The 126019-nt window shown below is 40.8% G+C and overlaps 17 protein-coding genes and 4 long non-coding RNA genes across 46 annotated transcripts in view; 11 read left to right on the forward strand and 10 right to left on the reverse strand.

The window, feature by feature from the left end:
- Window positions 1–381: 381 nt before the first annotated feature.
- On the forward strand, window positions 382–5999 carry LOC123470480. Its single transcript, XM_045170746.1, has 4 exons — window positions 382–4663; window positions 4759–5119; window positions 5242–5418; window positions 5758–5999. Exons 2-4 carry the CDS (start codon window positions 5011–5013, stop codon window positions 5997–5999), a joined length of 528 nt encoding a protein of 175 aa, XP_045026681.1. The 5' UTR covers window positions 382–4663; window positions 4759–5010.
- A 28-nt stretch (window positions 6000–6027) lies between these two features.
- On the forward strand, window positions 6028–9848 carry LOC116919479 (probable glutamate receptor). Of its 3 annotated transcripts, none has more exons than XM_032925477.2 (12): window positions 6028–6151; window positions 6251–6392; window positions 6493–6599; window positions 6692–6782; window positions 6843–7001; window positions 7088–7289; window positions 7379–7596; window positions 7676–7709; window positions 7794–7882; window positions 7953–8101; window positions 8435–8636; window positions 9123–9848. In XM_032925477.2, the coding sequence occupies exons 1-12, from the start codon at window positions 6054–6056 to the stop codon at window positions 9273–9275; spliced, it is 1644 nt and encodes a 547-aa protein (XP_032781368.2). In that variant the 5' UTR covers window positions 6028–6053; the 3' UTR covers window positions 9276–9848. The 3 variants fall into 3 exon arrangements, with proteins under 3 accessions (XP_032781368.2, XP_045026680.1, XP_032781366.2); XM_045170745.1 differs by having other exon boundaries at window positions 6054–6392; window positions 9123–9248; window positions 9423–9848; XM_032925475.2 differs by having other exon boundaries at window positions 6054–6392.
- LOC116919478 (ubiquitin carboxyl-terminal hydrolase 36) lies at window positions 9573–13061 on the reverse strand. The gene is made up of 6 exons (XM_032925474.2): window positions 12621–13061; window positions 12407–12561; window positions 11945–12349; window positions 10398–11889; window positions 10219–10334; window positions 9573–10156 (listed from the first exon to the last, which is right to left on the reverse strand). The coding sequence occupies exons 1-6, from the start codon at window positions 12877–12879 to the stop codon at window positions 9896–9898; spliced, it is 2688 nt and encodes an 895-aa protein (XP_032781365.2). The 5' UTR covers window positions 12880–13061; the 3' UTR covers window positions 9573–9895.
- Window positions 13062–13137: 76 nt separating this feature from the next.
- Window positions 13138–15600, forward strand: LOC116919480 (clusterin-associated protein 1). Of its 2 annotated transcripts, XM_032925479.2 has the most exons (10): window positions 13138–13435; window positions 13503–13714; window positions 13777–13973; window positions 14030–14075; window positions 14134–14252; window positions 14307–14620; window positions 14685–14835; window positions 14899–14949; window positions 15018–15135; window positions 15210–15600. In XM_032925479.2, the coding sequence occupies exons 2-10, from the start codon at window positions 13693–13695 to the stop codon at window positions 15458–15460; spliced, it is 1269 nt and encodes a 422-aa protein (XP_032781370.2). In that variant the 5' UTR covers window positions 13138–13435; window positions 13503–13692; the 3' UTR covers window positions 15461–15600. The 2 variants fall into 2 exon arrangements, with proteins under 2 accessions (XP_032781370.2, XP_032781369.2); XM_032925478.2 differs by having other exon boundaries at window positions 14134–14620.
- A 1694-nt stretch (window positions 15601–17294) lies between these two features.
- On the forward strand, window positions 17295–18138 carry LOC123470481. Its single transcript, XR_006644145.1, has 4 exons — window positions 17295–17411; window positions 17475–17560; window positions 17621–17701; window positions 17797–18138. It is a non-coding gene; the product is annotated as an uncharacterized LOC123470481 (long non-coding RNA).
- A 501-nt stretch (window positions 18139–18639) lies between these two features.
- Window positions 18640–19647, reverse strand: LOC116918571. 2 transcript variants are annotated; one of them, XR_006644144.1, is made up of 3 exons: window positions 19281–19629; window positions 18735–19220; window positions 18640–18654 (listed from the first exon to the last, which is right to left on the reverse strand). It is a non-coding gene; the product is annotated as an uncharacterized LOC116918571 (long non-coding RNA). The 2 variants fall into 2 exon arrangements; XR_004391556.2 differs by lacking the exon at window positions 18640–18654 and having other exon boundaries at window positions 18791–19220; window positions 19281–19647.
- Window positions 19648–19922: 275 nt separating this feature from the next.
- On the forward strand, window positions 19923–21773 carry LOC116918572. Its single transcript, XR_004391557.2, has 2 exons — window positions 19923–20405; window positions 20514–21773. It is a non-coding gene; the product is annotated as an uncharacterized LOC116918572 (long non-coding RNA).
- On the reverse strand, window positions 21596–34200 carry LOC116918569 (tropomyosin). Of its 16 annotated transcripts, none has more exons than XM_032924294.2 (10): window positions 34056–34200; window positions 33801–33926; window positions 28036–28169; window positions 26851–26968; window positions 26508–26578; window positions 25764–25839; window positions 25180–25242; window positions 24691–24760; window positions 23150–23280; window positions 22043–22140 (listed from the first exon to the last, which is right to left on the reverse strand). In XM_032924294.2, the coding sequence occupies exons 1-9, from the start codon at window positions 34167–34169 to the stop codon at window positions 23198–23200; spliced, it is 855 nt and encodes a 284-aa protein (XP_032780185.1). In that variant the 5' UTR covers window positions 34170–34200; the 3' UTR covers window positions 22043–22140; window positions 23150–23197. The 16 variants fall into 16 exon arrangements, with proteins under 16 accessions (XP_032780188.1, XP_032780186.1, XP_045026682.1 ...); XM_032924292.2 differs by lacking the exon at window positions 25180–25242 and adding an exon at window positions 25509–25571; XM_032924299.2 differs by lacking the exons at window positions 23150–23280; window positions 26508–26578; window positions 26851–26968 and adding exons at window positions 24156–24286; window positions 26076–26146; window positions 27215–27332.
- On the forward strand, window positions 33826–37789 carry LOC116918573. The gene is made up of 4 exons (XR_006644146.1): window positions 33826–33954; window positions 34024–36616; window positions 37005–37341; window positions 37434–37789. It is a non-coding gene; the product is annotated as an uncharacterized LOC116918573 (long non-coding RNA).
- A 1682-nt stretch (window positions 37790–39471) lies between these two features.
- Window positions 39472–41704, reverse strand: LOC116918565 (mortality factor 4-like protein 1). The gene is made up of 11 exons (XM_032924277.2): window positions 41569–41704; window positions 41399–41513; window positions 41244–41339; window positions 41027–41178; window positions 40667–40785; window positions 40499–40600; window positions 40322–40413; window positions 40135–40237; window positions 40000–40069; window positions 39849–39933; window positions 39472–39780 (listed from the first exon to the last, which is right to left on the reverse strand). The coding sequence occupies exons 1-11, from the start codon at window positions 41618–41620 to the stop codon at window positions 39696–39698; spliced, it is 1071 nt and encodes a 356-aa protein (XP_032780168.2). The 5' UTR covers window positions 41621–41704; the 3' UTR covers window positions 39472–39695.
- Window positions 41705–41752: 48 nt separating this feature from the next.
- Window positions 41753–44697, reverse strand: LOC116918562 (digestive cysteine proteinase 2). The gene is made up of 13 exons (XM_032924274.2): window positions 44501–44697; window positions 44264–44412; window positions 44074–44176; window positions 43825–43997; window positions 43653–43757; window positions 43444–43597; window positions 43190–43385; window positions 42912–43126; window positions 42704–42804; window positions 42598–42643; window positions 42292–42507; window positions 42172–42231; window positions 41753–42078 (listed from the first exon to the last, which is right to left on the reverse strand). The coding sequence occupies exons 1-13, from the start codon at window positions 44550–44552 to the stop codon at window positions 41894–41896; spliced, it is 1755 nt and encodes a 584-aa protein (XP_032780165.2). The 5' UTR covers window positions 44553–44697; the 3' UTR covers window positions 41753–41893.
- An 89-nt stretch (window positions 44698–44786) lies between these two features.
- On the forward strand, window positions 44787–45744 carry LOC116918566 (probable 28S ribosomal protein S26, mitochondrial). Its single transcript, XM_032924279.2, has 3 exons — window positions 44787–45140; window positions 45204–45465; window positions 45527–45744. Exons 1-3 carry the CDS (start codon window positions 44926–44928, stop codon window positions 45695–45697), a joined length of 648 nt encoding a protein of 215 aa, XP_032780170.1. The 5' UTR covers window positions 44787–44925; the 3' UTR covers window positions 45698–45744.
- On the reverse strand, window positions 45683–47520 carry LOC116918564 (SET and MYND domain-containing protein 5). Its single transcript, XM_032924276.2, has 7 exons — window positions 47261–47520; window positions 47069–47196; window positions 46887–47007; window positions 46705–46826; window positions 46411–46648; window positions 46215–46294; window positions 45683–46149 (listed from the first exon to the last, which is right to left on the reverse strand). The coding sequence occupies exons 1-7, from the start codon at window positions 47324–47326 to the stop codon at window positions 45741–45743; spliced, it is 1164 nt and encodes a 387-aa protein (XP_032780167.2). The 5' UTR covers window positions 47327–47520; the 3' UTR covers window positions 45683–45740.
- A 1684-nt stretch (window positions 47521–49204) lies between these two features.
- LOC116918563 (cytochrome c oxidase assembly protein COX15 homolog) lies at window positions 49205–53211 on the forward strand. Its single transcript, XM_045170748.1, has 12 exons — window positions 49205–49374; window positions 49434–49580; window positions 49642–49869; window positions 49938–50077; window positions 51319–51550; window positions 51610–51644; window positions 51706–51803; window positions 51863–52049; window positions 52141–52393; window positions 52492–52646; window positions 52715–52828; window positions 52915–53211. The coding sequence occupies exons 1-12, from the start codon at window positions 49296–49298 to the stop codon at window positions 53053–53055; spliced, it is 1809 nt and encodes a 602-aa protein (XP_045026683.1). The 5' UTR covers window positions 49205–49295; the 3' UTR covers window positions 53056–53211.
- On the reverse strand, window positions 51787–54309 carry LOC116918567 (von Hippel-Lindau disease tumor suppressor). The gene is made up of 4 exons (XM_032924280.2): window positions 53879–54309; window positions 53587–53810; window positions 52034–52098; window positions 51787–51976 (listed from the first exon to the last, which is right to left on the reverse strand). The coding sequence occupies exons 1-3, from the start codon at window positions 54164–54166 to the stop codon at window positions 52083–52085; spliced, it is 528 nt and encodes a 175-aa protein (XP_032780171.2). The 5' UTR covers window positions 54167–54309; the 3' UTR covers window positions 51787–51976; window positions 52034–52082.
- Window positions 54310–54341: 32 nt separating this feature from the next.
- On the forward strand, window positions 54342–58173 carry LOC116918561 (GRIP and coiled-coil domain-containing protein 2). The gene is made up of 9 exons (XM_032924273.2): window positions 54342–54559; window positions 54657–55030; window positions 55128–55448; window positions 55521–56105; window positions 56184–56647; window positions 56716–56920; window positions 56985–57132; window positions 57195–57595; window positions 57678–58173. The coding sequence occupies exons 1-9, from the start codon at window positions 54427–54429 to the stop codon at window positions 57858–57860; spliced, it is 2814 nt and encodes a 937-aa protein (XP_032780164.2). The 5' UTR covers window positions 54342–54426; the 3' UTR covers window positions 57861–58173.
- A 916-nt stretch (window positions 58174–59089) lies between these two features.
- Window positions 59090–72899, reverse strand: LOC116918560 (acetylcholinesterase). Its single transcript, XM_032924272.2, has 5 exons — window positions 71895–72899; window positions 64822–66268; window positions 64144–64748; window positions 63901–64076; window positions 59090–61588 (listed from the first exon to the last, which is right to left on the reverse strand). Exons 2-5 carry the CDS (start codon window positions 66181–66183, stop codon window positions 61452–61454), a joined length of 2280 nt encoding a protein of 759 aa, XP_032780163.2. The 5' UTR covers window positions 66184–66268; window positions 71895–72899; the 3' UTR covers window positions 59090–61451.
- A 15617-nt stretch (window positions 72900–88516) lies between these two features.
- On the reverse strand, window positions 88517–91416 carry LOC116918140 (RCC1 and BTB domain-containing protein 1). The gene is given in 13 exon segments (XM_032923756.2): window positions 88517–88952; window positions 89017–89147; window positions 89218–89315; window positions 89396–89520; window positions 89596–89842; window positions 89919–89932; window positions 89934–90062; window positions 90134–90241; window positions 90328–90534; window positions 90592–90755; window positions 90828–90977; window positions 91047–91125; window positions 91190–91416. Coding segments are annotated over 12 exon segments (1593 nt in total). The 5' UTR covers window positions 91190–91416; the 3' UTR covers window positions 88517–88811.
- A 3401-nt stretch (window positions 91417–94817) lies between these two features.
- Window positions 94818–122416, forward strand: LOC116918866 (guanine nucleotide exchange factor DBS). Of its 7 annotated transcripts, none has more exons than XM_045171123.1 (21): window positions 94818–95337; window positions 95524–96615; window positions 115993–116076; window positions 116483–116597; window positions 116839–116929; window positions 117226–117339; window positions 117500–117616; window positions 117680–117963; window positions 118068–118188; window positions 118352–118465; window positions 118570–118770; window positions 118864–119064; window positions 119136–119429; window positions 119509–119706; window positions 119854–120195; window positions 120340–120540; window positions 120788–120866; window positions 120935–121202; window positions 121287–121545; window positions 121620–121767; window positions 121844–122416. In XM_045171123.1, the coding sequence occupies exons 2-21, from the start codon at window positions 96246–96248 to the stop codon at window positions 121987–121989; spliced, it is 3747 nt and encodes a 1248-aa protein (XP_045027058.1). In that variant the 5' UTR covers window positions 94818–95337; window positions 95524–96245; the 3' UTR covers window positions 121990–122416. The 7 variants fall into 7 exon arrangements, with proteins under 7 accessions (XP_045027058.1, XP_045027057.1, XP_032780547.2 ...); XM_045171122.1 differs by having other exon boundaries at window positions 94818–95012; window positions 95086–96615; XM_032924656.2 differs by having other exon boundaries at window positions 94818–96615.
- On the forward strand, window positions 111093–113902 carry LOC116918867. The gene is given in 3 exon segments (XM_045171126.1): window positions 111093–112608; window positions 112854–113477; window positions 113479–113902. Coding segments are annotated over 3 exon segments (1260 nt in total). The 5' UTR covers window positions 111093–112035; the 3' UTR covers window positions 113542–113902.
- A 1117-nt stretch (window positions 122417–123533) lies between the features above and the next one.
- The window catches only part of LOC116918869 (midasin), a 13411-nt gene continuing 10925 nt past the window's right edge, over window positions 123534–126019 (reverse strand). Inside the window, exon 4 of the mRNA XM_032924659.2 lies at window positions 123534–124629. Coding sequence (XP_032780550.2) covers window positions 124405–124629 — 225 coding nt within the window. The 3' untranslated portion in view covers window positions 123534–124404. The remainder of the gene's footprint in view (window positions 124630–126019) is intronic.

Here is a 126019-nt window from a genome sequence, read left to right on the forward strand (position 1 = left end):
GTTTACATGTTTTCCTATATCTGCTGCTCATTTTACCTGTTGCAAACTGTGCCGCAGCGGATGTCGTCCAATTCATTTTTCCGCAAAAAGTCGGGACGTTAAACAGGAAAACGACAAGTTGCACACACACACACGTGAAAATTGGGGGGGACTATACGCAAACGGTACCTGTTGATACGTGAAAAAAAAAAGCAAATAGTTTTCTTTATTTTCTTCTTTGAAATTGCAAACGAGACACACGTTCAAATCTCCTTGATTCAACGCGACGGATGGGCGGACGGTTTGAATGGTTACGCATGCGCCTATAAATCTGTCGTGAGAGGCGATCCTGATCGCGATTTTGCGAAGGACTTGGTCCCGCAGCGGGAGAGCCGCCTTGGCTGATTCTTGTAGTCACTGAGGCAAGCCCTTAACCGCTCGATCAATCGTCCCCGCGTGCATGTTTTAGTGGGTACGGTATATACCTTGTGGTACGTGCGTGTGTCTCCAGCGGCGGTGCTGTTTCATCGAGCGTTTCGAGATGTGACCATAACCGGACGTGCCGCTGTCACATCCTTTTCCAATAGTCCTTGAAAGAAACTCTCGGTGTGGCTTAATTTACGTCACCATATGGCAGGAGACGGGAAGCCATTGACCTTGACTTTGGCTCGGCCAAAAGTCATTCGTCAGTTCGGAGTTGCTGGCACTGGGCGAAGCCACGGGCCAATGTCATTATTGATTTGTCTCGACGATTGGCAACTTGAATTATTAGGCGACTGGCGCAACGCTTATAGAGTTGTAGTTTTAAATGCTTTTGTGTGTTAGCACCGTTGCTAACCGGAGGGCGACCTCCTCACTGCATTAAGTTTGCCCAAAAATCCGGGAATGGCCCAAACCGGATTCATCTCGACCTAAAAAAAAATAAATATATTTTTTTAGAAAAATGAAGGAAATGCTTATAAAATGATGCTTGAAAAAATAAAAAAAAAGAAAAGCGCGTCTGTCTGTGTGTGTGTGTGTGTGCATAGTTGTATACGTATATATCAAATCGCACCTGCTGCATTTGGGGGAAAATGGACAGAGTAGAAAAGCAAAAAGAAACATGCAACGCTCATAAATCAGATTTAATGTCACTTTTTTATACGTTCTAAAAACCCACCGGCTTTGGATGGTGTCACGAGATAGTATATACAACTTTTAAGAGAAGATCCGTTCACGTCGACAGCTCCTTAGGACGAAAAGAAGAAGAAGAAGAAGAAAAAACATACCGAGCGAACATAACCGATGGCATGTGGCTCCAGCCTCTTGTGTGCCGTCCAGCGCCAGGTGGAAATGAGCGACGAGGAGTAAGTGTACACACCCAACAATAATAGCGTCATCGTTGTCCGTCGCCCGTTTTCCATTTTCGCTCATTTATCAACGACACGCGGTCGCGATAATCCGACATTAGTGTCGGCCAGAGGGGTTTCTTTTCGTCTCGCTATGGCCGTTCATAAACGTCAGAAACGATCCGAGCTGAATCAGAAACAGATAATACTGAGAAGATAAAGAAACAAAACACACACACACACACAAAAAAGCGCAAAAAGCGAAGAAAAAGATGAAAAAAATGCTTTGGATGGACGTACAGCGCGGAGATAAGCGCACAGAGGGGGAAATAAGAGACGCTTATTATAGCGCCATGGTTGGTGTGTCCTCGCGTTGGCTACACTAAAAGACGTGACGTGTTGAATGTTAAACTGGGGTGGCACGCGGACAACAAGCCAACGGCAAGCCCCAACGAGATTAGATCGCCGAATTTGAATTGTATGAACTGACCGTCGATCCGTCTTCTCTTATTTCCAGCCACACATACAAACACAGCAGACACATAAAAAAAAGCAAGCTGCGTTCAATTTGGAAAAGATTTACAAGGCGAAGATTAATTCACAAGCGTTTCCAATCCGATCCGACGAGTCCTCTGAATTTCTTTTTCGGTCATTTACACCTTTTTTTTTTTTTTTACCTTTTCAGGACGTCAAAAGTAAACATTTTCTTGTTGTTTTTTTTAACGCTTTTATGGATCGTATATATTATAAGGAAAGGTTTTCACATTTTTTCGGAGGCGGATTCCCATTTCTTCTTTGTATTTTCATTTTTTTTTTTTTTATCAAATCTCAACTTTCTTATTCTTCCGTTCAGGTAGGCCAATAGAAAAAAATATATATATATATACAAAAAAGGGAGAGAAAACAAGGAAAAACCTAGAGTGAAGTCGGGGCGATATGTCAGCGACCCAGAAGGCGAGGCTTGTTTAATATGTGCACCATCATCATCGACGGGTATTTTTTCTGGGAGGCCGATGTTGCCTTCTACCGAGATATCATGATACGAACCTATGGCCTGGGACAATGTTTAAGCTTGCACGAGAAATAGAATGTATTAGGCTTGCCAATGTACGGCCATTCGGAAAGATTTGCGTTTGGGGCAGTCACAATCGAGCAGCCCTTCTCTTCTCTAATTCTTTTTTTACTTCTTGCCGTCACTCTCTCTAGTGATTTGGGCCCCGAAACCTACTTTCGAAATCGACTTGTAAGATGATGGATTCTCTTTCTCGAGCCTCCTTCCCATTTTGACCTAACCAACAGCTTTGGCCGTTGTTCCATTCAGTTGACGGTCTTTTTACGAGTTTCCCCCTTTTTTCTTCATTTGGATATACTACCAACCAGCCTCTCATCTTTCCATCAACAACAACAGCAACAACAATAACAACAGTCAGCAAGCCACCTGATGGAGTCAAAAGGAAGAGAACGAGACACAGAATGGAAAAGAAAAAAATTCCAAATTGAAACTTGCTTATCGCACCACTCTCATCTGAAGTTGAAAGACTACCAGGTTGAACATTAACCGTTGGACGGCCTATCTAAACGTCACATCTCTTATACTACCATTTTTCTCCTTTTTTTTTCCCATTCTATTTATACGCCATATATAAGCAACATGTACATCTTTCTACGAGCGTCCGTCATTCAGTTGATTTTTCATTTTTTTTTATTTATTGTTTTTTTTTTGCTTATTTTAATTTTTCTTTTTAAATATTTATGCGCCGTCATGAGCGGCAGGTTGGTGCGTTGTGCTTCTCTTTTCAGCATACATTACCAGCAGCCGATTGATTGAATTATTCCTCTTCTACGGCGCGCCTACATAACAACGGATGAATGGGGTAATACCAGCGACGCCCTTCTAAAGTGAATAGGAAAAATAATACCGAAAACATTGAGAGAGTTGCAAAACTATCAGCTCTTTTCGATTGTGTTGTGGGAACTCTACCCGGAGAAAGGAAAAAGAAAAATACGTAGCGCGATATGTACCAGGCACCGAACGCGCCCATCAAGCAATGCCCACGATAACGTCTGATAGGCGTGTCGTCTCCAAAAAGCACATCGCTATAACATATCAAAGAAAAAGGAAGAAAGCGAACCAAAAATAAAAATAAACAAAAAAGGGGGGAGGGGGATAGAAGATATGTGTTATAGACACGAAAAAAGGAGAAAGAAACAAGAGAGTCTATATATAATATTTGAAACGACTCTGTTGGCTTCACAAAGTGACATCATTGAGATAATAGGACCGAGAGGTCAGACATCCGCGAGATCGGGTCGTTTTGTTTGTTAGTTAGAAAGCTGCTGGCCATGGACTTGCTATATAACTCTACAGCCATAGAGTTTTGTAAGGAGAGGTGGTTTCTCGTCTTTTGCCGCATAGCACACACTGACAGTCATCTAACCTAAAGAGCCAGACGAGAGATAAATGATGATTGGGACAGCTTATTGTTCAACAATGTGAAAGACGACGAGGGTCTAGGAAAGTTTGCTCTGTCTGCCTGCGAAAGAAAGGATGAACGTTGACAGGAATGACGAGATTTAAAGATGCAGACAGCCTTAATATAGACCAAACGTTGGCGCGCTATCGACGATTTTTACAAATTGCTCGTATATTCGAAAAGACGTGAATTGTACGTATACATAAATATATAGCCCGTCATTGTGAAAATAAAATGGAAAGACTAAGAGAGAAAGAGAGCGCTGGCGGCTAGATTCGTGAGATCGGGATTCTTCTCCGCCTTTATATACTGTATAGTCTGCGCATAGAATCGAATCAACACCACCGCTGCGATCGAAGACAAACAATCCAGTCAGAGTAAAGTGTGTTTTGTGGCTTAATGACTAGCCTTATCGTGACGTGGCGCGTCCATTTCCCTCCCCTCCCGTCAATCGTTTGCAGGTTTTTGCCACCTCATTCTCGATTCTTGAAATCTTTCAGGCATCCTTTGCCATTGCTGCGGGTAAGTCAGGACTGGGCTGAGATGCTATCTCCGCCTTACAGAACAAACAACATAGACGGCCGTATAAACAAATAGAGAACGCTCTCTCCATCTTAATTTTTTAGCTAACGTACATAATTTTTTTTCTTCTACCCAACAGCTATTCAGCTCGCTGTTGTTCCCTTCGTCAAGTTCGAGACGTAAATTGCACTCCCCAAAATGATGCACGCGATAATATTTATAGTCTATTTGGCCTCGATGCAATCGTTCAACGGATCACATCAAACAATCAATCACTCTACCGATAGACGTACCATCGAATACCTCAAGTCGTCTAAAAATGTTGCTGGACAGCGGAGAAGAACACCAAATTAATGAAAGGTGGGAACAGGGCAGGCTGGTGGCTTGTTCTTTGTATAGTTGCATTTTGTTTGCTCAAGGATCTGATATTCATCGTGTCTTTTTTGCTATTTCAGCGTTTTGCGCATCTGTTCGTATCCAAATTAGGTCAGGACCTGCGCGCAGTATTTAGCGCGCAAATGTCATCAATCTCTTTCGGTGCATCGAACCGTAAACCTTTTCATTTGTGAATTCGTTCTCCTGTGCTGGGCCATCACGTTACAACATATAGTTGGCTATTCGTCCATCAGTTGCTATAACGCTCTGCGGTTAACGCCAAAGTCCGCGTAGGCCTCCGACAGTTCTTGGAAAACCGGAGCCGTTCCTCAATGCCACCACGATTACTGCCGCCGTCTTGCCGCACAGTTTTTATGTTCTGTCTCGCCGCATGCCGCGTGATGGATACAGCCCATGGAAGAATTCTTGGAAACAACGTCGGTAGGTTTTACGCAAGACACTCGTTCGCAAAACCTGCTTTCTTTTCTCTCTCTTTACTCTCGTCTCGCTTGGCAATGTTTACTATTCTGAATTTCTTTATCTCTTTTCTGTGTGATGGGAAGCTCTCATTTACGACGATGGGCTCGACCTGGTCCGACCGAGCAGCCACATCGAGTTATGGATGACCAACGTCCTCGATGATGCCCGACACATGCGATGTCCATCATCAATTAGCTTCGCGATGTTCCGGATGTCATCGAAGTTGGATGCGATTACCGACATTGTACAACACGAACGAGGTATGCATTTTGTGTGTTGGCTCACAAAGCGTCGCGTGTCGTATAAATTCAACCACAACCCCACACCAGTCGCCCCTTTATCCTTTAACCAAACCCTTTGACTCGGATCGTGACACGTTGCGTATGGCAGGCGGGATGCCACTTCAAAGATAAACCCGCATGATGATGCTGGTCTGTTTTTATGGACTATTGTAAAAAGAGATGGCATCAAATGAGTGTTTGTTCCCCCCTCTCCTTCCCTTTTTTTTTTTCTTTCTCATTGTATGTGTAGTTGTGTCTCTCCCATCCAAGGCAAATTGTATCATTAAATTCTTGTCTTAAAACACTTGCCGCTCACAGCCGGAGGTCGGATGTTATTCGACGGGATGGTGTTAGCGGTAACACAATGTCGGGTCGCTGATGTCCTCGAACCCATACTGATGTCGTCAACGACGCCGCGTCTGAGGCTGGATTTCATAGCTTGCCCATCTGAAGCAGCTGGACTGGAAATTGAACGTTTGGAACTTTACCGTCTCAATGCAAGTGCTTATTATGTACTGGCATCACCGCATGTTCATTTTCATTATCCAATTTCCTATTGAATTACTCCGCTCAAACGACAATCTGTAAAGGAGGCCAGCCGAGATTCTTGCGGCATGTACGCGTTCCACAAGTGGCTGGAACATCGCATCTGTTCTTGGTCAATGGAGGCCACCACCCGGCGACTATTACTGGACAATGAGGCACCATTCAAGCAAGAGATTTACATTCACTCATTTCATTACGCTTCGTTTGTGGGTTTTCAAACGACCATTTCTTGGTTTTCTTTATTTGACTTGTTCATGGAACGCAGCGTGACCAGGGAGCTGCAAGACTGTTCCAATTTAGATGATCTTCAGTGGATTCGATCTATGCGTCCAATCAGGCTCGACGTGGCCGATAGTGCTAGAATGCAACAGCGGAAAGGAAACATGTTGCGGTTTGCTTCGCTGGAAGTAAATTAAAGCGCTTCAATACGCGATCAAAGCTCCGTGACCAATCAATAACCCATTTGCTTTTTCTTATTTCATTACTGCCACGCTTTTTGGAAAGCAGAGGCCGCCATTTGTGATTTTCGAACGCCACTCGGATGGAACAATAAGAGGATTTAAAGGATACTGCTACGAAATCATCCATGCCCTTCAAAAAATCTACAATTTCACGTAGCTTTTTTTTCTTTTCTTTTCTTTTTGCTATTTGACGTGGCCATAAATTAAATACTATATGTGTGTCTACGTCATGCTATACTTTACAGTTACGAAGTCGACCAGCCCAAGGATAACACTTACGGGACAGTTATGCCGAATGGCAGTTGGAACGGGATGATTCGAATGATTAAAGAACAAGTTATTTTCGTCGTGTTATTTAAGAGATGAGTAAAGATGATTTTGGATTTGATGGCGCAGGTTATTGACATTGGCGTTGGTCCTTTTTCCGTCACCTACTCCCGATCTAAAGCCGTCGACTTCACTGTGCCATTCTATGAAGAACCCACTGGCATCTTGATTCCTCCACCGGCCGAAGATAACCGTTTATTGGCCTGCACGAAACCTTTCCGTTTGGAGGTTGGTTCGTTCGATTAAAAATTATTTAACGCCTTTGCCCTATCGCCGACGCTTTCATTTTTGCACGACAAATTTTATTAACACAGGTTTGGCTTTCTCTTTTGTTGTGCGTAACTACACTACCCATAGTCCTCTGGAAAGACTTGCAACTTGTGTTGAAAACCTATCAAAAAGCTTCAAGCACTAGCAATGAAAACTCAAAATCTGAGGAGGAGAATCATTTCCAGGAAAAATGTCCATCTTTAGCGAAGCAGTACTTCTTTGTTCTTGGGGTTCTCATTGGACAATGTATTGATTACATGCTTCATTCATTTCGTTTCTTTTTTAAGTGATTAGAATAATTATTTCCTTCTTTTTCTTTGTGAACGGTGGTCTAGCTGGACAAAAGTTGCCTTCGTCGGGATTTTCCCCTCGTTTACTTGGAGCATTTTGGTGTTTGAGCGCCGTGGTGTTTGCCAGCGCTTATGTTGGCATACTCGTTGGTTTTTTGAGTATCCCAAGATTGTCGCCCATCATCAGCTCGCTGGAAGAACTGCCGGCATCGAAACTCGAATGGGGAGTGCAACGAGGAACGGCGCTCGAAACTCTTTTCACCGTACAATGATTATCTTATTTTCATTTCTATTCTAAATGCATCGGGTTTTCTTTTTTGTTTTTGCGCTACTCTACTCTAGGAAGCAACGACAGGAGTTTACCAAACTATTGGAGGTAAGATACTCAACAATTTTCATGTGCACTTGAATACTCAGAAATGCGGCTCTTAACTGAAATCGCTGTATGTCTCTATACTAGAAGGCCTGTTGAGGCAGCCAACGGCTTTGGTTGACGTTAACGCGGATGGAATTCAACGTGTGACCAATGGAAGCTATGCTTTCATAAAAGTAATATCTCAGTTTTTCTTTTCAAATCTTGTATAAACTGCAATAACTGAGCTCCATTTCGAATGCACAGGAAAAGTCATATCTCGAGTTTGCTGTGGAGGAGGATTATGCTCGCTCGGGGAGCTGCCGTCTTAGTATGGCGAGACAAGAGTTCTTCAAAGTCAATTTCGCCTTTGCCCTGCCTACGGCCAGTCCTCTTAAAACGTTATTGGATAAAAAGTAAAGTATACAAAGACACGCCCGCCTTCCATAACGGCCCATGCACGTTATCCACCCTTTGAGAAATACGAAAAAAAAAATGAATATTTTATACATAGTATCAATTATTGTGGGAGTTGCCATTTGTTATTGAACGCAGAGTTGATCATGTCTGCGGGGTGGGCTATATTCAACACTCCAAGAGCGTGAACCTTATTTATGGGGCTCAAGAGGCGGAGGGTCCGCAACGCATTTTTATTGCCCGTTCACGAGAGCATACTTCCCGGGCTGCCTTCTTTTAATGCACTGCTCTGTATGATAATCGTGACGAGTAAAATATCATTTTCTTTGCAGGATTTTGCAGCTAATGGAAACAGGTATTGGCGAATATTGGAAAAAAATTCACTGGCCGCGATCAAACAGGAAATGCGACGACGTGAAAGGATCCAGCGCCCCAAAGAGTCTTGGTCTGACGGATTTGCAAGGCGCTTTTCTCATTCTAGCCATAGGATCCGCAACTGCTTCACTTATATTTGTTGCAGAAGGTCTTGTCAAGGTACTCCGTTAACTTTATCCCGTTTTATGTCAATTGTATTGTTAGTGGTTGTCTGTAGAAATCATTATAAAGTTGGAGAATTCTTGCTGCTTGCACGTACCACTAAGAAGTCAACAAATTTTGTCTGTTTTAGTAGCCTAAATTAGTTTTCAAACTCTTTTTTTCCTATCTCGGATAAGCGTCCTTATTAGAATAAACGGATGCCAGCACGAAATCTAGTTTCTAGTCCTTCTTTTGGATCTAGATAACTGTTTTCTATATGATCCGTACGTAGATTATACGTAGCTACAGTAAAAAACACTCATACAGTGTGACGAGACTGGTGTAAAATAAACGAAGGCGTTGTTCTTTTCGCGAGATCTCTGACTGTCTGAATGAAATACGCTTTTATATTTAGCAAGAAGTATACCTGAAATTTAACGGTATACTTCATGCATTTTAGATTAAAAAACATGCAGTTAAATTTTTTTTTAATGATTCGGATAGAAACGTACGAATGAAGGGCAGGAGACGAGCCCTTTGTCAAGATGCAGGCCGCATGAATGGATGAATACTTTAATTAGGAACTTTGCTGGGCTTGACAAGAGCTGCGACCTTAAATACCGAGCACAGGTAGTAATCGATAGAGTAATTGCTTAGACGGCAATGCTGACGCTATCGATAATTTCGTATTACGCTTGTCAAGCAATAATATCTATAATTTAATTTTGCAGTGATGTTAATGCTCAGTCTTAATCATAATCTAACATGAAAAGAACCGCAGTAAATTTTCTGTGCGTTTCATAGGTATATTAACGCAAATCTTGACAAACATTGCTGCACTGAACTGGCGGAGATTGTTTTGTATAAATGAGCTACTGCGTGATAGGTATTATACTAATCATAAATTTAATAACGGTTTCTAATATGAAAATTGGACAAATCTTTAAATCGTAGTGGGGTGCAAAATATTTTTATATATTTTTTTACAGGTGAATGCTTTTTTTTTTGTTTTTATTATTATTATTATTTCATCATTTATGTTATCCATTAATGCGCGCTTCTTGCATCGATAAACCAAACCGTAATTGAGGAACAAAACTACACGATAGTGGCTAGAAGAGATTGAAAGAAGACAATGGGTCAATGTTAAATTCTTAACCCTCTACATAAGTTCCCCCAATGACAACAAAAAAAAAAAACTTACGATTGTAACCAATTTGAATTATAGAGTAGGATGGCGTGAAAATTACAACAAAAAAATTATTTTATGGGATGCACTACCGAAATCGGCGCCAGGTTTGGCTTTTCGATCTATGATGATCTGACCCTCCGCGGCTGCGGAAACCTTTGCCCCGATTACCTTGATAACCATATCGATTATGTGACTGGTTATTTTTGAAGTGATCAGGTTTCTGATGATGTTGTTTCTGGTCTTTATTATTGTGAACGGAATCTTGAAACACCTGGAACGGATTGTAACCATTGCGAGATGGACTGGATTCTCGGTTTTCCTCTTTAACGGACTTAATTTTTTTAATCTAAAGTAAAAGTTGCAAATGGGATCACAGTTCGAAGGAACACACGACAACATCCTACTAACCTTTCCCTTGTCCAGTTCTTCATCTAGCAAGTCGTCAGCTGTCCTTTTGCGTTGTAAACGCTTGTCATCTTCTACTTGTTTTGTTAAATGACTTTTACCGCCATCCCAAGTTCGAACTATGGAGGAAAAAGGTCAGAAAAAGAACTGAAGACACAAAATAGGATACCTTGGTCAAATACCTTGGTCGCTGAACCCGCTATGGGACATACGCAGTAGTTCTTTGACTGTGTCAGTGTTTCGACTTCCATCCCATTTCACGTTGCTGCACTTAACCGATGATTCAACCGGCACTTTGTTGGCAGTCTGTGCGGCAGGGACATCTTGCTTGACGTGATCCGTTTTCTCTTCTTGAACTCTTCCACTCGAAGTTGCAGTGTCATCCAGGTTGCAAACTTCGTTCGTCAGCATCACTTCCGCCTGTTTGGTGGAAGGTCCAAATACCTTTCCGCTGAGGAGACGGATCTTGTTGCCGAGTTTTTTCAAAGGGGGTGTAGCCTTGTTTGAAGGCGGATCCATCTCCGTGTCGCTGTAATAAACCTTCTGCTGATGGCGACTTGGGTTAGCTCTTTCGGATTCAGTATCACTGAGCGACCGAACAATCCATTTCTGGCTAGCACAGCCGCTGCTGGTCGTACTACTGCTACTGTTGTCCTGTTGTGAACTATCCGATACTTGCCATTTGGCAGCAACTGTAGCGCCGCCGTTACATACAGCAGGCGGTGCCTCGATGGGAACTGGAGAAGGACTAACTTGCCATTTCGTCTCAGTAGCTTTTAAGAGAACAGCGGATGCATTGATTTCGGTGGTGTTAACTGTAGGAATTTCTTTCTCCTGTTCTTCTTCCGACGACTCGCCATCGTAAGGCACCAGGGCGGTCGGATTTTTGAGTGGAGAGGTTTTTGGAATTGCGGGTGGGATAGCACGTTGTTCTTGTTTTACGGCGTGTCCATTAACAACCGGCGTAGTGGGAGTCGGAGCGGGCGCTGACGCGGATTTGAACAGTGAACCGGTTCCGTTTCTTATTATCAACCGTGGTTTTTGCTGAACAGGATCAACCTTTTTTAATTCTATATGAATTTTTGGACGTGATGGTTCTGAAATAATAGCCGGCCGGGGAATCGGTAGTTTAGGAGTAGGCGCTGAGCTGTTGGACTGAATGGAATTCATTTTAACGATACCATTATTGGGTGTAGATGGAGACGATTGCACTTTTTCGTAGATTAAAACATATGCACCCGTGCTCATTGCGACATTAAGAGAGATCAAGCGGACGGAACAATCGTCAAAGAGATACAATTGTCCATTGCTTGCTTCAGCGATAGCAGTATAATGACCGCAATGCTGTGACGGACCCATATGATTTATCAGCGATACAAACTTGTAAGTAACGCAAGGTCCTCCCGGCGACTGATGAAAAAGGAAGCGATTCAAGTTCAAGTTCCGACTGAACTGGATATGCTTAGACATCTTCCCGCCCATTAACCCAAAGCGCTTCAACTGGATGCAAAGAACATTTGGAGCGCGTTCAATCGAAAATTTTTTGGTTGCAGGGACTTTGCTCTTGCATTTCTCGCACTTATATGCGTTGTCCCCTTCAAGCCTCTCCCGGCGGAAATAGTGACCCAAAGCATCGTCTAGCGTTGAGGCATGCTGTATGTCGAGAGGTATATCCTGGAGAAAACGGGAAATAAGATTTAGAAATTGCAACATTTTTCTCCAAACATACTTGAAAATGTTGGAAAGTGGTTGAAGTATGCTTGCACTTCAAGCAAGTAACTTCGGTTCGTATGTAGCCTCCAAAAATTTGGCCGAGGGGGTTAGTCTCTTTGCTACGCGAATCGAGCTTAGTTCCACAGACACTCTGAAGATAAGCCTTTTCCATAGCCTCTATTAAGTAGCGCATAAATTCATGTGCATCTTCTTGCCTTCCATGAACTAGGTGCTTGCAAATCAGTTTAAGCCGGTTGTAGACAAGGATGGGTTTAACAACAGATCCAGATTTCTCATGGGTAGATTGGAGGGTCTTCGCAATGATACACACAACACAGAGCTGTGTTCCATTTGGATCACAATTTTTACATTGTCGGACACTTGAAAGCCAATTTGACAATGATGGAATATGAAATAATGCCTGGAAGTTAAGAATCATGGTTAATTTCAAGCAACATAAAAACACTAATAGACTAACTTGTAAAGTTGAGTTCATGTAACAGGTATTCCCCATATTTATCATGCCGGCTCCAACTGGTACGGAGCCCTTCCATCCAACCTTCACATCTTCACTACGAAATAGGGTGACCTTGGGGGCTGGTAGTGTTTCTTGAACTGACACAAGACTGGATCCTAAGTTGAAGATCATAATGGATTAGATAGCTAAGTTTAAAGTTGTTTCCAAATAGTACCATTGAGTGCTGTGATTTTTGCAGAAAGATTGGAATTGAGCACAGTATACTTGCTCTTCAGTGTGTCCAATGAAAGAATTTGTTGCTTGGGAGCAGGTTCATACTCAATAGATGAGAGCAAAACTCTCTTGGCAGATGCTGCCAATCGGTCCTCGAGCAATTCTGGAGCATTTTCAGTTTCATGCGAGTACGGGCCTTTTTTCCCGCTCAAAACGGTTCGCAGTACGAGAGCCACCGGATCAGCCACCGAAGCAGGCATAACAAAAATGCACAATGTCAACAAAATGAAACAAATCAAACTACAGAAACAATAAGCGGCGGATTCAAAAATTTTTCGTCAAAAACGTCATGACCAAAAGTCACAAAATTACTGGTAACACATTTGCTTTCGAGGGCAAACAACACGTGAACAGGGTAGGGGAACACGTTCACAGCCGAAATTCTTCGCCATTAAAATGACGTACCAATGTCACTTATTTTCTGTGATCCTCCCTAAACACACTTGTTCCCACCCAGACCCAGTAAATAACTTTAAAACTATAGTTTTGGTAAATGAGTTGTTATTTGAACACATGTTTTAGACACAAGTTTTTAACGACAGTTTCATTAATAACTCAAAGTTGATACATGTGTGTGTGTTTTTTTATTAAATATAACTTTTCAATTATTCGTTCCCTAAATACAGTAACAAGGTTGCTATGGAGACATAGACATAGTACCATGCTTTGAAAGAAATATTACTTAATGCTCGCATAATTCTGCTTAATATCTAAACCGATTTCAGTTGTATCGTTTCTTCAAACAAGAAACAACAGGTAATCGCCGAATAAAAACCACTTCAGGTTTCTTTTTATTGAAATTATCAAACATTTTTGTCTACAGCTACATCATTTAATAATCTGAAGGAGGATATGAGTCTAGCACTAGGTGTTTCTGTGTTAAGATGAATTTCAGTTGTTGGCTCCCTCAATACAGTTGTCATGGGTTGTCATGGAGACATCGTTCTATGCTTTCAAACAAATCCGCCCAAGCTCATGGTTGATCCATCTTAAAAACGAAAAAGATTTCAAACATGTCATACCGTGAAGTAACAGGTAACCACTGTAAAAACATTTTAGATATTCATTTGATTGAACTTGTCAAACAAAAACTACAGATTTTATTGACAAAATGTGTTTACTGGGCTATCCGCGCTTAATTTCTCGTGAGAATTTTCGATCGACTAATTTCGGATTGGTAGCAGAGATATTGAACTGGTTTTGTCAAAAGTTGGATACAAACAATGGAATAAATTTTCTTTTGGAAACTGAGCAAGAACGTGTGGTCTTCGTGATATCTGCTGTCAAATTTCTGGTATAAATAATTATATTGTTTATTTATAATAACATACAAATGTTTTGCTCTACTAGAATACCAAGCTACAGATAAAACTAAATCCCAAGCGACTTTACCAAGGTAAGGAAGCCATAAATTGATGGTGAAGATCCATTTTTTATTAGCATTGTATACCCAGCGGATAACATAGCGGTAAGAGAACTTCTCAATGTGGCAACTTTTTTCTACGAGGCGATGCAGCTTGCCCGTAATGGTGGCGACGAAGACGAGCCATCTCTTTATGGATTCAGCGGTCAGGTACAGAAACCCAACTGGTTAAAGAAATTCTATTTCTATTGTTTCTATTCTCAGTCAGAAGACGTTCGTGAAATGCGCCAACTTGCGTCTGAGATCACATCAAAAGGCGCTTTGATTCATGATTTTTTAGGGCAAGAATCTCGAATGAAATATCAGCGAGATCAAGTGCTACAGCATACCTACGAACTCGGGCAAATTGAATCTGCATTGCAAATCAAAATGAAAAAAATGGAGGTGAAAATTACTCAAAAGCAAGAGGCCATTGATAGTATATCTAACACCGAAGCATCGCTGGACCAAAAAATTGACAAAAAGAGTCAAGAACTTCAGCGTCTCCGCAAACGTTTGGAAACGATGAAAAATATAAGGTCTCTATCTCGCCAAGTAGAAGTTCTGAATTTGCCATGAAAACTTTTCCCTATTAATCCGTAGGCCACCTTTTATGGACGAATTCGAAAAGCTAGAAGCAGAACTCAGACAATGCTACGAAGAATACGTTAGCAAATTTCGTTGTCTTTCGTACCTTGATGGGCAATGGCAGGAACTTGAGAAAAATGAACAGCAGGAACTTGAAGAAAGACAGGTATTCGAATATACTGGTATATGCTGTACTTTGCAAAAACTTAACAATAAACTGCGGGACTAGGCTGCCGCCCGGAAGATGGCTGAGCGTCTAAGACAGGAAGAAACTTTGCAGGTAAACCTTAAAAAATCTGGAAATAAAATTACTCTTTAAAGAGCCTTTTACTGTAAAACGATGTTTAGGCTCTTGAAGCTGCTGTGGGTGGCACGTGGGAAGGGGGAAAAGATTTTGATTTATCTAGTGAAGGATCGCTGGAGAGCCCAAGTGACAAAGAACGGAATAAATCTGATTCGCGGCCACGTAAGCTAATTTTAGTTTTTTTTTTTTTTTCTCCGCTTTTTTCTAATTTGTACTTTTATTGCACAATTTTAAAGGAATTGGAAGTCGTCGAATTGGTGTCAAGAACGATAATGATCTTCTCAACAGTGACACGGAGGATTCTGATTTAGAGGCGGAAGATCCACATCTTGAAGAAGGTTCTTCTGACTCGGACGTTACCATAGACGAATGGCAAAACGAATCTCGAGCATGGCAGGTCGGTCCAGGAAATAGCAACCGATCGAAAGCTAGGAGTGAACCACTAATCAAACCTATTCTTGCAAACGTATCTGAAGATGACTTTTAAACGATGATTTTAGTAATTAATTAAAATACTACAAAACAGTCAACACATCCAAAATCGATTTTCATTGTTTTCCTTTTTAAATCGTAGTTTTAATTTTTATATTTTGTCTAATATATATCAATTCCATTCATGCCACTAAAGCTTCTCATGGATATCAATTATTTTTTCTTTGAAGGATCAACCCTATGCCGAAAAATCACGATGAAAATAAGCCCGACTTTTCGTGAAAGTCTTACAATCTATCAGCTAGTAATACTACACTTTATACAGGGCCTTTTGGAAAATAAGGATTCGTTTGATTAGCCACTTGACCCGCTTCTTTAGAAATTGGTTTTGTTTGGCTGTGCCGCCATACTGGCTGTTGATGTTTGTAAATTGCACGCATACGCGGCAGTTCGTGAGCAGACGAACCACTGAAAGGGCCTTGCGCAGTCTAGCTGCATCCAGCCAGATACTAGTAGAACCCAAAACATGGTTTTGACAAGTACTGTCATATTTCGGTTCCAGGTTTTTACTAAATACCAAGTAAGTAAGTTGTTTAATCGTGTTAAATGTATGATTTTTCGATTTAAGTCTATTTAGGTGTCAGAACTGAAATAGTACTTTTAGAACTTTTAAAACACCCCATAGCTTTTATTAACAATAGTTTACTTTAACAACTATCAAAATCTTATTAACCATTTGAAGGAGAACAAAGTTCATTTTTTAGATTTCTGGAATTTCAACTTCCGGTTTTACTTCCGGTTTTTAAATGCCAAATAACTCCTTATTTGTTGGTCTGTCAGGAAAAAGATTCACATTTTCGTGTTCCTCGTCGAATTTGGAGTCGACTCCATGTATAAACTCAAAATACCCCAAAATCCTCAAAAATTGAACTCCAAATTTAATAAGGATCACGAAAATCCTACTCGTTTTGTTATGGGATCATTATTTCCGGAGATATTGGCTACTTCTGGTTACTTCCGGAAAATTTTCGTGACAATCTGCAAAAAGTAAAAAATGAGCTGTATCGTCCTAACAATTTCAAATACTTTTCTTGCATTTGTTAGGGTGTGGTAGCTATTATTCCTTGTTTTTCTTGCTTTCCACACTACAGGCTGATCCTACGAGCTACGACAGTTTTACCTACAAATGTTTAGCGTTTCGTGCTGCAACTAGTAGTTGATATTCTAGGATGTTATGCCTAAAATTGGAATTCAGCTATCAGAGATTAGCAAAATTCAAGTACTCTAAAGCAAGTATTGTACTTATTTCAACATTCAAAGTAAAATATAATTTTTGGTTCTAGGCGGAAACTCTAGATGGCGTTGATGTGCGTCTATTATGAAGATTATGAGTGACAAGTTAAATAGCTGTTTGTTACGTTACCCTGTTATGTGTTTCAAAGGATTTTTCGTAAAAAAATTTACGGTATGTTGTTATCTATTCAGTATTGCTATCGTTGGGTATATATTGAAAAGGAAACCCTTGAAATAGATTGCTTTTTGTCTGTGTTGGTGTTTCACCTTGTCAGATATGCCAGCTGTTGAACCAGTAGCCTGCATTCCTGCTATCAATGTACCACAAGAGATCCTGACACTTTGAGAAGGCCACTATTGCTTACATAAAGATCACCATCCAGTTCAAGTACTGTTAATGGACCTCAAGCCTTTTGTTTAAGCTTAGTGATGTGTTCTCTCGTCAGTCAATGACAGAGTCTTCATCTACTTTGTGTTGCTAACCGTCAGCCCTCAGCATCCCAGGTTCCAGGTTCCCCAGATTTCCAAGTTTCTCTGATTAGCCAACCATCATCCAAACTCTTCAGCTCTTCATTGGGGTATTTCAGAACATTACTTATCTTCCATTACACACATCTGTAACAATTTTCTCTACACCTTAGGCTTCTCTTCCTCTCTTCTTAATCTGCTGAATGCCAACATTGAATAAGGTTCATCGTCATTGCCTTTCCATGGTATTTTAATTTGGTGGCTTATCTGGATTTCTCATTTTTAATGAATCTTTGTTGTACAAACAGAAATCATAATTGTTAATCCTGCTGTTATTCTCAACATTACTTAGCCAGCTCACGTGGATAGGCTTTAACATCAACTCCATTTTTTGGTATTTTAAGTTTCTATATTATGGAGCATTGTTGTGTTGTAACAAAAACTTCTGTGGTAGGACTGCAAATATTCATCTTCCTTCGGTACGACACTGCCGTTTTGACCATTTCGGTAGTTTCGCCCCCAGTGGACCACACGCGTAAGTTCTTCGTCTTTTTCATCGTTTTATCAGACAAAGGCCTTTTTCCGCTCAAAATCACTAACTTCTTTTTTTGCCTCATTTAATCTATTTAGAACTACTTTTTCTTCGCCTTCCTGTCGTTTTTGTCTACGACTTCACCTCATCGCTGTCTTCGTTGACGTCTTCGCCCTCATCTCCGTCTCGTCTTCTTGGTCGTCTTCGCCTTCTCTCCGTCTCGTTGTCTACGTCGTCTTTGTCTACGCCATCACCTCGTCGTCGGCTTCTCTTTCGCCCATCACGTAGAGAATTCACCGTGGATCGTCGCTCTGGTATTGTTTTATTTTGAATTGTTATGTTTAAGTTAACCCGTTGGCTGCCACCCCGTTTGCGTCCCATTTTTTTTGTAGCTTGTAGGGACCGGCCGCAATGGCCTTCGCCGCAAGGCGCCTTAGGCAATGCACCAGTAGGGACTTCTCTTTGTCGATGCGGTGGCGGAATCCTGAGGGTGTGCATTCCCTGTAATGGATTCCGTCATTGTGTCAGCCCGGACTTGTCTTCGGACAAGTCCCACCTTGTTCGCGATCCTTAAGACGCGATGCTTAGTTACTGTAGTTAAAGCAACCTACGGGTTGCGTGGCCTGGCAGCCAACGGGTTAACTTAATTAATTGTGTATGTATGTTTGTGTAAATATTTGTGTGTATATTTATTGTTATGAAAAATAGTGGTGGAATTGTTGGGAGGAGGTGGGACAATAAAAACAATTTAAATTATATTTTATTCTTTGTATTTGTTTCATTTATCTTATTCGAATTTATGCAAATCAAAGATAAACTTAGATTTTTTATTTTCCCTACCTATTTCACTCTAAGTCCAGCCATCTCACAAGTACTTATTTCAAAAGATTTCACAGTCGGTGAAACATAAGTGAATGTATAGTTTTCTTTGTTCCACTTAACTTCAATTGCAATCACTTAACAAAAAAAAAAGGGAAAAAATTACTGAAATGAACTAACTCCACATAGTGGCATCACAAAAGGAATTAACCATTACCTTCTTTTACTCCTTTGTTTCTGTTGAATAAGGTAATAATTCAACAAACACAAGAATGATACTGGATATGTTTTATTTAAACTGACAACATAACATTAGTTGCATTCTCTTCTGTCACCGAGTAACTCCAACGCCAATGAAACACATCAGGTGCCTCCAGGATCTCTGCAAATTAAAACTGTAAACCACTACAGAAAATACCAAGTCCTAGTCATAGTCCTAGATTGAACCAAGTCCTTGAATGATTTTGCGGCCACCACAGTACATCAGGTACATCCCAAAGACCTGAAAGCATGATTTAAAAAACTTAAACCATTAACAATACATTCTAACATCACCTGATAACACCTCCAAGAATCTAAGAAATTTGGATAGAGAAAAATATTATAAAGAACTACTTTTTTTACGTATCACCTTGGGTACAAAATGGGTATATCAGACTAACGGAGATGAAAAACGTGCTAGCAAAGCCAAGCCATGTTCCTCCTTTAAAAATTTAATACAAGTGGTACGATGTTTCTTTGACATGAATTTTTGCCACAATACCTTGAACAACTCTGCATTGATTGAATTCACAAGATGCAACTCAAAATACACGGAATCGGTGGTAAAATTTCAAGAAGAGAGACGTTCGTTTCATCGACCATCCTCTGTCCGAAGCCACGCGAAATGAAACAGCTGACAAGCCAGCTGACATACCCATAAAAATTCTACGAAGTTAGTTATTTCTCCCCTAGATGTCTTGAAAATATACGGGAATGTCAGCTGTTATTGCAACCGGTTTCGCCACGATTAAAAAAATATATATATATAATTTCTCTTATCCAAATTTTCTTGTTTTTTCAAGATTTTGATAGTTGTAAAAGTAAACTATTGTTAATAAAAGCTATACGGTGTTTAAAAAGTAAGGCTATACCCTTCCCACTTTTTTCAATTTTGGCCAAATTTCAAATTTTGCTTAAAGTACGTGATTTCGATACAGAATTGAATGAAAATTACGGAAATCAACTTTCTTTTTCCATTGGTCTCATAGTTTTTGAACTAAACTTAAAAAACAAAGAGTAAAGTTGGTGCGCTAACAATACTTTGTTATTCTTATTGTTTAAAACAGTTTTTTGTCAAAATCGGCAAAAAACGACATCTCTTTAAAAATTCGACAAAAATCACACGGCACATTCAAAATTGATTTGATTAAGTGATTAGTTTTCTCGTTAAACCAGCAATTTAACTTTCAAATTACCTGGTACAGCAGTAACTACATCAGCGTCACCTGGTATCTGCAATAGCACTTCTTGACACTACAATAGATTTTACCTTTATCTTAATGTCTTTACCTCCTAAGTTATTACTTGTCTTGGAAATAACTGGATGAAATCTTGTGAAAAGTATTTAGCAGGGGCCCAATCTAACGCACTTCATCCTATCGCCTGAACGCCATCCAGTTTCTCCTTCACAACTTCCAACAGTCACATCCCGAAGTTCAGGGGCAACATCCTTCGAGACGTTGGCAGTGCTCACGGCACTACAGTCACTTTAAATTTGAAAAAAAAAACTTTGGGTTGTCGGGAACTTCGCGAACACCGTGAGTCGTTTAATGACTCCCATCTGCTCAAAAGATGCATGGAATCGTGAACACCATCTATCGTCTGCAACTAACACTATATGGTCAAGGTAATATCGTCTGTTCTCATCTAGTCAAAATCTCTAACGCAAAATATTTCCTATGAATTTTCAACTTTTTAAAGTATAGTACTATGTTTAAATTGACACAATTGATAGGAATTGAAAATGAAACAGGACCAACCAATCGACTGTGCTGTGCGAGGCGCTAAATTCGTATCTGTATTCAGCCACTGACAATATGGGCAAGGAGAGAGGGGGAGGTTGATGCAAAATGTACATTAAAAAACCAAGGCGACGGTATTGCCACATACCGTTGCCAAATATAAGAAACGGAAGGAGAAGGATCTTGTTAGTGTTTATTCCATGGCAAATATCAACTTGGAAACCCTCAAAGTGGCTAAATCTGTTTCTCTTGTTCACGTACTCGAAATATATGTGAGAAAGTAAAACAACCAAAACATTCAGAATAATTCAAGAAAGCGTCGAGAATAGCGTGCTTCGAAAGAAGTAGTTACCACCTCTGACGACTGATTGCGTGCATGGCAATTATGGCAGAAGTACAGCTTATTTTTCTCCGTTATTATCTGAAACTTCCGAATCGCCCTTCTACAGACGAACGAACGTTTCGATCTGCTCGTCCACATTGCATATCGTTACCTCAGCACCGATAACACATCAAGTCTCGTGTAGTGAAGAATAAAAGCCTACCACTCTTTGGAGAAAAACCGTAAGGGTAAAATACACAAAAGAAGACAATTAAGTTATTGCTGTCAGCTCGGTTTCACGAATTTGAGAGAAGACATATATGAAGAAAAATCATGAGACTCGACTGCTTTTGCTTGGAAGCCAATACAGACACAAAGAAAGCTTATGGGAAAATGGAAGAATGTGGGAAATAAGGTGGCTGGCGCTGGCTGCAAATGCCAATGAATAAAGAAGTGGGAAGTGGCAGATTTAGGTAAACACAAGCTGTGTTCCACAGTTGGAAAAAAAAAACTGGTTTGCTACTTTCCACAAGCGCGTCAAACGAATTTGTTGAAAATAAATTAAGACAAAGAGATGAGAGAAAAAAAAAATCTCTCATCATACAGATCCTTTCTGATGCGCGCACTGGATGTCGTCTTCGGTCTGAGTTTCTTCTCCTTTTTTTTTGTTCTCACCGAGATATATTTAAAATGTATGTAAAGAAGTGAAAAACTCCCGCAACCAAAAAAAAAAAAAAAAAAAAAAGAGAATAGTCAACAATCCAATTAGTGTTGGTATTTCCAGTTCGACAACAAAGAAAAAAAAAAGAAGGCCAAAGAGAGAACGGAGACAGAGGGATATCAACTCTAATAGAGCCAACTTAAAAAAAGCCAAAGATAACAGATGAAGAAAGAAAATGGCGTGTTTGTTTTTTACGCAAAAAGATTAAAACCAATAGAGGTTATAAACAAGAAGAAGAAAAGAAGGTGTGGCGGGCGTAGAAGAAGGAGAGAAATGGGAAAATACATTGGGCCAATCGATTAGAACAAAGGAGTGTTTCGTGTCTTGATTGTGTATATGTGTGTAGTGGCTGTGTTCATGTGTGTGGCTGCTCAATGTTGTTCTTGTTGTGTTTTTCATTTGTGTGTAAAGAGAAAGGACATCAGAGGAAAGGTGTAAGGGTATATAATTTATAAAGAATCTCTGGTGTTTTTCTTTTGAATGGTTGGTGTTCTTTAATAGCCAGCCAATTCTACGAAAGTGGTATCCATTTCGTCTGCGATTGATTTGTATTTCTCCTTCTCGTGGACCAGTTCGTCTGTATAGGAAAAAAACAAACAAAAAAAAGCAAGAAAACAGAAAAAAGGAGTCCATTAGCATCGTGGCACTCACATACGAAACAAGACCATGCAAAATTGTTGCAGGTCTTTTTTGCTATTTTTTTTTCTAAATTGGGAATAAGGTTTCCAGGCTCTAACCAACCACTTGAAAGTAGTTGCTAAATGAAAGAAAAAGTTGTTTGAGTAGCATGCAATACTCCTTATATGCAGAGAGAGGGTAGTAGATGATTTGGGATAATCAACACGTTGTCAGAGCAAGGTAAAAAATAATAATAATAATGACAAAGAAAAAAAAAAGGAGAGATTCCATTCGAAAGGCAAGCCGTGGGGTACATGTCGAAGAGGACGCAAAAAACTTTGTTGCTGGTTCCGTTGCTTTTAAAATCAACTATAAGGCATATAAGAGGGTTTGTCTAACACTGTAGTCCTACAAATCAATGGAGGGCATCGTGCTCAGAAAAGGGTAGCAAAAAAAATAATAACAATAAAAAAAATAAATCCTATAGATGAAATATTATAGATGGCAGATGGCCGGGTGAAGGATCACTACAAAATAAAATAGTAAAAAAAAAAACTATTCGAGAAGAGTAGGCCGCTAAAAAAAAAGGGGGGGGGGGATATGCAGACAAACTACGTCCCAGCAGTTTCCATCCGACTTTTCCTTCTCGACGATAACAAAACTATGTCACGCATGCAACCAGTTTTTCTTTTCTTTTTCAATTATCGATCAACGAAAAATCGCAATGAAAACTGCTGGAAAAATGATGAGAAGAATGAAATGCATTCCGATAAAAACGTTCATCTAATGAGTAGGTGGTTTCGTTCCTCTAAGAAGAAAAAACTGACGTGAAAAAAGGAACAAGGGCGGACACTAATGTTTTCGATCCAGGTCAATTCATCAGTCCAAAAGGAACAAAGAAATCAACGCAAAAAAAAAAAAAGAGAAGAGAGCAAAGAAAGTGATAATGTTCCCGAGAGAAATCCAACCTAAAGTGAATAGTGGTAGTAGTGGGAGCAGTAGCGTTGTTGATATCTCTAGTACGCCGAAAGTTCTGAGAAAGTCTGGTCCAAATCGTCTGTGATTGACTTGTACTTCTCCTTCTCGTGCACCAACTCGTCTGTTGTTGATACAGACATGTTGATGGTTTCAAGGAGATTTTTTTTTTTTTTTTTGTGTTTTATATTTTTTTTTTGTTTTGTTTTTGTGTTGTCCATGACGATGGAGGCGATGGAATTTTCGTTTGGTTTTTGATTGAATTTCGGTTGCCCCAAATGAATCATCGATTTACAGAGAGAAAGTGATGGTGAGAGAGAGCAAACAATAAGGGAATGGTTCGTGGATGGAGAAAATGAAAACAAAAAACCGTGATTAGTTCTATGCCAATAGTAAAAATCCAGGTGAATCTTATTCAATACTGGATAAAAAGCCAAATAGTTGTAAGCTTAAATCTAAAACATAAATTCGCTTCAATTAAAAGGCAATTTTTTTGTGTGTAAAGTAAACAAAAAAGGAATTTAGAATAAAACTTAACCGCATCGAGCTAACTAGTAATTCACAAAACCATTTAATATTTCTTAATGCTTGAAAAGGTGCAGTCGATTTCGCGATAGAGTGTGTTGTACTCATCCTTCGATGTGACCAACGCGTCTGATCCATTGCGAATCCGTTCGCCAAAAAGCAGCGTGTTAGTAAGTGACACAAAGAGAGAGAGAGAGATAGAGAAAGAGATGACATGAGGTTAGTCTCTAAGAAACGATTCGAATAAACTAAAGGACGCGAGTCTGAATCTCGCCTGTGTGTCCACATGGCAACAATTAAAAAAAAAGATGCAGTGATGAACAGAAAATGAATACATTTATATTTTGGGAATGCTTCATCGTTGCTTAGTGATTGATCCAAACGGAATGATGGAAGAATCAGAAGTGGGGAAAACACACAAAAAAACAATACTTTTTTTGTATAAAAAAAAAAACCAAAAAAAAGGTTTATAACCTGTTGGCTAGATGTGAAACATTGACAGGCGCGCATGCAGGAAAGGTATTACATATTCTGGATGTCCTGGAGTGTGGACTCCATCTCTTCTTGCAGAAGTTTGTTCTTCTCCTTTTGGGCGAGCATGTCGTCTGCTCGGAGCAACCCATGCCACACAGGATCGTTCGGTTTATTGGGGAATGAGGAGGACACAACAAAAACACACTCATTAGTTTAAGATAACGTGCAAATCATGCGCCAGTTATGGCAGATTATATCATTTAGATATAAATAACAAAAACAAACTAAAAATTTGAACTGAAAACGCAATTCATGCTGGAGTGGACGCGAAACATGCTTTAAGAAATTGATATTTTTTTGTTTGTTTTACTGTTTTTGGTTTTGTTCTTTTTAAATAAAAGAAAATGTCGTTCGACGGCACGAAATTAAAGCTTTAAAAATTGGTGAATTAAGAACTAAAATTAAAAGAAAAAAGAGAGAAAAAAAAAACAACAAAAAACCTTAAGATTAAAAGAAAAACGGAAAATGATTATACCCTCCAGTCGGTCGACTTCCTTCTGCAATTTCTGCACTGAACGTTCGGCGAACTCGGCGCGGGCTTCAGCCTATGACGAAAATAATCAAGCGTGAGCCGTTTTTTTTTTTTTAAAGCTACTCAAATGGATGTGTGTGTGTGTCAGTGTAGGTGCGTGTTCGTGTGACGGACTATGCCAGGGCATGCAGATGACAGGCCTCTTTTATCAATGCAACACAACAAAATAGAAAACAACTAGCAAGCTGGAAAGGACAGCTGCAAACCTTTTTGGCTGTGACCCTTTTACATCCGGGGCGTTCATGATAAATTTTTCGAATTGACTTTATGCACGAAAAGATATCGATGATATCACTCCGCGAATAACTGAAGAACTCGTTTTCCAAACGAAAATCTTTCACATCAATTGGAAACGATTCCACCCTCTCTTTTTTTTTTTTCTCTCTGTCTTTCTTTTTTACTAAGTGAAAGGTGATGGTTGTGTGTGCATACCTCTTTAAGCCGTGAGGAGAGTGTCTTGATTTGAAGTTCGTACGATTCTTCCCGGGCAGTGGCCTAAAAATCAAGTCACGACGAACAACACAAACGCAAGCAGGTGAGAAATTAAGTAAAACCGTGCAAATAAACTACATGGCAAAATAACAGGACGACGACTTATCGTCTAGTACAACACGGGTGTTACGGTGTAAGGGATTTTTTTTGAAAAACGCAAGAAAAAAAAAATCTACTAATGTCGTCAAACGCGAACTCATGCCCCTGGTCACACACAAAACAAAATGTGCCGTGTGAGATGATATCGTTTCATCACTACGCTCTTCTACCTGCTTCATCCTGGTCGTGAGCGTCTTGATCTGCTCCTTGTAAGCTTCCTCGCGTTGGTTGGCCTAATTCAGGGCAATGAGCCAATCGCGTCACGACAGAACATTTTGACATAAAATACGTACTGCTTCTTTTTTTTTTTTACAAGAGCTTAAAATACTAATTAATTTAATACTTAATCAAATGGAGCGTTTCGATTAAATTAGAAAAATCAAGAATAAAATTTTGTGAAAATCAAAATTGGGGATGGCTTATACCTTTTCTTCAGACACTTCCAGGGACTTGAGGTTGTTGCCGACGACGCGCAACTCTTCTTCAAGCTCCACGATTTTCCTGTAAAAATGAAACCGGATAGCGTCAGCCAAGTCTAGAGAAGCGAACACACAGTGAAAAGGAAGATGATACGACAAAAGGGACGACTGGGTAGGGTGTGGAATCACGTGCAAAATAACAATAAAAAAACAAAAAACGGTCACCTTCCGGTGATTGTTTAAATGTGAAGCTGGACGCACAAAAAGGAAGGCAAAAAGAGAGAGAGGACAGAGAGTGAAACGTGCTCATGCACTTACGATTCGCCTTGCTCCGCGCGCTCTTCGGCACGTTCCAAATCCGCTTCCAACATGACCAGTTTGCGAGCAACCTACATCATCATCGTGCAGCAACAACACCAGGCACACACAAAAAAAAAGGAGATAAAAGACATATTTGGTAAGTTTCATTCTAGTGGGTTAATATAAACAACAGACACAGATGCATGAATGGACAGCATAGCACGGGGTTGGGTACTCAAACACTCCTGTAAAAAGACATCCAAATGTTCGAATTAGTCAGACAATGACCGTTGAGAAGTTTTTTAAAAAAGAACAAATCTGGGTTAATAACTCGATCGCATGCCATCTGGTGGAACAGTAGGGTAGAGTACCATGCTCTAGATGTCGGGCAATGTAAACGACGAGGTAAAAAAAAAAAGGGTTTTGACTAAAAGGAGATACAAATCTTACGTTTCACCGGTTTCGGCGCGCTCTTCAGCACGCTCCAAATCCGCCTCAACCATGGCCAGCTTACGGGCCACCTGTGGTTCACACAAGCACCATCAATCTACTGTTTCTTAATTTGGCTCTTTTTCTTTTCCTACACACTCATCTTAGCCCTTATCCATTTAAAGTCTACGTAATCCAACAACAACAACCAGTGGCCGTCATCGTTATTCACTTTGTGTCACCCAAAATGGGACACGAATAACAAAATTGGTTTCTTTTACGAAAAAGGAACGTGACTCTGTCTCTTCCACGAATGAATATTATCTTTCAAATCTTTAAGGGTGAGCGGGGGGATTCAACTTGCCTCGTCGTACTTCCTATCAGCCTCTTCAGCCAGGAAGCGGGCTTCTTTCAACTGATTTTCCAACGCGTCCATGCGCTCCTCATCGGAGAGGCTGCGGTTCTCCAACACCTTGCGCATACTGCGTGAGTACCAGACATTGAAATCATGAATTTAAAACAACTTATTTCTATCCTAGAAACAAATGTGCCCAGCCCAGCCTTAGAAACTTAATGAATAAACTTTGAGTGATGACGATGGCATTTCTTTCCTTCCTTTCCATCTAAAAATTGCAAAGGCCATTAATCACTTGAGTAAATAGGTAAACCTTGCGTGACATCCATGTTGCTGTTGTTTGTTTTTCTGAATATAATTTTTATAATTATACCTCTTCGTATTTCTTGTCGGCCTCCTCGGCAATCAGTTTGGCTTGTGCTACTTGAGCTTCCAGAATGGCTACACGGTCGTCCTCCATGTTAGTACGGTTCTCCAATGCTTTGCGGATGCTTCACAGTAGGATGAATAAAAAAAGAAAGAAAACAAACGTCAAACAAAGGGTATCATCATGCAGACCCGCGTGCGTCTTTTGTTTTTTCTTTTTCCGTGTTTTTTTATCAGAGCCATCAAAAGGGGAAGTCAACTAGGGAGTAGCTCTCTGGCATTCGTTACGGAGGACGATGGCGATCCATCAGCTAAAACACTATCGAAGGAGGGGTTATATCGCCCGTCATTATCGTACGGTGTTCCGAACACAAAAGGGAAAAAAAAAAAAACGGGAGCATGCAAAGGACACATTCTGTACAAACGCAGGCATAACGAAAACAAAAGAGAAAAAACTCACGAGCATGCTGGAATTTAAAAAAAAAAAAAAAACTTACAGCCTGCGTCGGAGTGAAACTCAATCGACCCTACATCCCGCTTAATGAACCTGAACTTTGGAAACTGTCATTAATGCCCCGCTGGTCCCCCCTTTTTGTTTTGGGGATGTTCTTGCTGTCACCAACAACAATCCACAACATCCGGCATGAATTCTATGAACTTATGCTAAGCACAACCATATATGACCCCCCTCCCCCATAAACAGTCTTCTTTCTTTAATCACGAGAAAAATAAATAATGATATCAAAAAACCAAATAAGACGAGATAACAAAATTCCCCGGATTTAAGCTCATGTCGTATAAAGATTGACAGAAAGAAAAAAAAATTACCGTTCTGATTCATCAGCTGAGTGAGAGGCCTCGGCCAACTTGGTGGTGGCGGTATTCAAACGCTCCTCACTGCGCTCCAAATCTTCCTCGAGCAGTTGGACGCGACGATTCAAGCCAGCGACTTCACCTTCCGCCTGTATTCGTAATAAGCATTGTGAAAGATAAGATTTCATCAGTTGGGCTGAAAGATTAAACCGGATGAATAGTGTACATGTCGCCATGAGAGCCGTTGAAACGATAAGCTCGGAAAATATCACTTCGGTAATCAACTCGCTCCTTTTCCCTACGACTAAATAATCAAGAAACGAAAAGAAAAGAGAAAAGGAAGGAAAATTTCGGGGGGAATGAAGAAGAGTTTCAAAAAACAAAAAAACAACAACAACACAACAGCGCATTTTTCAAGATCCTATCGCAAATGAAAAATGAATCTCGAGTTGGGGAAAGGTGGGTAGGAAAGAGAGAAGAGTGCGGAAGAATAAGAATGACGAGATTCAGGGGAAAAGAGAAATGAAAAGGAATATATAAAATAGAGTTGCCCATGTTTAGAAGCTGTTGAGTCGAGGCCACAGACTAGGGACCTCTCGACCCACAGACTCCCAAGCCAAAGTTACATGTCCATATAAGGCATGGCAGCAGACTGAGCGTGTGTAGAGAGCGAGAGAAAGCCCGTATATTCTCTCTCTCTCTCTCTCGTTCTTTCTCTCTTTCGGTTTCCAGTACAACAGCTCACGCACTCACCGGTGCTGCTGCTGGTGGTTACTTTTGTGTCTCGGAGAAAAGTCGAGCTATACACTCACTTCGAATAGATTTTTTTTTAGAGGGGGGCGAAAAAGGAAATGGCAGCAACATCGGAAAATGACAACCAGACTGTGTTTTCTGCAACAGTGATTCCGAGCCGGGCAAACACCCATCCTGTTCATTACCACGCCTTAAACGTACACACGTACACATCAGACACGTACAAAAAAAAACCGCCTAACAAAAACCAGCTCAAAACATCCTAACGTGGAAGAGATATTTAAAACAAAAAATAAATAAAATAAAAAGAAAAAAAGAAAAAAATCCGAACTTTGATCAGAGATTAGACTGCAAAATAAAGCAGATAAAAACGAAATGGAGAATAAAAACGGTGAAAAGAAAAGGGCACCAATAACTCACTTCTTCTCTTCGTCTAATTTCAATTTGTAACTTTTTCCTATACTCTTCGGCTTCTTCTTGATACTTTTCAGCTTCTTCTTTCGTTTGACGCATCTTCTTTTTCAACACGTCGAGCAAAGTGCCTTGTTGGGACGACATTTTTCTACGTTGATTGGGATTTTTTGTAACGAATTAGGAAAATAAAGAGTTCAAATTTGTGAATGCCAATCTGGAATGGTGATACTGGTGGGTGGGGACGAGAACTCCTTTAGGAATGATTGTCGAGATGTTTGGTATATGCTACGCCGACACACAACACTAATGGCCGCCACTGGTGTGGCTTGAGGAAAGAGGATAGGAGAAATAGGAATTGAATTCGAGTGGCTCGATCAAACTAGAGGCCCAGCACACTTAAGGAATTTGGTAAAACCAAGGAATGATGTGGTGGCAGTGGTATGGAATGGTTTCGACGATGGCGGCCAACGGAATGGAAAAGACAAAAACTCTTGGCTGGGGCACCACCTGCTCTCGAGAGACGAACGAACGCGAAACTAAGCAACCGATCGTCTGGCCGTGTCGGTTATCAAGACCTAGACACATACACACACACGAACACACACACTCACTAGGAGAGCGAGAGTCACAGAGAGAGAGAAGGGCCCTACCATAAAAAGCCACTCCCTCCTAACGCCCAAATTTGGTTTTGGTTTTTTCTTTCAATCAGGACAACTACGGGCTCTTTCGAACCTTCTTCTGACCACTGATTTCTCTTTACACACTTACAAGCAGACGATTGTCAACATTTCAAAAGACCCGTCTGCTAGTTAGAAACTGACGTCATCCTGAGAAGGTATCACAAAATTCTCTTTAGGACATGGAATAAGCGAACGTCGCACCAATTATGGTATGCGACACGGAGAAGTCGTATCTTCCGATTGAGAAAGAAAATCGTCTTGGTGAAAAAAAAAAAATCAGACGATTCTGATTCACTATTACGTAAATGGGTTGTACAAAAATGGGTTTTTCTCTTTTCCGTCCATTTTTTTTTTCTTTTTCCTCTCTGACGGGTGTTTGGACTTTGGAGGGTTTTCGTAAAAAAAAAAAAAAAAAAAGAAAAGAGAATTGAAGATTGTCTTGTGTGTGTTTGTGTGTGTGGCTCTATTAGAGACCATGCTGGGTGTTTTGGAAGATCGTGTCTGCCCCGTTTGGTATGAGTCACCGCCGTTGATGACTGACACCATGAAAGCGAACCCAACACACAAGCACGGGGCCAAAAGTCAAGAAAAGAAGGAGAAAAAAAAAGATGTACAGATAAATAAACGAGCGAATCAACAAGGTCATCACGCGCTACTAGCACATTGGTCAAGAGAATAGGGCAAAGAAGGGAAGCTTGTTTAACTGAATTGTTGCTATCTCTCTTACTAAATTGTCTTTTTTTTTTCTTTTTTAAAGTTAAAAACTAAAACTGTTTTGTTTTTCCATGGATGGAGGACAAGAAGAGAGGAGGGCTGGCTGGCTAGGGCACGATGGCCTTCTTTTCGCAGTCATCCACTTTCCCCTTGCATGCCCATGAATGGTGAGAAAAGCAAAACAAAAATATAAAATAATAAAATAAATATTCAGTCTTTTAAATAAAAAAAAAAAAAAATCTCCCAGGAGGGAAGAGAGAGAAAAGAGAGAGAGAGAGGTGCGCGCCTCCGGGAGGCAAAAATCGGGACTTCCAGACTTGGATCTCTTCGAACTGGGTCTTTTTGTTGTTGTTGTTCGTTCGGTGCAAAAGCTGCATCTATGTAAGGTATTCTGTAATGTGTAGAGAGAACTATTGCTATCAGCGCACAGCGTTCGAGATCACCGTTTTCTATGATTTCTCAACGAAAGGAGAACAAGCCAAGCCAAAAAAAAAAAGTCGTGATTGGGCGGAAATCCGTGGCTTGTTGAACTATAAAAAATGATAAGATTACATTATAGAGTATAGAGTATAGAGAAAGAGAGAGAGAGAGAGAGAAAGAGAGAGAGAGGGATTTGAACCTCGATTCGTGAGCAGGAATGGATTAACTATTTACACAGCTTTGCTGTAAAGCCGACTGACCCGTTTAAGCTGATTATTCATGATATTGTGCAATTCGTTTTTGATTATGTTGAATTTCATCATAGTGTCCGAGCTGAAGACGGACGAAGCGAACCCGAAACCCGGATAATCGGCGCATCGGTTCTTACGGCGGAATTTCTCGGCCAACACTTCCGTTCGGACGCTCTGGCATCGCAATTTGGATAGTTCTTCCGCTTCAGCATCGGCTCCGGCTTGCTGGAGTTGTTGGTTGCTGCTGTTGCCGTTCAAGTCAACCTCTCCCGTCGCCGGATGATGACAGCCGGCTTCGTGGCTGTTGCTGTGCTCGTCGCTGCTGCCGCCAATCGGATCGGGTCTGAACCGCGGCTCGGAATCCGAGTCGAAATCGGATTCTGACTCAACCGACAACCCGGTGCCTGCGGCGACATCAGCGGACCCAACTGATTGCAGCGACAAACAGTTGTTGTTATTGTTGTTGTTGACTTGAACGAACGCTCCGACCGTCACGTTCCCGTTAGAAAGGCGGCTGACGTTACCCAGGCCGTGTCGCTCCAGAAGTTGTTGAACGGCCCGCGAGACGGCCACTGACGGACGAGTCGACAGGGCGTCGCTCCTTGACAAGTCGGTCATATTCTCTTCTTCTTCCATAATAACTGCTGCCGTTGCACTCTGGATGTCCACCAGCATATTCTCAACGTAAGATTAAGTGGCGGTTTGTTTTCGGAATGCTCAGCTATTCAATGGTCACACACTTTCTCGTTGTTGTTGGTAGTACTAGATGATGATGCTCTTGTGTTATTGTTGTTGTTCAGAATTAGAAGGAAAAAAAAAACAGACGCCCTCGCAACAGCACCGCCAATGTAACAACACCCGACTAGTAGGAAAAAGTTGTTGAACTGTTGCCCAATTTTCTCTTCTTCCTCTTTCTAGTTTTCTTTTTTCTTTTGCTTCTTCGTCTTCGTTTTTACGTTTTAACAGTCGTACACACTCTCTCTTGGCTAGAAGGGGAGGGCTAAAGCACGAGGCCAGCCTTCCATGTGTGTGTAGACAGTGCTGTTGGTAGTTAGACCACCCTACCAACGGACAGTTTTCCCTTCTCTATTTTCGACTTTCGGGGACGAGACGTCTGGAGTCGCAGGCAAAGATTCCCGTTTTATCTCCGATAGCGATAACCCTCCCACCAAATTTACACTCACATAGTAGCCACGTATGCACTCACAAGCAGACAAGTTGTTGAAAAAAATGCGGGCTCATGCACGAGCACCATCTATCAAAGCCAACTTGAACTTGGACGAAACTTCTTTTCTCTTTTCTTTTCTTTTTTTATATAGGCCAGTGTTATGGCGCCAAAAATTAGAAAAAAGTAAAACAAAACTTTCAAAACAAAAACAAAAAAAAAAAAAAAAAAAAACAGGGAAAATTTGAAAAGAAGGAGAGTGAGTAAAACGGCAAGTAGCTTGCAAATGTTACTGCTTGTAACTTCCACTGATGATTCTAGACAAGGAACTATTTCTATTCCTATTTTTTTCCTTTCATCATCGTCGGACCGATCGGACGATGAAAAACACTGGGGAACTTCTTCGGCTATGCCCCCCTCCGAGTGTCTAACGCTCCAACATGATTTCTAAGAATAGCACTCTTTCGGTCGAACGGGGAGAGAAAAAAAGAGTCAATATGTCGAGAACGCCATCTAACGCCGTCCAATTTCCGCTGACGTCAAGCCATGCAGTCTTTCACGGTCCTAGTTCGTGTATGCGGTCCATATAAGGCCCGAGAACAAGATCCTCCAAGAGCGAGAGGCGTCAAAGAAAGAGAAGAAAAACAGAGGCCAGGCAGCCCAGTTCTACTTTTAGCATTGGTCGATCCTCTTTTAGCGCATTTAGCGCACAGCAAAAATGCGCTGGAATAGATTTTTTTTTTTTTTTTTCGTTTTATTTTGTTGTTGCTTTATTTTGCTCTTCTTCCACCCTTTAAGCCTCTCAATTTCTATACAAAATTCCATCCTTTGGTGCAGGATACGTAAAGAACAACAACAAAGAATATTTCCTTTCAATTTTTCTTTTTTTTTTTTAAATACGCAAGGAATTTTGTCTTTTCTTTTCATGTCCTCATTTCCCTTTTCCCGTGTCTCCCGTCGAACCACGGCAGTCACAACTTAGTCCCGCAAAGAAAAAAATAAAACAAACTAAAATCTCATCGATTGAGATCTCTTACAACAGGGAGGACTTTGGAACTGCACAACAGTAGAGAAACATATCTGTTTTCGGGCCAAGGTGAGTCAGCATGAGTAACATAGAGAAGTTGTTAAGAGAGACGCGCCAGATGAATCAAAAGTGAAAGTTTTTTTGTTTTTTTTTCCTAATGTCCTGCCCATACCCCTTGTCCCTTTAAAAATCCTGCCAGACGGCGGCACCGTGTCCCGTCGCACATAAAAAAAAAATAATAAATAAATAAAGGGAACAAAATGAAAAAATTCCAGAAGCTTTTTCTCTGGCGAGATGTTTTCGATGCGATATGAGGCGGAATATTATCGTAGTATATTAAAGAAAACGAGACTCACGGTTTGGAGGGCTTTGTCTTTCTCTTCCAGCTTGGAGTTGGCGGCCAAAAGGTTTTCCTGGGCTTGATCCAGGTCGTTCTCCAACTGCTGCATCTTTTTCTGGAGAGCGCGTACCTCTTCCTCTGACTGGATAATTCATTTTCCGTTAATTGAGGTCAATTGGCACATACACAGCAAAGAAATCAAGTCGTATGGGAATTTGTAATATTATCTGATTCATTAGAAAAAAGAACATGGATTTTGTTCGAATCGAACCTTTTCAGCGCGGAGGTTGGCATCTCGCGATTGTTGTTCGCAAGTATCGGCGCGATCCATCGCGTTATCCTTCTCGGCTTTCATCGCCTGCATTTTCTTCTTGATGGCGTCCATTTCTGCTGGATTTGGTTTGGCGACTTACGTAGAAATTCAAAAACTAATTGAATTTGTTTTTTTTCCAATCACGGGAGAAATATGTAAACAAAACAAAAAAATCTGTTTAGCATTTACAGCATCACATTTTTAATGGCGGAAAAATGCGGGAGTCGTTTCAGATGGAGGTACCAGGGGATGAGACATCACATAGACGGATCTTAACAAATGTAGAGCATCAACGCAACGATATTTCCGACCTCCAGCTGAGTATTGCTCAGCTGTGTGTGTGTGTGTGTGTGTGTGTGTGCGTTGGCTATTCTTAACCCGCCCCTATCTAGCTCGGAATTCTTTCACTCTGCCGCGTAATGTCGAAACGCCTCCCAAACCCCCTTCACATTCATTATAAACGTGAATACAACATCAAAAGGTTAAATGAATATCGTTGAAACAAAGTGTCAGCTTCAAATGAAACAAAAAGGGCATAATAAATACAAATACAGTAAGTCCCCGACATAGATTCGTATCGTTGTATACGTTAACTAACTGAGTCAACCTGATTCCAGGAGACGGACAGGGACAGACGAAAGCGAGTTGCAATGGCCCGCGGGACAGACTGTCTCTTTCTACAGCGCCAAATATGGCAAACGAAACGGCGCTGCGTTTCGGATCGTTTGTTTTGGTTTTTCTCGAACGTGAATAGATTCGAGACTACTATCTTCTGACAAGGTCAAGTCCAACTTCATTATGAAATCTCTCCACTATCGTCACAGCTAGACCTTAGCATTACCTTAACCGGAAAGTTTCACTAAGCAATCCGAATGTGTGTGTGTGTGTGTTATAGTCGGACGACACTGGTTTCAAGAAATCACTTTTTTGTTTGTTTTTGCTTTGTAGCCGAAGATGAACCCATTGGTTAGAACGAAGACGAGTGTTTAGTATTGGGGAAATGTGTTTGGGAATAACAGAAGTTGAGAGGCAATGTTACAAAAGTGAGAATTAAGAACAGAGAGAGAGAGAGAGGATCGGATAAAAACAATCAGTTTAAAATGCAAACTCACCTCGGAAGTTGAGTGAGGAGCGAGAAACCCGTCAGGCTGTTACGGCGACTGAAGAGCAACTGTTCTAGCTTCGACGTTCTAGCCGACTACCCAATAACTCGGAGCCAACTGTGGAGTGTACACCCGGGTAGCTTCTATAGCCAGTTTTTTATTTTGCTCTCCCTTACTCCCTCCCGAGAAAATACCCACCTCCTTCTCTCCCGTCCTTGCAATGAAGAACCCGTTTTTTTTCGGATCCCGCCCGTAGAAAGCCCGCCTACACGTTTTCACTCTCACTCTTTTTCCTACCCATTCCTTCTTTGCTCTCAACCTCTCAATCCATTAAAAGAAACACTTTTTTTATTTCCACACTCGACATATTGAACTAAAATATTAGGATGAATCCGCGTGAACACGCTCGGAGGTTGCGGTCCGTGATTGCGTGGTTTGTTCTTTGAAAGAAAGTCACTGTTTTGTCCGGTTTGTAAATTTCGTGTTCCCTTTTTTTTTGTTTCTACATCCAAGTATATAATTAGGTTTTTTGCCCCTCAGAGTACCAACGGAACTGTTTATTTTATTGAAATGCATCATTTAGTTTTAAACGCAATAACCGCAGCCCGAATGATTGAGCACTTTGAGTAAAAAGTGTCCTCAATCAGACGGTACGTGAAAATGAAAAAGAAAGTGAAAATGATTGCAAGTACTAGGGACGAACAGAAAAAGCGACATGGAATTCCATATTCCAAATGGGTGAGAATTTATTCATACCGCAAGCTGCTCCCGACTGCTAATGGTTATGACGTAACTGGTGGAAGATTACATCGTCGTTTGAAGTCGAGATAACCTTTTTTTGATGACACTTGACTTTCTTTTCTCTTGTACGGTATTTCAACGTTAGAACTGTATGATACAAACCTAATCTACCATAAAACTTAAAGGCATCTAGTTAGGTTAAGCGATGCCGGAGCAAACGGGGAGTACGCTACGACGTCGAAACCTTCGCGCTGATTCCAAGATTAAATTCGTGATAGTGTCAGGTATTTACCAAAGTAATGTGAGGCATATTCAGATTTTGCATTACCTTTGTTTGAAGTCGTCATCAATGAAACAATAGATTCATTAACCTTGTACCTGCAGAATACGCAGCACACGAGCTCGAGCTCGTGCTGGATTCCAAAAGATGACGGGAGTCACGATTTTTCTGACTGTTTTTTTTTTCTTTTCTCCCTCACATCTACGAGGTCGCTGACAATCCGACGACTTGGCCGATCAACGGGATCGTACAACGGAGAACAGAATAAGAGGCAGAGAAATGGACGTTATAGTCAAATTCTTGAAAAGGGAAAATCGATACGACCTTGCCGATCCTTGCCACTGGGCATTTTAACACAGTGTTTCCTTCCATCGGAGATCTACACGTCGTCGTGTGTAAGACATTTAGCGCATATCTATACCTATCTGTCCCCCAATTGCCCACGACCTTTTACGTCTTTCGAAACTTTTTTAATATCTAAGCGTTCACCGGTCCGTCAAGTATGTTTTTTTGCCTGCGTTTCACTGTCGTCTTTTTTGGTGCTGCGTTATAGCCGACGCCAAAACATATCTATATAAACATAATTTGCATTATGCATAACTGACACTTTCAATGCCACCAGTTGATTGCCAGTATTTATTTGAAGAAAACCGGAGCGTAAGAAGAACATACAAATTGGGGTCAGTCATGACCAACGAGACAAGCGAATAAGAAAAAAAAAAAGTGAAAACAAAGTATCACTGGCGACGAATTAGATTTCTTTTCTTTTTTTTGGTCTCTCAGCCCGGGCACATAATACCTCAATAGCAGATTTTCGCTGATCTCGGCAAACTACAAGCGCCACTACCGCTGCTACGGGACATGCATGTATGCGCGGGTGCGCTCACGCACCAAAAATGGACCGGGATGTCGAGTCCATTCCTTCGCCATCAGTTCGGGACTCCCGAGAAACAAGAGACCTGACAAAAAAAAGAGTGACGACGTCGATTGGCGTCGGTTGCAGACCGATCTGATGGAATGTATCGTTCGCATTTATCCGCATAAACAAGAAACATTCTTTCATTCGTGTCTTGTGTCTGTAGGCCACGGTCGTACTGTGGAGACCCGCAGTAGTCGTACGGTTAGGCACCCATTTGTTTGTTTTGTTGTATATGTATATATATTTATATAAATACAATTTTTCTTTCTGAAACTTATTCTCCGCCTAGACAGAAACGAAAACGGAAAGGGATTCGGATATTTCTCTCTCTGGGTCCCAGAAATAGGTCGGGCTCAATGCGCGCGCGCCAACCGGCCATGCCACGAAGCCGTATTGGTTTACCCTAAACAAGACGAAATCCCCATATAAATGAGGAGGCGGAGGAGGTGTGCATGGGGTTCTCTCTTTCATTCGACGTCGATAACCATGTAGGGAACACAAGAGAAATGGAAATCACACACAGATGCAAAGAAATCCCAGTCAAGGCAACGGCCATGGATTTTGCCCGGTTTGTCTTTTATCTTGTACTTCGTTCATCTCCCACTTTAGAAACGAATTGCTGAAAGAAATAAAATGTTCAAACGGGGAATTATTCGTCTTTTCCTCTTGCTCACATCACAATGGGTTTGCATCAAAGGGCAGAAGCGAGAAATGACAATAAAAAGATCACAACTTTCTAATTCTCCGAGTCATACGATGGCAAAACGCCGAGTGAAAGGTCCTCTGCATGTGTTACTGATTTATCTGTTTAGACAAACGGTAGGTGCTTGTTCGTTGCAAGTGTAACTGCATCAGTATCACACACGCACGGAACATTACACACCAGTCGAGTAATAGAAAGCTAATGAGAACGCTCGATTTCCATCCTAAGAGTCGCATTGCGTGGCGTAACCCATTCAATGCTTGGCACATCAAAAAGAGCTTGAAATTAAATAACAAGGAGAGAGGCCCTTTTGTGTGAGTTGTATAGCATGAAAACGCAATAAAAATATCCACGTTATGCACGGGTATCAGATGGTTTTTCGGTTTCGACCTTTATAAAATCCCGTCGGAGCAAAACCAGCAGTAAAGCAATAAGCTAACTCACGATCTGCACAGCCTTCACCTACATCTAATGACACTGACTATGACGCCCAAATATGGTCAGGAAATGTTACTTAACCCATATAGCCTACGTGTGCGTGTGTATGCTTTAATAGAAAAGAGTTAAGGGAGCCTAAAGATGAAGGTAGAAACAGAAAAATGCATATTTATTTTAAAAAAAGGAGGATTTTAGGGAGATTTTTTTTTTTTTTTCTGTGTTTTTTTTTTGTTGCTCTCTTCTAATTTGCTTCCGGAATCGAGTCCAGCTGCTGGCGCCGCTGGTCCAGCCCGGACGCTGATAGCTCAACGTCTATATTTCTCAACGAGGACGGCAAAAGTTCTCCTGTACGTTTCACTGGAAGAAAGTTAGAACAACACAAAATAAGGCCAGCGCTCGCGACGCCGCCGTTAGTTTATTTCTGTACCAAAGACGCCAGGGCTCCTCGACCCCGGAAAAAAAATAAAAGAGATTTTTAAAAGCTAAAAAAAAATTAAAAAATAAAAATAATTATTATCTCCGCCAAAGAATTAAGAATACTTAACTGTGTATTTATTACGAAATACGTACCGGTAACCTTTCTCTTTTGCCAAAGGATTCGTTCGACGTATTGCTGCTTTCTGTGAATCATCAACCATCGCATGAGAGATGAGGGTTAGAGGTCGGGTGGATGAGGGTATTATCACCCTCTTTTTGCATCCGCCCAGCAGAGGGAAGATAGGATACAGAAGAGCTAAGAGAAGAAGAAGAGAAAAAAGAAAACAAATCGACACGACAAACCCATCTCATAAGCTTTTTGTTTTCTCCTCTTGGTCACGAAACGATTCGGGTATCATTTTTGTTGTTTGTGTTTAAATGACCAGATAGCAGAAGCAAAGGGGATGGGTACACATACTTGGACCGTGACGACGTGTTCCCAAGATGATCTCTGAAACCAACTTTCACCCATGTTTCTTCCAACTTCCAACAGAAAAATCTCTACTGAGATTTCCCTAGATTTCTTAAATTGACTCTTGTCCATTAGCGGTTGTCGAGTTAAATGGGGGAAGCAACGCAGGACTCTTCGTTTCCCAACTTGCCATCTCACAAGAAAGTTAATTTATAGTCTAAAAACAGACCGCGATACGCCATCTCCAGCTGGGCTTGAGATTAGCATCCGAAAGCCCTTTGCAGAATCAAGCAGCATAAAAACCGCTTAACAATTGAATGTATTACGATCAGAAGATGGCGAGTCATTGTGTTCCACATCGGGACATACTCGAAACCTTTGATTCCTTTTTAAAGTTTTCCAGATTGCAAATCAGGGCGTTTATATGTGTGAGACATTGGATGAAAAAAAAAAAAAAAAGTTTCGACGAAAATGGGAGAAAAAAAAAAAGGAAATGAAATATGAAGAAGTACACTGACGTAGCATTCAGCAAGCGCGGCGGTGATATTCCGCCGATGCGTTACCATAATCCTGAGCACTGAACAGCGTTGAAGCGTTGCGTCCCATGTATCTGTCATGAATACGGCTGCTGATGTAACTCGCTATCCTTAATTTATATAACTTAAAATAAAAGCTTACTTTAAAAAATCTTGGAGGTGAACGTGGAGCAGTTGTATCGACTTCTCATCCAGAGGAGTGTAAGCCAACATACTTCCGAGACGGGCTGTAAAATATTCAGCGATTTAAATACGTAAAATAACTCTAGAATTTGAACTGGAGAAATTATTACTGAACATGCGTAAAAGATGAGGAGCTCCGTAAATTTGGCTCATCTGTTTGTCAGGGTGATTCTTCAAAATCTAAAACCATTTCAAGAGTCAGCGTATTGAAAGTATTTCGTTGCGAATTTCACTTCTTGACTTACATCAGCATATTGTAATCTTTCAAATTTATACAGCAACGACGAACCAAGCGTTACATTGAAATACTCTTTCAAGCCGGCCATGACCTCCTGAATAGCGCTCTCTCTAAAAGGTGAGTCAAGAGATAGAGAAAAGTTCCATTATTTCATTAGGCAAATACACAAGTATAATAGCGAAATTGTGACATACTTGCTTGGGGTGGTCGTTCGATTGCTGCTTTTGTGCTTTATGTAGTCTTCTAGAATGTTGTCAACCGGTACTTTGGATGGTAAATTTGCCAACTAGTTGGGTAATCAGGTAGAATACAAATTTAGTCACAGTAAAATTGTGACAAAAAATTTACGTTTCAGGTTTCAAATCGCTTACCTTTTTCTGGCGGTTGATATAGTCCCAATCATCAATAAGCCAGGGTTTCAATTCGTCTGGAATTTTGATTTTCACTTCAACCTTGGATAAAAACAGTTCTTCCTATGGATAACAACTTATGAATGTTACAATAAATAAAACTTTTGGAAAGTGCATTTGAAATCATACCGATTCTACGGTAGAGTCAGGCCTGGTCTTTTTTCTTGAGCTTTCAGAAGACGATGCACCGGAATTGTTGGTAGAAGGAGTTGTTGTAGTAGAAATGGCTGGTCTTTTAGCTGGTTTTTCTGCGGGTTAAAATAAACAGTAAAATTTGCCATAGTTACACAAGTTAGAATTAGTTCAAGTTTACACAAGTTAGAACATAAATTCTACTGTGAAGTGTATCATCCAACTTAATATAACTGGCCTATAATTTCAAACAGTATTGCTGAGGATAACATTTCTTGTGATTTTGGTAGGGGTTAAGTGTCAATAAATGAATGTATAACAGCTATCATCTATACCACTTGTTGGTATGGCACTTACCTTGAAGTGATGGTGTGGATGATCGACTATCTGTTTCCTTGCCTGATGTATTAGCATCTGACAGGTTGCCTCCACCTTTGGATGGTTCTGATCTGCGTCCTGAAGGTTTGCCAACAGGAGTAGAAACACCTTTGATCTGTTTCTTTCCTTTCCTTTAAATCAACGATTAAACAAAGTTGAATAAAAGAGTGAAGGCTGTAAGGAATTGTTCTATTACGATGTAGCTTCATGAGCTTTTAGAAGTTCTTTTTGTTTTTGAAGGGCTTGTTCATTGTACTTCAGCACACGGTTTTCAGGCACCCACTCATCCCAACTATGATCCAACCAAAATTAATTTTATATTAGGCATAAAGTGACATTTGATAAATATACTTTTTATTCCAGCCAGCATAATGTATGAGGTATTTGTTCTGTTGATCCTTGAATTCTGCTTTAAGACTTTTAGCTTCGTACAGAAGAGGTCCGTGAAAGCATAGTACTCGTTCGCCTAATATATTAGTCTTATGAAATTAATTCTAAGAGATATATTTTTAAAATCAAACCTTCTTTAAATTTGAATTCTGTTGCTGGCTTCTGTTGCGCTTTAGGACCCATTTTTGTTTAAAGCAGACGCTAACTACTCGCTACGTCACGTGACCTACGTGCGCGCTGGTGCACTGTTTCAGTAAAGAGACCATCATTGAGCGCCCACTAACCAATAGAATAGAAAGCACTGACAAATTTAAGTAAGGTATATGAACTTGATTACAGCCCCTTTCATTGTTTATTCAAACTCTAAAAATAGATCAAGTATTTGCAAAGCACTTTTCCCGTAATTTTTTAACAATCTATACCCTTGCCGGTTTTTCAATTTCCGGTACTTAAATCTCACATGATCACATAAGTAGGCGATGTCGCGACACCACAATTATTGTCTTTCTGCGACATCAATACATATCCAGCGTTTCCCCAATAAGTAGACCACGAATTTTTTATCAACCAATACGGCTCGCCTTTCAGGATTCCATAACCAACAGCCAGCACAGCGTGATCCAAACTATCTTCTCCACTGCCTGCAATTCCAAAAAAGAACCGAAAGGCATAAATAGTTTCGCTCGTCCCTAGCAGTACGGAGACATAAAAATGGTAAGAAAGCAGATAATTACCGCATTCAGGGTTGTAGTAAACTCCGTTGGCGTAAAATGAAAACGCGCGATGCGCAGCATCTTTTATAATAAAGATGTGATTATGATAGAACAATAGTTAGAATTTTTTCTATACTATACCGATAGCAACCGAAATGGGACCATGTTTGAAAATGGCCACACGCAACGCATCGATGTCCCCCGATGTCACGTTAACATAGCCTTTAATGGAAGCGACAAGACTCGAATTATCTATATGACAGTAGCCATCAGCTCCAAGGTATGGACCGTAGCTTTCATCTGAAGGGATGCCTCCATGCTTCATCATCCACTGGTACACACGGAAATCTTCCCCCCCTAGAAGAGTCGGTAAGAATTCAACGAACAATGCCGAAGAAGAACGAATAAAGATAATAATGAATAAAATTAAAGAACTGTATCAGTTACCGTCACAGCCATTATTTCCGAATCCCCAACTGCAATCCACAAGGGCCTACAGAAAATACGAAAACAAATGTTTAACCTGTACCGATTACGAAAATATTTTACGTACCTGTTGAGAGAGCGGGGTAAGTTTGCCTGTTTTAAGGAAGAGAGCCCCTTCGATTGTTCCAACAGTACCAAAACTCCAACAAGAACCGCAAACGCTCTGGTCTAGAAAATAAAAATTGTAAAAACTGACCATTATTTTTTCTTTTCTTTTAGAGGTACAGTATGTTATAAGTACCACAAACATGTAATTACTAATAGAATAAAATTACCTTTTACAGGGGTAACAGCGCCATAAAGCCTCCAATCCATTTGATCGGGCAAATTTTCAACGTCGGTTTTAGTGTAATGAAAAGAAGATCCTCCGTTGTACCCTGTGGAATGTAACTTTCCACGCATGTATTTAATCTCGTCGGAAGACCGGTCGGCCATATGGTTTGGGGCCAGTTTGTATGTTAGACCAGCCCGATTTTTTGAATGGATGAATCTGAAAGAAAATGGTAAAAATAGTACCGTCTAACAGTATTTTGACTAGTCGTCGATAACCTACCTCATATTCTGTCTAAAAATATCTTTGCGCTGTTCTTGTTCGGTTGCGTTTTTGTAACCCTTTTTATGATGACGAACGAACGAATCGAAAGTATCATCCACGTGCTTGGTGTGGTCATGCGCGAATTCCCGCATCGGATTAAATGTATAAATGTGATCAACGCCGGGGCCCGGAAATCCATGACATTCGCCGACCTCTGAAAAGGGATTATATTTATTGACTTGCAACTATAGTCTTCCACAATGGCAGTTTACCAGAATCAATCATGAAAGCGTCTTCATTTGGTTTCTCTGCTGTAAAACTGGTGTAGTCTAGGTAATAATGATCGTAATGAGAACCCAAAAGGGAATTATACCCTTTCATTTCGTATCTGACGGGAACGGTAATTTGTTGACGGGTTCCAGCAAACTAAATGAACATTTGATTAGCAGTGATTTTATTTCTAATAACAGAAGTTTATTACTTGATGCTGGAGCCACATGGTGTAGCGATTTGTTTTATCACCGACTGTGCTAATATACTCCCACTTTTCGCAACTCTGACCATTCATGACTTCGATACCAATTAACTAAGCAAGACAATATAACTTTATTTAAATACTTCTCAGACTATAGACTGGTTACTAAAATTGGTACCTTAAAGTTTGATATATCAGGCAGGACTCCTTGAGCTTCCACTGGCTCTTCAGCACTTCCAGATGTTTGGAAACAATTCAACTGATTTTTTACTGTTTCAGTGGTCATTGGGGCTATTTTCTTTGCTGAACCATATGGTCCTTCATTGGCTAGTTGATATGTCTTCATCATGCCTTGCTCCCACAGAGCAATAATGGTAAGTATTGAATGAAAGTCATAAATGAAGAAAATGAAATGCAAATTTTTTACCTCCATAAAAATCAATTCTGCTTTTGCCACTATCTAAATCAACCCACGCATAAAAATCTTCATCAATTTCAGCATATGGAAGGTGGAGAATTCCTTCACTTATCTAATAATATGTATATAAAATATAAAAATTTATTAATTAGTCAAGAGGTAATTATGCAAAAATTAATAATAAATAAATAACTCTTACATAAGCTTTACTCCAGGAAGGAGGAGATGGAGAGTCTTTGGGAGCAGAAGGATGGTGAAAATGTTGTGGAAGTCTCCATTTTTTAGACCATGAATTTCTCTCATATTGGGAGGCTACCTCATTGTCTTCAGTGCCTCCAATTGCCTGCGCTAAAAACGAAGAAATTGTATTAAAAAGTTCAATACAATTACGCATATTACTATGTTACTTCGTTTTACAAAATATAAAAAAAATTACCAATTAGAGCGAAAATGAAGGGAAGACACCACGATCTCCCACAGTGCAACATTTTCTGCTGAGTGGGCGAATATTCAACTATCTACTAAAACTACTGAAATTCGTACAAATAAGTAAACTCGGAATTACGCCTCTTCAAATCGCTAACAAGACACTAATGACATCCACTTGCTGCGAAGCCGTAAAACATTTGGAAATAATAATAAATGTCCAGCGTTGCCGATAGTTTGAAAAATTATACCACTGGAAATTGATGCTTGATGGAGCATGGCCGCATGGGGGCCTGCCGGCCTGGCGCCTGGCAGACGACGTGATTGAAAAGCAAAAAAACTGGCAGGCAATATTACATTGTTTGCCGTGTCATAGTTAATACTGATTTCATAAAGCCAATACTCTCATTTACTGTTTTCACCAAGCACTTCATCATGTTCGGAAGTAGTGGCAGTCGAGTCCTGAATGTCATAAACATTTCGTATATACAGAGTAGAAGCAAGCGAGTATGGGTGCGGAAACCACTCGGATCGCCTATGGCGAAGTCCAAAATCTTCCGGATTACACCAAAACCAGTCTTGCCTGAAGATGAGAAAGCTGAAATCAAACGTCTGTTCGATAATTACAAAAACAGCATGAAATCTATTAGGTAAACAGCTAAAATTTGTGTATACATTTGGCCACAGTTGCTTTACATACATTTCTGTGTTAGACACTATTTTTTTGAACAGTCCCTCAAACAAGCAGAGAGCGGTGAAGTAGCACAGATGAAGCATAGATTAGAAGACCAAGAGCATGAACGACTAATGGAAGAAAATCGACTAGAGAATGAAAAAACAGCAATGCTGAGAGAAGAAAGGTTGAAAATTCAGGCAGAGAAAACACAACAAAATGTTTTAGCCTCCTTGATCAAAAAGGAAGGAGAGGCCAAACTACATGAAATCCAGATAGAAGATTTCCTTACAAAACAAATGGTTTGAAAGATTTTTCAAAGACTTTTTTTTTCAATTTTTTATAAGAAAATGTTTTTTCTAGTCCACGCCATTCATCCAAGCTGAAAATATTGAGAAGGCCATAGAAGATGCACTTGCCAATCCCGTCAACTTTAACTTTGCTTTAGACCTAAATGGATACGTTTATCGAGGTAAAGATACTTCCATCGACACGATCCCAGAAGAGAAGCGAGAGAGACTGAATAGCAATTGAGTGTATTGAAAAGTGATTTGCATACAACAACTAGCATTGTACCCTAATCATCTTCCATACTTTCTTCGTCGTCGCTAGTCATATCGGGTTCGTCAACTTCAAGTTGACATCTACTACAATTACAGTGGAACAAATAGTTCTCTTCTAGGAATTTTCTTCTCGAGTGTCTACTCCTGGAAAGGACACATTCGTCGAGATAGCTGATAAATATTTCTTCACCTTCTTGTAAGTCTTTTGATGCGACTAGGGCTACCGTATGGTTAGAAAATGGAAAAGAAGAAATACTATTAGGCTCGCAACTATGATTACAAGCGCTCTGAACGGCAAACAGCGCCGACCCCTCATTATTAAGAAAATCTCCCGATTCCTTTTCCATTTCTTGATAAATGGTGTCTATTAAAGAATCCGTGGTGGGATCGATGTCATTTTCGGAAACTTTACGAACCCACACACTAAAATGATTCAAAAAGAAAACGAATTCAGCATGTGGAAATAAACACTATCATTACTTGCTAACCTAAACGCACTGGTGCCTATACCTTGACCATTTCGTCCAATCAGTGCGATCAAAGAGCGGAAGCCTTGAGGAGTTAGAAACTATAACAAAATGGAAAATCCCCCTTTTAAGTATCACCCAGTTCAACAAAAAAAAAAGAAGATAATAAAATTCCTGAACAGATTTTAGAATAAGAAAAATAAAACTAAATATATACCTCATCTGTTTCTGGTCTTCTAAGGGCTTTGATGGACAAATCACGCAAAAGTTCTAATTGGCTTTCAAACTCTGAACCCAATAGCTTGTGGGCAATTGTGTCTTCCTCATTAGCAGTATGATGGCAGAGGGACATGAGCTGACATTTGAGCTCTTCCCTATCTATTCTCTGAATGAAGGTAGCAAGGATTCGTGCCAACAACATAATTGTGGAAGTTTCTGGTGGATAATGCATTTTCCTGTTCAAATGTATAAAAATGTACAGTAGAAGAAAAAAAATTACTTAAGAACATACTTCCATGCTTCATTTAGTTTCTCTAATGGATGGTTGGGATTTCCACCAAGCATGTTACAGCAAAGTGTTTTATGATATTGGTTCCAGGCATGATCCTTACACTCAATACTGCAATATGTTACCTTAACAGTCAGACAAAAAAGAATTACAAATTTTTTTATGATGTCCAGTATTTGCCTTACTGCGCACTGGGAACAAATGATATGTGATGATTTATCAGTTTCATCACATTCTGGATGTGGAAGTATGATGTCAGCATTGGCAGTTAAACGCCTTACATTTTCTTCAGCTGTTTCAAGAGGCCTATTTAAAAAAGTAATAGTTTTGACAATGAATTTCAAACTACAAAGAAAGAAGAAAACACCTCATGCAAAAATCACATGCTGAATATCCATAAGCATAGTTCCATGAAAACTGGCATGAAAATAGAGGCTGCTCTTCTATAATTGTATCCCCAATTTTGAAACTTCGAGTTGTAAACAATCCACGGCCCTGTTAAAAAATTTAACTTATCATTGTGGTTGATCACACTAGGATAACCCTACAGAAAAATAACCTGTGTTTGTGGACTAGGGCATATCTTAACCCCATGATTAATCAACGTCTCTTTTGAACATGCCATTTAGTTCAAAACTAGCGATAACTGTAAGTATTAAACCAATTTTCTGGGGAATGTGCTGTCCGTTCACGAACTCCACGTGTAGCTTGGTAAGGCTTGGCGCAGACCAAGACTACTCTGCGGAAGTTCCTAAAATGCTAAATGTGAAATATTTTTAGACTAAAACGGGAAATTCGATGAGGAGCGGCCTCCAGAATACGAGCTGGAACCATGCTGGAACCATGTCTTTCTGCTTTCTTCTCCCACATTTTCCTGATTTACACAGTGTGGTTTTCCGTGGGGCTGCCGCTTTGATTTGTTTGTTTCTTTCGTATATTTTTATTATTTACATTTATTTTTTGCTCTGTATTAAGTTTTAAAAATAAAATATTTTTACTTGCATAATTTTTTTTTTTCATTTTATATAATTGATTGAATTAAGTACCGGTGTGTTTTCTTAAATTAGTGTAAATTGTCATCCTATGGGTCTTGGGTTGGCGGTTCCAAAACCCGATCTTGTAATTATCGGGGAAACTTTAAGTCCAAAACTTTAAAAAGCTATAGGAATGGATATATCTTGATAAGATCTGTCCATTTCTACAAAAATATTGCGTAAAAAGTACTTATTGGAAGAGTAACCCGATTTGCCATTTTTCCGGTCGGTCGGTGTGGCTTAGCGGGTATCCGGTATTCCCCACACCCCCAATAATACGTAATATTTAAATAATTTTTTTCGGGAAAACTATAAGACCAAAATTAATAAATTTTACAGAAATGGATAGCTCTTGATAAGGGCTATCCATTTCTGTAAAATAATTAAGATAATTTTCATAAACAAAAAAATTTTGGACAAGAAGTTTTTTGTAGTTTTTGCGCTCTAGAGACATACTCGATCCTATAGACTTAAGTAACAATTTTCATTGTTTTTGAAACTTTTTAGTGTATGAATATTTTTTCATAAATTACAGAGAAATAGATAGCCCATATCAAGAGCTATCCATTTATATAAAATTTATTGATTTTGGTCTTATAGTTTCTCCGCAAAAAATTATTTAAATTTCACGTATTACTGGGAGATGAGGGTTAACTTAGACCCGCTAAACTGCACCGACCTACCTGAAAAATCGCGAATCGGTTTACTTCTCCAATAAGCACTTTTTAAGTAATATTTTAACAGAAATGGATAGATCTTATCAAGATATATCCATTCCTATAATTGTTAAAATGTTTGGACTTATAGTTTTCCCGTTTCTCATAAAATCGGGTCTTGAAACCGTTTTTCTCCGGCCCGCACCAACCCAGTTGCCCATGAGTGATCATTCACAATAATTCGAATGAAAACATACTGATATTTAATTCATTCCTGTTTTATAAATTGAAAAGCGATTTAATAAAGGTATAAATAGTGTAATAGCATAAATAAATAAATTACAAACAAAAAACGTAAACATAAATAGTACAAATAAACACGAAAAACAAACAAATGAAGGCGGCAGCCCGACAAAAAAAACTCCACACACGCCCCACACACACCACAAGCAAAAGGGTTGGAGGGGGCTTTAGGGTGAGGAGAGGGAGAGAGCCAATCAGAGGGCCGGAATAGTCCCTCTGGGATGTAGCGGTTAGCCGGTGACGGTCTCGCGGAGACAAAATTGTGGAAAACGGCAAACAGGCCAAAATGCCCAAGGTTAGCCAAAATTACGAAGCGGATGCGGAATTGCGAATTGTAAAACCTTATTTCTAAATGCGAATGAATCTTGCAATTTATTAAACAAAATCGTTCGCATAAAAACATTAGTGTGAATAGCGTTTTATTTTTTACGAATAAAAATTTATAAACCAAGATTGACGACAGCCGGCGGTATAACATAATTCTTCGACAACACTGCAGACCGGATGCTCCGCCTTCTTTTAATTTATTTGAAGTTTTCAAATATTTCCCTTCAGTTTTTACTTAAACCACACCTGAACTCTTGAACCAAATTTTCAAAATATGGCTGCTGGAACTGCCCAAGAAACGCAAAATTTTGTTACTCTTAAGGGTTCTGTGGAACTCATTGTCGATTTCTTCAGTAAGTTCATTTAAGAAATGTCTGATATTTGAAGTAATTTTTGTCACGTCGTCTTGCAGATTACAGCTTAAATAGTATTCTTTATCAACGAGGCGTCTTTCCAGAAGAATCCTTTATTCCTACTCAGCATTATGGGCTTACCATGTACATGTCTAAAATGCCTGAAATAAAAAAGTATACTGATGAAATTTTGCCGCATCTTAAGAGTAAGTTTAAATTCTCTGGTCATTCATATTATTGTCACTTCTATTGCCTTATTAATCACAGAATGGCTCACTGAGGGCAAAATAAAAAAGCTTGTTCTTGCACTCTGTGATGTTAATTCAAAAGAGCCATTGGAATGTTGGGAATTCAGAATTCTAGCTGAAGAAACCCCTACGGGGGAGATCAAGCAACAGGGAACTAAACCCTTGAAAGACATTCAACAAGAAATTCGAAATGTTCTCAGACAAATCACAGCTTGTGTAACATTCCTACCACTCCTAGATTGTGTTTGTATGTACTTGATCACTTATCCTGTATCTCATGAACTATTCAATTTCATTTTGCCACTTCATCCTTAGGCTCATTTGATCTTCAAGTGCATACCAAGAAAGACACTCAAGGAGAGGGATGGGGAGATGTTCAGCCACTATCAATTCAAAATGCACAGGAAGTCCAACTAAGATCTTTCTCAACATCTATTCAAAATGTCCATACATTTGTCAGCTATAAAAGTGTTTAGTGTGATTTGATCTAAGGTTAACTCTTTTAACAAGTCTTTAAATTTTTATGTAACCCCTAATAAATTAGTTCAAACCAAGATGGGAAAAAAATTTACTGAAATTGTAATTAATACAAAATATTTCATTCTATTTGAATAATCTAAAGAACAAAAATGTTGTAGATTAGAAATAACTAATTTTCTTGTTTATTTCATGATAATGGTTGATGATGCTACATATCACTCCAAACAAACTATTTTTGAAATGGATAAAAATCAAATCCGGGTGTGTTCTGTTTAAACTTGTGTCTGATAACTTTTTGGCCTTCTTCTATGAGCTGTTGAACATCCTTGCGGTAAGCTGGTGGTTTCATCTCTTCTTCCAAGGTGCATTCTTGCTTGACTGGTTCTTCACATCTCACTACATGTGATCTTATGAGATCAATGTCTCTCTTAAACTCATCATTGAGGTTTTCAATGGCAGAACTTGGAGCATCAAATTTCATGACAAAATATGTTCCTTCTCTATGCCATATATTGTGTGCTTTCATTTTGAAGGGCAGGGGGTTAGTTCCTAAGGAAACGAATTGTCGAAGAACTCCGCCTTGCTGCAATATCGTTTCAGCAGAACGTCTCAGAGAAGCAATCAACTCTGGCCTGGAAAGTGTCCGTAAGGTTAACGATAACTCATACAAAGGCATGATTTTTAGAGCATGAACACCGACAAACGTTTAGACCGAAACGAATAAACGATTTAACGTGCTTACTACGAAGTAACAGGCTACAAGCCTAGTTAGCAATTGTCTTCTAGATATTTCTTCTGCTAAGAAATTCACGATTTACATGAACGAAATCGGTGGTTGATTGAAGCTTGGTTGTCATACCAGGAATAGGAAGTACATTTTTTTCCCCTTTGAATTAAACTAGATTATTTTCTACTCTAAATTTTTTTTAAAGAAAAGAATGAAAAATTATATTATATTTTGTCATTAACATTAGGTTTTTAAGTTGTAAACCGTCTGCTAAACCAGCAGTCGATCTTGAACTTGAAAATTGATAGCGGCAGAAGGCAGACGTGACATTAATTTTGAAAATCTGCGAGCACAGATAATTTCACAATTTCATTTCGTGACAAAATGATAGTAGTTGCTAAATTCTTACAGAATCAAAATTTGGTAATCAACTTAACGATTTAAAAAACACACTCACACACACCACCTAAACCTATTCAATTTTTTTAGTTATGTAATCCCATGCGACCTTACCTTAGGAATATGTGCCAACGAAACTTCGTGACTACCTTTAAACCTAATCATTTAAAGTTAAGTGCATTTTCAAAGCATTTGAAGACTTTTAAGCCACTTACCAGACATGTAGTTACCGTTGCTGAGGCACCAACTTTACAGCAATCAAAGTGGATTGGACGGTGGCTTGGGACATGTGCTGGAATGTGTTTTGGAGCAGTGGTGATTGGTAAGAATAGTATTTTATGTAGTCTGTCGTTTTAAATAATAGTAATTTAATACATGTAGGAGGACTTACCAGATTAACAGAATCAGGCCTATCAGTAAAAAAAAATTACAGTAACTTTATATAGTATCATGAAATTATTAAATTTTGATCTCTAGATGGTTGAATGGTCTGCATTTGGTGAAAGACCTCCTTTGTCACAAGAAGATTGGGAAAGAGAGTTTGAAAAATATAAACAGTTTCCAGAATATAAGCTGTATTCTAATCTAATTTTTCTGTTAAAGCAGCATTTATAACTTTTTATGACTACATTAGGTTGAAGAAGGGAATTAATTTAGAAGAATTCAAATTCATCTGGCACATGGAATATGGACACCGGATGTGGGGGAGATTGATTGGAGCCATGTTTGTAATACCTGCTGCAATTTTCTGGAAAAAGGGCTATTTCAATTCAGCACTAAAGAAGAGAGTCCTTATTTATGGTACCTTGATTGGATGTCAGGTACATATACATTTGCTGAAAGTGCAGAAATATCTAGAATTCAACAATCCTATAACAAAAACAAACAAACAAACAAAAAATTGGCAATTAGGGTCTGCTTGGATGGTACATGGTAAAATCTGGCTTAGAAGACAGATTTCATGGTGAAGCAGATATTCCTAGGGTTTCACAGTACAGACTAGCCTCACATCTTGGTTCGGCTTTTGTACTTTATTCTCTTTTTCTGTGGACGTCTTTACATCATTTAATACCTGCCAAAGTGATGGAGGTCTCTAAGGCAGCCATAAAGTTTAAACGATTAGTCCATTTTTCTAAAGGAATCGTTTTCCTCACCGCAATATCAGGTATTTTGTTAATCACTATACTGAGACTTAGTGGTCGCGGCAATTGAACTGTCTCTTTCACTTTTTGTTTTTTTTTTATGTATTATTGTTGTTTTAAGGAGCATTTGTGGCAGGATTAGACGCCGGTCTTGTTTATAATTCGTATCCGCTAATGGCTGGGCGATTATTACCTGAAGACTGGATGGCGTTATCGCCAGCTATTAGGAATTTCACTGAAAATCCTTCTACCGTGCAGTTTGATCATCGCACTCTGGTATACCAATACTTAGACTCTAGTATAATACTTGAAAAAGCATTAACAATATAACAATATATATGAAGGGTCATTTTACGGTCCTTCTCTTGTCGACCGTATGGCTTATATCCCGTCGGATAGTACTCCCAACTCGAGCACGATACGCTGCTAATGCTTTAGCTGCCATGGCCTGGATGCAGGTATATATAAAGAGTTTGTGCAGCTTGATAGGGATGATGTCAGGATATATATATATTTGTATTTATTTATTTATTTGTTCTTCCAGGCCTCTCTAGGGATTGCTACTCTTCTATTTTATGTTCCTACACCGTTAGCGTCGTCACATCAAGCCGGCTCCTTAGTGTTGCTTTCGACTGCATTGTGGCTTTCACATGAACTGAAAAATATGAAGTATATCCCAAAATAGAAATATTTATTTGTAAATCGCTGGTTGAATCGCCCTTCACCGTGGCAAGATTGGTACTACTCCACTTTAGTAGATATGATGGTGTTACGTTGCTTACTAAACTTAATGTTGGCAAGGTACGGGACTCATTAAAAATAAATTTGTTGAAATCATAAATGTTGGCTTAGTATGAAGCGAACCGAGTTTTCCTATTTCCTGATGAAACCGTGCTTTGGAGAAAAACAAATCTATTACGGTGGATGTTATTGAAGTTAGACTGTTCTTTCGTTTATAGTGTCGAGATAATAAGACGAAGGCTTCGAGCTTATTTCAATTAAATGATCAGCTATGTTGGCAAGTTAGAATATTAAATAGTATAGACATAGGGCATTTTGGCAGATAACTGACACAATTATAAAATGTCCAAAAGATTATGTTAAAGCACAAAAAAACCTAACATGAAAAGAGCAAGTGATAGTATATTGACAAAACTGGTTAAGCATAACTTAGAAATATACCCTTCAAACATGAAAATAAACCCTTAAAACTTACAGTTTCTCCATCCTGCAAGATTTCATGAGCTCTACAAGGTCTTGTTGCAATTGCCTGGGTATTTCCAGCTGACAAACATGGTTGTAATCTTTTAGGTTTCTTCTAATTGTGTGCATTGCAGAAACTTTGAGGGAGTAAAGAGGGCTTGTAATGTTGACTGTAACACGCTTGGGTTGAATATCTTGAGGATGAATTCTCCCACTACGTAAGTCTGGAAGATATTGCTAAAGACAAAGAATAATGAGGTATTTGAATAAAATTTGATGTATATGATTGCTTAAGAGCTATTTACCTCATACCAAGGCTTTGGTTCAAATACATGTTTAGAGTTTGCATTTAACCTTTCATGTGTTATAGCATCTTGAAAGAGCCATGGATGAGCCACATACGTATTGACGTCGAAGAATTCGTCCGGCTCAAGCGTTTTATATTTTACTCGAGCACCTTCATAATTCATCCATATAACCTCTACTCTCCTTGGAGTCGCATTGCAAAATCTGACAAAACTCAAGCCACGACTGGGTTGTGACCGAATGATTTCATGGACGCCGTCACCCTGATTTCCTTCATTTCTTGTCATTTTAACATAACTAAAGATAGCAATATAACAAAACTTTAAGTAAAAGTAACGTGATACTATTTCTCTACTTTAGGCTCTCAATATTACAACAAATTTAATATACCACATACAACAATATAACATTAGATCGGTGACGTATCAAAGGCACGTAGTGTAGACTATTGCCAGTAGATGTAGTGTTTGCGTTGTCAATCCACCAGTTTTGACACGTTAGAAGTTCTATGTGTAAGTTGACAAGTGTAAAGAACATAATAATATAAATGGAAGATAGTATTGGGAAGCCAAACAATGGCAATAAAAAGGTAGCTTTAGAAGAGTTAGATCGGGATGAACTATTAAAGCGCTGTAAGAGTTATTTTGCTCTTGCACAAAGAGAAAAACAAGCCAAAGACGGTAGGTGGTAGCTCAGCACCTTGAAAAATAAATGTATTAAGTGCTAACTGTTTTATTCATTTAGTAACTTTTACTTATTTTCTATTTTTATATGCAGAAGCTCAACAAAGAGAAAGTTATCTTCTTGATAAAATTTCTAATCTTGAGGGTCAAGCTTCCCAGTTGGTCACACAGGAAAAACACTCTGCCAGCAGAGACCAACATGACCACACAGATTGTCAAGGCTTTTCCTTAACTTTACAAATTTCAGATTTGGAATCCCAATTGAAATTAAGAAATGAAGAAAAAACCTTATTACTCTCTCAAAGTGAAGACATGGAAGCAAAGCTTAAAACCCTTGAAGAAAGCTATGAGCAGCAAAAAAATGGTTTTGTGGAAGAATTAAATAAAATGAATGATGTTTTGAAACAAAGAGGTGAAACCATAACTCGACTAGAAGAGAAATGCCAAATAAATGAAAAAGAATTTAAGGTACTCTGCATAAAATCTAAGATTGTCTTGTTCACTCCTTTCCTTTTCGCGGATTTCTAAATATTTGCGTTATTTTCTAATTATTATCTTTGGCCAGGTGAAGACTGAAACCTTCCTTCAGTTGGTGGCGGAGAAGGAGCGGAAAATCGAGCTGTTGGAGAGCGAAGGAAATAAATTCGAAACGCAAAGTGAAATTCTGAGTACATCAACCGTAAGCAAAGCTGAAGAAATTCACCGCATGAAAGATGTCGAAGATTCCCTAGAAGACAGATACAACAAGTTAAAAATGTTAGCTGTAAGAATGAAGCGAAAGATTGCGGAACAAAACAATCAGTTGCACGACAAGGAAAATCAGCTCGCTTTATTGAGAGTAGATGAGAAAAACAGAAATATTTCTAATAATCCATTAAATCTGCAGGTAAATCATAATCAATCATTCTAGTAGCATCATCCAGAAGGTCATAAAAACATAAATTTATGTTCGATTCAGGCAGCCCAAAAGGAAATTGATCGCTTGAATGACGAATTAGATGCGAAAAAATCGGAACTAAATGTGATGAAGAAAGATTGTGAAAATTCAATCCAAGAACTTGCAAATAGTAGGCAAAGAGCAGAGGAATTTAAAAATGAAGCATCTGTCCTAAAAACAACTGTAGCCAATCTTGAGATTTCCAAAAAAGCTTTAGAAATGTCCATTCAAGAACATAAACTCTTGTATGATGACTGTCGAAAGGAAAACGAGTCAGAAAAAATCCTACGCGTTGAGTTGAGCAAGGAATGTGATCGGTTCAAAAGCGAAATCAAGCAGTTGAGCTGCACTGTGGATGAACTCAATAAGAAAAATCAAGCCGTTAAACAGGAGTCGAAGAAACAGAGCCTGCTGGAATTGGAACTAACGGACTACGAAAAATCGGTGTCTGATTTGAATGCCCAGCTGGATGCGATGAAAAAAGAACTTGTTTCAAAACAAAATTTCGTCGATCAACTTACTGAAGAAAAATCTGGCCTACAAATACAAATTCAGTTATTGGAACAGCAAGTTGCCACGGAACAACAGCGAGGGGCAGAATTAAAAGTATGACGTTTTGTTTTATTTGTTTCAAATATTCTTGTGTGTTTATACTCGTTCCTTAATCTCCTTGTCATCTAACAGATGACTTTGGATGCAATTCAGCTACAACTAGATTCATGTCAAAGCGAACTACTACAACAAAGAACGGAAATTCGCCATGTTATTGCCAGGGCAGAATCCAAAGAGAATGAGGTTGACAATCTGAAATTACAGTTATCGACAGTCAACACCGAACTTCACAAGGTACAAACAGGATCGGCGATTCTCATTGAGACACTGCGCAAGCAACTTGTGGCGCTGGAAGAATCGGCAGCCACCGAAAAGGTTACGAGAGATAACCTCCATCTAGAACTTTCTGAGCTCCGTGCTGAATATGACAATTACAAGATACGCGCCACAAGCGTTTTGAAAAAGCAAAAGACAGAAGCAAACCCTGCATCTCTGTCGTCAAAAGAAGCCGTTAACGATTTGAATACGGATCAAGTTGAACGGGAAATGTTACAGCGTGTTGTCGAGGCTCTTAAAACGAAAATAGCTGAAATTGAGTTAGTCATGATTTAATTGATCGTTATGTTGGTGGAAAAGTATAAATCTTAATGGTGTGTGTATTCAGGTCACAGCTGGTGTTCTCACAAAGTGAAGTATCGAATTTGCGATCGGAAAAGGAACGAAATGCAGTAACCCAAACATCAGCCGTTGAAACTATGCGTCAACGGTTAGAGCGTGCCGAATCTGAAATAGAAATAATCAAACGAGAACATCAAGCGCAAGTTTCTCGGTTGCAGAGCGATAATCAATTACTAGCCTCTCTACATCGGGTACGTTTAGCCTCCGAACGTAAAGAAATTCATTGGTGTTAATTTAAACAATCTTGTCATTTAGGAACAAATGGATGGTCTGAAGTTGCGCCATAACCAAGAAATCTTGGAATTGCAAAACAATCTCGATGAAATTGCATTTGAATCCGCAAGATTACAGAAAGTAGTAACAAATTATCAGGCACAACGGACTGTCAGTCCAATTATGAAAGGTAGTATAATCCATTGAATATCTGATTATCTATAGCCTGCCTTCATTTTCTTACTTTTGCAGGTGATCAACGACGTGACGATTATGTAATGGTAGAAAGAGAACGGGGTGAAGGGTCTGAAGATGGAAACGTGACCCACCGACAGCGTGAAGACACGGAGAACGATTCGCGGAAGCCTATTCCATTAGAGCTATTATTGAGTTCTCAACTTGCTTCTGAAGATACTGTTGTTTTCCCAAATGAATCGGTAATGATTTCCTATGAACAACACCGCGAATCCCTGGCGATTGTGGAAAAGCGCTGCAAACATTTGGCTGCTCTGTTAGCAGAATCAGAAGCTAATGAAGCTCGCTTCTCGCAACTTGCCGATGCGTTAAAAGAGGAAATAAGGCGTGCAGAACGATCTGAAGAACGACAGAAACACATCGAAAACCTTGAGTACTTGAAAAATGTTGTTCTGAAAGTAAGGATTAAAGTGATTCCCGAACAAACGTGATGGATTTAACTTGCAACTAAAGATTGTTCTTATTTTCTCTCCTTTTCAGTTTGTTACTTTGCCTCGAGGAGAAGAGCGCAGTCGACTTGTCCCAGTACTCACCACGTTACTCCGATTAAGTCCGCTAGAAGTGCAAGAAGTACATCGAACATTTAGTCGGCAGTCGGCAGACGGGGTGGTTAGACCCATAGGTTGGGGTGGAGTTTTCAATTACTTCGCACCAAATCAATAGTCATGTGTGATGTTCTATAAAAATGTGTGCATAACCTTTCTTGAATGCTATCTATTTGTTATTGGTCTGGTTCAACTTGATATACTACTCCATCCATTGCTGCATATTGTCAGTGTGGGCAGTATTAGTCTAGTAACATATTGCGGTTGCTTTTATAATGAAACAATAATAAAGATTGTTGCGGCCAAAAAGGGAATCAGTGTGCGATTTCAGACGTTGTGTAGTATCGAAACCACTATTTATGTACCTAACGATAAAAACATTGGCTATCTGAATCTGTGAAAGGTGAATGTTATACAGTATAAACTAATAATTTTCTGTTTTATTACTTTCGCATACAACAACGTCGAACAATCGAGCGTGTGCTCTTGAGCATTCCGTAGAATGAGTGTCTTCTTCCGTAGTGAACGTGTGGCAATATTTAATGGGTTACAGGGTTCAGTGAAAAATAACATCCGGGTGGGGGGGACGAAATATTGCACTAAATAATTGCCACAGATTTCAACTTCGTCGTCAAGAAGAGCTACGATGCAGAAACCCAAGTCGGGTGGGTATGTGTAACGACAATATATCCTGAGCTAATAACGATCGATAATGATTAAATTACACGTCATGCAAATAAGGATCTCCATTACGGCATTTAGTCTATGAGCAGGATAGTCTTCTTGAGTTCCAGCCTAACATAACCGTATCCGCGGAAAAGGCAACCCGTTTAACACTCTTTTCTTCTTTTGGGCTTCGCTTTCCTGCTAAGCGTTGCAAAGCTATACCTGACTAAAGTAAATTCTCACCTGTAACGAGGTGCGGAGAGACAGATGCAGACAAACTATATTTGCCGGACAGGAAGTTCACGTGCGGTTATGCCTTGGAACCTTAGAATGAACGAAGAATTCTCCTGTCAATTTGTGGTAAATGTGTTAAAGATGGGAACTTTACTTCGTCTCAGCATCACATGCTACAGCAGTCCGCCGTTGCGGGCACAGACTCCAGTACCGTTTAAATTATGGTCTGCGTTTCTCATCGGGAACATAGACTGTAGAACGCTGTTAGGAGACCTACGATCAATACATTTGGAACTTTTGTGTCGAAAGACACTGCGAGACGTAGACGTACTATGCATCCAAGGTATAGAAACACAGCCCTTTACAGTGCGCAACTGTTCGGTGGCTATACGTATTTACCAAGAAAATACAAACATTATAGTATTTATAGTACACTGACCTATACTATCCTTTTTTTGAAATTGTATTTTTGCATCCGTTCAAAGAACAGCCAACATTCACGAGACAGGTGAGCGAAAAACGTTGTCCAACCAAGGAGAGACGCTACACAAATTTGAATAAGGAACCAGTTGGACTCGAGTAATGTATATTCAAGCGGTGGCTATTGTAAAGTATTTAGATGAAAACCAATTAAGGGCTATAACAGGGAAATAGTGGATGAGATGGGACTTGGTAAAGTTTGTGTATGCGTGTTTTTTGTTTTGTTTTTTGTTTTTTTTCTTTTTTAAAATTGAAACATGATGACATCTAATAATTGGTACAGTAATTTGTCAATGAATCGACTTGAACAACGAGAAATATATCATGCCAATAAGAATATTATTTTTAAAACTAGTATCGATGATAATAATATTAATGATAATTTGGAAAATGAAACGAAGTTCTTCCAAATGATAAACACTGTTTAATAATAACATTTGACAGGTGCAATTAATATCTAGGTTAGGTATATCCCAGGGTATAATAATTAGCGTTTTGTTCTGTAATGTCTTTGCTTTTGTCGTCCTGTTTTCTTTCAGATTTTGAAATATTTTTTTAATCATTTTTTTTTCTTAGTCTTGCAAGGATATTGATTGTTGATTGTGGAATGCGACGTGTAATTTCTCAATTTTTTTTTTCTTTTTGCCGATCAAAAAAGGAAAATGCAACGAAATGTTTTGTTAAGCAAGATGATAGATGCACCGCCTCAGAGTGCAATTACTTTGCAAAACTCAACCGAAATGGAAATCAGAAACGATATCCTTCATTAAAATGTCTAAAAGTGAGTGCATTTGGATAAGTTGCATTTGTTTCGGACTTTTTTTTTCTTTTCTTTTCTTTTTCTTTTTCCTTTTTTTTCAGCTTTTGCGTCGTCTATATGTACAAATTAAAATGTTTTTGTCATAAAGAGCCATGTGGTAGATGATGAGACAGAAGTAGGCTAGCAAGGCAATTTGAAGATAAACGGCAGTGTCCATGGTGGAGCTACATAAAAAACTTCAGCGATATCCCAAAGGATGATAAATATAATGAATCCAGTCAAATCGGTAGTAAAAAAAAAAAAATAAAGAAAAAAGAAAAATTTAAAATCAGTAGTAAATAAATCAACAAAACATGTCAGCACAGATGACGATGCATCAAAATCCGATTCAAATATATGATATCAAATTAACTTTGAAAAATAAAAACTGAGCTCAGTCCAGTCAAGTAAAAAGATGAAACGTGAGTTGCAAAACCAACAGAAGTTGTATACCAACAAGAAACAGGGTAAATGTAATGAGAACGAGGAGTAAATTTGACGGATTTGGATAGGCCAGGGAACGTTATCGTCGTCGTTTAAAACAACAGAATGGATGTGTTACTACAATCAAAGTTTCCCCGTTCTAAAGTAGTTTGCCGTTGAGGTGTGTAGAAGTTAACGAAAACAGTAGCAATTTTCTTCCAGGCTTCTTTTGTTCGCTCATATTGGCAGTGATGAACTGTAAGCTGCGAATGATGATGAATGTTTGGGTCATCGCCGCCTAGGTCTTCATGTAGAACCGTTCATTGATTCTTCAACGGAATTTGCATATAAAATTGTTTATGCAAAGTCACCCAACTAATCATCATCAAACGTTTTGAGAGAGAAACAAAGGAATGCCGATAAGAAAAGTAAAAACAACTAATCAACTATTCAATGGTTTACAAATGAGCCCTCTCAGTCTGTGGCGTACGAAGTGGATTAATGAACTCAATCCCAGAAAGGGATTGACACAACCGAATTCAACAACCCTGCGGTTACATATACCTTCCTCATTCATGTACGTTTTGTCAGTTTTTTTTCTCTCTTCGCTGTAGGACTTAATGATATTAAATTAAATGTTAGACTGAAGATGCGATCACACGCAAAAATTGTTCACAAGAGCACGAGCAAAGGAGATGGTGCAACTGACGAAAGGTGTGGAGGGATAGGTTATTTTAGTGTTTGCATACTGGCCTGTATAAAAGAACATAATCAACTACAGTACATTAGAGATGATTGGCACCATGCTCCTCTCTTATGGGAACATCGTGACCGCACCCACAGAAAATGACGATACTGTCGTTTGCATTGAAAAGAATAATAATTTTGTCCTTTTTTTCTTTGCCTTTTCTCATCATTCAATTCTCTACTCTTTTGAAAATCTTCGACAGTAAGCTGATTAATCTTTGACGGGATCATTGTTTGGTGATTGTTATTCCTGGATTTCTCTTTCGCCGCCCGACCCGCTGGCACTTCTCCAAGTCTTAAGGATGCGTGGGTTAAGGGCGTGTTAGGACGATATATAGTTAGACGTCATCGTCGAGGATTTCAGCACTGATTTCGAAGCTCAACCATGACCCACAAAGCGACGCTTATAAGCGAGCAGAAAGTCAGAATATCCTGTCGATCCAAGGAAGCCACTCCGCTGCTGGTTGGGCACTGGGCTGGCGGCTGTTGCAGATTGGCTACGTGTCCACATAATAAGAATAAGAAAAGCAAAAAGCAAAAATAAAGATAAGACAATTCTTCTTTCTTTGTTTAGTCTGTGTTTGTTCAGTCTGTCCAATCGATATCGACTGCTCATCTGTTATCATCAAGAGACATGTAGAATCGCGTGCATGTACGGTATTGCTCGTTAGCCGAACTGAAACTGCTTCGAAAGAGACTGCGAGAGCTGTAACAGCGATTTTCAGGGAGTCGTAACTAGACGTTAAAAAAACAAAACAGCTGAAGGTTGAAAAACATCCGCTGATGAATTGATTTTTTTTTTTTTCGCTCTCTGTGTTCCTTGTTAACAAGTTTTGCATGCAAGAAATTGTGCTACCCACTTTCTTTTTTCATCCACCCACCTACCCAGGTGATGGTGTCAGCGGTTGTTGATCCGATTGGCTTGAGAGGCAAAAGAACATGACGCAAGTAATTTTGAATTTTTGCTTGGTTGATGCAGCTAATACGTCATAAGTCGTGGATTTCTTCCGGAACGAAGGTTTCCACTGCACTATTCACGGAAAAATGGCTACCGTCTCTGACGTCAACAGGGTTGACGTTTCTTGATGAAGAACTGTGGTGGGCGGGAAGTACTAACAGTCAAGCTATATGTTACGCTAGGTCCTTCTAGAGCGGAACTCGGGGAAACGGAAGAGGAAGGCCAACCGCCGATTTCTCTAGGGATTCGGTACGAGCCATATGCACGCTACACACAATGTCAAGTTATGTCAAGCGAGAGGAAACTCTGCTCACATTGCAGTCGTCGCAAATAAATGTGGAGGACGGAACCGACCGCTGAGACCGAAGAGGATAAAAGAAAAAACAGAGTAGTATCATTCAAAAAATGTGATAAGAGTTCTGGGTAAAAAGAAAAAAAAAAAAGAAAGATGGCCGCAAAGCAAACTATGCCGATGGTTGCGCTGTGACGTCTTGATCGATCACATCCATTGGGTAGATGTACTGCACTGTCGGGTCCTGGGCAAATGGAGGATCCTGACAGCTGATCCACCCACTCTGACTAGAAACAAAAACTTGAAGCTTATCGTTGATTGTTTCTCTCCTGTAAAAATTTGCGCAGCGCTGCTATCGTCAGCTGACTCCACCCAGTTCTTACTGTGCAAAGGATCAAATTATATTCCAGCTTAAACTGTTGCAGGTTTCTTATATAGTGCTGTTATTTCTCGTTCTCACTTTGCACTCTTCCTTGCCCTTTACTCCCCTCTCTGATGACGTTTGGGAAGATGAGTGCCAGTGCACCTCTTTCACAACTGTAAGAACGAGCAACCGACAGGAAGCGCTCGAGTGCTGAATTCAAACACTTGTCGTCAGTTGAGTAAAGCCCACGTCCCTACTGAGTACATTATATGGCCATATACTCTTAAACGTTGCCAATTCAGCAACTCAACATTTTAAATTCTGAATCCTTATTAGAACAACTGAGTTTCTCAGCGAAGAGAATGAGCCTCTTAACACCAATCTCATTTGTTTTTGATTAATTCTTCCCTTTATTTGTTTCTAGCGGCATAGATGAACGATGTGGATGATAGCTATACGTGCAGCGTAAATACCTACATTCGGATTCTCGATCCATCCGCAAGGATCCTTTCCCCTTACCTCCCCCCCCAACCCTGGATGGACATAAGACATTATTTGATAACCGGATAAACAAGAAGAGTGTATGCCGTGTACACAGGTGCTCAAGTTCACTCCACATCTATCAGAAACGTCTTCTTAAGCACTCAATTTCTTTCCCTGTGTCGTTGAGAGCCTCACGTTATTGGCTGTTGCTGTTGGACGTTAACGACGTCTAGCAAAAGAAGGGCGGGCAATGATACCAGAACATTTAGCGTTTCGGGGCTCTTTAATAAGCCTTACCGTTTGAAGCGTTCAGAGGCACGATAAGAAAAAGACATAAAATAAAATGGAAATACAGAAATGAACGGAAACTAGTAACGACGCCTGTCGTCGTTATACAGCCAACAGTTTATCTCCCTATTGCCATCAGAACTGTAACGTCTAGAAGACCTCACGAGCCCTTTTTTTTTTTTTACTGAAGTCTAAACGAGGCCGTGTAACAAGCAATAACGTCACGCTATTTTATAGCGACACCGTACCGCACCCTATTACTAAGCTTATTAGAGCCAACGTGACTCTTCTTTCGCCAATAAAATAAGTAGACAGCATTTTAAAGTTTGGGTGTGTAAAAAAAAAGACTCGGGAGCATCGAAGGATCTTTAGGTACTACCAGTGGGAAATCGTGCGCGTTGTCATGGAAGAGAGACATTCTTACCTGCAGCCGTTTTGAGACTAGGTAGATACTTTTTCCAGAAAGCACATTGCCTTAGTCGAGGTCCACGGCCCACCCAGGAATGGTTAGCAGCAAACGTGAGATATTCTCGTCCGTAAGGAGTGTGAACTGGCCAATATTCTTGGGTCCAAGAACCATCGGGATTCTTGCTTGGATTACTGTCCAGCGATTAACGCAATGAATGGCAATTCTAATAAAAATGAAGATCATGTTTCAAAAAATTACCCAGTACGGGCAAAGTTAGCCCAATAGCGCATCATTTTTTTGCTGAGCGCAATCTCCTGAGGTTGGTAGCCTTTGGTGGGATTGAGTGGTTCTCCAAAAACGAAATTGATTTCATCAGCATGGAGGACGCCTGTCCAGGTTGGCCACAACTGGGTCGACGAGCGATGCGTGTAATAGTACATGTAAACGTTGTTGCTGCCGCCCATCTCGGCGTAGCGATGTGCAAACTCGTTGACGTTGCATGTGAAATGGTAGTCACCGACCATCTTGTCCAGGGCGTCACGGTTACGAATTGGATCGTCCGGATTCGACCAGTCTGTGTACTCGAAGATGATGGCCTGACGAGCGATGCTGTTGGCGAACGGATTCAGCTCCTGGACCGACTGCAAGAATTGCTCTCGATTGATGTAGACATTCTCTTCTTTGGGAAACAAATTGTAAAGGTAGTAGAAGATGAAGAAGTAGCCCTCTTCCGTGTTACTGCCCATCATGATGTTACACTTTTTAAAGTTGCGTGTTGCTAGTGAACGTTTTGGCGACTCGTCCAAAAAGGCGCCATCGACGATTGGTACGAAGGAGAATTCCAAAATACCCAACGGAGCCACCTAAATGTGGGTTTAAAGCAATCAAATTAAACAATCTTTCGAAAATGGATTGAATCATCGGCGCGATTGTTACCTCATTGTTGACAAGTGTTGAAGCGTTAATGGTCCGCAAACATTCCAACGCTGAGCTGAGATTGGCCCGGCTGTGTGGGCAGCCAACAGCTTCAGCGAGTCTCAGTCCACGGATGATGGTCTCTTCTCGGTCGACTGTGGCCCACGGAGCTGTCGCTGATCCACTTTGCATAATGGCCTGACTAAACAGGTTGCGACTGAGCGGTGACAGCAGGTGCATAGAGACACTAGCGGCTCCGGCCGATTCACCAAACAGGGTAATGTTGTTTGGATTACCGCCGAAGAGAGCGATGTTAGAATGGATCCATTGAAGGGCCATCGTCTGGTCGAGCATGCCCATGTTACCCGGTGCGCCCGGCTGGTCAAAATAGAGAAATCCGAGAGAAGCCACTCGATACTGAAGCGTCACGTAGATGATGGATTCCTCAGAGACGAGGATCTTTGGGTCATAGACATCAAGTGTCGACGATCCAGTGACAAACCCTCCGCCAAAGATCCAGACCATGACAGCTGCGTTCTTGGGTCGCGGCCGGGGCACTGTCACGCTCAGGTAAAGACAATCTTCATTCCTTTCCGTATTTGCATTCCACATAGTGGAGCCAGCGAAATTGCCGAAGAAATCATCCATCGTCTGCCAACACGAGTTGGGCATGTCACGGGTGTCCCTAATGCCGTCCCACGGATCCATAGGCCTCGGATGGCGGAAACGTAGATCTCCCACGGGCGGCTGTCCGAATGGAATGCTGTTCCATACGTCCACCTGCTTACCGGTGGGTGCGACGGCCGTCATGCCACGAATTCTGCCCGCCTGCGTGTTGATTATGAGCGAAGGATCTTCATAGTCTTCAGCCGTTGTCGTCGTGTGAGTTCCGCTAGTATGATAGTCGTGATCGGCGGCACTTCCTGCACTCGTCGCTATTGTTCCGTGCTGCCCAAGTCGAGTTGCCCGCGTCGCCGTTGGGCCCCATGAGCACATGAGTAACAGAGCTGCACTCAGCCACACGAGCGCTGGCATTGATCTCAATTGTCGTCTTTGCCCAGGGTGGTGGTCGTGTTGTTGGCGAACCGACGCTGTTGAAAGGCGAGTGCTGGACGACTCCACCGTCGAAACTTGGCAACTCAAACATCGTTTCTGGTCAGCAACGTTTGCCATTTCAGGTTTGTTTCTTGTCCGGCTAGCTATTGTCGGACCGATGAGGATGTTGCCTTCTAAGGCAGGGACATCTCGATCGTTTTGCTTCTGACTCAATTGTTCATGGCTCTGATGAAACCGTGAATTCTTACCATCTCGTCTGCTCTCATTTTGCGCCAAATCTTGTTGGTGGGAAACTCCTCGCCGTCGTCCTAACCGACTGGTCTCCATGGTTAAAGTTTTTGGTTTGTTTGTTAGGTTGTCTTCGGGTTCTTTGCTTTTGTTCACGCACAGATGTTAAAATAGCATCGACGTTCTGCAAATCGATAAATAGTAAATGTTCAGTTGAAATGCAAGAAGCTCTTGTACAAAATAATGTATTCGCGAGTCAAATCGTTTATTTATTGATCTACGTAACTAGGCGGCAGAAAAGAAAAGTTTCATCCGTCTCCACCAAAAAACCTTTTTGAGTGAAGCAGGCCCGTTAGGGAATCATCTTGAGTGTATCCATTCGATCTTTTAGTTCTTTCTTCTCTTACGGAGTTATAAGTAAAAGAATAAAAGCCAAACTAGAGTGCTCTATAGTCTGCCTAGGATAAAAGCGAGTGCGAAGCGTAGCAGGAAGCACGGCCTTGTTGAAAAAGGAGAAAAAGAAAGCAAATTTAACGAGTGAGGGAAATTGTACGTGAAAACTGACAGCAACTGAATCCCGTGCTATTATGCCGAGTAGGCCAGTTTCCCCAGCAGCATCAAATATATCCATATGCTATATCTTCTATGTACATTATACCGACGCCAGCTGCTGGATCAAGTTTTTTCCTGGATGACATTAAATCGATTCCTAGCCTATTTTCTTCTCCCAGTGTCTGTGCCTGCCTGCTTATGCATTCAATTTTTTTTTTTCAAGTCTACATAGCGAACCATCGGTGAGGTTCATAGCCAGCAGCGAAGAAAAAGAGTCGCATATAAAATCGATTATTCAAAGCATGTACGTCCCAACAACTGGGAGGAGAATGAAAAAAACAAAAAAACAGCTGGATGGATGGTTGACAAAATTGGCCGCCTTGCCGTTGGTCAGCCCGGTGACATGTGGGGGGGGGGGTCTGCATGACAGATGACTTCAAGAATAAAGGGGTGTAGCTTTCGTGTTTACCGTAGCATGAGTCGCATTGACTTTGTCACGCCCGCAGACGGTGGCAGACGAGACTGCAAGTAGACTGGAAGATATATCCGTGTGTGTGTGTGTGTAACGTAGAGATGCTGGTCAATATGACTCTAGAGCATTCAAGCGATGACTACAAATGTGACATTTTTGTTGTTCTTTTTTTTTCTTTTGTCTTCGTTTGTTTGTCTTTCCGTTTTGTATGCGAATCAGACGACATCTGACGGCTCCGCTGCCGGTTCAGCAATCAGGACGTCGGTCCATCATCAAACAAGACCAAAGACAAATACTCGGGAAATCGAAGTCGACGACGGGAAAAGAAATGGAACAAAACGAAATAGAATTGGCAAAAAGATGGAAGAGGCGAGCGACGAAATCAGTCGGCAAGTCTCGTGGGATCTTCACGATCTTGATGGAACGACAAGGTATACCGTTGTTGAGTGCCAGTCGCAGCACATCTGGGATCGTGACAATCGGTTTAGGGTCTCCTCGGTTTTTCGGGACTTTGCAACCACATCAGAGGATAGCAGGGAGCCACTGATGTGCAGAAGGGATGTCATTTATTTCACAGGGAAGCTGATTTATTTAGCACTTCTGTCGCCACATTGTATCCAATATCTGAAAACCAACCGCCTTTTATTTCCTATTCATTTTCCTTCGCTTCGTTCCTCTTATTGTCATCAAATGTTGACGTTTATTCGATCAGTCATCATCGTTTCATTCTATTTGGAAAATAAATAGTCCCCACACGAATGTCTAATATACTTTAGTGCGATATTTGTTTATGCGTGTGAACCGACTTGCTTCCCTTTTTCTTTTCAATCCCCTTTGACCAAGGCGTTCAATACAACCGTAGGCACGTCTATTTCTGGAACGTGACAACGCTCGCTAAATAGTGACGGTGCCATCGGTAAGAAAATAGTGGCTTTGCCCTTGTTAAGACAGCAATTCGTATCGATCCATTCAGTTCTAGTAGCTGCAGTAATGGTACCGCTCGTCGAACCGCACTCTTGCAAGTTGCGCGCATCCGCAAAAAGACCCTTTTTTCGATGCACCTCAATTGTAGGCTACCTATACATATATACCTGTCTTAGAATATGGTACAGTCTCAAGAGGAGGGCGTGGATGAAATTGGATGATAGAGAAAGAATGGTAATGCACCGTAACAGAGAGCCAAGTAGTTGAAGTATTAGGTAACTTTTGGTGTGATGGAATGGCAACCAAAACGCAAGCGAAAATAACTTTTTCCGCATTGCAAAGGCGATCGCGAACGTTGCTAGGGAACATATAGAAAAAATTATTTTGATGTCTCCAAGACACGAAGTGCGGAGGTAAAGCGGTACGTGTTACAGCGCGAATTATTTTTAATAATTATTATAGATGCACATGCATCGCACTCGCTTTGATGCATCCGTTTCTCGGCGTAAAAAGATGGGAGTCGGTCAAGACAACGTCGAATAGTCTAATCCATCAGCATGACATAGAACAGTTGCAAAAGAATTCAGAAAAGGATGGACTAATGTATCACTGTTTGGCGTTGCCATAGGAACCTGTCATACAGGAATGGCCAGCTTGGACATTGCCTCCTACCCTGATGGACCAAGGTTTTTGTGTGTGTAGGAAGAACCAATGTTACTCGATAACATCAATGACAACTAGAGAAAGAAAAAAAACCGAGGAATGCTCCGTCAATTCTAATGGAAATGTCAAGGAATCTTATGGGCAGTTTTCCTTGTAAAGGCACAGAGATGGAAAAGGTCAAATGATAGCGAAGGCGCAGCGAAGAAAATACGAAAACAAAAATATGTTTAGCGATTTAAAAAAGTGCTGAGAGTCGATAAACGTCCTCTTCAATTTTCATAGTCCTATTTATTGATTCATGCGTTAAATCGGAACTTGGTTATCAACAGTAGAGTGTCTACTATGTTCGGGAATTGGCAATTGCTGGGCTCGATAATAACAACTATGAAATTTTAAATTATCTGTTCCACCCGGCTACCGTGAAATCGATTGATCGATTTCCAGTCTATCACCATCGTAAATAATGCCAAATGTGATTATTTATCGACATTGTACTGTCGTTTCTTCTTTGATCAGAAAGAAAACCAAAGAGAAATGACAAATGCCTTTCTTTAATGTTATTTTACAAACTTTCGATTGTTCCAAGACTCACTACAAACATCAGTTTTCCTTTTCTTTCTTTCCTTTACAAGCATTTATCCATCTCCCCCTCTCCAAGACTTCCCATCGAAGTGTAGTGGCTCTTAGAAGCCATGCCGCTGTCCCTCCGGACTTTGCTCCAAATGGATGGGCAAACTGGCAGAGTAGAATGTAAGAGTGGAACGCATCAGAATGTACGAAGGCATCTTGGTACGTTCTCTGCTCGTTCCCCTTCTTGGCACAGCTATAGTAGCATGGTAGATAGCAGTATAAAGCAATTCAATCATCTAAGCATTTCTAACAACTCCCGTCTTATACGGCTGACATCTTTGTGCTGCTGGATGTGCTAGATGTTCACGAACAGGAAGGAAACGCTAGGGACGACTAAAGAGAAAAACATGATGATGAAATTCTCCCAGCTTTTTTGCACTTGCAATTTCGTAGGGCAAGAAAACAGCTTCACATTCAGCTGGAAACGTCCGAGTTCGTTCACCTTCTTCCCTTTTTCTCTCAGTTTTCACCATCCCTAGAGGAGTAGCGATGAAACTACAAGGGTCTTCTATAGTCTCCTAATAGACGAGGGCTAGCTAGACGTAAGTTTCGGTGAAGTTTTCTGCTATTATCGAGCAATGAAATCTATTATGAGGAAACAGCGTTCCTCACTTAGCGGAGCGCTCCTTCCGACTTGCCCTCTTCCACCCAGCGTGACCTCTCAACATGATTGTGATGCAATGCGATGTGGAGTGTAAAGTATATAGTACACCATAGCGACGGAAATGCACCTGGTAGCTCAGCACGTACGCATTGAGGCAACGAAATATCGAATAGGAACTAGATGGACGGATCTGCTACCACCGTCGTATATATAATTGATAACTGACGTCCGACATGGCGCGGAGCTATAAGGTTCCGAACACGGGCGTCATTGCTGATTTATTTCGTCTCCCGCTGTTGTCATTACAGTAGCGTGTACGACACTCGGCTTGCAAGGTCATCGGGCAATTGGATCACCTAGAACGTAGTTCATCTGTACGAAATACGGTGCATTTAATTTCGTTTTTAACATGATTCTTTGCGTATTATACAGACCCGATTATTGCGGTTGTGAATGTTTGCACTGGAATTCGTACCGACTTAATTTTTTTTTAAACTATCATTAAATCTACCTGCCAATCTTAAAGTTTTTGAACGATAGACGAAGAGGAATGATCCTTTCTCCGTCTAGTTTTCCTGTTCTTTTTCCGTCTGCCTTTCCTGGCTATTGCTTTATCGCCCTCCAATTATTTCTATTGGATGTTTATATTGTTGCCTTTCTATAATTAGGTTGGCATGCAAACTTACTAACAGTCAATTACTGTGGAACTGAATCCGATCTATTCATTAAATGTTACAAGAATCAAAGTCCGGACACAATCACCCAGGAATTTCAGATTAGTTTTCCTACTGTTCCATTCGAATACAAAAACCGGTGCTGAATCAAGCGCCTTGTCATTGAAACCAGGACGTCTCTGTTTCATCACCCGTCAAACTGTGTTATGCTTGGTCGTGATCTTCAATTCTGTCACCTGTTTCAAAATCTTGTTTCCACGTACGAATAACGTTATAGTCAACCGTAACAGCGTCACGTATAGATTGAAAGAATTGGAGAATTCCAAAAATGACAAACCGATGGCAATCTCTTCGGGGCAGATGAAAAGTGAATTGACATAGGAATCCGACGGTTGTTAACATTTGTAAAAGTGGCCGACTATGATGTGATGGGCTACTATTGCAAATAAAAGGCCTTTATCAAACAATAGTATTGAATAATTTAGCGAGGAGGAAATGGGAAAACAACAACAGGAAACAACACAATAAATACGCAATCGGCGTGTACAGCAGCACTTTTTTTGTGTTGTAAAATATAATTCCTGTTTTTTTTTAATTCAAAATAATCCGATGCGTGTGGCATGAATTCGAAATTCTGGCCATGTGCATCGCAATTTGTTTTCTCCCTTTTCCTTAGGAAAACGATGCGTCGGACCGGATTCTTCGTCTCCGACAACGCAAGCGCTGAGAGCGATGAACTCGGAATATTTTTTTCGTCCACCAGCACAGGTGTTAAAAGCAGCTGCGTTTACCCCATCAATTGGCGAATCGATACGCTATCGTGTAACCTACGACTATCCACGTATTTCCACGCTTTATGATTCGTATAATCTTAGGACGTCAATCTTTTTTTCTGCAATGTATAAACGACGGTATGTAGGTACAGTTGTTGTGATAGTGCAATTGCCAATAAGAAAAGTTGAAAGTTTGGGCTGTACGCGAAAAACTATATGACACCCGTCGGCGGGATCTAACGATCTCGCGTCAAAATAAAAATGCTCACAATCTCTCGCTCTGTGGTTGCCAATTCTTTATGGATGGAATAATAAAAAAACAAAACCAATTGTTTTCACGCGATCTCCAGGTAATGTAGGTTGGAGACCTCTATATAAGGCTAGATAGGATCTATAGCTAAAGTGAAAAACGAGAAATTCGAAGGTGGTTTTCACGTCCACCAATCATTTTACGAACGGTTGATATCTAAATAAGGCTACGTAAGTCAAATGAAATGAAACAGCAACAATTAACTTACCTAAATTATCCATAGTTAATGGCGGATCGAGCCGCGATGTAAAGGCGTTGGCCCAACTTTGTTGATGCCGTGTCACGAGATTTTTTCATACGGTCGAAAGGAATTTCGAAACCACCAAACTGGTCGGTGAAAGCGCTGGATGAAGACAAACGCTTCAGGAAAAGTCGACTTTGAAGCAACACGCTAAAGCACAACCCGCGTCATCGAAATGTTCACCCCATCAACAGCAAGGTCCTTCATTACAGGTAGATCAAAGAACTAGGTGGGTTTAGTTTTTCTTTATCCCCTCCGTTCCCCACTTTTTTTTTTTGCTGAACTGGAACCGACAGCTAAAGCAGCCGACGATGTGTATAACGATGTCCGCTGACTGCGGCGGGATATGCAGATACGGTCGGGTGGGCCGCACGAAAATGCAGCAGCTGAACAAAAATCGGTGCACAAGTTGCTGCTGCCGTAATATTATATACCACACTGCCGTCAAAACCACTCACGAAACGCACAGGCACATATACACGCACACACAATAAATGCCACTCATTATCTATGCGCTTCGGTAATTTAGGTTTTTCTTTAACGGAGGGGGGGATTTGTTTTTGGTTTTTTTGTTTTGTTTTTTAGAGGAGAGAGGATTCTTGATCCGCGGCCGCCAAACACTTTTTGATGATTGGTTTTACTCACCTGGAACCTGTGTAATTGTTTTTCTTTTCTTTTCAATTCGTTTTTGCCAATTTTAAAACCAAAGACAGAAAAAAAAAGGAATTCAAAACTCGCGGTACTTTTTTTTGTTTTTTGAATTTGCTTTGATAATTTTAATATTTAGGGTAATTTATTTTCGTGAGGTTGATGTGGGGTAGATAGGAGGGGAGGACGGAATCACGTCCAGCCGTGCACCCTGTTCGGGTATCGACTGAGGACGTTCAAAGCCTTACCGCTCCTTACTATAGGATACTACGCTATATACGCGCCGTTTGTTCATATGGAACGGAGACAGAAGAGGAACGAGAGAAAGAACACAAGCGACTGAAAGGCAGCGGGACTGAGCGTGAGAGGAAAGAAAAAGGGAAAAGGCGAATAAAAACAAGATAGAAAAGGAAATAAAGAAAACGAAGAAGGGAAAAAAAAATAAAGAGAAGGTGGAGAACGAAGAGGAGAGAGAAAGAACGTGCAGAAGCAGACAAGAAAGAAGATGTTGTATGTTTTATATGTTTCTTATATTTTTATGTGGTGGTGGCTATAAGTGTCTTTTTTTTTTTTTTGTTCTAGATACATCGGTCGTCTGAGTTCAGACAAACAAACCGAAAATAACCGCCCAACAAAACAAAACCATTTCTGACAGTTTGTATGTAAACAGTGCGTCGTAAGACAATCAAATAGAAGACGGGAGCAGCAACAACAACAACGCAAAATAAAAGTGGGTGAAGAAGAAGAAGAAGTTCAACAACCACCGTGCCAGCTATATGATGTTGGCCCAATGCCAATGATGTCAAAGTTGAGTCGAAACACGCTGGTATGTGTTCACTACGTATAAATATGCGTGCGGAATGCCTCCATCACACGACGCGCATCCGCCCGACAGCTACGACGTGTTTCCTATATCGCCTGCCATACGCACGTGTGGATAGAAAGCGACGAAAGAAGACACCATCAGCTCTCGGCCAAGTTTTGGCAGAAGATGGAAAGCAACCAAATGTCACACGTCATCGTCCAAAGTCACGCTTCCAATGATAATTTTCACGCGATCTATATAGGAATGTGCGCTAGTGCGATGAAGCCCAGCTGCTGCTTCTCTGCGCCAAATGTCCTCTGTAATATTAAAAATGGTTCAATTTATTTTTATTTTATTTTGTTTTTTTTTTAAATGTGTTCGCTCGGTAAAACGTTTTTCTTCAATTGTACCCCGATAATGCGTCTACAGTTTAAATGCCAGGGATAACAGTTAAATAGGAAAAAGATTATCGTGATTTTCTTTGACTGGTTTAAAGCCAGGCTCAGTTTTTAGCATTTTAATTAAATTGTATAGCCTGTGGGGATTGAGGTACTTCAAAGAGAAGGCCTATTATCATCACACACCTAATATACGTAACCTTTCTGATGATGACGGCGCAAATGATTCAATATGCATATTTGCTAGTTTATACCGTGATGGCATCACACCGGTAAAATATTATTATTCTTTTTTTTTCCCCATTATTGTTGGCGTTTGGATATTCCTCTTTTGCGCTACATTAACGATATGCTGTCTTCTATTTCGCTCTCCTCCCCCTCCCACCGACTTCCTTCTACCACCTCCTTTAGTGTTGCCACCCGATCCCGTGTTCCCCGCCTTCCATCGTGGGGATAAACTATGGATTTTTTGTTTTTGTCTCGACCACCCCAGCCACTGTGTTCTTTCTCGCTCTTCTTCCATGTATATGTAACATGCGCACGTACACACAACTACTCTATATACTGTGACTATATATACGTAGTGCCTCGAGAAAATTGCTCCGAGCGTGTAGAGGCGAACCCAGAGTACGCCAATCCACTTGGTTGCGTTTTCTTTTTTTTACCTTGCTCTTATTTTTGATAGAAACCATCAAACATTCACTGTTCTATATAGAGGAAGTCTACAATACGCTAGACTAACAACAACAATAAAAAAATGAACTGCGGTGGAAAGAAAATAAACGCGATTTGGAAACCAAAATTTGTTTTCTTATTTTCTTTTATTTCATATGCTAATCCACGGGTCAGTGGCTGTGGTGCCCCTTGCCGATGTGTGAAAGCCTCGCACATACTAACTCTCACTTTTGCTGTGCATAGCTACTTGAAAAAAAGAGGCCTGCATAACTAACAGCCACTGCCCCATTTCTGATGGTCGCAAGTTCCAGCCGAAGGTTCCATTTTTAGATATACAACTCAAACGACGTTGATCGATTACGTTGTATTGATTTTCTACTATCGAATATTCACTCGAGTTTTGAATCCAGATAAAATAAACTTCTGTTTTTTAGGTGAATTTCTCTTTTATCGAATACGTAAAGAGCGTCATCGGATTCAGCCATATAACTAACAACTGAAATCATACAAAGAAGCTGTTATGAAATATTACCAATTTCTTTTTTAAAGGGGGTTCCTTTCTGATGTAATGTTTTATTTCACATAGCAACGGACAATAACGGACAACCAAAGGTACACACGCAGAGCCTCGGGTGTAAATCAATGCGCTGACTCTGTCTGCCCGGTAGCCTTCGTAGTACGTTGCTGCTGGGCTGTACGCCATTTCCGCATTGAAGTGGGGTTGGAAAGAGGAGTGAGGAGGTTCTGAAACTTGGGCGGAGGGCCTTGGGTTGATGGCAAATGCTTCGATCTTCATCGCAAAAGTCTGAAACTCACTGAGACGAAATCAAAAATGGAGGATGAATTTTTTCATCTTTGATGTTACCGTCATCCTTGAATAACTGCATATCCGGCTGGCACAGAAGCTCCAATGTTATACACGCCTGACTAGCAGACGTTGGCTAAAGATATGCCAACTAGCCCAATACCTGCATCAATCCATTTAAATATTGAAACATGTCAACGTGAAAAATAAACATATCGATGAATAATTGCTCACGTTTCTACTCAGTATTCCCGTTAATAGCACGGGGAAATGTTTGAATTTCAAACTGCTTGTTAGTTTTCACATTTGCTATTTTTTTTTAATCCTTATTTTTTCAAGGATTGCGATTGGCAAAAAAAAATAATAATAATCCGCATAGTCGTCAGCTTATGCCTCAATGTCAGTTCGGTATCACCGGAATCATGTGGAGGAATTGAAGTTGCTTTTTCTGAGAAGAAGCATCTGACTTATCTCGATCATCTGTTCGTATCGCCGGAGAAAACCACAAGAATAGAATTTGTTCATGAATATGTCAGACGGATTTCGCCAAGTCCTACACAATACGTTGAACGTTTAAAGACCAATGCATTTCTCTTCTAATCTTGACCTCTTTTTGGAAAACATGAAGTGCTCAAGATTGTCGATGAATTGTTAACCGGATTTCTATGAAACCCTCCGCATTGCAAAGCCTCCTAAGTCGACCTGTAGGTAAGGCCAAATAAAGTGTAATCAATAATAAAGATTTGTCGAAAACGAAATCAACAGAGAAAGACCAAAAGAAAGGGGGGGGAGGAAATCGAATTTGGTGGTTTCCGATTTATTGCAATCAGCACGGCAACCTGCATTCTCCACGCTGTAGTAGCTGATGTTGTCTATCCTATACGTGTGTGTACGCTGTTCATGTGTCGCTCTGTACGTGTACACAGATGCGTGTGTGTGTGTGCGCTGGTCGAGTATTGATTAGCTCGGGAATTTGGCCTTTTGTACGAGCAGCAGCTGGAAGGCTCTTTCTTTTTCTCTATTTATTTTTATTTATTTTTTTTTTTTTTCAAATCTCGTCTTGCGCCCACCGTGTAATGGACCTATACAACAACACCATCACCGGATATGGAGGGTGGAGCGCTCATTCAATAATTCACCGCAGCCCTCCATTGCACACTTATAAACCTGTAACCTGGACAAGGATCACACAGAGAAAATGCGCCAAGAAAATCGCTTGGTTGAGCCGACGAATTTTCTATTAGATTCGTATTAGATGAAAGCACCGCGCCGTACAGGCAAGTGGGTGTATTAAGATCTATAATGGACCAGCGCGTTTCATTCGATAAGAAAAGAGAGAATCGTACATTCTGTGGCGTTGCTCGGCAGACTTAATATAGGCCTACGCATACACTAGAGGGGCTGAATGTGTTTACAGGCCTCACACATCCACAGAGAATGAGAAAAAGGACACACACATTGAGAAGAAGGGCAGAAGAAAAAGGATATAGAGGGGAGCTTGCGACTATTAGTCCCCGGAACGAGCCTTGGCAATGCTGTGGATTGAAAACGGTGAAGCCTTCTGATTGCTCCCCCGATCCTTGGGAATATATGAAAGAAAAAGAATAGCCGCGCTTGGGCGCGTGATGAATTATTGTCGAACCATTTATTTATAGCCAGAGGTTGTGATTGGATAAATAACCTTCTCATCTTTTATACATCTTTTCTGGTTCCACCCTCTCTTTTCAGTATTCCATCGTGGGAGTGATGGCTGGTTGAACGGGTTTTCGTGTTTTCAATACCCTCTTCTAATAACGGCCTGCCCTTATATCGCCTTTCTTCATTTTTTTTTACTCCCCCGTGCCCTCTACTCTTCAATATACTCGCTCTATCAATCAGGTGACATGGAAATGGGGGAGGACGCGGATGAAGGAACTCTGCATCCAGCCGGGAACCGACCATATATTCTATGACGGATCATCGTTCAACTGAACGGAAGACTCTTTTTATCCCCGAAGTTTTTTTTTTTTTTACGATTATCTTTTTTGCTTTTGCTGTTTTTGTTTCGCTTCATCTTTATGAGAATGACAAAGAAAAAAAACAAAACCTTCTACTCTGTTCCCTGTAACTCCGCCCTTTGATGTATGTTACACATATGTATATAAACTCGGCAAGTCACAACATCGTCGTACTGCTGATAGTTTTGACATGGGCTGCACTTTTTGTTTTGCAAGCAAAACTCTCCCAAGTCTCTGGCAACTGAATCCTTCAAGTTTTCCTGTTGGAATAAGATGAAATGGATCTTCTTTACGCACCACTGGCTCTGCTGCTGTATACAAAACTCCCGAATAAATCTACTTGATGAGACAGCCGGGCGCGCCAGTCCCGCACCAAGCCAGGGGGCTTACATTTATACTCTATCTACGATACAGGCATACACTTAGAGATCAGCAGAGACCGTGAAGTAAAGCTATACGTCAGGCCGAGCTGCTGAGAGCTCAGGTTATATTTTTTGGAGAAAAAAACAAAAAAATAAAAACATTTGGCAATGGGGGGATATGTAAATTTTACATGATACGGTAAAAGGTAGATATACATTCTTGATTCTAATTTGATGCTTTTCAACGCATCGTGTATAGACACATATCCGTAAGTTAAGCGTTATGATTGTGCGTCTCCATTACATGTGACTTCCTCGATGAAGAAAAATCACTACTTAGAGCTCTTAATTATCAGTTTTGTTCGTGATGGTATATGACTGCTGGGACAAGATTCCCAAGGTCTCAAATTCTACCACATTAACTTAGTCTCTTAAAAATTTAAACGAAAAAGTTTACAATGCAAGCTTCTCTGTTTGCAAACATTCTGTCTAGTGTAGGTGGTTGATTGCACAGAAGAAAAGAAACAAAAAGAGCTTATAGGAGATTAAATATGAAAACATGATGCCCACACACAAAGGCACGTGATTCAAACCTATACTCCTATAATTATTCCAAGTGAATAAATAGAGTCGCTAAGCGGACATTTATCCCGTTTGGCGCATATTACTCGCACAGGCGGTTGGCCCGTAAAAGCCCTGTACGCATAGATGTATTTATATAGGCTACTTGGAATTCTAAAAATAGCTAAAGGGACTCCATGCAACCTCCCACGCGCGTCACATCGTTTTGACTCATCCCAAACAATCTTCCGCCATCCTCAATCTAGAGCGTGACGTCAAGAGTTAAAGAGATGCTCAAATGGAGAAAACGAGTCGGAACGCCAACTAAGAGGGGTAACCCGAACCAGCTAAAAGGGAACGGAGAAACATCGAGGAAATGAAATCTGTCGGATGTCGTTTCTCTTTTCAGATCTAGTAGTACGAAACGGTGCTACACTGTCAGAAGCGTGAAAAGATGTAAGGAAGAAAAAAAAAAAAATGGTGAACGCGCCAACTTATAACAGCGTGCGAGCTCTTAGTTCTATTGACCTTTGAGATCTAGACAAAAAAAAAAAAAAACTTGGATGATGTCAGACATTTACAGATGATGCCAGACTTTGAAAAGAACTCAAATCAGGGGTGCAACATCAGTCATCATTTATTAATGCTACATTTTTGTATGCAGTTTGTAAAGGCAGTGCGCAGGCGACCCATTTGAAAATACCGCGTTTTCGTCTGAGAGAAGAGGAACTCTGTTTTCAATTGCATCTTACGCTGAATCTACCTGAAAATGTTGGTTTTAAACGATGCCAAGTCGAAGAAGATTTGGCACCACAACGCATGGGGGGGGGGGATGGTTGGTCCGCCTTGCCCGTACTGGTTCAGCTTGAAGACCATCACCGCTTCAAAAGTTCACAAGTTTTGTTATTCCTAGACGTCCACGATTTTTCTTTGGCATATGCCACGCTGTCACTTCAGCGGAAGCAGTTGGCCGGAGCTGATATGCATTTTTGGAAGCCAAAAACGATATATATATGGGGGATACGGGGATAGAGAAAGGATAACAGCAGGAAGAAGAAAGGGCGTTGCCAACTTCCAAGTCCATGTAATTTCGCAGACCATATGTAGCTCGTCCTCATATATACGGTGTATAGTTATGATATAGGGAAATAGCTTATATAGGCCAAGTGGTGCAAGAACATATGGCCGTGAAGAAAAAAATATATATATCGAACCAACTTGGTCGTCGTTGATTAAATGAACAGAAATCAATAATGGGACGGTGAAGAAAAAGAAGAAGAATAAAAGTTGGCTATACATATCCTACGGCTGTAGACTACAGCAGAGACGGACGACGGGCCGGCAAGGAAAGAATAAGAATCGAGTCGCAAAGAAAATGGAGAGAAAAAGGGAAGGTTCAATAAAAAGAGACAACGGGGAAAGAAGAAGAGATAGACAGAGAAGAGGGAACCACACACACACACACACACACACACCAAAAAAAAAAGAAAGACGAAAAAAGAACGAGTTGGATACGATATAGACGCGTGGCAACGCAACCCGATCGCGGATTGGAAAACGGGATTTCCCGGCGGAGTGGTCATTTGTAGTCGGACGAGACCTATATACGACCGAGCGTCAGAAAAACATAAAAGAGAAGCTCTATTGCAGAAAAAAAAAGGCAAACGCATACTGTACAGTCGAAAAAAACGAAAGGGAAATAAAGAAGAAAAAACAAAAGCAAGCGAAATAAAAAGACAACAGTGACATTAGTCCCGCATCTCTTCTTGCCTTTCTTCTTATTCCGTTTTGTTTTTTCATTATTCTTCGTTCCGACTGATACGGGTGACCTAGAAAAAAAAAAAAAACTGCGGCTCGGTCGTGTTATGCCAACACCAAAGATCAATTACTAGATTGGGAAGCGCGCGCACAAAGTGGAGAAACGTCTGCTGCTGCAGCCCAACCCTCTTTTTTTGACCAGCTCTTCCAGAATCCAGCCATTGTCTCGGTTTGGGGAATCTCACACACTAAATTTCTTCACGCAACTATTCTATAACCATTCGTATTATAACGACACGGCATTTTTTATTTTCTATACTAAAACAAAAAGGTTTAAAAGTATTTAATGCCATTTTCTCCAGTTCAAGATCAAACCTATTTTTGTTAATCTTGGCACACACTTCAAACAGATGGCAAATTGAAATTCAAATTTTACGAATCGTTTGTGACAATAAGAGACGTAGCGATGGAGGTGATAGAATACCGCAAACGGGGAAAGTATACTTCCATATTGCGAGATAATTGCTATAACCACTCAACCATTGACAACAAAAAATAATCAGCTGATATTTTTCGTTATTAATGCATATAATATCAGTGTAGTTGCAACGTTACGGGTTACGACATGCAATGCCATTTTGCTATTACTGCATAATGCAAATCGACTAACGTAATGGCGAGTAATCGTTAAGTCCCAGCCGCAGAGTTTTCGGTTGCATAAAAAGAAAATAAGATTGCGTGCCAAACATCTATTGGAACTCTCAAATTGTTCAACTTTTATAATTCATCTACAAGTTTCACCCGAAACTATAATGCTATAGAACTTTACATAGGCGACTCAAGAAGTTTTCAAATGCCACGTCGAGTTCAAATTCCTTGACACAGCCTCGTCGGATAAGTATAGCCTATCAATCAGATTTTAACACGAAAATTTAAACATTTGTCATGCTGAATAAAAAGCCTCAGTAAAAACAGAGACTATACACAGCATATTTGATATTTTCCTATTGTCTATTCTCCTTTTAATAGCCAATTTACGTCCAATAAAACAAGGCACCCTGGATGGCATTGAAAATGACAACAGTTGATGAATCAAGAGGAGATTAACTGAGGATCAGGATGCAAACACTTGATGTTGTCCGACCGTGTTGATAACAGCAATGACGAATTTGAATCATTTGAACAAAGCTTCTGATCTTAACTGACACTTGTGAGTGATTAAAAGCCATTGTGGTTATACCGTCAAGGACAATCATCCGTTGGTACGCAGTCCAACGTTTTATCACGCTGATTAAACGGGACGTAAAAAGAAAAGACCAATCTATAGGACACTACTTGAAGCCATTGAAAAAAGGATTGGACTCATCAAGCGGTTCATCAAGTTTGACATCTTCCATGTTCTTATTTCCGGGGGCCTCTGTCATGGATCTCTTTGACGAAAGGAAAAATGGTAGATCTAGGACTTCTGCAGTGGAATGAGTAAACGTAGGCTTCGTCGTTCCCACAAAGAAACAAAAAGTAAAACATTATTGATAGAGAAGAAAGAAGAAAAAAAAAAGAGGCCCAGATAAAACAGAGAGAAAGGAAGAGAAAAAAAAGGAACAAAAGCGAAAGGTGGAAGAAGCAATCGAAGAGACTGAAAGAGATAGGAAGGAAAAAAGTAAGGCGACCAGAAAACTGCGGTAAAAGACGACGTGTAAATAGTAACTGGAAACGTGGGAGAAAAGACAGCTGATCACATGGGGCGGGCGCAACAAGCGCATATACAGCTGCCTCCGTACGCCCGTCCACAAGTTCGGGTCTCATACTATATGTAGTACGCATCTACTATATGGTCAAATAACTACCCTATACAACTTATTCTATAGTTACTTATATACAGTACACGAGAAGCGTATAAAAATGGATAGCATTAGCACTCTAAACGTATAGGCTACAGCAGACGGAAACCGACACACACAGGCTCTGCTAGTCGTATCAATATGTTTGGTTCGGTTAGAATACTAGCCAGGACAACAACAAATTCATTTTTCACGTCCCTTTTGCTTGCTGCCGACATCTTGTTGTCAGCCTTACATTATACTGAAAAGCATATTCATTTTGTTTAATGGTATTTGGCCGGATATGTTAGTCGTATTTCTTTATTTTGGTTGAAATGATTTATTCATTTTTCACAGGTTTACGGCGTTCGCAGAGCTGGGCGGAGATGTAACATCGGTATATAGACCGATCGGTACGATGTACGCGATACACCTAAAAAGACAGGAGAGCCACGCCTTTGGCTGTGGTGTTTTTCTCGTTATACGGTTTTCCTTTTTCCTCGCCATAGTTCGTGTGGCTGGCGGCCGGCAAAATTTACCATTAACTCGGGGACGCTAGAGCCATCGCTCAAACGACAACATTTCCAATCAGCAATTTGGAACGACAGCTCCACCTCTTGCGTGTTAAAGACGCCGTTGCAACATTAAAGAAAAAAGCTGCCTAGTGAGATTGTGTCGTGCAAGCAGGCACTTCTACCTTTCGGGTCACGGCAAGGTCCTTTGGCCATTATTTAGATTGGCTAGATGCCGCTACTTCCGCATCACGCACTATTCCCTTTTTATTGCCAAAATCTCGCACACCTTTGGCTTCATTCTTCTCGTATCTCATGTGCTCTATACATTACAAAATCATAATAATATTTGATTGACTGATTCGTCAGAGCAAACATAACGATCGTCTATTGAGCGCAATTCTGCAGAAACAGTCATATTTTAAGCCTAACTAGAAAGCTTTCAGATGCATCTTTGATGATAACGATAGGGAAAACATACACAATTAGTATTTGTATATCATCGTATAATGGCAGTATGGAGGGTCTGAATAATTTTTTTCTTATTAAAAATGAAATCCATCGCATAAGGCATTTTAGGTAGTGCAAGTCGAAGGGTTGATGGGTTGATATTAATGATGCCCTCGTTCGTTTGATCGATGCCCTCCTCTTTTTAGTTTGAACACTCCGCAGTAGCATCATAAAATGCCTCGAGTTTCCATCCAACCTCTCAAACAATCAAATAAGTATCGATGTGGGATACCCAATCCCCTGATCTCATTAAAAATAAACTGTGCCAAGAGAAATCATTTGGCCGTTGCGTGTTTCAGCTATTGGATTGTCTTCCAACGCACAGCCTTCAGTCTCACGTTCGCTTTTTCTGTTCCGCCTTCCCTCTTGAACCTATTTAGATGTGACAAGCGAATTTTTTTATTTATTTATTTATTATTTTTTTCGTTATTGAGACGGTGCTGGACCGAATTGTTACGGTGGAATGCACTCCTTTTTGTTGTCGTAGACAAGAGTCCACTCCTCTGCTCTGTAGAAGACGAGATAATAATAGAAGGAGAAAAGAAGAGGTGAGACGTATCTAATAGGATCAACGGGAGAGGAGCCGGAAAATGTGCATCATCATCCGAAATCGCCGTGTCGATATATAGACACAGGCCTATATAACTCTATTGTTATCATTTGGAAACATTTATATGGAAAACTATAATAATAATAGCCTATAGACTGCTTCCTTTTCGGGCTAGACTTTTTTTTGTTGTGAAATTGACTTTCCAGAGAAACTGATGGAGTCTCTTTCCTTTAGAGAATACAAAGAGGAAGGAAGGAACTAGTTCCGGCTCACTTACATTGAAACTGATGCGCTCATTATTTCTCCCGGGGTGTCATAGAAAGAGACTGTGCGTCTGAAGCGTGGAACAGTTTTTGACTGAGGCAATAGTTGATCAAGTTGCCATGTTTCTAAAAAGTGAGTAGCATTAAAAAGAGTAGTAAAAATAAAATGGACCTATGCATGGGATATAAACTACGTGTCTCGCAGAACACCCACCATTGCCCGTAAATGAATTGGCGGCTTACTGACGGCAGCATGAGTCCATGTGGATACGGTCTACTTGCTGCTAGATGTGCAATTTATACAGCGGTCGGGTGTCAAAAATTAATTGGTCATTCTATTGGATCAGCCCTTTTTTTTGCCTTTTTCTGATTCCTGGAAAACCAACCGCATTGAAATTGTTGAGATACGTAGATTGGACGATCGAGGAGTTAACATCAGTCTGTTTTATTGTTCAAACACATTGTGTTTTTTAAAGACGACATCAGTTAAGAAATAACGATCACGGACGGATAGGAGAAACCGCCGAGCGTGCTGGATGCAATGAATACATTCTATGTTTATTCCGCGTCAGGAAGGTGGTATAGTTTATCATCATTACGATCTATAGATAAATGCGGTTAGACTTCCGAATTGATGGTCGGTAGCCCGGAAATAAAGAGGAGGGGGGAGCCGAGAATGATAAAACTAAGAAATAAAACAAAATGTCTTAAAAGGTGATGGAAAAATACGTAAAACAAACGTAAACGCTGCTGCCTATAATATATGCAAAATTTCGACAGTCAGCTTATGATGAATTTGATAAATTACGATCACTGGCAGCGTTTACTATATGCACCCAAGATAAAACAGCAGTAATTCGTTTTGATAAAGTTCGTTCTCTAAACCCTAATTAGATTCAAAGTTTTGGAAGACTTGGTCGTCATGACAATGCTCTATGCTGCCACAGTGGAAGCCATCGATTAGTGAGTAGCGCTAAACTAAGTGATTAATGGTGGTGGTTTTATAGCTATTAGATCGAGGAAGTGTCCTTATCTTATTTCCCATTAGTGAATACAATATTGTTATGCTTTTACCCATTAGCCTCATCACTGAAGCCATTTTCAAAACCGGCGCAACACAACAAAGTATTAGATTCGATGTGATTTCGTTTTGTGCTTTCTTATATTAAGACACAGCAAATAAAAAGAATTTGCGCACTTAAAACCCACTCAGAGGGGGGGCTAAATGTAAATGAATGTCCCCCACCTGTAAGTTTTGCTGGCCACGAATTATAGTGTATAGCCTGCCTCCTCTGTGAAAAGAAAGTTTTGTTTTCCCTCCATGGTTTCCCAAGAATTTCACGGCAGATTTGTTTCTTATTCTGCCTCTGTGTGAAGACTCGCCACCGATGAACACTGGATACGTTTCGCCCCGAATTTCATCGGTTTCTAGTACATACATGACTGACGACATCGCCTGTGAGCCTAACACAAAAAGAAGCACATATACAAATTATCTTGTATTGTTCTCACTTTAATTTGAGCTTTATACTGCGTTAGCATATATTATTACACAAACTTAGCATTATCTATTTCCTCGTTGTCGACTAACATTAGCTACACCTACTTTGTCCATAATCCCATTCCCGAGGTATTTCAGCATTCGGTTGGGAAATTAAATAAAAAAAAATTAAACAAAAATCACCCAAACCACGTAGAAAAAGCTTGAGAGAAAAAAGGGCTTGAAAGGCGTGCATCACTTGAATGTGTGCTATTGAATATCCCATTATCTCCTAGATCAACAAAAGGCTCGGGGCCTTCATGGTAGCAATGGGAACGAAAGCGGCCACTCGCTAAGCTTTTGCTCTCGTGATCGGTGCAATTGTGTCGACCAGCAATAGTATACGTATATAGAATCTTTTACACGTTTTTCTCTCTTCTCATTAGTTTTATAATTTTCAAAAATACAGTAAGAGAGACCTGACAAAACAACTGATGCAGTGTGGCGAATCAACGGCTTGATTCACGAGAAGAGACGAGTGCGTTCCTAGCGCGCTGCACAGCAGCCAAGCTGCCAGCAACGGTAGGGCTATCGATTTTTGATTAGACCTCGAGATCTAATGATTTGTTCATCAGTAGTAGAAGGAAGTGTGTGTGCGTCTGTGGCTGCGCTACATCAGACACGTCTTGACGGATGTTTGTTGCGAGCAAAAAGAGATTGTGTGGCCAACAAGAAGAAAAAGCCTAACCGTAATAAAAGAAAAACACGCAAAAAAAAAAGGAAGTTACAATTGATCTGATATATACGTCGCCCGACAAAAAGGGGGCAACGCAAACACAAGCGAAGAGACAACTGCAAGGCGGGATTGAATGGCGCATGTGCTATGGTGATCCTTGTCTCTTCCGTCGTCCCATTTTGTGGACTCGTCTATACTGAATAAAGATGCAGAAGTAACAAAAGCAAAGTTTGGTTGTTTTTTTTTCCTCTCGTCCTCTTTGGAAAGTGGAGCAAAGTTTTTTTCTTACATTTTTTTTTTATTTGTCTTATTCTTAGCGAGTTTTGATATCCTCCCTATTGTTTCCGTCATCTCAAAGGGATTTTGGATCTTCAAAGTGGGATGAAGGCGAAGCCGATGTATGCATTGCATCGATAATTAGCAAAAAGATAGTTTTCAATGCTTCGTTTTCCTGACACAGAGCATTGTAATCCTAAAATTAGGGAATACGTGAAAACGTAGCTAGACACCTAACAACAATTATGAGCTAAGGGCTCTTTCGTTGGTTATAACATTCCTCATCAACGTACAGGAACACGTCTAGGTATGAAACTAGAAACCCCTAATCAGACTCCCGGCAAAAGTTCTGCATCGCTTATGATCGCTATTTTATCAATTATTGTTATTGCATAATACTTTAAAATAACTCTCTTTCACACGTTTTACGGCCATTGATTTCCAAGATATAAAATTTGTTGTACAATCTTATTCTTATACAAATCGGGAAGTCTGGAAATTAGTTGCAGTTTCCCGATAAGGGTTCTATCATAACTCTTAGGTACCCAACTTTCCCCCTTACCCTTCTTAAACGAACTGTTGACCGGCCGACTTCTTTTAGGAGGTTTTACCCCATAGATGACGCGCCAATTTCGGGGGTTACGGTACTAAATTTTCATACGTTTTTTATTATATTTTCGACGCTGTGCCGTGGAGATTGATGTCATTTTGTAGAAGAAATAACGTAGCAGTGCAAGGTCGAGTTCCCGTTTTTATCGGCTTAACGATAAAGGAGTGCGGAGCAATTTTGTTGGCCAGCTCCAGTCAATTTCGTGGGTCTCGTATTAATGTTTTATGCGTTTTTTATTTTAGATGCTGTGCCGCAAAAATTTGTGTTCTCTTGTAGAGGAGATAATACTGCAGTGCCACGTCGAGTTCTTGTAATTATCGGCTCAATGATAAAAGAATGTGGAGCCGACTCGAGATTCGGCAGATTTTTATTCACGATAGATGGCGTTTCGGTCACAAAGATGGGAGAAATCAGGCCGCGAACTTACTTTTTAAGGCGTGGCTTCGTGTGTCGTCTAGCACAGACTTTTTAAATAGGCCTCATACTTTGGGGCCCTCACTCCATTCGCGAAGTTCCCGATAGTGTTCGCCCCTGGTTGCTTTTGAATCGCGGCAACCTTCTCCTGATTAGATTCGAAGGCTCCCGGTGTTCACAAAGTTTTCAATAGCTTCGGAGAAAAAAAAATACCACAGTATAATCAAAATTGACCACTAATTTCGATTTTATTATTGGTTTTCTCGTTAAATCAGCCAATTTTAAAATAAAAAATCAAAACAAAAAAAAGTGTGGTTAGAGCCCCAACTTTATATTTTGATTTTTACGTTTAAAAATTTATAATTTGAGTAATAAATATTAGAAAGGTATTTGCGCTATAACTACCTTGCTTGCTTTTTTTTCAAAAACAGCATACTTTAGGTTAAAACTAATACCCCAGTCGAAATCAGCGTTTAATTTTGAGTATAACATGTGTATTTTTATTGAATTCTAAGAGATGTCGATTTTTGCAGATTTTGACGAAAATGAGAAGGGTATAGCCTTCCCACTTTTTCATTTTTGGCTAAAATTTAGAATTGATAAAAAATACATGATTTCGATTCGTAATTAAACCAAAAGCACGATACGCAAGTTCTTTTTAACGTGAGCCTTATAGTTTTTTAAATATTCGTAGAAAACGAAGCGACCGTGCTGGCGCACCAGCAACGCGTTGGTTTCATTTATTTCAAAAACAGCTGGTTAGATGAGAAAACAAATATTTCATCCGCATTCAGCGTTTAATTTTGATCACCACGTATTAGTTTTAGAGAATTAAAAAAGGTCTATTATTTGTGCAAAGCTTATTAGAGCTAAAAATTTAACTCCGCAAGTTTAGCCCGACTTTATTCATTTTCTTTTAAAGTACTCTAATACATAGAAAACTATATAGGATTAGATTAAATTCAACGAATATCACAAGAATGCGCTTTATTTTCATTTTAGACTTCTACTTTTTTAGTAATTACAATTAGAAAGGTATTTGCGCTATAACTACCTTGCTTGCTTTTTTTTTCAAAAACAGCATATTTTACGTTAAAACTAATACCCCAGTCGAAATCAGCGTTTAATTTTGAGTATAACATGTGTATTTTTATTGAATTCTAAGAGATGTCGATTTTTGCAGATTTTGACGAAAATGAGAAGGGTATAGCCTTCCCACTTTTTCATTTTTGGCTAAAATTTAGAATTGATAAAAAATACATGATTTCTATTTGTAATTAAACCACAATCACGATACGCAAGTTCTTTTTAACGTGAGGCTTATAGTTTTTTAAATATTCGTAGAAAACGAAGCTGCCGTGCTGGTGCGCCAGCAATGCTTTGGGCTTGATGAGATGAGAAAACTAATATTTCTTCCGCATTCAGCATTTAATTTTGATCATCACGTATTGTTTTTTGACAGCACGATTGGACAATACGCATAATTTTACCGATTCGAATATCTTTTTAATACATACAACACAAAGATTTATCACAGGAAACTCAATTTGCTTGCACTTTGCTGACCGTTTGAAAAGTGAGCCACAATTGAATTCCGAAACAAAGAGAGCGCTATTATAGAAGTTATCAACAAAAGGGATCACACAAAACTCTTATCGTAAAATTTATGAGCCTAAATTGCCGTAAATGATTGCAATATCGGCATTAGTAGCGAAAAGCCCCCATACGACCGACGCGGACGATGAATTGTTTCGTCGTGGCTTCTTCTAATTTTAAGAACGTTTCAGTTTGGACGACAGCCGTTAGATGATGAACGGCGAATCGTAAACAATATTCTTCAAGGTCCTAAGAGAGTCACATAGTTCAATCACGGCCTTAAACGACAGTGATCGATTAGATCTAATGTTACCTGTGCTTCATACTTCAAACTAGTTTCAAATAAAACCGCTACGTTCTCGATGTTGACGCTTTGACGGATTAAGTGCTGGCAGCGGGATTTTAATTCTGTTTCGCAGTAGGCATTCGCTAAATCCAATAATCCTACAAAATTAAAAGAAGTATAAGTGAAAATGCGGAATAAAAATGAAGTTTGATTTTTTTTAAATGAAACCTAGCGCTTCATCCACAGGAAGGTCCACTTCATCGGTATATAAATATTTAAGGAAACAGTAGTATACTGGATAGGAAAACTGCTCTATTTCCACTGTCCTGCAAATAAATGCATCAATCTTTAAAGAATGGAATACACAAACATTATGGAAGAAATAAGTGAAAAAGAAACAACTTACTCTTGATCTGCCTCAGCCCACGGGTGCTGGAACATGGCACGATAGTATTGACAGCGAATTTTCAGAATAGCTTTATGCACCCAAATGGAATTCCCGCCTACTTTAAAGCATATATCTCCCGTGCTCTACATCAGCCACACAAAAATAAACAAAAGAATTCTAATAAACTAAAAGAGTTAACCACGGCCTAATTGTTTCACCTCATCGTTAAAGGCTAATCTAAGCGTTTCAGCTAAAGGAGTATCTTGCCGCGCACGAAACTGCAATGTTCTCCAGGTTACTGCCGGAGTACTATAGCATGCAAAGACTTCATCGAGATGCGTGTAGGGCGTTAGCGATGGCGAAAAGATGCTGTGACCTCGGCAATGCCCCCACATGAAGATTTTGCCGTCGTGAAGCATGGCAGCCGAAATGTGGGAGAGATGGCATGCTGCAATTTCTACTACTCTGGTTTTGTTATGTACAAAAAGGTAATTTAACAAAACTATCTTCGGTAAATTTTCTTTTCGGATTTGTGATATACTTTCCGAGTTCAGGGAGCAACTAGCACAGGCGAAAGATGATGCGTTTTGTACCCGGTGCCTAGCTGGCCATACGAATTAGCTCCCCACGCGTACAGTTCCCCTTGATCGGTCAGGGCAAGGCAATGAGCAAATCCGCAAACAATCTAAGGAGAAAGTTAAAAAATTGCAATACATGTCACTTCGCGTGCCAGGTTTTACTAAAGATTATATTTACCTGAGTAACGAAGGCTTTATGAAGATTGCTCACGCGAACAGGATTATGCTGGTTGTTATTATTTCCGATTCCAAGTTCACCGTTCCCATTATACCCCCATCCATAGAGCTGGGAAGAAAGTTAGAAATGGGAGTGTTGAAAAGGAAAGAAATTAATTTCGCTACAACAGGGTCGTGTCTTGATTGATTACGAACTTCGCCGTCATGCAGTAGAGCCATAGATGTAAGTTGGCCACACGCTATTGCCACCACTTTATGCCCTCCAATTCCGGATGTTACTCTGCGAGGGACGCTTTGCCCCGTAGTGGTTCCTGATCCACATTGGCCCCCATTATTCTGACCCCAGGCGTAAACTTCACCTTCACTCGTTAATGCCAAGCAGTGGTGATTCCCACACCCAACCTTGCAAAATAGGTTTTAAGATGTAACAACACGAATTGTGATTCTAAAGATGTATACTTGAATCACAGTTTTCCCTGCTAGAACTCCACCAACCAGTGATGGTATTAAAGTGTGATTAGTATTTCCATTTCCAAGCTGAGAGTAGGTATTATAACCCCAAGTGTAAAGCTCCCCAGAATCAGAGAACGCCAACAGATGAAGACCTGATCCATATGCCAATCCTGTATGTTTCAAAGTATTAAATCAATTTCACAATGATGCAAATGGCTCTATTAAAATGAATGTTCACAAACCTTTGATTTTTTTCTTACTTAAACTCTCAATTTTTCTGGGTTGCAAGGCACTTGCAGTGTCACCAAGACCCAGACAACCTGATGAATTGCATCCCATGGCATAAACATCATCATCAAGTGTCACCATAATGACTTCACTACCCAAATTCCCTAAAAAAAATTGAAAGATAAGCACCCAAGATAGGCTATTTTGGCACATAGTACAATAAAGGTACTGACCAAATATGACAGCCAGTTTTAAATTTCGGAGGAATTTGCTGTCTATTAGACTTAACACAGTCCACTTAGTGAGATCCATCTGCATATGGAATCCACAAAAAATTTAAAAATCTAGTTACAAATTTGGTTGAATGTATTGGTACATTTCAAAGAGCTTTGCAGTTGTCAGGCCCAACCAGCATTAAGAGGTGAGCGATATGAATGGGAAAACCAATCGACTGTATTGAATGAACTCTGGCAAAAAATATTAAGGGGGAGGTAAAAATGTTCGCCACAGAATGACGATATAAACTGTATGGTATGATGAAATGAACGGTACACTACACACTGCCTTGGTACGTATACGTTGCAGCTATTATTTTGCTTTGTTTACATTCTGCATTAAATCAAGGTAACTTTAATGCCATCTAGCGGTACAATGTGGGCTTCTTCATGGAAAATTTTGTGAACGGTGTTTTACTGAATAGTAACTCAACGGCTCCCGGTGTTCGCGAAGTTTCCGATAGCCTTGGAGAAAAAAAAATCATATAGTATATTCCAAAATTGACCGCTGATTTTGATTAAGTTATTGGTTTTCTTGTTAAACCAACCGTTTAAAAATAAAATAAAACAAAATGCTGATAGCACACCAACTTTGTTTTTTTGTTTTTTACGTTTAGTTCAAAAACTATAAAGTCAATTGAAAAATAAACTTGATTTTCGTAATTTTCATATAATTCTGAATCGAAATTATATATTTTAAGCAAAATTAGAAATTTGGACAAAAATGAAAAAGTGGGAAGGGTATAGCCTTCCCACTTTTGTCAAAATCTGCAAAAAACGACATGTCTAGAAATTCGCCAAAAACCACACGGCATATGTCTAGAAAGTAATTTCTCGAGCTTTCGCTGGTATTAGTACAACGCGTAATGTTTATATCCTATCTCGTATAGTATACATAAAAGGGCTTGAGATTACAATTACATAAAAATGGTTAGCGTATACTGTGTGACGAAACCCATTTGCCTTTGTGCTAAAAAATGAATAAGTCCATAGTCCATACCTTGTTTTGAAAGCTGGAAATACTATTATTCACTCTGAATTTAGTTTACGAAATTGAATTTAATATGTGTACAGCAGAAAACGTTCCTCATTTGACACATAAAGCAATAACTCTAGATTTTCCACGAAATCTATTTCGTGACGTGATTTATTACAACTTGTTTCTCTGTTGTCTTTGTCCGTAGCATCTTCTTTTTTAAAATATTAATTTCTCGCCTCCAGATCTACCTGCGTTGTCAGCATTTATGCCTTTAAATATACTGGTAAATATATTTCAAGTGATGTCACCAAAAAATGCAAGGAAATTCCCAGTCCGCACCGTGATCTTCAATCGTGGGATGGAATCATCCTCAAAAAATATCGTTTTACACACATAGTTGCACTGCGCATTATACAAATAGCGCGGTCTCGTTTAACGATGTAACCTACTATATTTTTTATCGTCATTTTCCACGATTCACGCATACTTGGCGCTAGTCACAAGAGTCCCAAGTCGATATTCAGGCAGAGTTTTCATGATTCTAGGTTAATTAAAAACTCGGTTTAATGATGCTATTGATCACACACGTAGCTTGATTTTATAGAGAAAGTTTCCTTGATGCCGTATAGCATTGCGTAGAATGATATAAACCTCGTGATGCATGGCTGATGCACGATGAAAACATCAGCAAGGACGCGCTTTCTCTCCTCATTTTGGCGTGTTACTTTTGCGTTTAGCTGCGCTGCGTTCCTCTATAAGGTTAATAAATGGAATGCGTTTCAAATCTTCGTTTGCAATTTAACCGATTATTTCTCGGATTCGTTCAGCACGATCTAAAGGGTTATTAACTGGCCATTAGCGGTCATTGTACCTGTAACGTGTTTGCGAAAAAGCAAGGATAAAGATTTGCGCCGAGAGGCAGAATCATCTTCAGATTTCACGATGATGGGCTTTCAATAACTCTGATCAAATGTAGCGTCCCTTTCCCGCAAAAAGCATGCGGGTATCTGGAGGTGTAACTTCCTTCCAGACAATGAGCAACCATTCAGCTTTCATCGGCCATTGGAATTTCATTCATTATATAAATATGAAATGTACGCATACATGGGCCCGTTTGGCAAAAGTCCCAAAAGAAAACTAATTTATCATTGAACAAAAAGCGTTGATAATCATCCAACGTTTCTTGCAGCATTTGCAATACTTTAAGGAGGTTAACGACATTCCACGGAATTCATTTTGTCGAGTGTATTTATACGCGAACGTGCTGTTTACGCTAACCCCCCTTGTTTTTGGCTCCTTGACCAAGCCCTTTTCACGGATGAGTACACGGAAAAGGAGTCAAAAGAAAGAGGCACATCGATATCGTACACATGAATTATTTTTAATTTATTGATATTGTATAGCTAGCCTAATAAACAAGTGCGCGAGAAAGCTGAGATTTTCTGGTTATACGAAAGTATTGACAGTGGTGCTGTGTAAGCCAAGTTAGGGGAGCCTATGAATGATGAATGATCACATCTATTGATTATTGATGAGTGGCATCCAAGGGCTGAAAAGTTCTTCAAGAGAAACGTCAGAGAAAGAAAAAAAAAAAAATTAGGAACAAAAAGCAAACTCATCACCACACTATAACCCAACTTTATATATAGTGGTATAGATGTACATTCAGTATTAGTCCTCGAAAATAGCCCTTAACAATTAAAAAGGAAGTGCCGCTGTCGCTTGCTGAGTGTCTCGCTCTTATTTCCTTATACGGAGGGTCTATAAAAAATATCAATTTTTAAGAAATGAAATCAAAAAATTTCTCTTCTTTTTTTTTTTTTTTTCTAACAGTAAATGTTTTTGCAGTCGGGCTAATGTATAGGCTACTCTCAAACACAGACTGGAAAAAGTTATTACAACAACTTGGATTGTATAGCTTTTCGATGCTGCTAGACTTCTAGTCTAGCCTTCTGGCGCTGCCTCATCCTCTTAATCGATATATATTTTTTTCTATTTGGCTGAAAAGCTTCTACACATCTTCGATCTCCAATATAGCGATGCAAAAAAAAAATTCGCTTCCGCTTGGACTCGCTCTCTTGCTCATGTATTTCTTCCTCTCCCAGTTCCTCTATGTTGTCCCCGTTCCCCGATGTGGTCATTAATATCAATGCAAGTGTATAGTACACAGTGTGATCAAGTGGTACAAGTCACAGCAAAACACGCAGTTCCAAGAAAAAAAAAAAAAACCAACAAACAAAATAAAAACATAACAAACAGAGGCGTGAAAAGAAGAAACACTCAAACCGTTGCGGAAAAGAGAAAACAAAAACAACAAAAAAACGTGGCTTGTTTCCAAATGTTTCTTTTGTTGGAATATTTCGTCTTGATCATTTGATGCTATTGTAGATTCCCTTTTATTTCTTGGGGAGGCTAGCTCGTAGTTGCTCATCAAATAGCAATGGTCACGCTGGATGTTGACAGCAGCCCTTGACCGGGTTGAAATGATCACGGCTGCATTCAGTTAGTGTCCACTCGCGTCTTTGCATATATCGCTGTCCTGCACATCAGCGATAGTATAAGTCCTTGGACGATTGGCCGCGCATCTCGGAATGCGCAGACCCGATGGGGGAGGGCTCACGCGGGAGTTGTATAACAATTCCGTGGCAATAGGGCCTCGCTATGTCTGGCCGGATTTCAGTAGCTTCTATCACGATTGCGCCAATAGAATAAAGACATACAAGTCAAGAAAGAAAAAAACAAGTAAAAGGGTAAAATAAAAAGGACCGAGAATATTTTTGGACGAAATGCCTTAGAACTAGGACTGTGTGTATCACATGATGATGTGAGAGGGCTTCATCAGTTCACTTGTCTCCTGTTCTCCAAACAGGATCGTGACCCACATCGCTCTCCCTTGTTCATCGTTGTGCTTTCGCCTTTCCTATGTTCACATTTTTGCTGTGCGTGTATGTAACCATAAAAATTCGTCTTATTCAAACGGAGAAAAGTTCTAATGGGGCAAACAATACGATCAATTAGGACTAACGTTTAGTAAAGATCCATCTATGGATTTTCAAACACCAAGGAAGAGGAGTTATCGGAACATCGGATCCATCGATCATTTCCACATGCAGAAAGCAAAGTGAAGGAGGCTGCTAAGTGCATGGAATCAATGGGATTCTTCGAATCGTAAATACTAGGCATAAAAACCTAAGCTACGTACTTTTCATCAAGCAACTGAACGGTCTAGCGGAACTTTCCAGTTAACGATTGCTGATTTCTTCTACATAGGTCGTTCATTTATTCGTTCGATATCTTTGATTATCGATCGGAGGCTTTGTATATAGACTATTTAATAGTTTCTCTTATTCCATTATTCATTGTTGTTGTTTTTCCCCTTCCATACGTCCGTTTCATCTTTCTTTACTCAAGTCATTCCATTTTCCTGTTTGCACATCAGCTAACTCTTTCTCTTAGATTGGGTTTGATTCTTCCAATTTGATCGGATCTTACTGTCAGACGGATTCTTGGCGTTCCTCCACTGGCCCGTGATATACGCACAGAGAGTCTTCGACGGCCCGTTTGTGAAAAGCTTTTCCAACCGAACGCCTCTCGTTGCCCTCTCCCGTATAGCCTTAATTGGCTTCGTCTGTCGGCCTTCCTTATCAAGCGAGGAGAGGGAACTCCTACGTTGCTTGTTTGTTTTTTTCGGACCTTAATGGTAAAACCAAAAACCCTGTCGTCTGCATGGCAACGTCAACCAAATAATACATGAACGGAAGTAAAAAAAAAGAAAAGGGAATTCCAAAAGTGTCTTCATCGCTCCGAGTGCAACGTTCATCCTTATTGATTTTCTTTGCCCAGTGGCCTTCTATTGGGGGTGTACACGTGCATAGCCTATCCAGGGGACGTGTCAAAATACGAAATTGATGTTTACTGGTTGTTGGCTAGTCTAAGAAGACGACAACACAATTGTGTGAGAAAATAGTTTGTTCCATCAGCGTGGAGCGAAGCAAAGTCGAAAACTCATGATACAGCACGTCGAATCAGACTGGCGAATCGATCGCGGCCGTGATTTGCTCGTCTTCTCTTTCATCCACGTGCAGGAACCCGCAGGAATTAAGGCGGAGCGCTGTTTTCGTGCGTGATTTTACTGCGTTCAGTCACCGCACATCCAGCCAAGAGGATCATCTAGTATCATGTCTTCGCAGCACAGGAGCCCGTGGCATGTCGACGTGTTCCGAACGCTGACGCGGTTTAATCTACCGAAACAGCTACCCCGTCGTCCGTCAGTGCCGAAAACTTGGACTTTTCTGCCGCGCCAATGGCCGCCAAACATACCAGGCTTAAATATCAACGTGAACATCCTCCAGCAGCCGTCGCATCGTCGCTCGTCACCACCGGTCGACGAAGAGTTGCCGCGACGCTTCTCTCAGCCTTCACGCAGTAGTTACGACAGCTGCATGTCCACCGTTTTAGATCCAGGCCGGCCATCTTTCGATCAGCTGGCCAACTATGGGACACAGGCGCACGATTGGGACTCTTCCAGCTGTTCTTCCAGCTCTTACAGTGAGTTATTATGATCATTTGTAACATAAGAATCCGTTCTTTTCTTAGAGCCCTGTTGTCGCATTTTGATCGGATGGGTAGCGCTTAAGGGCGGAACTGATGCGGATGCCTTCAAACACTATCCAACAATTTTCTATTTTCTTTTGTGTCACGTTTATGCTTGCCCAAGCATCTCGACAACACGGGCTTGTGTCGATTGGAATCGAATTCCTACCAGAACATCACCCTTTTTTTTTTTTATTAATTCTGAAAATCTGGCCGTAACTTGGTCCGATGCCTGTTTATGTGCTTGTATATTCAGAGAAAGGAGAGACGATCAGAAAGCGAATCTTCAAGTGAAAAGAATGGTGCAGTGTTTCACTGCATCCTGATTTGGCGTCTAGGCAAAAACAAAAAGTGAGGAAAGTTAAAAATCGGTACGAAAATGAAAAAGAAAAACGACTGCATCTTTTCATATAGCCACCGTCATTTTTGTTTTGTTTCTCAAACAGTTCCGACCAGAACGAATTTCATAAACTGGCTTATAGCGAAAACATTCGCCATAAAGCAATTAAGAAAACCATATTCCCCGTGGCTTGAACGATCGTATTATTCATAGGTCAAGTCACATATAGTGAGGCCGAAATATATTGCCTAGGAGCGCCATTGTGTATAGTTAATATGCACTGTTATACCCTTTTCTCTTTCTTCCATGCCCTTCAAACATTTTAATACTTGTTTTCGTCATGAACTTGAGGGGTTCTACTGCTGCATATACTCAAAAGATGCCGGTGTAATAACGTGAACGCGGCACAGACCGTTGCGCTCTGTTGCAAACTGTACGCAATGAAAACAAATGCCACTCTTTCCCTTTTTCCAGTCACACGGCATTGCTCACTCGTCTTTGTCTTCTTTTCCTTCCCACTCGAATTGAAATGCCAACGATAATTTGAAATTCGCTAAAAGGAAAAAATAGGAAAATAATAATAATAATTTAAACGAATACGAAAAAGAAGAAAAGAAATCCTAACTCATTAGCCGGATCGCGGTGGATTCAATGCGCACCAGGGCACGTCATTCAAGAGTCCCCCCTTGTGGCTTATATGACCACAGAGCTCTGCACAGAACGCGTGTTGTGGGCAAAACGGTTTCCATCAAAAACCTGGTAAAAAAAAAAAAGGCGACATAAAGAATGAAAAACAACAAACGTCATTTTCTTGGGAAGACGACGATGACAATAAACGGCTGTCCTTTAGAGAGAGAGAGAAAAAATAAAAATAGTAGTACATGTACAGTTAGAAGACCGGAATTCCAACGGCCATTGCAGTCGTTTTCCAGATTGTTGTGCGCTTCTCTGTGTGTGTGCGTGTGTCCCTCTTGGTTTGGAATTTAAGGACTATATTGTCTGTAATAGGCCGTTTACGGTATTAAAAAAAAAAGACAATTGGTCCTTGCTGTACCCAACAACACCGGACGCACCGCGGAAATGCATGTGGCCTGGAAGAGGCCATAAGGAAAAAAAAATGAAATAAATTTATGCCCTAGCGAAGCAAACGTTAGGGGTGGAGTCTTAAGTCGGAAAGCGAACACTGGAAGTCTTTTTCCCCGAGCGACGACAACTGACGGATATATATATTTAGGAAATCCGAGCCATATTATTCGACTAATGATATCGTTCTTATATGGCTTGTGTATACACATATTCTGTTTCTTTTGTGTCCTCCATATCCTTCTCTTTGTAGTTGTTGTGTATATTATTCACGCCAAAGTTAACGCTGAAAGCATACTTTTCTATTTCAGGACAAACTGAAATGAGATCGCAACCCCATTCCCCTTTGTGAGGAAAGAAGCTATATGCTATATTATAGTCTATTGCTGTGTACTATAAAGAGACGGGAAAAAGAAAGATTGATCGAATTTCAGGGCAATGCCTGATCGCCTTGAAGCCAGTCGTGGACACTCGGGTCACGCTCCTTCCCTATCGTTCATCACGCTCTATGTACAAATACCTATTCTTTTTTTTCTTCTGACGTAGTTTTTCATACACCGTTCCCCCCCCCCCTTTTTTATTCGCATTTTATGCACCATTAGGAGATAGCCACGACATTTAAAGAACCCCCTTCGTCACTGTCCAGCCCTTAACACGAGGATTTACAACACATCAACCAGTATGGGGGCACACTTACCGGAGAGACGGACCCACAGATGGTCCTTTTTTTCTGTCTTACATGTCTATTGCTTTTTACGCCATTATTGGTTCGGCCGCCACAACAGGACAGCAATCACTTATGGGTGTGTCTGTTCTACATTCGCAATTAGACCGTCCTTTCGTTATCGGGAACTACTTGCATTAAGAAATCGTGTTGGACTACGTACGTGAAAATGTTTTTGTTTTTTTCCCCGCTCAGTTATAGCAGCTGCTACTCGCCAACGGGAGTAACACAAACAAAACCATTTTTGGGGGGTTTCCACTCACTGTATTTCTTTACATAATGGCACAGCTTTTTTTTTTTTGTACGTTTCTATTTTTCAATGTGGTTGAACGTACCGTATAGCAACAGACTTGTAGGTTAAAAATTTGTCATTTCTGATAGTTTTCCGCTTGCTTTGAAGTATTTTTTGGTTTGGTTTTTTGCTGTTGTCTTTTTACGTCAATTAAGCCCGGGTATACGCTCTGTGTACGGGCTATAAGGGTCTTAACACGCTCTCACGCACACAAACGCAACTGTTGAGACGGGCCATCTTCTTCTTCTTTTTTGTAGTCGAAAGGATGACGATGATCGTGACAGCTCCTAGAGATATTTAAATGCCTTTTCTCATTCGGACTTTCCTTTCGCCGAAAATGACGGGGACCCCAGCGCGCTCTGTTTCGTCCCATCAACATGTTATCCTTTTTTTTTAAATTTTTATTATGGGGGACATTATAGAAGTGACGCAACGTGAAACTCATCTTCAGGAGGTCTGCATACCTTTCCCAGCGCTCTGCCAATGACCTTCCAAAGGCCATATAATGTACATATTCACGCTCGAGAGATATACGGGACAACGACAACCGTCATTTATGAAACCAAATTGCAACTCTTTTTTGAAACTGCCAAGAAGAAAAGAAAAAAGTTGATTCGAATCCTGTTTCACTTCTCTTGTTTTTGTCCCATTTTGCACTGTTTAGGCATTGGGGCCCCTATTTTTGCTATCGTCAATATCGACCAAGATCACAATAAAAAAGAGAGAGAGAGTCACCCAACAAGCGTGAAAGTTCTTCTCTGTCATCGCTCCGTTGGCTTTTTGTGTTGCTGTCGATCTCTAAATACTCTTCTTATTTTTCTGACTTCTATAATGTGACTGGTATCACAAAGTTTATAGGCATAGACTGTGTGTCTTGCTATAGCCGTCTAGCCGTTGTTTCTTTTATATTTAGAGTCGTAAATGTTCCATAATAATGGAATGCTCTTTTATAATGGGAAAATCAGCAGAGGGAAAGACGCGCCATATAACATATAAAATGATGATCACTTTGGGAAATTATTTTTTTTTTCCTTTAAATTTCTGTTCTTCATTGTAACAGTCATTAACTTATTAGAAACCTGATTGCGTGTTTCAAGGTTTCATCCTACTTTCTTCTTCTTAGAGAGTATCAGAAAGAAAAATAATAGGCCTATTGTTTACAAACAAAATTGTTGGGGAAAAACAATTGGATCATCCGTTTTTCCATGACGTCATCTTCAGTAAAGAAAAAGAAAAAATAATAGATAAATAAATAAAATGGAATAAATGTTGGTCTGCATTCTAGACAAACAACTTGGGATGAGTTTTTTTTGCCAAGGGTATCATTGTCCTTAATTAGGTAAGATGCACGCACGAGCCCGGCAAAAAATCGTGTCTTTGACATCTCGAATGAAGAAAGATGACCAAGCTTGAGGGAAATAATGTCGGATACTAGCAAAAGAGAAACCTTCTTCGTAAAAAGAATTCGAATCTCTCATTTTCTTTGCACGAAAAGTTGTTGACTGACACGTCTTGCGTGAGTCGGGACGGGTATCGTCCAGTACCTCTTTTTGTTATCTTTAACCTTGTTGGATGAGGCACCGTTATGAGTCGGCCGCCTTTGTCAGCCCAGTGTACAGTTGCTCCTTTGTTTTGACAGGAAATAAAACGATTATCAGTCTAATCTTTCAAACGAAAAAAAAATCTAGACAAGTTATAAAACGGAAGAACGATCTAAAAAAACAAAACAACAACAACAACACAGAATTCCCGGAGAAAAATATCCTTGTCATCTTGATGGACCAAATTGACGGCCGTGTTTATCCGTGGGCCTATAGTTTCTGAAAACTGGCATATGCAAACGACAGCAACTGGCAGCTTGGATCGACATTGTCAGGCCCGTGAAGTCTGTCCGCTTCCATCCTCCTCCTGCTGCTGGTGCTGTCTCCCACTCTTGTTTCGTTAATTAAAGAATTTTTGTGAACTTCAAAGCATGTCGAGCGTAAACCGACAGCCGTGTCTTACCAGAAGGAAATTAATTAAAACATCTTTGCTGTGCTCCGTGACTGCTGCTGGCGTGCTGAGAATGAAATCATTCAGCCTCTCATCGGTCGTCATGGGATCGTTCGTTAAATTACGTCAAACCGAAACGAAAAATAAATGTACGCACAGAGAAGCGAAGCTGAATAAACGCCAACGCAGTCAAGCTTCAGACTAAGATATTTGGCCATCATCTTTTTTTTTTTTTTCTGAACCCTTCCACAATGATTTATAGTGAAACGACGTCCTCTAATAACGCCTGCTTGGCATGGTCTCCCAAACTTTAAAAAATCGCGGTTAAAACATGGAATTTTGCTTGTTGTTGCAATGTTTGAACCGCCATTCAATTGTTGGTTCGACGCCGAGCATCCTCTTGCTTTTCTTCCTTATAACACTAAGGCTTTCTCCATCGAGTGTGAGCCCTGTTGGTGTTTAGCCACCGTGCAATACTCTATGTACATCGGCACCGCCATTTTGCTGTTTGGCGCAAACCGAAAAATAATAAAACATTAAAACAAAACAAAAAAAAGAGTTAAAAAGCCCACACGTACACTAAGCTGGCAACCGCCAAACCGACACGTTAATCTACGAGACGATGGTCTTTTTTCCATTTGTTTTCTTCTAGTATTGCCGTCGCGCACGGACGCTTGCTTGACGCGTGGCAGGGCTTCTCTCGCGCACGACGGGCTTTGAACCGGGCTATTGTGTTATGCACCGTGAGACTCGGTCCTTAAGAATTTGTTCTTCAGTTCAGTTTGCGACGTCTCGAAAGACGGTTCGTTCTTTCTTTCGTTGTGATTACGCAAATTTATTTGTACAGGTTTTTGTTTCGTTGCCTGTGAATGGATGGCCATTTCTCAATCGAGTTTTGCACACTCCATAAATCGGCTTTCTGAAGAGGTTCGTTGCGTCATTCGGGTTTGAACCCTCTTATCAGCTCCTCGGTCAAGGATTTTAGCTTGAAAAAAAAAAAAAGAAACTTGTCCATTCGTGATGAAGATGGATGGCCGAATCGATTTTCAATGACGTCGTTACGTGTTCACCCATCAGCTCATTATTAGACTCGCTGATTGTGGATGACACAAGTGTTATATAAACCATAAATTACACAAAATTGCGTTTGCGGTTTATCTCTATCCGATTGTCTATGATTATGCGTGTGTGTTGTCGTGCGTGTGTCAATGAATGAGTGTCTGCACAATCGAAACGCCCTGGACACTCGATAACTGGGCTAGCGTAAAAAGTGGACGGACCAACGAAAACTCGTTTTCTTCCTTGTTCGCCAAAAATAGTCAACAGATACACGAACGAAGTTATGTATTGATAGCCAAACGAAAAGTATTTCGCTCCGTTTAGGGGCACGAATGAATGGCAACTTCTCGTTTCGTCATTTACTTGGTTTGACCAGCAAAAACGGTCTCAAAAAACTCGTTGGCAGACGAAAGAAGACGAGATCGGTCAACATCGCAAAGCGATCGTTGATAAAAGCCCTCTCTCCTGCTATTCTCTTACTACCCTCATGTCCTTTTATGTCAACAACATAAACTAGTTCTCGGTAGAGAAGATTATTGCCCGTATTGGCAAACGCTCTCGAACCCTAAGAATCCCACATCAACCAATAGAGCCGCCATTCTTTTTTCGAGAACACCATTCGCTGTTCGTTTTGTTCGATGGCTTAAATGAGGAGATACTTGACGTGCATACAAAATAGTCATTTCGTTGTCCAGTTACTAGAGACAGTGGGCTGATGACCTCTGCCATCAAGTGGCCCAGCTCTTTCCTCGCTGCCGTTGAGACACACCCCGTTGCGGCCTTTTGCTGGCAATTGTGTCGCGTATTTTTAAACCAGTTTGACACCGCCTTTCTTTTCGACACCAAAGTGAATAGAAGTGAATCAACAAGAGGAATAGTTTCTTAACCGCGTCTCTTTTTCGTTCGTCCTTGTAGAACGCGTGTGTGTTACTTTTTCTCCCTCTCTTTCTCTTTTTCCCTAAAAAAAAAACAAATAATAACAAAAAAAAAAAGCCAACTGGGCGAAGCCTGAGCCATCCGAATAAAATAAAACCTTAGGCTGCTGGTCGGCACTGATGTGAATCGAAGTGATAAATAAAACAAAAAGCAAAAGAAAGAAGAGGAAGAAGAATAAGAAAACAAAAACAAACGACACTGGGCGTTGCTTCAATGCGGCAACACTATCGTCGCCTTCCGCATCGATTCCGTCTTCCATAACAGCAACATATAGACTGGCAGGCTCGTGAACTGCTTGCTTGATGGTCTGCTTGTTACCCGACTGTGCGTGCGGATATAAAAAACGACGTGACTGAATTCTCTGCTGTCCCGATTTTTTTTTTTTTTTCGTCTCTTGGAATCGATCCTCCGCCTCTTTAGCTCCGTCTGGGTGCTCATCTTTCCCCTTCCCCGTCCCTTTTTTTCTTTCCTGTCTCATCCTGCGTCTTCTCATTTCTCATAGCTGCCAGTTGTTTTGTGAATTCAAAAGCAAAACAGACTAGACGGAGGGAGAAGTCGCATTTACATGCGAGGCTTTGTCTTGTTTTTGCGTGTGTGTGTGCTGTTCCTTCCATCATCCGCACTTGTGTGTTGCTGCCATATTTCCGACTTAAAGACTTGCTCATCAGCAGTCTTTTGTGCCACTGCAGCACATCGCAAAATCCCTTGGAAGACTGCACACAATACGAGCATAAAGACTTGGACATTTGAATTCATCATTGTGAAGGCGGCAAAGAGAATGCGACAGCCGTCATAATGGGAAACGCGAGATCGGCGTCGTATTCGTATCACCAGCCGCTGGAACAGCAAGAAGAAGACAGGCATCGCTCTCTGCCTTCTCCTCTTCAACATCAATCTCAGCATCAGTATCAACAATACGGGCAACCCCGTCGGGCGGTCTCCTCCCGCCGACGCCATCAGTCCTGCTATTGGAGCAATGCCGCTTCCGCTGGACTGGATAGGAGTGGAACTATTACGGACAGGCCAAGCCGGAATGCGCCGTCAGCGGCTATCGGATGCTCTGATATTGGATCGCATAGAAGATCCGGTGAAGTCATGGCCAGTGATGACACGATGAGCGTCTTCGGGGGGTGCTCAGCTGAAAATTCGGAACCGACGCCTCTTCCTTTCGTGCGGCACCGCAATCTACCGATCCGGCTGCCACGTATCAATCTCAACAAAGAATCGTGGTCGCATCAGTCGTTTAATAACACATTGAACAAGTGCGGACGGCATAAAAGCCTTTCTTGCTCCATGATGCACGGGCGGACGTTGCCGACTAAGGACAGCTGCCCGTCTGCGGCGTTTGTCGATGCTGCCCGCCTCCACGTCGGTGTTTGTGCCACTCTGCGAAATAGCGAGGCGATGAGATCGAAAACGCCCACACCCTTGCCAACGCCCCCAGCCCAGGCGTCGGTTCTTTCCCTGCGTGACGGGAAGAATGACGATCACGCTCCAGGCGATCAAGAAGGCCGTTTACGAGGTGCCGTTAGCTGCGCCGCTCTGCTCCTTCAATGCGACCCAACAGAGGCGAGAACCGATCGATCGACGGTGAGCGCACGCCGTCGCGAATCGAGCGATTCGCGTGACACGCATCTGTGTGTCAACAATAACAAACTTCAGGCGCCCGACGGCTGGAAAGTCGGCCAAGATTCAACTGTTGGCAACATAGCGTTTCGTCGCCAATTCCTCAGCATGAGATCGTACCACAGCCAGAAGCGACCGCTTTTGCTGGCTCGATCCAGTTCCGTCCGGACGAGGTCGTCCTATTCGGTGCCCATTTTGACGGAATTGGAAGGCCAGTTTTCTGAGAACACATACAAAGCCAAACATTATTTGGAAATGGCCCGTATGAAGAAGCAGAGCGTTGAGCAGAGTCTGTCGACCGCCTACAACGTGGCCAATTTATTACATCAGCCATTAATTGCACCGCCAATGACTGCGATAATGACCGAAGATTCCGTTCACCATACCACTAACATCGGCCAACAGCTAGAACAGCAACAGTCGGCGACAAGGCCCGGCTTGCACAAAAGTTGGACGTCCATCAGCCAAGAAAGTTTAGGCGATGCGGAAGACGAAGACGGTGGTTACACGACGACGTTGACTGTCGGCGACAATGGCAGTTTACACAGTCGTTTCTCTGATTCCTCTTACCTGACCATGTTGACGGCCAATACTTCCCTATCCAGTGGCTACCACGGTCCGGCTTCGTTGACGGGCGATGGCCATCCAGCGTCTTCTTCGTGTTCTGACGAGGAGGATGACAACGACGAGATTTATCAACACCGACAGCGTCATCAAATGATGATGTCGAATTGTGATGGAACAACGTCCGGCATGTTCTACCTAGAATGGCTGCGCCAAGTGACGGGCAGTGTTCCCGCCTACGTGGAGCTAAGACAGGGCCGTTTGCACTTGAAATTAATACAAGGTCAGTCGAGCCACAAATTGGCCTACGCTATACTTACAAAACGCATTCCTATATACTTGCGTCCTACTCCCTTCCGTGTCTAATGTCTTTTTATTCGCACATTAACGATGGCCCGCTCCGGCTTATTGCACGGCCTCTTCTATTTAACGACTCAAAGAAAAAAAAAATAAATAAAGAAAAAAGGGAGGTAGAGAGTTGTGGCATTTGACATGCACGCAGAGAGCACACGCACGTGCTGTCCTCTCGCCGTTTCTATTTTGTCGTTTCGTGTTTCTTTCTTCCTGTTTTTTTTTTTTTGGTCATCTTATTTTTACAACCGTGGCGGACCGACTCTTTCCACACGAACGACTTCCGCATGCATCGGTATGTTTTATATTTCAAATTGCGCAGGCTGCTGTACCTCACGGAAGCGCGTTACGCGGTGTGTCGTAGCGCAAAGTCACATTCTTCTTCATTGTTTTTTTCCTTTATTGCTCCTTATGGCTTTACATTTTTGCATTTAAAATAATAAGAAAAAAAAAATAGCACGCTGCTGTTGCGTCTTTCAAAAGGAAAATCTCTTGAATCCCCACCGAGGCTGTAGAGCGAACGGATTAGTGATTGAAAAAAAAAAGAGGTGAAATCCAAGCTGCAGTCTAATAAAATGCGGTAAAGAAGTCTGTGAGGTTTATAAATTATCGAAAGAAGGAAAAATAAAAGCCAAAAGGGAAATAAAGATGAAGAAAACAAAAATGCCGCGGGTGGAGCGAAATAAAATCAGAAAAAAGAGGCAAAACTTTGCGCAAGGGTCTCAACATGTGTCCGTTCCCTCCGCATCATTAGATTATGGTACGTATATACGTGTGTGTTCTAATGTCGCCTCCAACTCCCGCAAAATGAACTTCCGTGGAAACAAAAACAAAAACAAACGAAGAGTTGAGACGTTCCGGCCATCTGTGTCCGCTTTGCGCGCTCGCGCACTCCATCAGCTTCAGCAACAAAAAGCGCTGAGCTTATGTATAGTATTTGTATGTACTATGTCTACTGCTGGTAGCTCTATAGTATTCCATTGCACCCGTAAATTATTATTTTGGGTGATATTTCTTCGGTCGTTTGTTTCTTCCTTTCATCCCCAAGAAAAATGTTGTTCTTTGCGGCTTTGTATTGTTTCCCCGTACTCAAGGCTATCTGCGGTCGGGAATTGAGAAAGAAAATAATTTAACTACACACTACATTTATTGACGCTATTCTACGCGCGACTATATACGCAGAGGCTGTTTAGAGAAGGCGAGCATTTAGTTTTTTTATTTTCCGAGCCAAGCTTGAAAAGGTTTGAGAAAACGTTCCAAAATTCGGGTCGTTGTTCCCTGAGCCAACTCTTTTTGGCTGTCGTTCTTTACGATGGGCAAACCAAGAAAAGAAGAAAAGAATTTTTATAGGTACCTTGAACTTGATACTTCCCGTTCTGGCATGGATTATCCTTTTGTTAACGGCTCGTATTCCTTTTTTTCTTTTCAAACTCATGTCATCTAGTGTTGATTGGCGTTGAGTGAAATGTTAGGAACCCCCCGTGAAGGACGTAAGTAGGTTGTTGCTACATCTTATTATTTCGTTTTTATCTTTCACGGGAAGTGTTTTTCGTACCTTTTACCTCGTCTCGTTGAGAGCTGCACCAGGTGTTGAAAGGGAGAGAACAATTTTTAGCTGGAAAAAAAAAATTAATAAATAGCACAACAGTCAACGCCAAAAGCTGCAATACGAATCACCTCATCTATGGTTTATTAGATAACATCGCCGTAACAGCTTGCGCTCAAACGTCCCACGCATTTCCAAACGACGAATGACCGATAATCATAAAGTTTCGATTGCTTAACGGCTGGCTGATTCTACCTTCTTCTACATTCCCGTTGAATATGACCAACGGTAGCTGGAGAAAGGAACTCTTTGCATAACAATAGCGCAATCGACGATGAGCTTCGTCGTTCCGTACAGTTTTTGTTGTTGTTGTTGGTTTGGTCAACAGTCTTATTCTTGTGATGGATTCGTATTCCAAAGAATGTCGTAGGAAAGAAAGAAAGAATTCCGTCCGCCACAAAAGATGACGATACGCTTCAAGTGCGTGAATGCGTGGATATTTTTTTGATGTCGTCGATATGCAGAGATACGCCCCTTTCTCACTCTCTATGCGGCTGGGAAAAAGACGACAACCGGAGGAAGAATAAGGGACAAACAACCGCCGTCACCGCTTCTTTTCTCTCTCGTCTTTTTTTGTTTTTTTTTTCTTTCCGCAACCAAGAATTAAAGGGAGAACACGTTGCTATATAGCGGCTTGTAGTTTTTGATGCTGGTGGGAAACAAGGCAAAAGGAGAAAAGAACATTATCGGAACGAAAGTCTTATCTGATCTCATCTTTTCATTTTTGTTGTTGTTGCGTTTCTTTTTCCTCCCGTGGAAAAAAGAAAAAATACTCATGACGCCAGCACAACTGTACACACACACACACACACACACTCTCTCTCTGTTATAACTGCTGTGCCCGCTTTTAGCTGTGTCCTTTTCACTGAACACATTGGAGCCGACAAAAGTATAACGAGGTGAGCCCACCATATACAGAGAGAGTTTTTGTTGTTACCCGCATCGACTTCCATTAATGGTAACTTGTATATACCACAGCACGAAAAACAACGGTAACCTTTTTAAACTGACTACAATGAATTGCGCTTCGTCTTTTTTTGTTTAACAGTGGGGGGGGGGGGAGGCTAAAGGTTGTTTTGCGCAATTGCGGCATGATCATCTAAAAAAAACACATGCGTAAACACAGCAGACGGACAGGCACTCTATACTTTAGTGAAGGGGTCAGCATTCAATCAAAGCGGTGTTTCTTTAACCGCGACCCTTGTCATTCATCACAATGTCAGGATGTAAGGGGGAAAAAAAAAGAAAATGAAACGCTCAAGCGACGATGATGGAAAACGAGCGGGTTCGTCCCAACGCTCGACGAAATGCATTCGTTTCCTTGTTTTTAAAGAATACGAATTTATTGTACGATTAACTGGTTTTGCATTCGAGTGGACAAAGGAAAATGGAATGACTAAAGTGCAAGGAGAGACAATCTCAACAGTGTTTATTTCGAATAGTATGACGACAATGATGGTATCAATTCAAATTAGACGCCTTTCTTGTTTATCCTTTTGTTTAGTGACCTTACGACAAGCGTTCACATTTGAATTCAGGTTCTGAGTCTGTTATTTTGCAAGTGTCTGGGATTCCAGAAGATTAGACTTTGTTTTATTCATTCGTCACTAAAGGTCATCGGAGAAACATCGTTTCTTTTTGCATTGCTGATAAAAACGAGTTCGGTTTATGGTCAATCAAAACTTGCATTCGCTTGGGCTAATCAGACTAACCGGAGCGCGTTGTTTATTTTGTTGATTGTCACTGATTTGGCTTCACCCGCTAGCCGTCGTCATAATTTAAAAAAGCAGGAAAGACTTTGCAAAGTTATCCTTATTACTGATCTATTCAGACATGCAAATAGGACGGTTACGTGTCCTCTTAAATTTTCTTGAAAATCAAAACTGCTAAGAGAATCTTAATGAGCGTACGGTTCAATAATTAAATGCTTTGCTAACCTGCAACTAGACAGTTGATGAGTATCTTTATACGTGTTTTCTATACAGTAAAAAAAAACAAAAAAACTGTTGAATTTATCAAGACTTTTTGGTTTCAAGTTATAAAATGTCGCAACTGAAAAAAACAAACAAATTCTGTGGGTGTATTGTTTGTGTGCCAGCACCTTAGTTACCATTTCGATATCGGGGAAGTTTTTGTACCTTTCGCCCATCGTCCTTGGCTGATTGAGGTAAAGACGCAAAACCCAAAATATGTCGATTAAATGGTGTCAAACGAGAGACGTAGATGCGGAAAAGAAAAAAAATGAAAACTATTTTCCTCCGTGCATTTAGTTTCACAATTTTTATTATTATTATTATTATTCTTTGAAATGTTGACAACTCAATTAAAAACACCGTACTGGCTGAGAACGTGAAACGAGATTTTCTCTTGGTTTTTCCCAGCCATGCCCGTACAATTTCATTTGTAATTGCAATGAACAATCGTGAAACACAGTTACGTGTGCTGAATCGATTTGTTCATTTCCCTTGTAAGCAGGAACAACATTAACACACACATTAAAGGCAATCAATATTACCTATATAGTTAATTCTTGAGTCAATGTTTTTAGTGATGGAAACAGTCAGAGTTCCAGCCTTCTCTCTCTCTCTCCTTTCTCGTCCTGATTGGCTTGCCCATCCATCGTTGTTTTGTGCTTCATCGCTATAGCCAATACATCATTCTTTGTGACTGTATGTCATAGCCCAGCAATAACTGTTTTATACCAACTATTAGTCTATTTGATGGATTCCAGCTAATTGTATAACGGATGCTATCATAGCTCACGACATAAATATGAAAGAAAACGATCACTAACGAGGCTTGTTTTCCTTTTTGTCACGTGCCGATGGCAAATCGGTATTTCTTGTACTGCGGTTTTTGATGTCGATGGAGAGCGGACGAATCAGACTGAGAGAAGTATCCAATATAAATCGTCGTCAAACTGGATTTCACCTTCTTTATTGAATCGGTAGGAAAATGGTCGCCGGCCCACATTCTATTTACAACGCGTAGTGGCCCCGCCATGCGCCACTGAAGCCAATCAGCTCCGATGAGAACCAGAAGTTGTAACAAATAATTTTAAATAGCCAACATTCTCTCGATTCCATCGTTAACCTCAAAAGATATCGCCTTTCTTATCAGCACGTACACGCTAAACGGAAAGCCTTGCAATGACCGGCAAAATTTCCTTTTTCGTATTACTTTATATTCGTGGACCGTGATTGGCGAAAAAAGAAAAGAAAATTCACGAAGAAAAAAGATCGTATCTTTTACACGACAAAGCTGAAACCGAAAATGAGTTCTCAAAGCAACTTATATCGCGTGATGAATTTCGATTAAAACCGCAAGTACATACGTAGATATTAAAATCTAGACTGGGGAAACGTTGACTTTTTTTTTTTCGCAATTTCCTTTGATTCATTCAATTATATTTGTTATTTTTATTAGTTTTTAATGGTTGATGAAAAAATTCGCCTTGAGCTTCGGCCGTCGAACTGTTGTTGAGAACGTGAATCCCATAATTACACAAGTTCCTGTCTAGCGTCAAAACATTGTATTTATGTACTTGAGCCATTCTGTTTTGAAATGAGCGCCAAAATGGGTGTGGCCATGCTTGGACTCCTCCCATTTTGGATAACAAAACACAGACAAGACGAAAAATTCGGTTGTGTGATTTTGTCGGTAGAGTCGACTGTCATGGCTGCCCCCACAACCTTGACGTCCTGCGTTAGCGTCCTTCACCAGCGTCGTATTTTTAGCCACTAACCGGTTCCAATTACGTTTTACGCCGCGGAATCCAGGTTGACAAGAACCGTGACGTTGTGCCGGACGTGACTGTGCCATTGAAACGATCGTAACATTATCCGACGGCCAGGTAAATTGCGTTTTTTCTGTGACCTGCCGAGTGGTTCGTTTGACTTCGTAAGGTCTCTTTTTGTGCGTTCCGTACCGAACGAAATTCGCCTTTACCAACTGAACGAATGAAATTGTTGGCCAAGCCGAATCCTCCACACCCAATTCCCGTTCGTTGATTTCCTGCCGTAGCCGCAAGCTCTTTCCTTTTTGTTTAGTTTTTTTTGTTTGTTTTCTTTTTTGCTTGTAATTCTTTCTGGTTAAATTAGAATTCTTTTGTGTAGTTATATATTTTTTTTCTTTTTTCGTAGTTCTTTGTTTTTGGCTGAATTTTTCTTTTGTTTCTGTTTCAATATTTTTTTGTTGCTGTTGTCTAACACTGTTTGAGTGGGGCCCTGTGCTATTTTAGAATTTGCTATTCTTGTTTTGTGTTGGCGAACAACAGTGCAATTTCATTTCTCTTTCCTTGACAGACCAATAATAGTGTCTCGTTCCCCGTCCTCCTCCCATCTATTGTCGAAAAGCGTCTACTCCCGAAGTGAACGAAACAACTTAAAAGAACCATTGCATCTCAAATCTTAATCCTCCCTCAGCCAAGCTCTTTTCCATACGTGTCATTAGTTATGGAAGATGCTGAATCACCGTTTTGTTGTTACCACCTCCTCGTCGTAACCTCTTGAACTCCCGACGCCAACATTTTCTCAATTCAACCTTTCCTTTCTTTTTCTTTCTTTTTTATTTTAATTTTTTATTTGATAGCTGTGCGTTTCTCAAAAGAGATTTACTGCTGCCAAATCTTGTTTCATATCTTTCCCTTCCGGCTCTTTCTTTTGATTTTTCTTTGTCTTCCTCACAGTCACTCCCTGTCTCTCTCTCTCTCGTTTCATTCCTCCCACCAAGTATTTCCTTAATCGATAAAAATCATTGCCGGGTTAGTGGATGCGACTCAACATATTGGCGAAGCAGCAAGAATGGAAAACGATGGCGGGCATTTGGGTTCAGACGTCGAGGATGAAAATGTCGTCGATGTCGATGACGACGCCCCTTCAGCAAGCGACTCGGAGCTTTCTGTAGCCTCGTCGAGTCATCGCCATCCGATTGCGGTTAGCCAACCAAAAATGACGCAACCGATCGATACGAAACGATCAGAAACAACGGAAACGAGCAGAAAGAGGACAGCGACGAAGAAGACGGTGAGACGGACTGGCAAGAAAAAGAAGTTGACAACTGCTGCCGACGTGGCGACAAGTCACGTCGAGGCCGAAACAGCCGATAGCGGCTCAGAGTCCAGTTGCGGCCTGGAGGCCAGCGTCGAACAGGTGGCGCAACGTTTCGCTCAAGGCTGTGAATGTCGCGATGGTGAATCTTGCTTCAGCAACATTAATCCCGAATCGGCTTATCGACATCGATTGAACATTGCGGAACTGACGCGCAGCGAGCACGACATGTACCTTATGGGTGTCACCATGGCTTCCCTCTCCAATCCGGAAGAGACGGCTCGCCGAACGGAGAGGAAACGCTTACACACGCAATATGTTTTCCAGGTATGTAATCGGAAATAGTTGTACACAACTATACATCCATCCGTACTACATCAAAAACCACAGAACAAAAATTTAAAAATGGTCCTCTAGCTAAAAAAAAAAACTCAACCAAGGTCGTTTCCGAGTTTAGACTGTGACCATCAGGTTGTTGTTCATGTTGATTGAGTTTGTAACGGCGTCTTTTCTTTCTTTTTTTTTTTTATTCCTTCCTTCCTTTTTATTTTCTGGATTGTCGATAACGACAGGGCAAGAAAATCTGCCTGGAAGCCTTCTTGTATTTGGAGAATTGCACGCAATACCAGCTGAAACGCATCCGCAAACACATCATGACACACGGAGTGACTCCTCGCGTGCACGGCAATCACGGCAAGAGACCGCACAATCGCTTCTCGCTCGACATCTACCAGCAAGCCACTGCCTTCTTGCAGAGCTACGTCCAACGTGCCCATAACAACCAGTTAACCCGAAATCAGCAGCAATCGCCGACCACCGGTGGATGGCCGCCGTCTTCCTTACCTAAAGCGAAAGGCAAAGAGCGTTCCAGCGCCGCCATCGTACTGCCTCCCGACATCACTTGCAAGACGGTTCATTCGGCTTACAAAGAGTACATGGAACATTTTGAACCGGGCACCAAATGGCTCGGCTTTTCGACGTTTCGTCATTTTATGAAACGCCAATTTCCGATGGTCAAGTTCAGCAGTCCAGTGGCCATTCCGTCGGGTTCTGAACTACTTCATGATGGCGCTTCCAGTTCTTCGGCATCGAAAAACTTGGAACAACCACCGCCAGTCGTCAGCACTGACCGTGTTGTTGTTGAGCAAGTCTCTGTCGGCTGCCAGAAGGTTTCGCCAGCGTCAGCGCCTGCGCTAAGAAACTCCACCTAGTCCAGTTGGTTGCGCTGCAAACTCGGTCGACTTTCTTTCAGATCGATGAAGCTTCCGAGATGGCGTTGCTGTAGATTTCGTGTTTATATCCCTCCTCCTCTTATTCGGCTGCAACACTGGCGTGCTTATTGCCCGCGTTCCGAATCTTCCCTGCCTTCATTGCCCACTGCATTCTGTTTACCATCTTCCTCCGACTCGGAACACATCTGTCGTTTACTACCACCCCGATACAACTCCGCATCGATTGGTTTCAAAGAAACCAAAAAAACAAAAAAACTCGCAGTTTCTTTTTGATTTTTGATTCGTTCTGGAATTTTCACCGCTTTCTTGTGTCCGTCTTTGTAAGTCCCTAAGTAAGTGTATGTGCCGATGTACCAGATTTTCTGCCATGAACTCGAGGACATGGGTAATTTCTTTTCTCAACTCCTTTATTTGGTTTTCTTTTTATTGTTTGATTAGTTTGATTCTTTCTTTTTCTGGAGTGGAGGGGGGTCTGTTCATGCATAGTTGTTGAGGTGAGATGTTCTCTTGTGATGTGTTCTCAACTTCCTTGAGCGGGAAACCTTTTTCTTTTTGTCTGCATGTTTCCTAGTTGTACACTACTGTTATCTTATCCGACGGACCGGAACATGCTGGTAGGGATTATTGATCTGTAGGATCTCTCGTCTTTTAACGGAAGCGCAATAATTTTGTTGCCAGATACGAGAAACATTCATGTCGAGCGGTCGACTTCGTGGCGCTGGTCCAAATCTCTCCGTATCGATTCGGTTTGTGTCATATCATTCGCCTCTAATGTGTCACACACACAACAACAACGAAAAAACTTAATTCGATAAGTACATTTTGCTGATTGAAATCGAATGTCGTCAGACAGGATATACTAAGTAAAAGCGACCACATTTCCCCGTTTATTTGTTACAATCGCGGGATGTTTTGTTTGTTTTTTTGGATGGTTTCTAGCGCGAGCGGAAGTTTATGGCGTACATTTTGTGGCGGTTTATTTTCATTTGCGTGAGTGAGTGGACCGTTTGCCACTTGGGAATCTGAACGGTAGTTGAGTCGAAACAATTGGCAAGTCAAGTTGTTAGACGCTGAGCTTTTCATCCGGGTGGTACTAAGACGATAGTTTCCTTGTAGTAAGGCCAGTTCTTTAATTAAAAAAAAAACGAGATGCAGGCAACCGCAGATGTGTCAGCCCACGATGAGGAAAGCGAGAGAGATCTTCCAGCTCTGCAAAATCACGCGCTGGGTAGCGGTAACGAGACGGCAGAAGTGAAAAAAAATGATCGTGGAAAGCTCAGAATGGAAATTGGAAAGAGATGGTACTTAGGCACCACTCCCGAAGAAAGGGGCCCTTTCTCTTTATACATTTCCGACGTCATTGTGTTACTCCCATTTGTCCGTACGTTGTCGTGATGCCAAAGATCACGGTGACACAACAGTCATCGACCTCTTTTCTGTTTTTATTCATTTTATTTGATTTTTGTTTGATTTATTCTGACCGTAATTACCACCACATCTTTCCATTCGTTATGGTTTCATCCACTTCCTCGACAGCCACCGTTGTAACCTCGCCGTACTTCTTCTTTTTTTCCCTTTGTCAGTCACTTGACTCGCGGCTCTGATGTTAGTGGTATTGATCGCTGACGGGCGTCGACCTAACGGTGAATGATATTACTTTGCGTCCTTTTAAGTTAAAAAAAAAAAAAAACTAGGAAAAATACTTTGTAAAGTGAATCCCAGAAGGGGTCTCCACCTTCATCTACTTGCCTCCCTTTTTCATCCAAACTCTTGATGGTATTTTAATTCAGTGATCGATCTCTTTCTTTTAACAACGACAACAACAGCAAAGAGTAATCCGTACAGTGTATCTTCACCCATTTTATATGCACGTATATACAGTCCAGCGTGTGTAGCGGGGAACAGCAGCCGTCGTCGTGTCTGACGTGAAACACATTTTTGTGTGTGTGTCCCCTTTAGGGCTTAAAAATATTTATTTTTTGGTGGAACAGGTTTTCTCCTTTTATTCTCGTGTTTTTCGGTGTGTGCGTGAAGGGAGCGCCGCACAGCATATACAATATATACGTATATTCTTCTTTTTACGAAGAGGGGATGCTAGGCATGTCTCTTCTAGCGCTCTCGGCACTAGCATTTTGCTTTTCAGTTATTCTTAGCCGACTTCATATTGGGCTATAGCGAAGGAGCTAAAGAAAGAGGAGAGATACTAAAGGTAAAAACCGTGAGGGGGGGGGGTCCGTAGGTTTTCCTTTATTATTGCCCAAATGCTAGTCGGTAGAACGTGCTGGACTAGTCGAGCGTGATCGGTCGCGGTTGACGGCCGCATTCTTTTTTTTTTTCTCCAGAGGAGTGCTGCTGCAGTGCGCCTCAGTTGATGATATTTCGAGGCCTCTTGTTTTATTTCTGTGTGTGTGTGTGTGGGCAGTTATCTGATGAATCGATTGTGATACTCACTGTGCTGGGCCCTTTTTCTGTTTTTCAGATGATGTTATGGAGCACATCGATGGCGCCGTCAAAGTCAGCGAGATCACCGAACTTCTACGCGCCGAGTATGGCATCGTGACTGGTAAGGCCTATATAACTTCTCGCGTGTCTACCTGAATTTGTCTTGATACCTGCCATACTTAAACCATTCTCTGGTTCTTGTCCGTCTATTGTTTCATGATTTCGCTACCATATTTAGTCATGAAACGGCTAGTCTACCAACCAACGCCCTTCTCTCTTTTTTTTTTTCCCGCCGTTGTAATGAATAGTTTATTTTGAAGCTTCATTTATTTACTATACAGTTAAACACGAGGGAGTTCGAAAACGAACACACACAAAAAGTGGGTGGAAAAACGAGTAGAGGCGGATGAAATGTTGTTGACTCGTTCCGACCCAGTTCGTGTTCAGTTCACGTTATTACCTTGACATTGTGCACGTGTATTTTTTTTTTCTTTTGTGCATCTAAAAAAAAAAAAATAAATAAATAGGTGGACGTTCCCGAGAGGGTCGACCAATCATCACATTCCCGGACAGGTGCAACTTTGCCACCCTAACAGAAGATAATTACAGGAAGTTGATTGTTTACCTGACCTCCGTACCAGCGTAAGTTCCACCCTGAACCAATCTGCAGAACCACCGTTGTTCGCTTTTTACAGACTTAACAGATTTATTTCAATGGTTATCTTTAATTTCTCTTCTTTGTTTTTGTCTTCCTCTTTAAATTTTTTTTAAATTTGAAACTCGTGCCGGTTCAAATTGACTTCGGCGCCCATAATACGTCGCCATCTTCATCATACGTCGTTGGCGGTTTTTGCTGTTGCTCTTGTCCGATGCTCGTATCCAGGTTGCACGATGCAGATTTGGGTTACGTTCTCATCGTCGATCGACGTTCGGATCGCTGGAACGCTGTCAAAGCCACTCTCTTGCGGCTTTCGGTATGTTGTGGTGCCATTGTCAAACCTACCCATCGCATTTTGTCGCATTTTTTGTTTTTGTTTTTCATTTTACGAGTACACGACACTCTTTCATCCATGTCTCACTAACATTTGTTCCATTCTCCCCGTACGTGTGGAAATTACCAAAACATTCCATCGTCTCTGACGTGAGAATTCATTGACGCCCTTTTTTTACTCTTCGCTTCATGAACTTCAATTTGAGAGATTTCATTTCAAACCCCTTGTTTGGGGTTTGATGATTATACTTACATTTTTGTTGTTGTCGTTGTTTGCAGAATTTCTTTCCTGGCCTGATTGCTGTAGTGTACGTTCTGCGGCCGTCTGGCCTTCTCCAGAAAGCCATCTCCGAAGTCAGCAATAAATTCTTCCGCGAGGACTTTAGATTCAAAGTACGCGCTCTTCCTCACTCTAACTGTAGATTATATACATCTGCTGCGTTTAGTCTTGGCAGATGGTACTTACGTCGCAATCACTACTATTATACAACTCGTTTTAGTCGACTATGATGTCATCACGTTCTTTTTGTCTCTAATTCTTTTTGCGTTCTAGGTGGTCGTTTGCAGCTGTTTGGATGAGCTGCACCAGCGGATCGATTCTAGTCAGTTGACAATCGAGCTGGGCGGCTGTTTGTTCTACGATCACCAAGAATGGATAGATACCCGTGTCGTAAGTTATTTGCTCAATTAAACTTTATTGTTGCAAGGCTAATTTTGGCGCGTTGCGACTCAGTCGGTCGAAAGCTTTTCGGCAAACACGGCAGACATCAGTGCCGCCTTGCGCAAGTTCTCGCGCCGTCTTCAGGACACTGAGCTACCCAATGATGTGCAGAGCACTCAGGCCGTTTTGCAACACCAAGGCCAAGAATATGCCAGTCTCAAAATGGAGCTGAATAACGCCAACGCACAAGGCGAAACCCTATTAAACTTGATCAAAAAACCAGCTCCGCTTTCTACACCCGGACGCCGAAGCGAACCCTGGCTGGGTCAACTAGTCAACATCACCACTGTAGAGAGGTAGTAGAATGTACTTTTTGTGGTTGTTTCCATCCCAGTGAATATGACCTCCTTACTTTATTAACTGGATGATGTACCGTAATAATTCTTGTTTTGCATCCTAGGCTATTAATTCAAATGGATGAAACGCAAAGGACGCTGGACGAGTTCTGGAACAAGCACGCCTTCCATCTCAGACTTTGCCTTCAACTTCGTCAGTTTGAACTCGATTTCAGAGAGCTGCAGGTAAATAGGCGCAAGGCCACCAATTTTGATTTTGTTTTCCACTTCTTTCTGGCTGACTACAGATGTAAGAGGAGGCAGGGAGAGAAAGTTGACGTTTATTTCGTTTTTTTCTTTTAAGAATTCTATTCACATTCTATTTGGCTCGGTATGGTTGTTGCTATAGGTTGTGCTCAACGAAGATATCCAGGTCGTGTCGGACTTTGAAAGCGATGGCGATTCAGTCAGTGCAATCGACGCTTTGCTCCAACAGACTTATGATTGCCGAACCCGTTATCAGGTGAATGTTGATTTTTTGGCATTCCAAAAATGTTTGTTTTCTGACAGAGAAAATCACCTTGACCATCGCCGTTTATATTTTTTTTACTTTCACTCATTTTCCAGTTGGATCTGGATCGTGCCGACGCGCTCTATAGTCATGCAGGTAAACTAATGACCGATTACGCAGACAGTCCTGTGGTTCTCGATTCGGTCCGACCCAAGAGCATCGAACTCCAGCGAGTGAGTCAAGCGTTACGAGATTTGTTTATTCAACGTCTCGATTCTCTGGAACGTTCTCGCGATTTGTATAATCGTATTGAGAAGGTACGCTTCGATAATTCAACATCTGCTTTGCTATTATTGGATTCTTTTTTTTTTTCCACCGATTGGTTTTAACGTTTCGATTGATCGCCACAGGCTAATCGTTGGTGTTCACAAGGTGTCGATTTATTGGCCTCGCAACAACTTGAAAAATGTTCATCACCCGAATTCGCCGCTCACGCGCTGGCCGACATCGAAGAGTTTCTTACGTCGGCTTCCGAGTTCCGTGATCCGAAACAGTTTCGTAATATGTTCCAGGATATAATAACACCCGAAACCAAGTCTTTAATCAATCAGGTAAGGCCTGCTCTTTTTGTTTACAGTTCCACGTCTTTCAAATACATGTCTTCTCATTGTTGCACGATTAGGTGATTCAACGTCTTCAAGATGTCCAGGTAATGTGTGATAGACGAACCGTAGGTCTTCGACAAATCGTGACCCGTGCACGAGTCGTTCGACCCGTTCAAACGGTTCCACCGGAACCGTCCTCTTTGGTACGTTCTGGTTCTCACAGCAGCGTCCAGGGACGCAAAGAGCCTTTAGCTTCAGAAGTTGACAGTAGTTCGCCACCGGTCAGTGCCAACATCAAAGTTCGCCATGTCTTAACTGAACTGCTTGAAACTGAACGAGTTTACGTCAACGAAATCAGCATCGTCTTGAAGGTAAAAAGTGAATACATTTTCAGTTATCTTTGATTATCTCACATTCTCAACGAAATTGTTTCTTTCCCGCCGTTAACAGGGATACAGGGATCAGTTGATGGATCCAGATCCTTCTCAATCTGGTCCTTACCAAGTTCCAGTGCAGTTGGTGGACAAGACGGATGTCCTGTTTGGCAACTTGCCAGAGATCTGCGCCTTTCACGGACAAATTCTCCTGCCAGATTTGGAGAGCAGTCTTTCTAGCCCACAGCTAGTCGCTTCCTGTTTCCTCCGACATGTAAGATCCTTTTTTTTTTATTGATGTTTTCGTCTGGTATCATTTTTTTTCCTTACCAGTGGGGAGTACCCCCCATTTCCTTCAAGATTATCTTTTATGGTAGCCGTTGATCTTCCTAACAATTGTATTTTTCTTAAATCTTGATAGACGGAAGATTTGCACTCCTTGTACAGCTTCTACTGCCAGAACATACCGCAGTCTGAAGAACTGCGTCGTCAGGTTGGAGAAAACAATCCGTTTCTTCGTCAGTGCCAAACGAGCCTTGGTCACAAGCTTCCACTCAGTGCCTACCTGCTCAAGCCTGTCCAGAGAATTACCAAATATCAGCTCTTGCTTAGAGATTTGATGAAGTACAGCCAGTCTCCCCTTGACTCCTCTGACGATGTCCAACACGAAGATAACGATCTTCAATCGGCCCTGGACGCCATGTTGGCCGTCGTCCGTTGCGTCAATGACAGCATGCACCAAGTGGCCATCACTGGTTACCAAGTAAAATCGTTTTATTTTATTTTTTTAATTATTATTATTTTCAAACCGGATGGAAAGACGAATCCTTTTTATCATGCCTCCATGTCTTGGAATAAGCGTGTCATCATCTTCTGTTGTTTTAATATATATTTTTTTAATGAATAGGGAAGTCTTGCCGAGCTGGGTCGATTGCTACTTCAAGGTGGATTTAGCATGTGGGCTGAGGGAAAACGGGACCGACTGCGGGAATTGCGGCTAAAACCGATGCAGCGCCATGTGTTCTTGTACGAACGAGGCGTCGTTTTGTGTAAACGGGTTGGTAAAGAAATGGACAAGGCTACTTACCAATTCAAACACCTCCTGAAGGTAAAATAACAGCGCCCGAAACTTCGCTCGCTCGCTTTGTTATTTAGTTCACGCACTCTAATCGCACTTGGCGCTTCTGCTAAACAATCACGAAGAGGACCGTGTTCAAAACTTGGCTCTGATCGATTAGTTGGTCCCGGTTTTAGTAGATTTACGTTCTCTCAAGCGCCACTTTAAGCACTTGGCATTGCCAAATTCAATTCGCTGATTCATTTTGCATGATTACTTGCGTGACGGTATTTGACAGATGTCGGAAGTTGGTTTGACGGAAACCGTTCACAGCGGAAAAGGCAGTGACGCCCGCAAGTTTGAACTATGGCTGCAAGGTTAGTTTTAAAAATAGCAATAGTTTTTAAATTCTCTCAATTTTGCTTGTCTCGTAATTTGGCCGCAGGTCGTCACGAAGTTTGGGTGTTGCAAGCTCCAGCCCGTGATGTCAAAGAAACTTGGATTACCGAGATCAAACGAGTTCTGCTTAATCAGTTTCATCAGCTGAAAGGTCAGACGATCGCGCAAACATCATCGTCGAAGACGGGACCGACCTTATCATCGATTGGTGCCAGTGGCGTCGTTGCACCGGCTGGAGGCGTTCAGAAAATGATCCAGATTTCGTCGTCCATCCCCAACGGAGCACCGCATCCATCTTCTCCCTACGGTCCAAAGTATGCAATCAACTTGATTGGCATTGATTATCTTCTCATTTTCCTTGGGAATGATAATTTTTTTCCCCCCCATCTCATCAACAGATCCCTGCGTCCGGCGTCGTCTTGCTCGTCGTGGGAATACAACAACAGCACAGCCGGAAGCAGTAGTAGCAGCAGCGGTGTCAGCAGCACTGGTGATCGCAGTTCCATTGTCGATATGAGTGCATCGAGTACGATATCAAGAGCATCATCTGGAAGCCGAATGCTTCGCTCTGCCACCGTCGACGAGGATGACGGATGGAGCACCGATTTCTCCCTTAGCGACGAAGACATGGGCGAAAACTATCTCGATCATGTTGAGGTGAGATCCGTCTCACTTGTGGATTAAAGATAAATATCGTGAAATTAAACCTTTTTTTTTGTTGCTTCGGCCAGGATGCTACACAATCGCTACGTCGCCGTTATGTTGTGTTGGCCGACTACGCCCCTCTGGGACCGACTGAGGCCGGCCTTCGAGAAGGAGACATCGTCGATCTTGTTCGTGTTGGTTGCGCGGGTTGGTGGTATGTCCGGCCATCGTCAGGTTAGCAAAAAGAAGAAATCGAATGCACCTTTTTTTTCTGTTGTTAATCGTAATTGCATTACATTTCTATTTAAAGTGGGTAATACTTCGTCGCAAGAAGGATGGGCCCCTTCAGCCTATCTGGAGACAGCCCCTGCACCGGTCATCAAATCACCTTGCAGTTCAGGCACTCCTTCGCCTTCAGTCAGCAGTCAGGATAGCGAACACGATCACCTACAATAGGGAGAACAACAAATGGAAAGTGGATTTCTTTGGCAACCTAAAGCCGTTGCTTTAGTCTTCAAATGAGCCATTTTTAGTTTTGCAGAGACTTTGTACATACCGAAACAACCTAGTTCGGAATCGTTCGCCAATCGCCAGCTAGATGTGCGTGTGTCCATTTCAAATTTGATTTGATAAAGCATTTATTTGTTTGTTTGTTTTTTCTTGGAAATGCTTCCAATTTCCTTCGCCCCTTTAGAATTGAATGGCTTGGGCTGTTTAATTATTTACTTGCTCTTCCCTTTTGTTATTTCATATACAAAATGTCTGTACGTTTTATATAAGCTACTCGTGTATGTAGTGTACCTGAGTCCTACCTCTTGTATGTCACACTGCTACGTAATGCATAAATAAAAATAAAAAATGTATGCGAGATGCAAAAACAAAACGAGACAAAATCACTGGAGCAAATCATCAAATACAAAAATAGGTCGTTGACATGGTCTACGTAAACGAGTACGTGACTCATTGATCCGTTCTCTTTTGCCGACAGGTAAGTTTTGGCTAGGAAACCCATGGCAGTCACGTCAACGTCAACTCGACTGTGGGTCTCACGGAACGTAATGAATCCATCGGATTGACGTCAGAAAATTAGATTTCAGGAGTAGACATCAAGAATAATAGATGAACTCTTCGCTTTGGTTTAGGAGCTTGAAATCGGCTGATGGAACGAAAAACAAGGCGATGCCGGTTGTCCCGGCACATACATCTATCACGTCCTGTTCGCCTACAGCCTTTTCTAGAAAACCACCTTATTGATATTGCAACTACTCGTTTCGACTCTTGAAATAAAAATGAGTTGCCGATGACTGTTAAAGAATGACGAGTCAAAGACCGAGCAGAAATAGCCCACAAAATAAGTTTTCTATTCTTTTTCTCTAAACGCATTTCCCTGTTTCCAACTCTCTTCATGTCTTTTGTAAGCGCAGTCTTTTTAGATCTTTTTTCATTTGTATTGATTCGATTCAACGGCTGACGCGTCGGAACCAACCGAACAGAGCCGTTTCCAATATACCAAAAGTCATTCAATTTGTAATAGTTTTCTGCTCCAAGGTTGTCAATGGCCGTCTCCTGGCGATAGACTATTAGCTGAAATACACAGCAGGACTTAAAAGTCCCAAACTTATTATCTTTATTATCATATCGCGTTCCAAGTATCATTTGCATTGAGAACGGCAGCCAATTTGCGTTGTGTTTATAGACATGTTGAAGAGGATTTACGTCATCAACCATATTTCTTGTCTCCCCAAATATACCCCGAAAATTTATCTTTTTTTCTTACTCTGATGTGGAATACAACGAATATTCGGAAAGAACACCTGTTTTTTACGTCAAATGCGCGTGTATTTCAGGCCAAAGCACAATGGAATGGGTTGGATCTAAGACATATGCAGAGACACTGAAACAGTCAAACATTTGGCAAACAACACCAACTGATAATCAAGATATAGTATTTGTGATTGTTGTTATTACATAAATTTCTAGTTCCATAATAAAAATTTGTCTTCTTTGTCGTATGAATATACTTTCACTCTCCCCCCACTCCCGTCTTTCAAGACATTATAGTCTGCATTTGTGTGTCAAGTCTTGTTGTTGTTCCAAGCACTAACTGAATATTATACACTTGACCTTACGGTTCTCCAATCTCTACGAAACAAAAGCATACACGAAAACCAAACAAGCATGCCGGTATTTTCAGTTGGCTGCCTGGAATCAAATGAAGGTGGAATACTCAATTTACCGGGAGGATGTCGATAAAGACAATGTGCACATAAAATACAAAACAGCTACAGATAATAAGGTTTCTGTCGATAGAAAAATGTATAAATAAATAAGACAAATGATGAAACGAAAAGAACACGACGTAGTCGTACCTATAATCAGGAAACAATTAGTTTAAATAGTATTATTTCCCAAATAATAATTAATTTTTAGTCCCAGAGAAAAAAAAAATCTAACACGGTTTTATCATTTCCCCCCCTCTACATTTTGTCGCGAGTTTGTTATCAATTAGCCAGTTAGTTATTAACGGGAATGCATAATAAGATAACACCAACACAAGATAGGCGTCTGAAAAGGGTAAAAACATTTGATTAGCACGAAATCCAACAACGAGATATGATAAAGAACGGAGACGAGGATAGGTTGAGGGAACGTGTCAGTGTCTACCCTGATCTCGAGCCACCAGTCTCAACTGATCATTCGATACAACCAACGGTGAGGTAACAGCTACTACCAATTAATAAATGGATAAAAGAAAAAGAAAAAAGAGCTCAGCAATAGAAATGCAGACAGAAACATAGGGAAATGTTTAGGGAATGAGAGACTCCTGTGTCCACCGTGTTTAATTGTTATCGTTTTGCCGTTGTCGTTCGTTTAGCGTCCTTTCCAGTATTCTGCCAAGCACGAATCGCGACGACACAAAGCCTCGATTCGAGCAGCCTGGCCGGCCAACGGGAAGAGATAATCAGCTTCCATCTGGTCTAGTTGACCGAGCGCCGATAGCAGATGACGTGATTGCGATTGGCACAACAAGTCCGGGCCGCAGAGAGCCAAAACGCGATGTTGGAACTCACCATCGCAAGCTGCTTCATTGTTCGACTGCGTATCGAGTTTGAAAAAAAGGGAATATTGAAATGAAGAATAGGTATATTAGCATATCAGACCCTAAGGGAAGAATAAAAGTATTCTAGTATCGGTATCGATCGTCGACATAACAAGGCCACGGTACCCGTGAATTGATCTTCTTTCGCCAAAATCGGAAGCTGTCTAAAAAATGGTTTTATTTCTTTATCTTTAACAAGATAACAAGATTGGAAAGAGAAAACCTTGAGAAAACTTGAAACCTGCGGATTGGGTCTCCTAGAATCATTCAGGATGTGTACCGGTGCGTACCTTGTCATTCTAACTAGAATTGTATTATGTATTATGTCGTTTGTACTGTGAAGAGGGTTCGTAGCAACCCGATGTTGGTATTTAAAACAAAACAAAAAAAAAGCTGAAGAAAGATGAATATTTAGTTTTACAGCCGAGCTTCATTTTTTTTTCTTATTTCGACATCTTCTCCGCACATTTGATGTGGGGGAGTTGCGTGCGCCGAGTGAAACTATTTGGCATGTAGACGCACAAAAATGTATGAGGATGCCAGCTCTGAGCAGTAATCAATCGACATTTTTATGATATGGTATCTTAAAAATAGAAAACTGAACTGCAACTTTTGGCTTCCTTATTTTGTATATAGCGTTGTGATCCTTAATGCAATCCAGGCTATGAGAGACACACAGGCTACGGTATGTACTGGGGCACACAAAAAAAAAAGGGAAGATGGCACTACTTCCACTTCCTTTTTAGGCCATTCGTTATGTCTCGATTTCCGAGTATTGCTTCTTCAACGACGACGTGATTGCGCACTCTGAAATGCACTCAAGGGGCGTGACTGCGTAGGAAGAGACGTCAAGCAGGTCGTTTGGGAGGTAACTTGACAAAAATTTATATAAAAAAAGAAAACGAATGCCGTGTGATTGTCATGCAAGAATGAAGTTAAGCAGAAAGTTTCCATTACATCTGTCTTAAGTGTGTCAAACCTGAGCTCGTTACGTCGTGATGACCAATTATAGCATAACGTTCATGATTCGTCTTCGTTGAACTACAAATATCGATTTTAATTGCGACGTCAATGACTTACACAAAATGCGACGCTAAAACAGCTGGCCGTTGCTTGGCAACGTACGTAGATGTTGCATGCTTTTTGACTGCATCATACGCAAACATGTCCTGATCGTTTCATTGCAAAACAACAATATTACTGCTCACGCATATTAGAATTAGCTCCCCTCCCTCCCAGTTTATTATAGCCATACATCGTCATCTGTTTTATTATGCGACTGTGAAATAGTGTAAACGTTATGGGTGTGGCCGGTACTCCTTTCTCGATGCCCAGCACAATATTTCTATGCTGCTATGGTGTGTATGATCGATTTTCTAAAATTCC

This window comes from Daphnia magna, linkage group LG3 (genome assembly GCF_020631705.1).
Source record: "Daphnia magna isolate NIES linkage group LG3, ASM2063170v1.1, whole genome shotgun sequence".
Lineage (NCBI taxonomy): Eukaryota > Metazoa > Arthropoda > Branchiopoda > Diplostraca > Daphniidae > Daphnia > Daphnia magna.

Coding starts and splice junctions, on each gene's coding strand:
- LOC116918566 (XM_032924279.2), top strand. CDS start 44,926: ATGTTCGGAAGTAGTGGCAGTCGAGTCCTGAATGTCATAAACATTTCG. Junction 45,141..45,203: donor AACAGCATGAAATCTATTAG/GTAAACAGCTAA, acceptor TTTCTGTGTTAG/ACACTATTTTTTTGAACAGT. Junction 45,466..45,526: donor ATTTCCTTACAAAACAAATG/GTTTGAAAGATT, acceptor TGTTTTTTCTAG/TCCACGCCATTCATCCAAGC.
- LOC116918561 (XM_032924273.2), top strand. CDS start 54,427: ATGGAAGATAGTATTGGGAAGCCAAACAATGGCAATAAAAAGGTAGCT. Junction 55,449..55,520: donor ATAATCCATTAAATCTGCAG/GTAAATCATAAT, acceptor TGTTCGATTCAG/GCAGCCCAAAAGGAAATTGA. Junction 57,133..57,194: donor TGTCAGTCCAATTATGAAAG/GTAGTATAATCC, acceptor TTACTTTTGCAG/GTGATCAACGACGTGACGAT.
- LOC116919479 (XM_032925475.2), top strand. CDS start 6,054: ATGTACGCGTTCCACAAGTGGCTGGAACATCGCATCTGTTCTTGGTCA. Junction 6,600..6,691: donor CAAAAAATCTACAATTTCAC/GTAGCTTTTTTT, acceptor TATACTTTACAG/TTACGAAGTCGACCAGCCCA. Junction 7,597..7,675: donor CGCTCGAAACTCTTTTCACC/GTACAATGATTA, acceptor ACTCTACTCTAG/GAAGCAACGACAGGAGTTTA.
- LOC116919478 (XM_032925474.2), bottom strand. CDS start 12,879: ATGCCTGCTTCGGTGGCTGATCCGGTGGCTCTCGTACTGCGAACCGTT. Junction 11,890..11,944: donor CCACTTTCCAACATTTTCAA/GTATGTTTGGAG, acceptor CGTTTTCTCCAG/GATATACCTCTCGACATACA. Junction 10,157..10,218: donor AAGAACTGGACAAGGGAAAG/GTTAGTAGGATG, acceptor CTTTTACTTTAG/ATTAAAAAAATTAAGTCCGT.
- LOC116918563 (XM_045170748.1), top strand. CDS start 49,296: ATGGCTGCTGGAACTGCCCAAGAAACGCAAAATTTTGTTACTCTTAAG. Junction 49,375..49,433: donor ACTCATTGTCGATTTCTTCA/GTAAGTTCATTT, acceptor GTCGTCTTGCAG/ATTACAGCTTAAATAGTATT. Junction 49,581..49,641: donor AATTTTGCCGCATCTTAAGA/GTAAGTTTAAAT, acceptor TATTAATCACAG/AATGGCTCACTGAGGGCAAA.
- LOC116918562 (XM_032924274.2), bottom strand. CDS start 44,552: ATGTTGCACTGTGGGAGATCGTGGTGTCTTCCCTTCATTTTCGCTCTA. Junction 43,598..43,652: donor CCATGTGGCTCCAGCATCAA/GTAATAAACTTC, acceptor ATGTTCATTTAG/TTTGCTGGAACCCGTCAACA. Junction 42,232..42,291: donor TCCCATTTCGGTTGCTATCG/GTATAGTATAGA, acceptor TTATTATAAAAG/ATGCTGCGCATCGCGCGTTT.
- LOC116918569 (XM_032924288.2), bottom strand. CDS start 31,927: ATGCTGGTGGACATCCAGAGTGCAACGGCAGCAGTTATTATGGAAGAA. Junction 28,170..31,261: donor TGAATAATCAGCTTAAACGG/GTCAGTCGGCTT, acceptor TTACGAATACAG/GCGGAAGGTGAAGTCGCTGG. Junction 22,141..24,690: donor GGAAGTCGACCGACTGGAGG/GTATAATCATTT, acceptor TTTCCTATACAG/ACGAACTGGTCCACGAGAAG.
- LOC116918866 (XM_032924655.2), top strand. CDS start 103,882: ATGGGAAACGCGAGATCGGCGTCGTATTCGTATCACCAGCCGCTGGAA. Junction 117,964..118,067: donor AACATCACCACTGTAGAGAG/GTAGTAGAATGT, acceptor TTTGCATCCTAG/GCTATTAATTCAAATGGATG. Junction 120,196..120,339: donor TGGCCATCACTGGTTACCAA/GTAAAATCGTTT, acceptor TTTAATGAATAG/GGAAGTCTTGCCGAGCTGGG.
- LOC116918567 (XM_032924280.2), bottom strand. CDS start 54,166: ATGACAAGAAATGAAGGAAATCAGGGTGACGGCGTCCATGAAATCATT. Junction 53,811..53,878: donor AACCAAAGCCTTGGTATGAG/GTAAATAGCTCT, acceptor CTTTGTCTTTAG/CAATATCTTCCAGACTTACG.
- LOC116919480 (XM_032925478.2), top strand. CDS start 13,693: ATGTCATACCGTGAAGTAACAG. Junction 13,715..13,776: donor GTCATACCGTGAAGTAACAG/GTAACCACTGTA, acceptor CAAAAACTACAG/ATTTTATTGACAAAATGTGT. Junction 15,136..15,209: donor TAAATCTGATTCGCGGCCAC/GTAAGCTAATTT, acceptor ACAATTTTAAAG/GAATTGGAAGTCGTCGAATT.
- LOC116918564 (XM_032924276.2), bottom strand. CDS start 47,326: ATGGCATGTTCAAAAGAGACGTTGATTAATCATGGGGTTAAGATATGC. Junction 46,649..46,704: donor AAACTAAATGAAGCATGGAA/GTATGTTCTTAA, acceptor ACATTTGAACAG/GAAAATGCATTATCCACCAG. Junction 46,295..46,410: donor GAAGACCAGAAACAGATGAG/GTATATATTTAG, acceptor ATTTTGTTATAG/TTTCTAACTCCTCAAGGCTT.
- LOC116918565 (XM_032924277.2), bottom strand. CDS start 41,620: ATGGGTCCTAAAGCGCAACAGAAGCCAGCAACAGAATTCAAATTTAAA. Junction 40,786..41,026: donor ATCCACACCATCACTTCAAG/GTAAGTGCCATA, acceptor TTTAACCCGCAG/AAAAACCAGCTAAAAGACCA. Junction 40,238..40,321: donor CGAACGACCACCCCAAGCAA/GTATGTCACAAT, acceptor CTCACCTTTTAG/AGAGAGCGCTATTCAGGAGG.
- LOC123470480 (XM_045170746.1), top strand. CDS start 5,011: ATGCCACCACGATTACTGCCGCCGTCTTGCCGCACAGTTTTTATGTTC. Junction 5,120..5,241: donor AATTCTTGGAAACAACGTCG/GTAGGTTTTACG, acceptor TGTGATGGGAAG/CTCTCATTTACGACGATGGG. Junction 5,419..5,757: donor CATTGTACAACACGAACGAG/GTATGCATTTTG, acceptor TGCCGCTCACAG/CCGGAGGTCGGATGTTATTC.
- LOC116918560 (XM_032924272.2), bottom strand. CDS start 66,183: ATGGAGACCAGTCGGTTAGGACGACGGCGAGGAGTTTCCCACCAACAA. Junction 64,749..64,821: donor CAACACTTGTCAACAATGAG/GTAACAATCGCG, acceptor ACCCACATTTAG/GTGGCTCCGTTGGGTATTTT. Junction 64,077..64,143: donor GCTAACTTTGCCCGTACTGG/GTAATTTTTTGA, acceptor ATCGCTGGACAG/TAATCCAAGCAAGAATCCCG.